Raw genomic sequence first — 143,643 nt, 5'->3', positions numbered from 1 at the left:
GCTCTTACTTGGTACAAATTTTGCAAAACAAATCATTTCTACGGAAACAGTCTTAAGCTGTGAATTTTTGCTGTCAAGAAAAGTCAGAAAATTCAAATCAACAAGTTTGGTCTGATTGCTGTGTAATAAATTACTTTCCAACTTCGCTTGCTCAAGTCATGCTGGGGAATATTGGCCCTTGCTTGTTTTAGTACAGACCTTACTGTGCTCAGTCTGAACTGCCATGATCATGGCAGTGCAGACTGAGCGGTGCTGCCCTCATGCTTAGTTGGGAAGAAGTTATTTTTTTTGTTTTGAACTTGTAGTTTTGGTATTCATGGCGATATCAGTTGAAAGCTTTCAGTGATGACTACAGGGTGGTTGCAGTAGATTTGAGGTAGATTGTAAAAATTGTTTATGAATTAAAGTAAAAATTATAATCAATAATGATGTTTTGATGTTCATGTGATTGCAAATTAATAAAATAATTTGATCAAAGGGAAGTGAACACCAGCAGTATCAAGCAGATGCCTGGTGATTTTGTTGTAACAGGTTTCTTTGTGAACAATATATACTTGTCTAAAGAACTTTTTTTTGCTGTGCAGGTCTATGTGGTATTGTGATATTGTTACAACAATGATGATGATAATTATGTTGCCAAATATATTGTTCAATAGTTAATGACCCACCAAAATTTTTTTCAGACTGGGTGGGTTGTTCAACTTGTTTAAACCTCAGTATTTTGTGACCTAAAATCTGTATGTAGTTTCCAGAAGAGGAAAAGCAGGCAAGCAATCAGTTTCTGACTATCACCTGATGTCTTAAAGGCTTGATGATGGAAAAAATGAGAGCAAAATGGCAAATTTGTTTCAAAGTTAAACAAAGGTTGCCAATGATTTTTTATGGAAATGTTTATTTCACTTAATAAGCTATTAATAATGAACAACTCTATCGCATTTTTATTTTGTAACTGCCATGTTGCCAAACTGATGACATGAGCTTCTAACTAGTCACCCAAATTTTATCTACTTGCTAAGGAGACAAAACAATTGCAGTTTGAAATGCTGTTGCTTCCAGCCCTTTTACTCCCAAGATCTTAATACTTTTTCAACTAACTGGCAGCTATACATTGGCTGTAGTTGTACTTTAAAAAATTTGCTGCTAAGTTAAATAACATTTACAGTTGATATTCTCTGTAACTTATTACTTGTCTGCTAAAGGGGAAATTAGTTTTTAGTCACTCTAATGGTGAGCCCCCCACAGCAAAAAATTCTTTTACTTGGATTTTTATTGTAATTGCTGTAGAAAATTTTTTTTGTACTCAGTTATGGTTGATTAAGGCCTAGTAGGGCTATACAATTACCAGATGTGCTGAGTGCACCTTTACAGTGGCACTCAATGCCTTCTCTCATTTAGGGGCTATGGAGAAAGTGATCATCCAATAGGAAAGGACCAGTACAAGGGTTCATACTTAGTGAATGATGTCAAAGAAGTGGTATGTTGAAATTTAGGATTTATGGTAATATTGAATGATGATGACAATGACTAACAGTGATATTAATAATTGTAATGATAATAATGTTGATGAAGATAGGAAAGTTCATCACCCAAATTGCCAACAAATGTCAATTTTAAATGGTTTGGAGCTTTGAAAAAGCTATTCATGTCCTTAGCTGGAAAGATACAATTAGATTGAATCTGCACAGGGAGTTTGTTTATGACAGCTTGCTTTCAAGTTAGTTTATGTACTTATGGCTCAGAAAGTTTTCTGTATTAAGGTATCACAAAAGGAAAATTAGGGTCTTCTTTCAAACTGATTAAAAAACAGCATGAGAATTATTTGTGCTGTATCCCTGTAAAAGTATAAATTTTCTTTAAGCTTAATAAACACTAGTTCCATAATTTAGACCATTTTTAAATGTTAAAACAGAATGGGAGGGTATTTTTTTCATGCTGAGACATTTTACAAGACAAGATTGTCGATGCATTTTCATGAAAACCTTTGTTTTAATCCGAATGTGATCTGCACATATTGAACAAAAAAGCATGTCTGGAATTTGTATTTCAAGGCTCTCTAGTTTTTTAGAATGATTTTTAACTTCATAGTAGCACTTTTTCATGAGGTTTTCAATGTAGACACTTTATCTCAAAATGTAAGGAAAAACCTAGACACCTTTTTTGGGTTCATTATATGTCTGACATTCTTTCCAAATCTTACTGAAATTGTCTGAATTTTTTGCAACCCAACGCCCTTGGCAATTCAAATAGAAAAAAGATTCTGGCCTCTGCATTTCTTGAGTGTAGTAGAAACCCCTAACGCTAGTAGTCAATAATATTTCTGCTATGATGTGAACTGCGAGACTTTCCTTTTTCCAGGATGGCAAGAGAGACTTTTAAAGAGGTTTTTGGTCATGTTAACAGTTTGATAAAAACACTTGAATAACAAGGAAAATTTCTTTAGCTTTTTGAGAGAACTTATTAAATGAGTGATTTCATTACCGTGCAAAACTCGGCAGTGTGTCATGGTAATTCAGTAATGGTTTTGTAATTGATAATTAGGTGACAAAAAGAAGTTTACAATTAAAAGTAAAAAAGATACCTAAATGAAATTTTCAAAAATTAATAGATCTCTATTTTCTTTACTTAAGATATAAAACTTTCAGGAAATTTATAGGATATGACCTTTTTTCCTTCCATGATACCTTAATGTAATGAAATACTTGTATCGGCTTTGACTTGTGACTTTGAAGAGTAATAAACATTTTCTGTCTTCACTGCATAGGTTTGGTGTTACATGTCAGTGTGGCATTTCCTTTAATTAGCCCTTTGTTTCATACACTTTATTACCAGTTCAAAGGAGTTTTTTGGTGGTGACAGAACTCTATATCTGTACCCTTAACTACACTTGGCCCCTTGCACTCATGATTTTTTTCACATCCTAGCTTTACAGTAAGAGGGTATTGTTATTTGCTGAATTGACTGAAAGTGTATAATTATGTCTATGTGATATTCATGTATGCATGGAAATTTGTATTTTCAGATTGAGGGTCTGGGCTACAGTTCATGTGTGTTGCTTGCTCATGATTGGGGAGGTGCCATTGCATGGTAAGGTTTTTTTTTTTTAATGGAACAATCTGTTGCTAAGCCTACAATAGCAGTGACACATTTGCCGGTAACCCATTGACTCCTGGAAGTGTGAAAGATTTACCTTCTCCTAATAGTTCAATACTGGCCCAAAGAAAAGGAGGAGAGAATTACTTTCAGTTCACAGGAGGTCTTGTAGAAAAACACCAAATTAACAAATTAACTACAATTTTCCATTGTCTATAACCTTATTGATCACAGAAATGAGATAAATGATGTTCAAAAATATAGTGTACCAAGTAGTTTCTATGTGATTACCAAGTGTTGCATTACACATTTTTCCATTTATATCTATAACCTTATTGACAATGGCTCTTTGCTCATTTAAAAGGAAATGTGTCAAAGCTAGAAAGGAGATTTTGAATCTTGGTAGTTTAGGGGCAATTTTTGCAACAGAGCTGGTCAAATCTAGCCTTTCCTGTGGCTCCATAGATTTTTGGGTTTTTAAGTGATGTCCATGATTTGTTTGTCTCCTTGACATTAATTTTCATGAAATTGTCCATTTTGTTGTTGTTAGTATGGGTGACTTATGGACATTTAATTGATGTTTTACTCCCCAACATCAGTATATTCTCCATGCTGATCTCTATACATATCCTAGTATGCAGTTGAGGAGAATTTTTAACAATCAAGACATTCTTTAGTTGGTGATTATTTCCTTTATTCTTGTTACTTTAATGTTTGATTCAGGGATGATATTGTAAGGAGAAATTAGATGTTAGTCATTCTTAAGGGTTGAAGGGTTAATCCTGACATTACTTACTCTCCCAGCAGTGTCCATAGAAATAGTATTCGACTTAAATCATCTCCAGAATGTATGCACAACTTAATAACAAAAAGTAAATTAATTGTGTTTATTTCTTTCAGGAATTTCACCCATATTCACCCTGAATTTGTCGACCGGCTGATTGTGTGCAACATTCCACACCCAATGTATGCATCATTAAAGTTCTAGCAAGAAATAGTCATCCAGTTATACAAAAAATATTGGCATTAACTATTTTTTTAACTGTATCTGTTATGAATAGAAACGCATCATTATATAGGAAATTTTTGCCAAAAAAATGACCTGCCAGAGTGGGTCATTAGGGCCAGCAACCAAACAGTCTGTCCCTTGAGATTTTGTACCGTTTTATTTATATCCAGATATGACTCTTGGTACATAAATATTCATTGGACAGGGACAGTCATGGCTTAAACACAATAATATCAACATTCATGTCTTAAACAAAATGATATCAACATTCACTTATTTTCATTATTATTTATTCAGATGCTTTTCAAAGTGTTTGAAGACATCTAAAAGACAATTCCGTGCTTCCTGGGTGAGATATTATTTATTTTCCTTTACAATCCAAGTATGACATGGTAGTTTTAATATTACCTACCATATCAGAACCACTCAGAGCACAAATAACTCTCAGTTATATGATATCCTTGCCCTGTACGTGCAAGGGAAATTACTAGCAATAAATGAGCTAAAGGTCTGCTTGTGTTATCGGTTAAACCATCCAATAATTGACTTATTTCTCACTAGTATTCCACTGTTGCGTATTTTGGCTTCTGGTCTTCAAAATACATCCTACGGCCTTACCTTAGTATTGTATCAACCTAAATAATGAAGCGGGCGTCAATGACAAAGACAAACCAACGTATGAATTATGTTTATGACAAGCAAAAAAATCTCACATGCTTAAAATTTCGTTGCTTTAAAAATTCCAGCACTAGCAAGGGAAAAATTAGAGTTTTAGTAGTTCATTGTGAACAAAATTTTCACTACTTTTATCTGGATTGTTGTCCTATTTTTGTAACGTAGTACAATGGTACAGTTTACGTGTTCCATTGCCCTTATGATTATGGTAAAATGGGGTAATAGGAGATGATAAATGCAGATATTGACAGAAATCAGCGTGGTACCCAGTGTAAAACTTGAAATTTAGGAAGTTAAAACGTTTTCCGATCTGTTTTTATTTCTTTTGCAGTACATGTTCTTCTTTCAATTGCCTTACCTTCCAGAGTACTTCCTTGAGATGGACGACTTTAAAGTTTACGATGAGGTTTTTAAGGTAATGATAAATACATTTAACTAGGATTGTTAAAACTTTAATAGTTGAGATAATCAATAGTGACCTTGCTTTTTTTCGTTTATCGTCCTTGCTGTGAGGGTTTTTTTCTGGCCTCTCGCGGTTTTCTTCTCTGCATAAAGACCAACGTGCGAAATTCCTCCTGGAAAACAGTGGATGAAGAGCCAATCAATAAAATATAGAAGTGGATGAGAGATAGAAAAGTATTTTGTACAACGTCATTTTGGATGCCAATCGAACTTACGATTGGTTCATTTGTACCACGTGGCACAAGATACTCTTCTTTGATTGGCTATCCTTTAGTACCCCCGTATAGTACTATCAAAAATTCTCAATTAAGGAATTTCCCATAATGGATATAAAACACGCGTCACCAAACCCAAAATCTAAGTTTATCAATCTAATTCTTATCACTGGGTGCTTCTTTATGTGAAGTTTCGCAAACCACAACCGTCATCTATTTTTTTAGTCCACGGTGCCCAAGGCAACGTAGACTACATGTTGTCGTGCCCTTATGTCCGTCCGTGAACATTCCCATCATTCGTAACGGCCTTACACATGCAAACGTTGTTACAGTAACGCGTACGGGGAAGTGGCTGAAACAAATTTTCGAGTTTTTGCTATGTTCCGAAATTCACTTCATCCATCACTCAATCACTCCTTTCCACTTCTTCTTTCCAATCCTGTTAGCCTTTTTTGGTAAGTCCGTTAGCTTATAGGGCTTTCGTATGTTCAGTTCGAATTCCTGCGTGGGGCTGAGCTGATCGCTAGAAATTGGTCAAAATTTGAACAGTCTGCCGAGAAATAGTGTGTATTTAACCTAAAGCTAAGATTTGAGACTAAAATATTCTACTGATGGATGAAAACTCGATTGAAATTAAGACTGCGTGCATAAGGTATCAACCAAGGCTTAAACAAATCGTGCGCATACGTCAGAGCACTGACGAAGGGATAACGCTCGAAGCGTCACCTTTGAAACTCTTTACGGTGGCCAATTTACGTTATCAACTCGTTGTTAATACTAAATTACCCTGTTTAAATTTAATTTGAGACTGACAATTTTTTTCGGTAAGTGGATCAAATTTATCAAGATACAAAGTAAATTCAGTGGCTTGGGTATTTCATCCCTTCGTAATTTATTTTCCGAGCTCAGTGGCCCACAGCCACTGACTTATACGTTTGTTCACATCGTTTGCATGTGGGTGCTTTTTTAGCAGAAGAACCAAATTTCATTAGAGGAGTGGTAGTTTTGATTTTAGTTGCAGAATCGTCAACTTTTATCACAATATTCAATGACTTATTTACTGAGCGCTGTGCCTAGCTCGGGTAGCTTTTTTCCGGCCGGTTTTAAGTAGCAGTTTTCGACGAATTGGTAACATGTCATGGCTGAACCACTGGTTTCATGAGTCACGACACCTTCGATTGCTTTCAGCTATATCACCTTAGCTCTGCAAAATGAATCCTTTATGGGTGTGCCTTGTACTTAAGGGACCTTTTTTAACTAGAAGCGTGAAAAAAGTCCACATATAGAGAAAAGAGCCTTGTAAGAGGATGTTTGAGCCTCGAAAGAGGATATTTGTGACCCAGTATCAAAGCAAAGAGAACCTTAGACTCGTGCACTTATTGGGTGTCCATTTTTTATATTGCTCATCAGAATGTCAAAAACTTCACTGAAGAAGATGTAGAAGCATACAAGTATGCTTTGTGTCAGTCTGGGTGTACTGGTCCCTTGAACTACTACAGGGCTGCGTTTTCTTACCAAGATTTACCTCCTGGGTACTGGCGCACCAAGATCAAGGCTCCAACCCTTGTGGTTTGGGTGAGTGATAAAAATCCAACCTGTCAGTTAAAAATTGCTTGCGATCACTTGCGAAGATTCAACTAATAGCTAGCCTTACATTTTTAACATATTTTTGGGCGCGTTTTCTGATCTTCAGTGGAAAAATGTCTTTTTGCTCACATCTTTTGCAATAATTTAGAATTGTCTTCCATTGTTTCCAAATGCAAAACAACAGGAAATATACCAATACAATGGATTATATGATTCACATGAGTTGCATGTTCGTAACTAGGAGACTTAAGCGGTGAATTTCCCATTGAAACATCCTGAAAAATAACTAAGCGGATAAACACATAAATTTATGAGTAAATGAAAAATTAAGGTTAAGAGGACCGAACCCGTAGCCTGGACTCATTCAAGGACGTTAATGACCTTAGGTCCTCAGCCAGTTTGTTTCACATATTTGCAGAAGTGTATCTAAAGGAACGAAGACCATAAGTGGTTCTGTTAACGTATGGAGTAACAAGTTTCCTTGATCCTCGTAGGTTGCGTTCAGTATTTCTCATTTGAAAAAGACCACGTATGTACTTCGGCATCGTTTCAAACGGGATTGCCTTAAAAACTGTTTTAATCATGTCTTGGCACCTGATACTATACAGATCACTAGAATTAAATTTGCTCAGTAGCTCCTGGTAGTGCAGAGACTTCTCGTCCAGAACAATCCTGAGCGCCCTTTTGTTGTTGTGTCTATTCGGAGCCCCGCAAAAGTGCCAACTGCTGAGCAATATCTAAAATATGAGACAATAAAGGCCTTACAAAGTTTACATTTCACATCTGTCAGTGCTATTTTTCTAAAGCGAATCACAGACTAGTTCTCAGATGTGATTCTTCACCACATAACTGACACTGTGATTTAACCGTAATAGTAAAATTTTTCGTTGTCCATCGTAGATAGCTGACAGTACCGTGGACTGATTAAACTTTTCCATATTGTTAATGTTGTGACATCAGCTGGACCTAAAAATGATCGCCATAATTCTCTTTGCATTACAGGGAAAAGAAGACATGGCTCTGTTGATGGAAACGTTGACAGGAACTGATAATTTTGTGGAAGACTTGACGATCAAGTAAGACTTTGGATGAGGGTCTGGATAGGGTTGTATCTCTGATGGTTGTTGGTTAAAAATTAGCCGTTTTAGTGGCAGAGACTTCATTTTTCGGCCATTTGACGGTTGACGCCGATTAAGTTTCCGCATGTTGCTTTATCATGAAAAATTAAGAAGGAAATAAGGTTGTCATTCATCGCAAAAGGATGCGATTCCGCGAGTACTAAAATAAATCATGTAAAAAAAGATTCATAAGGTGTAAGAAACGTTAGTGCTAACGCTATGGCCGTCCAAAACATGGCCTCAGTTCTGGCTGTTTTCTGTACGCATACGCCATTGAAGTTGTTGATGAGGAATATCTGAGAGATAGTATAATTGTTCCGGTGATTAGTGGGTATTGTTGAATTATCCCCTCGACTTCGTCTCGGGGATTATTCAGCAATGTTCACTTCGTCTTCGGCGAATAATTCTAAAACATAAACTGAACGTCATATTGCTGTGAAAAAAAAATTGTAGGAGAGAAAACTTAGGCTAGATGGAAAATTTTCATTAATAATGGGCTTCCATTCATCAGAATATGTTAAGTTATACCACTTACGTATGTATTAAGTGGGAGATAGTTTTGAAATTTGACATATAAACACCAGTGAAATAAAAAATGAGGTTTCGCGCGAAAACGATATCTTCACACGTAGAAAGATCGCAGTTGCTATGGTTACATATAATTCTTTAACATTATTTTATCTCTGCGCGGCCATGCTATATCCTGTAGGTATATTTGTACTTAACGAAATAAAAATGAAGAAAGATAAAAATGGTTCAGTAAGAAAAACGCAGCTCAAGCTTAAGAATTCCTCTCAATTTTAACAGATACGTTGATGGAGCAACTCACTGGGTCCAAGTCGATGGATGCGAGGACGTGAACAAACACATTCGTGAGTTTCTCAATGTCCATCCACAGGAATCTTTACAGAAACCAGATTAGAACGAGACAAGGACTGTTCAATGCGCCTTTTAGTTGATTTCTCTGCTACTGAAGAAAACGAGTGTCTGCCAAAATTTCCAAGGACATAAAAGTCTGCTCTTGGTTTTAGAGAGGAGAGTAGAACGAGAGGATTTGGTAATTCCCATTACCATCATCAAGATTCTCAAGATTGACATTAAATTAGATAACATTTTCCTTTAAGTTGTTCTCTAGTTTTTGTACGTTGTGTCTGAGGCTGATAGTTTTCAATAGTGTGAAATGGATTTGTCTCATATGTGTCATTTTCAATGCTCCATAAAATTAAAGTAAAGGAACATGTAATCAAAGATTGGTGAGGATTCTTATTTACTCGTCATTCAGAGACCTGAATTATGTCGTCTTGTGACAAATTTATCCGGAGAACCCTTATATATTTTACTAGTTCCTGTCGACGCAAACAGCATGTAAAGCTGGAAATGTGTGTATACATTTAAACCCTGATGTGTTTTTGGCCTGCTACGTGCACTGTTCTCATTGGAGGTTTGGTCAATCTATGAATTATTGACGCTGAATTACTTGCCACTGCAGTGGACAGATATCGCAGAGTTTAAGGAAAGAAATTCCGAACTATTTACAAAAATGACGCTATCGACATTGTTGATCCTAGCAGTATGCAGGACGTGTGTCAAATGAACTTCATAATAGACCTCGATCACCGTTGAGTCTCTGCGGCTCAGTGGTAGAGCATTGGAAAGCGGAATCCGAAGGTCTGAGGTTCGATTCCTCATGGGGACTTTTTCCTTTGTCTTACGCTCGCGACAAGACGAAAAAATATCTTTGTCTATTTCTTTACCGAGCTTAAAACTTACCATCTGTCTTATTCTATTTAATATCAATATACTTCTCAATTCTTGAAACAAGGCAGCTTAAGGTTGAGGGTTCATAATCTGTCTTTTCTTTTAACGGAGCAGATGAACTCAAGATACATTATTGAGGTCCTCTTTCTTTCCGTCACGAAAATTATTTGAACGGTTTTGAATCTCGCCGCTTTTTTTTTGCTTCTACACCAGTTCCTTTTGTACCAGCGGATTAATTACAGGAGATGATTTCAAGCTACTGAGAAATAAAATGCCCTGCGGCTTAAATTCTGCCGAAAAGCTTTAGTTAAAGGAGAATGAAACAAACAAAACGTTCGAGCACTGTAAAAGACAATTTCAACAGTTGCCTAAAAATATCACCATTAGAAACGAAAGATGAAAAATAAGATAGTTATGGTTTAAAAAATCGGAATGCTATCTAAAACTAAATCAAAAGATCCAAGGAAGGAAATATTCTGCTCCCTTGCTAGTAAGAAAGGGGTTACCTCTGAAGGAATTGTGGTACTGCGTTGTTGGGGATTATAACAAGATAATTTGATTTTCTCAACTGAGCCGATAATGTAATCGGCCACCATTAGAGCGAAAGACGGAGGGCTAACGTTCGAAACGTCAGCTCTTTACGGTGACCAATTTACATTATGAACTCAGATGATAGAACCAATTATCTAGTTCGAGAATTGTTCTTTGTTTGTCAACTCCACAAGTACACATACAAAAAAGACCTTTCCTGAGCCAAAAAATCCATTACGTTCAAAATATTGAAAGTTGTTTGAATTAGGGAATTTGAAATAAATAAGGTAAGTTTATTTTATCAACCGAGCTGATAATATGAATTGGCGACCGTGAAGTAGAATCTCTTTAAGGCGGCCAAATTATCTTGTAGTGCTCTCCAGTCAGTTCGTTTAGAAACTTGCACCTCCTAGAAATAAAAAAGTTATGTTACAGGCCGTGTTGCTCCTTCATATCAGTACAAGTTTAAGATTTATCGAGGGCTTTAATTCCGGCTTAACGTTTTGGCTGATTAAGTTCATGTATTAAACAGTTATTACAGGAGTTTAGAAGTTTTCACCGCGATAAGGACTATCTTCATTCCTACCAACGCCACTAGTTACTCCCATTTGCCTCCGTAAAACAGCCCGCTTTGGGCCCACAACGTAACTAGTCGTGCATGCTAAAAGTTGCATTCTGTTGGTACGCAGCGACTTATGTAAACCGTCACGACTAAATTTATCCTTGCCTAAAGGGTTACCAAATTTGCTAAGCTATGGAACTACGCTGCGCGTTCTTCCCTACTAGCCCTCAAAAGGTAAATTGAAGACTGTCTTGAAATTTTAGGCCCCGTCTCTATAAGACTAAAAAGAAGCTTTGATTAGTACGATAAGAATGTTTTACCGTAACTAACCTAAATTCCAGTGAAAAACTGCCAAAAACATCAAAACTGTGCACTATGTTCGGGAACTTTCCGTATGCAGAGGCTAACAATCTTGTTGACCCCGTCCAAACTAAACCACACTTCAACAATAAATGATTGTTTGGACAAACTCTGAATTCTGACTACACTATCACGAAACATTCAATGTGAAATAGTTTATTGAGGAATGGCCAGTCAGTCATCCGACAACAACAATGTGTCGTAACATATACTTATTACAACATAGAATATGCTAGCAAGTCTAACTTGAAAAGATTGAAAAATCAAGTGTACCATGCCAGATACGAAAAACCACTAAAAAAACCACTCTTTAGATGTGGCCAAAAAATATGTGGAAACGTATTCCCCACCTAATGCAGTGGCACGGAACCTCGGAGAAGAGGTACAAACAAACCCATAAATCCTTAGAAAAATTTTAACTAAATTGACAACAGCAAACAGAAAGACTGACTGAGCTAGAATGATTAATATTCCCCGCTAAAACATTAAATACTCAAAACTCTCCCCTGAGAATACTAAAACCTCTCAATCGTGCCATCAGAATAGTAATTTCTGACTAATTCGTTCCTAGTCACTCAACCGTCAGAAATTACATTTCCTGAAGTGATCTTTGTGCTTGCGGCTCGGATTCTTGTTTTCACCCCATTCTTTGAGGCAGACGTGTATGGTCTTTGTCTTACACGCCAGTTGTTCACTCTACCAGGTGCGTTGATAGGTCTTTTCTTCTTTATCGTTGCTTGTTTTAATTTTTTTATCGCGCCTGTTTAAATACCTAAATGTATTGAAAAAGAGAAAACTTTGAACTTCTAAAATGTGTCTTGTATTTCTAAGTATTCTTCGGGAGACGAAAAGGGAAAATCTTGAAGATAGTAGAAGATCACAATGTTTTACGTAAAATTATCATTAAATTCATCAACCTGAACTTGCAAAAACATGAGACGGACCGCCTTAGCTTGGAAAAAAGGATAACGTACCAAAACCTTAGCACAAAACCTTTCAATAACAGGACATTGTTTTTTGCAGTCATTTGTCCTGTCTTTGTTCCACGCTCGTGACAAGACGTAAACATCTTTCTCTATTTCTTTACCGAGCTCAAAACTTACCATCTCTCTTATTTTTATCTACAAAAATTACGCTTTCGACATTGCTGATCCTAGCAGTATGCAGGCTGCGTTTCATATCAACTTTGTAATAGACCTCGCTCACCGTGGTGTCTCTGTGGCTCAGTGGTTAGAGCATCGGAGCGCGGAATCCGCAGGTCTTAGGTTCGATTCCTCATGCATGGGGACTCGGAATTTTTTCTTTGTCCCACGCTCGTGATAAGACGAAACATCTTTCTCTATTCAATGATCGTTGTGTCTTCTTCATATTAAGCGCCTTTGAACCTTTGAAAATCATAGAACCGATGCCTATGTGAGCTCTTAATTACTGAAAGTTAAACCAGCATCAAATCCATGATATAGAGTCCGTGATCCGTATCAGCAGTCCACACAACCATTTGAAGATGCAGCACGTGACTTAATAATTTTTGCAATGTTGAAAAACCGTGGTGCTATGAAACATATTTTTTTAAATTCAAAACGGCTGGAAAATCAAGGAAATTCGAAGAGCGGTAAAGGAAACCTATTTTACTCTCGTTTCTTGACTCAAACATGGTACGCATACATGTATGTAAAACAAAAATAAATACGTTAAACACATCGTACTCCATAGATCGTTGGAAAGTGTTGTTCAATACTTCAACTCGAAATTTTAGACAACATGGAAGTAAATGTAACTGCCGCGACAATGGTTACCACGGTTACTTTGCTGGAGAATTATCGCATTAGGATCCCAAGCATCATTGAAAATGAGGAAAGAGATCTGGATAGTATTGTTTTGTTAAGCTGATAAAAATAAAGTACTTCACGGTCATTAGTAAAGTACTACTTGAGACGCCTAAAATAGACCTTTGTATCACCATGATAAAAGCTCCTTGAATGGTCTACACTGAACAATACATGTAGAATTCTTCTTCTTATATTTTCTGAATCACGACAGCTATATATTTATTGGAATAACATTTCGGTATTTTTCATCATCTGCTTTCATAGTATTTTGATATTTCCCTGGATTATAAACGATAATTCAGCAATCTATTAGAAATGTTTCTCAGTTTTCGTAGACTTTCTAAGAAAGTTTAGCGGCTTTGTTCATTAAGCCGGTCAACTCAAGTCGACTTCATTTCGGCAGAGTGGTCCTATTAGGTTTTAAGATGATTCGGTTTTTATCAACTGAGCTGATAAAGTGAATTGGCCACCGTAGAGAGTTTCTAAAGCTGACGTTGCGAGCGTTAGCCCTCTGTCAAAGTAAGGTCAACTAGCTTTTAGTAAATATCATTAGACGCCCTGTGTAATTTCAGCGTATTATGAATATATACTCAAAATTCAAAAAGTAGACATGAATTAGAAACTTTTCATCATGGCATGCCTCACCCTTCAAAAGTCACTACGAACAAAATATAACTGGTCAGTCTCTAGAAAAGAGGACTTATCGAGAACCATCATTTTAACTTTTCTTTCTAAAATTTTAAATAGACCTTGTTAAGAGGAAAGTAGTTTTGATGCAAATACAACCTCTGGCTAGACCTTGATTAACTCTAGAGATATCGACAATTGGAAAATTAACAAAAGCTCTGTCCTTTTGTTATTAGTAAATGAAAAAGGAGGCGCCAATAGAACCAGCCTCGTTCATTTATATATTCACACAAATATTTTTACGAGAGAAGTTGTTTCGATGCAAATGCGACCTCTGGCGAGAACTTGGTCAATTATGAGCGTTATTGTATAAAAAAAAGTGATCAATTGTTTCGTTAGATATTGACAATTGGCAAATTGACAAAAGCTTTGTCCTTCTTTGTTGAAAATGGAGTGGAGGCTCGAGTAGAACCAATCTTTGTTCAGTTGTATATTCCCAAAACATGAAAATGCTATCTTAGGCATTACTTGAAATCAATGAGATAAACATATTGCTCTGTTTTCTAAACATCTGCAAGGAAAATTATTTGAGAAAATGGTTTAAAAGTTTTAACCTCATTGAAATTCTCGACTGGTGCTCGTCCCAAGTACAACATTAGTATAGTCTAATTTCCCAGTTGTGGAAAAAACTTCGCTAGAATTTAAGGAAGATTCAGCAAACGCCTTATTTTTCTTAATCAGTATGATTATATGTAACTTTCATTATAGTACGTGACCATATGGAATAACACGAGTCAGATAAAAAATGCATACCCAAGGCCCTTAAGTAAACCACTAAAGTACATGATGACTAACTCTTATTGAGCCTAAAGAATATTATTGATGGATATAACCATGAACCTCAAATAACTCTATCCTAAATAAAGGTTTTTGTTGTTTTTTTCTTTGTACCCCCACAATATTCTCGTCCATTTAATAACTATTTTCAAATGCAAATGCAACCTTTGACTAGACCTTGGTCAATTATGAGCATTATTGCATAAAAAAGTGATCAATTAATTCTAGACATATAGAAAATTAGCATTGGAAAATTAACAAAGATTTGTCCTTATGTTATTAGTAAATGAAAAAGAGGTACGAGTAGAACCAACTTCGTTGAATTGTTTATTTACACGAAATGAGAATTCTATCTCAGATATTATTTGAAATCAATGAGATAAACATACGGCTCGTTTTTCTAAACGTCTGAAAAGAAAATTATTTAAAAATTAATGCAGAAACACAAAATGTCGTCACTGAGACAAAGGTTGGCCCAAATTAAAAAAAACAACCAAAAACAAAAACAAAAAACAAATGTAAATGAAAAGATTATTCTACATGTCAATTGAAATGACGTTCAATTTTGTAAATTTTTAAAGCTCAGAACTGTGCTTTGTGAAATAAGGACTATTATTTTTCGTTGTTTCGTCAGTTATTAGAATCTAACATTTTGGTTTTTAAAGACCTCTTGGTTACTAGGGTTGGGTATTAACTTACCTTTCAACGTTGAACTTTCTGCAGATAAAACGAAATAAAATGATTTAACGGGACAACTAGAAAAACAAGAACAGTGATGAAAAACAACGAAGCGCGAAATACAAAGGCAATGAAATTAACATTATATTTTTCGTTTTGTTCTGCTTTGGATGTTGTTCTGAGTAGGTAATTAAAAGGTATCACTTTACCACTTGAATGGATTAAAAGGCTCTTTCCAATTTATGAAGCATTGTTAGAATAACTGAAAGAATTCAAAGGATTTTCTGCTTAAAGGCTGTTTGATCTACACATTAGGCACATTAGCTTCTACCTTTGAGAGCGACTAGGTCAGCTATCTGAGAGGGGAAGGTGAGTTTAACAGTAATTTTCATGAGCTTTACCTTTTAACATGTACTCTTACGACTTTCAATTCATCCAGGCTCACTACGTTTAAAAAGATATAGGACAATATTTCAAAACATTCTTGTTAAATAAGAAACTACACCTAAATAGGAATCTTTTGTACATTCATTTTCAGGGTGGGGAAAGGAAAAGGGTTGCACTGCACTGCACTTCTTATCCCCTCAGCCAAAGAAACAGAGCTAACGTAGAGTTTTTTAACATCCCATTTAGGACAGGATAATCCTATTATTTATACGAAAAGATCGAGAAAAATTATAGATGTGAATAATGAAGAAAATAAGATTCACCAACGATTTTGTTCGTCTAGAATAGAATCAGACATTACGAACTCTCAGAAGTTTTATGGACGAAGTTTACAATGAGTTTTTAAGACCGCGTTATAAGCAGGAAAATAATTTGCAGTTTAAAATTTAAACCATAATTTCGCTGATATATTTTTTTTAATCTTACAAACAGACATTTTCTATGATGAACAGGTTACACCTAGGTATCAAACATTGACCATTTCCTAAAGGGGGTATTATTTTGAGTGCAAATTCTTTTGGAGAAGATATACAAAATTGCAGACCCGGGAGACATGACCCGAAAAAGATCGAAAAAGAGATGGCCAATTTCTGAAATATTAAAAACAGTTAATTTTCGTAGGTCCTAAGCGTCACTTAGTTGTATAGACGCTGGAAAATAACTTCTGTAAGGTTAAGATATGGAACACCTGTTAAATAAAAGCCAGTCTTTATACCATCTAGTTTTTTTATTTAAGTTAATTTGCTCCGTGTCCATTTAGGTGCTTTTGTTCAAGACTGCTGCATTTCTCGGTTATCGAATGTGTTATCGTCGGAATTCAAATCGAAAAACCTAAATGAAATGGGCCAAGATATAGAGGAGTTCGCCCTCATCAAGGGAAAAATTGGGACAGAGCTGTTCCATTGCTTTTTTCTTGCTTTCACTTAGTTTAATTATGCATAAAAACAGCTGATATAACCTCACTCCGATGTTTCTTTTTCTTGAAATACGCAACAGTTTTAAACTTTCAGCTCTCGAATTTTCAAATAAACCTTTGGAAAGCAGTAAAAGGCGGTACGCGAGAAGATTCATCATATTGAGGAGCAAAATTTATATCATCGTGCAAACGTGTACAGTGTTGTTAACGTATAAGACAAAATACGAAGGTCAAAGTATCTTATAAATTAGCGTAATAATAGTTAAAAAGCAGTGATAACAACGAAGTAAAAGATTTTCTCTGATGTTTCTACGGCCAAACGTTTAATTGCGATGTGCTCACGTGCTTCAGCCAGTTCATGATGTCATGTTAAAGTCTCCTCTTCTTGCTAATCCCGAAAAAAGTTGCGCTTGATTTTTCCTCGCTAACGTAAACGGGAAGGTGTTACTTAACTGCGTCAAAACTAGATATTTCCTGAGCTATTCAAAATCAGACATCTTTGTCCAATAGAATCAGTTCTCTGTGTTTTTTTTTTGGAATAATTAAACAGAGCAAAATTGCATGCATAGAAGAGTGCAAGACTTGGTGTCCATGGCTACGCACAGTTGTTATTCATTGAAAGGACAAACATTTTTGAAAGATATTTCTTACCTCATGATTCTGAATGTTTAATCAGACCCTACAATAAATACTTCAAGGAGTGTATTTTCTAGATAAAATTTTTCTTTTACTTTTTATCGAGAGAAATTTCCTTTTGCGCTTAAGATTTCTGGAAAACAGAAAAAAATGCCAAAAAACCAAAAATTACATTAGCGATTACCACATGAATAGAAATATACGCAGTCTTATCAGGCGATACGTGAATGAATGGCAGAATGAGAAGACGGATAACTGTCCTTTACTACGGGACGCTGAGCTGGTAAAGTACGTTGAACTTGGAGAATAATAGAATGATAAAAAATAATTAGCAAATTTTCATCTTTTGAGTCCAGCTGCACAGGCGGTGCCTGGAATGGATAAATGTAGTCCGCATGTTTGCCTTATTACCTTGTACCTGGGTACTTACCATAAAAACTCCAAATTGATCAGCATTATATTTTTTGAAACGTGTAATCTGAATTTTATCACTCATTTTGATTAGTATGTGCATACTTTCGCGAGTATATTTCTACTTCTTGTAATCAAATCTTGTGATCAAAGTCAGATTCCCGTCGAAAATAACACTGTCATGCTCTCTTGAAAGCTATTTTTTGCTTTTGGAGAAAATGTTTCCGGCTCTTTGTTGTTGCGTATTGGTAACAAGCTGCTGCGTATACATTTTGAATTTATCTACGAAATAAAGCGTTGCTTGCTACGCTTTGTGAGTACAAAACAAGCTTGCGTTGACGCTAAGATTTTAATAAAACGATTAGTAAAATTAAAAAAAAATTCCTTAATGCGACTAAATAAAAAGTCTTGACGGTGTGGCTGTTCTGTCGAGCAGAATTTATATGCCGCCAAGAGTTCTTGCAACCTTGAAAAAAATGGATCGCACGAAATTTTTCTCTTTTATAAAATATATATTTGTTTGTTGTCTATTTGCAGAGTTGAATTTCATTAAACATGCAACATTTGTGGGTTCTCGTACCTATCGCATTGGGTGTATGTTTAGGTAAGAATATCTGGCTATTTTCATCTCTCCATCCTAGCTTCTATCTCTTACAGCAGGTTATGATTTTTGATGATGACCATAAACTTAATCTATTTTTCTTTTTCAGGCGTGGTATCTGTAACAGGAGGTTCGTTAATATTTTTATTTGATAATTTAGTTACCGATGCTGATATTAATCTACATTGGCTAGTTTAAGGGTTGCTTATGGTTCAATGGAGATAATATTTAGAATATAGCATAATCCCTGATGATGGTATGGAGCGCTTTTGATTGATTTTCGTTAAAAAAAAAATCAAAGTAATCACAACGGCCAGGTAGTGATTCGTTTTAGTTTTGCATCTGATTGGTTGAGATTGGCCCGAGTTTTTTTTTATACCAATCGACAGAGCAAAGTGAAGCACTGAACAAAGCACACCGGGGTAGTTTCGATACTCAATTGAAAATTACTCCAATATCTGTGATTTTCGATTGTGGCCCAATTTTATTTTTCCCCGCAAGGTACAATGTAACAAGTGACAGTAAGTGTTTCTTCAACATTGTTTCCAGTTAAGATCCCAGAAGTACAATCATAGATCCATGGATGGGCATCCTAAAGTCAAACAGCCTAAGCCTTAAAAGCCTCAATATTTAGTCACTAATAAGTTAAACACTCATTTTTATTCCTAAAATAAGATGATAGGTGCCGCAAACAGAATATGGATGTAGCGATTTTCGGTGACATATCAAGGATTATGAGGAAGCAACACCGCAAACAGATGATCAGCTTTATTGAAGGGTTACTTGACAAAACTCTTGTTTCCGCCGACGGAAATCATGTTGCTCTTGGCACATTTGGAGATTCTGCTGATGTTGCTATCATGTTTAACGAAGAGGTATTCCAAGATACAAGCAATCTGAAGAAGGCTGCAAAAGCAATGTTCATGGTTAGGCCAAAGTTAGTTGGAACTCGTACAGATCTTGCTTTGGACCTGGCTATCAGGAAAGTGTTTACAGCAGCTGGAGGGGACAGACCCGAAGCCAAGAACATCTTACTTGTCGTAACTGATGGAAAACCTTACATCAGAAAGAAAGACAAGAAACCATTTATTCCTTTTGAAACGTCAACGAAAGCGTTGGAGGTAATAAAGAGACGGATTTATACCGGGAAAAAATACTCATTTTATAGAGTTCTCTTGGATGATATGGCCTTTCCGCTTAAATAAAAAAATAATAGTCTCGTAACTTCATATATTGTGAATTTATAAGAAGTCTTTTTCGGTCAAACGAGGTGTTTAAGTTTTTTTACCGTTCTGGTACGTTTGGTGGAGAAAAGAAAAAATGTGAATATTTTTAGGTTATCTTGTTTTTATTTCCACAATGAGATCTGACGTAAAGTATGTATCAAACTAACTGACTGTCTACTTAACTGTGAGACTGCATGTTTGTTTTGTATTAGGCTGAAGGTGTTCTCGTCGTCGTTGTTGGGGTTGGTCCAGCTGTGGAAAATGAAAAGGAGAAAATGGAAGAGGTTGCTGGTGAAAAAGGCATTGCTCTTTTGGTCCCGAGCTTTGACATACTAAGCGATCATTTAGACGAGGTCTTAGAACTTTATTGTGGTAAGTTCAGGTTGCAACACATTATATCACTAGTAACCGATAATTTCAATGTTGACGATAAGAGAGCATAATATGTAGATACCATATCGTAAGAACCGAACTTATGGCTTTATAAACATCAGTGGATTCTAATAAGTCCTAATTTCAAAGTGTTGGTCTTCAAGAATTCCTAGCTATTTGGCGTAAATGAATACTTATGGGGCTTCACCTCATAGGCGCTAAACCCTACATTATTGTGTTCACGGCCGCTTAAAGCTGTTAGATTTTAGCCCCCTCCAATAAAAAACAATTGACTTGACTTTGTTCAAAATAGAGTTATTAATGAAAGGAACGTTTAACTGCACCATCAATTAGATATACAACCCACGAATTCATCACTAATGGAGAACAAAACAACGAATTCAGGACTTCTTTCCTTTAAGAAGACCTAAGTCAGACTGAATTAGAATTTTTTGGAAAACAGCAGTTTTATGCTGTATCTCTGGCGCAGGATCTTTTTTCTTTCATTTGTTTTGTTTATTTTTTCCAATATCACGATCACATTAATATTCACGGCTAAACGATTTTTATCCAAGAGACAGTTTCACTTCTATCAAATTTTCTTTCAATAATAATAAGAACCTGTACCAATCCCCTGCCAAGGTGTGCAGATGAGTGAACATTTTTTTTCTTTTTGGTGGTTTAGCAATTGACGGCAAGTACACCGAGTGGAAGGAGTCTGACTGCAGTGTGACGTGTGGAGGAGGAGTAATGACACTTACAAGAACCTGTACCAATCCTCCGCCGTCTAATGGTGGAAAGGACTGCAGTGAACCGGGACCGGCTGAAAAGACACTTGCATGCAACGAACAAGAATGCCGTAAGCTGATATAGTAATTAATTAATGTCTTTAAGCGATGGGTATACTTTCTTCAATGTACTTTAAGATCCATCTTCAATTACTTCATAATTTGCATAAGTTGCGGATTTGTAAGCACTTAATTAAGAGGGTCCCCTATACTTTCTACACGAGGCGTGATTGGGCGATTGTTTTTCCCTTGTGAATCATGATTTAATTTTATTTTAATTTGTGAATAGTGATTAGAGATGATGAGATCTTTTCATGTCTGCTTGAACGAAACTTTTTAAGTTAAACGTCACCCGCGAATTATAAGCTGAATTAACCGTGATTCGGGAATCATTTTGCACGATAAATTTCCGGCCTTTATATTGTTATGAAAATTTGCGTATTGTTCTCGAACGGCTCTGGTGAGCTTTTGACTCGGGATGGACTTAATACTCATCAAAAAAAGTTCTAAAAAGGACCACTAATAGTTCTTGAACAAATAAGATAAGACATTACGTCATTTTTTTGTCGCGTAAGACTGGTCGGCAAGAATAGAAAAAGTAAAGTATTAATTCAACGTGAATATCTTGAATTTCGCGTGAACATGACAGAGTTTTGAACATTACTTGTAATGTGTGAAAAGGCGAAATAGTATTTCGTGACTGAGTTTCTCAAAGGGGTATAGGGGTGGAGGGTCCCATATTGGTTGGACGAAAAAGGTACACAAACTCCTCGGTTTGAGTTGCTGTTTTAGTCTCTATTTCTGACTCCGAACCTATTGTTGAATCGCATTCAAATTTAATATCTTTTACTTTCTGCCCTTGCTCAATTATTTTCTGTTTCAGTTATCTTCTTCTCTTGCTTTCTGACGCTCGAGCTCTTTATCGTTTGCGAGTTCCCTCATTGCTCTTAGAACCCTATCTCTGTAGTCTAGTTTGGCCGCTTATCTCAAACTGGACAAGCGTTTTTTCCTGAAGGACGTTTGTTGTGGCTAAGATGTAGGGATGATGTCCAGCCGGGATCCGTTCTTTTTAAAATTGAAAAACATTCTGTTTTAATGGTTTAGCAATTGATGGCAAATACACCGAATGGAAGGAGTGCAGTGCGACTTGATAACAACTACATTAAGTGGACTTGTGAGCACTTAATTAAGGACAAAGAGATTTGATTCTAAAACCAAGTTATCAATTCCATGTTTATGGCAGGTTGTGCATAAGGGTGAAAAGTATTTATTTTCTATGGTTTAGCAATTGATGGTGGATACACCGAATGGGAGGAGTCTGATTGTAGTGTGACATGTGGAGGAGGAGTAATAACTAAAACAAGAACTTGTACCAATCCTGCTCCACAACGCGGTGGAAAGGACTGCAGTGAACTGGGACCAGCTGAAATGACACTTTCATGTAACGAACAACCTTGCCGTAAGTATCTGTAGTGTGAAGTTATCTGGATGTTTTGCAGCGATAGTTGTCATCAGTACTGCACTCTGTTTTGAGGAACCTGAAGCAGTAAGAGCATTGAAGAAAATTATTAACAAACTGGGACACAGACTGCGCTATATGATTGTTTACACAAGTGGATCGCGAGACTGACGATAAATTTAAAATACATGGTTTTAACTTTTAAATTGAATGCTCGTTGCACCAGTCCTGCCTAGGCATGCATGTCCTAATTCTTGTTTTTTCTACCCTGGAAACTTCAAAGCTCATTTAAAAACATAACTTTTATGCTTTAATGAATGCTGTGAAAATTAAGTGAAATTGGAACCATGAAATGAATTTCTCAGTAATCTAGTTCCTTGTTGCCGAATATATATATTTTTAAACTTTTATTACAATATTAGCCATAACCCATTATTCTTAATTATTCAGGAGGTATTAAATGAACAACGTAATGTCCTTTCTTTCAAAATATAATGGGATATTTGTCTGAGAAATGCGAGTTATAGGGAAGGGATGATGTCGAAAGTCGAAAGCGATGTAAAAGGCTTTTTATTCTAAAAGTATCGCGAATTGTATGGAGAATACAGACAGACGAATCGGTACATTTTGCACTACCTTTAAACACTGTGTATAAAGATAAATCGTCTCTTCTCGACACGTAAGAAAATATAACCAGACAAAATTTTCTATTGAACGGAAATGGCCAGAGAATCTTCGCCGAAGCCATGAAATCCACAATCATATACTGGGCCGTTAGTACACGCGGTCATGCACCATGAACTCTTAAAAGGACTTATGACATTTACTCTGATGACCTATGTCCCTTTTGGTGGAAGTAAATAATGTTGGCTATTTGCAAGCGGCTTAGCTCGAAATTATAAAGGGACACTGCGGAGGTTTGAAAACGATAGCCTTTAGATTTCAAATTCACCAAGCTATCTAATGAGACGGATTCCACAACACTTCTCACCTTTAGTCAAACTTCAATGCGTGATAACATTTAGTTAAGATAAAGACGTAACACAGAAATATTGGAAAAGATCACTTGATAAGCCTCTCATTTCAATGAAGAAATAAAAATATATCGATATCGAATAATGGGTAACTATCATTGTCAGTACCTTATAAAACTAGAAATAATGACTTGTAGCAATGTTCTGATGTTGCTTCATGACTCAGATATCACTGCTGGCATTTTACATCTTTCTTCAAGTTGTTTCACTTTTTCATCTCCCCAGCTCCTCCGTGCACAGCTGGACTTGACGTTGTAATCGTTCTCGACAAATCCCAGAGTGTTAAATTAGGTAATCTGGCAAAGGTTATCACCTTCTTGGGTAAACTGGTTGGAAGCTTCGACCCTGCTCCTGACGCAGATCACTTCGGCCTTATTACCTTTAACAAAAACGCACAACTGTCTTTCACACTTGGCAACTCACAATATCACGATAAAGACGCCCTATTACAGAAAATAGCCGAAGAACCAATGGTCCTACAGTATCAAACTCGCACCGATATGGCTCTCCTTATGGCGAGGGACGAGATGTTTACTGAGGCAGGAGGAGACAGACCAGACAAACCAAATATCATGATTGTACTCACAGATGGAAAGCCAACAAATCCAAACAGCAACTTTGACTTCAAGGCATTTGCTAAAGAGATATCGAAAGATTTCAAGGCGAGTATAAAATCGTTATGTCGAGGCTTGATTGATGCGAACATAGGGTTAAGACAAATAACAATGTAAACCTAATGAGTGGAATTTTTCAATTCTTTTGAATTGAAAGCCAGGACATTGACTTCAAGGCATTTTCTGAAGAAATGAATAAAAGTTTCAAGGTAGATATGAAGTAGTTAAAAAAAAGTTTAAACAGCGACAGCTGCTGTTTCAACGAGTCATTTCACTAAGAACTAGAGCCCTAGTTGGGTTCCCTGTGTTGTGTTCGTGGTAATTTGTTGAGATGAATTGGCATTTTATCTTGCCCGCTTTAGGTTGCAACAACCTGGAGAAGTTCTAGCAGTAATGGACCCTTAAAACTAACTTAATCCTTCTCCAATCAAAAGTGACTCATGTGTCAGAGATTCTCTTCTTACAGGAAAAGAAAGTCAACATTGTAGCAGTGGGTATCGGTCCAGGAGTGGAGGAAGCCACTTTACACGATATCGCTGGCGCAGGTCCTGTGGTTCAGGTGGAGGCGTTCGATAAGCTTGATGAAATGATGAAAAAAATCAAGGCATCAGCATGTTCGGGTAAGTTATCGTGCATATACTTCAGTCACTCTCACTTTTGAATCCATCCGGCTTTCTCAGAGAGAAAAATGGATCCCCTTCAAGTACGTTATGGTCAAATTTATTATTATTTATATTACTATTACTGCTATTACCATCACTGCTATAATTATCACTATAACTGTTATTATTTTTGTCCTGATAACTCTGGTCATTAGCTCTACTATGCTTAAGAGAAACAAGAACAAAGAGACGTATTCTAAATACTCAAGAGAATAATTTCTATTTAGATTATGTGTCGGCTGGAATGGTATAGTTTTGTACATATTTTTTTCATCTCATGGTATAGAGCAATTACGAATTAGAAACTCGTTTCTTTTTTAAATAACATTTCATCTTTTATCATGTTATATTTAACAAAGAAGACACTTTTCTTTTCATAAAATTCCATAATGTCAAACAGTTCTCAATTTTTTTAAATAATGTAGTTCGTAAATAGGATTGTAGGACTTTAACGTATGTTTTTAAAATTAAAAAAAAATTATCAGTATTTATAATTATTTCCATACAGTGATGCTTACGGAGAAACTTTTCTCACATGCGATTGTCACAAAATCAAGCTTTTGTGTTCATTTTGATTTGTAGGATAAAGAGGCTGGTTTTTCAACACATGCCGTATATTTGGATTAAACAAATGGGGTTAGACTACGTATGAAGTAGCAAAAATTTACGGAAGTATTGTGTATGCATTACATACCGAAAATAAACTATTTTAAAGAAGGAACCGCTGTCTTTGCCCATTTGCAATAAAATGACCGCGGAGCATCCTTCTCTACTCGCTCTTTCCCACTTCTTTCTCTCTTACGCCCACTTTCCATTCTCCGTTTTCTTAAAGAAAGCCACTGGGCGAAAGAAATCGTCGTTTTATCATCTAAATTGATTTTGAGAATGAAATTCGTCAGCATAAATGGCAATGAAATATTCAGGGTGGAAAAAATTGAGACACATAAGGCTGGTGACCGAAGATTGTAAATGATGTAATGTTTTAATACAACTATTCTAAATAGAATTGAGCTATTTTAAATAGAATTGAAAGAGAACGGGAAAAAAATACGCTTATAATAAATGGAGATCTTCGTGTATGGAAATTGCATTGGCAAAAATTCTATGTCGATGAAAATCGTAGAAAAGATGTTCATCAGAATTGCTCTTGAGAATTAATGTGTTTCTAGTTGAGAACCAGAAGTCTACTTCCGATAAGTCTCAAACTCAAACTGTTGTTTACTCCAATTACGCGCCAATTGGAACTAAAATCGATTCCCCTGGATTTCCGCCCTCTCTTTCTGCAATTTGACTCCGGCTGCTAATTCGAAGCAGTTTTTTTTCCCAATCAGGACATTTTCTAGGTCACCTTAACCTTGAAAATTCTAAACGTGCCCGTCAGTATGTGACAAGTGAAAACAAAAAGTACGGTTGTCAAAACATTGAATTTGTTTTGATGAAGCCATATATTCTTTGTTTTATTTTTTGGGGAATTAGGGAAACCGCCATAGAGTCGACTGAGTCAAATCTGCCAGTCAAGTGTACCATCAACTAAACTGCATTGTATCTCAATAAAGCTTAGCTACTGAAATTCTTTTTTAAAATGTTCCATTGTAACTGAATTGTTGATGTTGATTACTATGTATGAATAAGAAATAGAGTGTGTGCATCTTTTATCCCTCTTTCTGACCATGTCTTCCCTGGAAGCCCTCCTCAGGTCTTTTATTCTGCTTTAACTCACTAATGCATGTATCTTAATATTTTCTTAGTTTCAATGCCAATCTTGAACTTTGTTTTCAATTTCATTTTTGAAAAAGCAACCGAGAATGATAATAAAGAATTATGCGTTTCACAGACGTGAATTACTATCATTGTTCATGATATGACAAAATTTCAATAACACGAACTTCCCTCGAGTCGCAGCTGTTTTAATTACATTGTATCATCACCCTTATGATAGAGTTAGAGTTAACGGGAATCGACACCATACCTGGTTCGCACAACTCCTGTGTAAGACAGTGTGAGTTCTGTACCTCTGCGAATACTTAACACCCTTGTAAAGACCATGACATGGATGCGTAACAGTAATTTCCCAAGTCTTAATCTCTCTAAGGCTTTTCAACGAAAGAAGTATAAAGATTTAGCAAAGCCTTAAAGCGGAACTAAAGTTAGTTTATTTTCCAACCCTTCAATTTATGAAACTCCTCAGCTCTGGCGGCTAAAGAGTTTATTCAATGAAGTTTACGATAGGTCATTAATCATGTAGAAGGGAACTGGAAACAAAATATTTTTAGCCGTAAAAAAGCGGGCTTTCCTTTCTTTTTTTTTAACAATTTATGAATTCAGCAGAAAATTAATTAAAATTAATTTTTCAAACGCAAAACGACTCCACTTTAAGAAAAGACGTGTAATATACAATGACTAAACTGTAACTGACAAGAAAATTACAACACACACTATTTTGAACGAAAACGAATATTAATAGATTCCTGATAGTTCTGGGTTACGTAACTCCTTTAAGATTTAAAACACGAAAATCGAGTTCTTTTAACAACAAAATGCCCTGGTAATGGCTGTTACCTTGGTAACGGCTGTTACTCTGGTAATGGCTGTTACCTTGATAGTGGCTGTTACCTTGGTGAAAGCTGTTATCTTGTGGATGGCTGTTATGTTGGTAATGGCTGTTACCTTAGTGATAGCTGTTATCTTGGTCATGGCTGTTATGTTTGTAATGGCTGTTATGTTGGTGATGGCTGTTATGTTGGTAATGGCTGTTCTCTTGGTAATGGCTGTTATGTTGGTAATGGCTATTATGTTGGTAATGGCTATTATGTTGGTGATGGCTGTTATGTTGGTGATGCCTGTTATGTTGGTGATGGCTGTTATGTTGGTAATGGTTGTTATGTTGGTAATGGCTGTTATGTTGGTAATGGCTGTTATGTTGGTAATGGCTGTTATGTTGGTGATAGCTGTTATATTGGTGATGGCTGTTATGTTGGTGATGGCTGTTATGTTGGTGATGGCTGTTATGTTGGTGATGGCTGTTATGTTGATGATGGCTGTTATGTTGGTGATGGCTGTTATGTTGGTGATGGCTGTTATGTTGGTAATGGCTGTTATGTTGATGATGGCTGTTATGTCGGTAATGGCTGTTTTGTTGGTGATGGTTGCTCTCTTCGTGATGGCTGTTATGTTGGTAATGGCTATTATGTTGGTAATGGCTGCTATGTTGGTGATGGCTGTTATGTTAGTAATGGCTGTTATGTTGGTGATGGCTGTTAAGTTGGTGATGGCTGTTATGTTGATGATGGCTGTTATGTTGGTAATTGCTGTTAAGTTGGTGATGGTTGCTCTCTTGGTGATGGCTTTTATGTTGGTAATGGCTGTTATGTTGGTGATGGCTGTTATGTTGATGATGGCTGTTATGTTGGTGATGGCTGTTATGTTGGTGATGGCTTCTCTCTTGGTAATGGCTGTTATGTTGGTAATGGCTGTTATGTTGGTAATGGCTGTTATGTTGGTAATGGCTGTTATGTTGGTGATGGCTGTTATATTGGTGATGGCTGTTATGTTGGTGATGGCTGTTATGTTGGTGATGGCTGTTATGTTGGTGATGGCTGTTATGTTGGTGATGGCTGTTATGTTGGTGATGGCTGTTATGTTGGTGATGGCTGTTATATTGGTGATGGCTGTTATGTTGGTGATGGCTGTTATGTTGGTGATGGCTGTTATGTTGGTGATGGCTGTTATGTTGGTGATGGCTGCTATATTGGTGATGGCTGTTATGTTGGTGATGGCTGTTATATTGGTGATGGCTGTTATGTTGGTGATGGCTGTTATGTTGGTGATGGCTGTTATGTTGGCGATGGCTGTTATGCTGGTGATGGCTGTTATGTTGGTGATGGCTGTTATGTTGGTGATGGCTGTTATGTTGGTGATGGGTGCTCTCTTGGTGATGGGTGCTCTCTTGGTGATGGCTATTATGTTGGTAATGGCTGTTATGTTGGTAATGGCTGTTATGTGGGTGATGGCTGTTATATTGGTGATGGCTGTTATGTTGGTGATGGCTGTTATGTTGGTGATGGCTGTTATGTTGGTGATGGCTGTTATGTTGGTGATGGCTGTTATGTTGGTGATGGCTGTTATGTTGGTGATGGCTGTTATATTGGTGATGGCTGTTATGTTGGTGATGGCTGTTATGTTGGTGATGGCTGTTATGTTGGTGATGGCTGTTATGTTGGTGATGGCTGTTATGTTGGTGATGGCTGTTATGTTGGTAATGGGTGCTCTCTTGGTGATGGCTATTATGTTGGTAATGGCTGTTATGTTGGTAATGGCTGTTATGTGGGTGATGGCTGCTCTCTTGGTGATGGCTGTTATGTTGGTGATGGCTGTTATGTTGGTGATGGCTGTTATGTTGGTGATGGCTGTTATGTTGGTGATGGCTGTTATGTTGGTGATGGCTGTTATGTTGGTGATGGCTGTTATGTTGGTGATGGCTGTTATGTTGGTGATGGCTGTTATGTTGGTGATGGCTGTTATGTTGGTGATGGCTGTTATGTTGGTGATGGCTGTTATGTTGGTGATGGCTGTTATGTTGGTGATGGCTGTTATGTTGGTGATGGCTGTTATGTTGGTGATGGCTGTTATGTTGGTGATGGCTGTTATGTTGGTGATGGCTGTTATGTTGGTGATGGCTGTTATGTTGGTGATGGCTGTTATGTTGGTGATGGCTGTTATGTTGGTAATGGGTGCTCTCTTGGTGATGGCTATTATGTTGGTAATGGCTGTTATGTTGGTAATGGCTGTTATGTGGGTGATGGCTGCTCTCTTGGTGATGGCTGTTATGTTGGTAATGGCTGTTATGCTGGTAATGGTTGTGCTTTTTAGTAATGGCTGTTCTCTTAGCAGTGGCTGTTCTCTTGGCAAATAGCTGTTACCTTGGTAATGGCTGTTATCACTGAGTGGATCCTAATTTCACAGCATCGGGCGGCTGAAAAGGAGGGAGAGAAAAGAGAAAGAATAGTCCGGGATAGTTATCAGCTTTAATAACCTCTTGACGTCACAACATGGCGACCATTTAAGAAATCGAAGATGTTCGCTGTTTACTCGTTACTAATTGTTGTATGTACCAATAATTCTATTGGAAATTAGTGAATAGATACTGATCTTCGCTTTTACTCAAGATGGTGGTCATCGAGGAGTGATAGAGGCGACGTTTCGGGCACAAAAGTATCAAGACAGTTGAAAACAGTTGAAATGACACGTTTGATTGAGGTATGTCTTCCAACTTTCCCTCAAAGTTTAGGTTAGTAAATGAATTTTTCCGAAGGTAAAAAATTATGGAGCTGTTGTGCCCGCGTACTTACCATTACTGAAAATCTCTATATCGTAAATAAAATAAGCATTTTTGAAGCCTTATGTTTTCTTCACGCTCTTCATGAAACAGAGTTTTGTCGTCTAAATTTGATTGCTCATTCTGATTAGTATGCACATTCCTCCACGACTATATTTCTGCTTCTTTTAATCAATTTTTATAACTCAAAAACTACATTGAGGGTTAATGATTCATGCCAAATATAAATTCATGCCAAGTCACGTTCATTGGTCAAAGTAAGATTCCCGTCGAAAATTAGGAGACAAAGAAACTGTGTTGTACTCTCATTAAAATTATACCTTTCTATTGGAGAAGCTGTTTTCGGCTCTTTGTTGTTGTTGGGTATTGGAAACAAGCTGCATAGTTCTGATGTGAAACAACTGACCCCGCTACGTATACCATTTTGAATTCATCTCCAAAATTAAACATTGCTGGGTATACTTTGCGGGTAAAAAACACGCTGGCGCTGACGCTGATAAAAGTAAATAATATCTTAACAATTGTTCAAGATATGCAACAAATAAAAAGTCCTGACGATGCAGCTGTTCTGTAGACTAACACGTACGAAACGCCAAGAGTACTTGCAACCTTTTTGACGAAACTGAACTGTAGAATTTTTTCCTCTCTATAAACTATATATCTTTTGGTTTTCTTTTTGCAGTTCTTAAGGGGGGATTCTACCTGAAATTAGCTCAAAATATTGTTTTTTTGTTTTCTTCAGAAATGCGAGGTTCAACTATTCGACTTTACACTGACGATCGTTTTTACCGAAAAATTTTAAAATATAAATGAGAAATTATGTTAGAAAAGAAGAGGTATCTAAATAGAAATCTCGTTTCCATGGCAACCAAAACAGCATTTTTTGTTTCTTACTTGTTTACCAGCCTGTTTGGAGCTCAAAATATGTCAAACAAGCCCGAAACGCCCCTTAGAATCCTTGTGCTATCTTACATGAAGGGGAAAATAAGAAATTGAAAGAGTAACACTGGAGACGAGTGAGAGATTTTTGTGTGAAAGTTGTCACAGTGTATTGCGAAATATTGAACTCCTTTTGTCTCTTTTGTGCTGGAATGACTGGAAAGAAGAAAAGAACCGTTTACAGGAAAACTAGGAAAAGAAAGGGGCATGGAGGAGATCGTAAAAAAGCGCAATTACTGAAGAAAAGCGGTTGCAACAGGAAGAGTGAACCAAACGAACCGACCCCAGGAACTTCGCACGATCAGTCTGATCTGTCAGATTTTGGCGAAGAAAGCGATCAGCTTCCTAGTTCTTCAAGGAAGAAGATGAGATTCCAGAGCTCAGAAGATGAGTCTTCTTCAAGTTCTGATGAAAACAAAAAAGTTTTCGAGGTAGCTGAGGTAGAAAAAGGATACAGGCTCGTTGATCTAAAGAGCTTCTCTTCTGTGCTCTCAACTTTACACAAATGCGAAGAAGGTGAGAAAAATATCACACATCATAAATATGCTTTTCAGCCCCTTGAACCTAAAGAAAAACGATAGTTAGAATTATTTGCAGAAAAGGAGTTTTATTATTGTTTAATCATTTTTTCTGATCTTTCTTCACTGCAACACTTGTACACATTTATGGAGGTGTGAACTAATGCTCCAACATTGTGGTTCTGTTTGGTTCAGTAACTATAGCTAATAGCATCCTTTTCCGTCATGTTTTTAATATAGGAGACCTTACTATTGAAGAAAATACCGCTAGCCGTTATGGACTGATGTCAGATCTCTCCATTCACTGCAATTCTTGTGATGAAAGTACTCCTTGGCAGACATCACCCAACCTTGCCAAGAAAGGCAAATCATTTGATGTCAACCGGAGAGCTGTCTACCACTCAATAGAAACTGGAAGTGGCTACGACGGACTCTCTTCTTTCTGTGCGATAATGAACATGCCTTGTTTGTCAAGAGCTGCTTACTACAAGCAAGTTGATGTAATTTTGGAAGCACTGGAAAGTGAAGCAAAAGAAGAACTAAAAGGTGCAGGCCAAAGGCTCCGAAAGCTAATCATGGAGGAAAATGGCATCTCAGACAGCACCACAATAATTGATGCTGCTGTTAGCTTTGATGGCACTTGGGCCAAAAGAGGTTTCACATCACTAACAGGTGTTGTTTTCGTCATCTCAATTGACACAGGAGAAGTTTTAGACTATCACGTGATGTCTAAATCTTGCCGTAAGTGCTCCCTAAAGAACTCACAATGTGAAGGGAATGTGGAAGAGTTTGAAGAATGGAGGAGGGAGCATGTTGCATCTGGAGATTGTGACATCAACTTCGAAGGAAGTTCACCTGCTATGGAAGCAGAAGGAGCTTCTGTTCTTTGGAATAGATCCATCGAACTTCATAACATGAGGTACAAATGGATGGTGTCAGACGGGGACAGTAAGGCCTTTAACACTGTTCAACATGCCTATGATGACTGTGAAGTTATTAAACTGGATTGTGTAGGCCATGTGCAGAAAAGGATGGGCAAACATTTAATGAATTTGAAGGCATGCAGTAAGGGTAAACTTGCTGATGGAAAACCTATAGGAGGGCGTGGCCGGCTTACAGAAGGAAAGATCAAGCAGCTTCAAAGGTACTATGGCCTAGCAATCCGGCAAAACACCTTGACCAAGGCAAATCCCTCTGAACGGGAGGTTGACATTGCAGTTTATGCTATGAAAAAAAATATTATTGCCATTCTCCATCACTGTGTAAATTCAACTGACAATGCTAAACAACACCGCTTCTGTCCACCAGGTGATTCATCATGGTGCAAATGGCAACAGGACCAGGCAACAGGAACCAGTACCTACAAAGGAGATGACTGTTTGCCCGAAGTCTTCGTGGAGACTCTAAAACCCACATTTGTGTCATTAAGTGACAGTAAACTTTTAGAAAGATGTGTACGAGGAAAAACCCAGAACCCAAATGAAAGCATCAACGCAATGGTTTGGGTCCGGTGTCCCAAACATAAACACCATGGAGTGAAAGTTGTCCGGTGTGCTGCTGCGTCTGCAGTCTGCCACTTCCACAGAGGTGCAGAAAGCAGAGAAAGATTGATGGAAAGGCTTTCAATTCCTGGAGGTGCATTTACTGAGGATGCATTTCGACTAAGAGATAATTCAAGGCTTCGGAAAGCTGATAAGCAGGCAACGGCCAAGGAGAAGAAGCGCCGGCAGGGATTGCAGCTTATCCGTACTCAAAGAGAAGCGGCTCTTCGTGAAAAAGAAGATGTTTCATATGAAGCTGGGGCATTCTAACTCTTGCTCTTGCCTATCCTAATTATATTTGAACTTATGGCTACTCATTGACTTCATAATTTGAATACAGGAGGTGTTTAATTTTAAAATCTTGTAACTTTAGGCCTTTTTTTCTCAAAACGTATTTTTTAATACTTGAGAAAAGATTACTCAAGAAGTATGAGAGCTATGGACCTGAAATTTTTAGGGATTGCTGATCTAATTGAGTTATTTGGGATGAGTGAAGGAAAATGCCATAGAGGTCTTTCTAAAGAAATGATTAAACAAATAGTGATCATGTGTTAGATGTGTAACTTGACACCAGTGCTGTGATGTCAAATTTAAAAAATTCTTGAAATCCTTCACTCATCCCAACAAGTATTCAATATTCTTTAGAATAACAGCAAAATATTGGTATTTCATTGAAACAGTTTCTAACAATCTTTACTCAAGTACATATAGGTGAGACACTACAAGTTGTTAATTGAAATGACCGGTGTCAGGTTACATTTGCTGCAGGTGTGACATAACACCTTTTTTTGAAAAATATAGTTCATAAGCTTTCCAGTGATATATAGTTTTAGATAGTTGTGACCAAAACTTAAATTCCTACAATTATTTGAAAAAATGCACTTTTTTTAGGTAGAATCCCCCCTTAATTTCATTAAAAATGCAACATCTACGGATTCTCGTACCTATCGCATTGGGTGTATGTTTAGGTAAGAATATCTGGCTTTTTTGATCCCTCCTTCTTATATTCGATCTCCTACAGCGGTTTATGATTTTAAGTTTAGAGAATGACCATTAACATAATCTGTTTTTCTTTTTCAGACGTGGCATCTGTAACAGCAGGTTCGTTAATTGTTTTATTTTATAATCTAGTTACCGATGAATAAGGTACAGTACTAATATTAATCTAAATTGGGAAAATATGGGAAAAAACGCACGGCTCACTCGACTTTGTTAGTTTGAGGGTCGCTAAAGGTGCGCTTGCGATAATCTTAAGAAAATAGAATAGTCCCTATTGATGATATGGGGACTACTACGCTTTTTGATGAATTCTCGTAAAAACTGACCAAAACTATAGTAATTAGAGCGGCCAATCAGAAGAAAGGAATATACCTTTAAGACACAATAAGAGCACAAAATTCACCAACTGAATTGCCTGAAGCGCGGGAAAACGTGAGCGACCAAGACGTAATTGGTTTCAGTTTTACATCTGATTGGTTGAGAGAGTGGTGCGGTTTTGTGGGAGGATTGTATGGGCGAGGTAAAGCAAAAACAAAGCAATCCCGGACTGTTTTCTCTAAGAACTGTGATATGATTATGGGCATCCTAAAGTCAAACAGCCTAAGCGGTGCAAAATTGCTAATCCCAAGCCTTAAAAGCCTCAATATTTACTCACTAATGAGTTTAAACACTGATTTCTATTCTTAAAATTAGATAACCAGTGCCACCAACAGAATATGGATGTAGCGATTTTTGGTGACATATCAAAGAGTATGAGGAAGCAACAACGAAAAAAGCTGGTGAACTTTATTGAAGAGTTACTTGACTCAACTCTCGTTTCTGCTGATGGAAATCATGTTGCTCTTAGCACGTTTGCAAAAACTGCTGATATTCAGAACAAGCTTAACAATAAAGAATACTACGATGCAGGCAAATTGAGGAAGGCTGTAAAAGAAATCTTCATAGTTAGGCCAAAGAAATTTGGAACTCGCACAGATCTTGCTTTGGACCTGGCTGCCAGAGAAGTGTTTACAGCAGCCGGAGGGGACAGACCCAAAGCCAAGAACGTCTTAATTATCGTAACTGATGGAAAACCTCATATCCCAAAGAGAGACAGGAAAACGTTCATTCCTTTTGAAACATCAACGAAAGCGCTGGAGGTTAGTAATGAGATTTTATAACGGAAAGCAAATACCAATTTGTAGATGACATGACTTTTTCACTAAAGTTAATCATGCAAATTCCGCGACTTTATTATTCTTGGTCAAACGAGGTCCTGAAGTTAGTTAGCCTTCTAGTACATTTAGTAGAGAGGTGAAGAATTAATTTTTTTAAAAAATTTTTTTAAGGTTATCTTGCACTCATTTTCACGATCAGACCTTAAGTAACGTACATATCAAACTAACTAACTGCCCAACTAACTCTGAGGTTGTCTGTTTTGTATTAGGCTAAAGATGTTTTCGTTGTCGTTGTTGGGGTTGGCAAAAATGTGGCAAAGCAAGAGAAGAAAATGGCAGAGATTGCTGATGAAAAAGGCAGAGTTCTTTTGTTCCCGAGCTATAAAAAAATAAAGGAAAATTTAGACGAAGTGTTATAAGTTTACTGTGGTAAGCTCAACTTTTAACATATTACAGTTAAGCTGAAAATAAGAGAGCATAACAAATACATACGGTAGCATTGGAAAGGACCTATGGCTTTATAAACATCGGTCGATTTCAATAGGTTCCAATTAAAAAATCCAGGTCTTTACAAATTCCTTTTTTTTAGGCTGCAACGATTATTTCGTAATCCTTGTATAACACCGTAGTTTATATGATAAAAATGATTTTGTTGACTTTGATTCTAAAACCAATTTACTGATTTCATGGTTACAACAAGTTGTGCAGACGAGTGAACATTTTTTCGTTTTGGTGGTTTAGCAATTGACGGCAAGTACACCGAATGGAAGGAGTCTGAGTGCAGTGCGACATGTGGAGGAGGAGTAATAACTAAAACAAGAACTTGTACCAATCCTGCTCCACAACACGGTGGAAAGGACTGCAGTGAACTGGGACCAGCTGAAATGACACTTTCATGCAACGAAGAATCATGCGGTGAGCACAAACAATCAATTTTCAACCACATTCTTAAGCCCTTGAGAAGGCGAATAAAAGTGCTGAAATAAGATTTGCTGCCCTGGTTCTAGGCAATGCTTGGTAACTGAAAATTCCTTTTCAAAACTTTTAAGGAGTCTTTTTTCACGATTTAGCAATTGATGGCAACTACATTGAGTGGTTGTCGATTATTTCATAATTTGCATAACTTGTGGACTTGTAAGCTCTTAATTAAGGGAAAAAAGACCTTTTTTTCTGTAACAGCAAGAAAAAGCTTTCCCATAATATACGATAAGATTATTTTTGCTGTAATTGATTCTAAAACCAAGTTCATAGCAGGTTGTGCATAAGGGTGAAAAGTATTTTTTTTTTATGGTTTAGCAATTGCTGGCAAATACACCGAATGGCAGGAGTCAGAATGCACTGAAACATGCGGAGGAGGAGTAAAAACATTTACAAGAACCTGTACCAATCCTCCGCCGTCTTATGGTGGAAAGGACTGCAGTGAACTGGGACCTTCTGAGAAAACAGAATCATGCAACACACAGGAGTGCCGTATGAGTATTTGTAAGAGCAACTGTCGGAGAAATTGTCTGTACGTTTACTTTTCTTTTAATTTAGTATCACCGAGTGTTGTGCTAATCCTGGCTGTAATCCACTCTATAGCGATCTTTAACCACTTTTTATGTTGCTTTAGATAGATTTCATGACTTATTTCTTAATTAGGGAATTAAATAATTTTTTTTTTGTGATTGCATCCATTACACTTATCTTATCTTATGCTCGTGATCTCAAACGTGTACCGATATCACTCAGGCAAAACGTTCAAGAGAGAAGTGTGCGCCTGAAATCAGTTAAATCTATCCAAAGTTCTAAAATGTTTGCATAGAATTTTAGCACTGTGGCATTGTGAGGATAACTAAAAGCAACCTCACCTTGAAAATATTGTCCTCAAATGTGCTTAAAACTTGAATACGGGCGCTGTCATCTTCAATCTCGCCCTGCAAAGTGGCCACTTTCCTGTTACGTATTTATAAGAAACGAAAATATTCATAGAACTTCCAAGACTTAATTCTTCGATGATATTGAGAGTTAAAGCTTTTTTCGATTTTCCTTTTTCCGAACGACAGTTAAAAGAAAAGCGCGCGAACAGCGAGATTCCGATCCCAAGTCACGTGATTTAATGAAAGGAAGGTACAAATCGCGTGCAAAATTCTATTTTTAACAGGAGCTCGGAGTACAAAAGATTTCCCCCTCCCTCCTCTCTCTCTCCGATCCCATAGCAATCCGATAAAAATTGATTATGAGCTACTCAAAAGGGATTCTTGAAGTAAGAAAAGATTTCATGGTTCTGCAGCGTAATTTTATTTTGGAAGTAGGTTTACCAAGCAAGGTTACAAGTCTTTCAGACGCAATGATTGCAATCTACTATTTTTGTAACATCATGCGCTTTTTAAATTTCCCATCTTGAAAATTATTTTTTTAATTTTCTATGGTTTAGCAATTGATGGAAAATACACCGAATGGAAGGAGTCAGAGTGCAGTGCCACATGTGGAGGAGGAGTAAGAACTAAAACAAGAACTTGTACCAATCCTGCTCCACAACACGGTGGAAAGGACTGCAGTGAACTGGGACCAGCTGAAATGACACTTTCATGTAACGAACAACCTTGCAGTAAGTATTTGCAGTATGAAGTTATTTAGATGTTTTGCAGCGTTAGTTGTCATCAGTACTCCATTTTGTTGTGAACCTGAAGCAGTTAGTACTCTGAAGAAAATGATAAAACAAAGTGGGATACAGACCGCGTTCCATAATCATTTTCACAGGTGGATCGCGGGACTGACGATCAGCACAAAATATGCGGTTGTAACTTTCAAATTGAATGCTCGTTGCACCAGGCATGCAAGTCCTAAATCTTGTCGCTTCTACCCTGAAAACTTCAAAGCTCATTCATAAAACATAACATTCATGCTTTAGGGAATCCTGTGAAAATTTAGTGCAATTGGAGCCGTGAAATTAACTGCTCAGTAATCTAGTTCCTTATCGCATTATTTCGAATATTTTTTGGTTGTCTTTCATCACTATAGAAACCATAGCCCATTATTCTTAGTTATTCAGGAAGCATTGAATGAACCACGTTGTCCATTTCTTTCGAAATATGATGGGATGTTTGTCCGAGAGTAAATTCTTTAATATTGGTTATTTGCAAGAGGCTCAACTCGGAATTACAAAGGGACACTGTGGAGGTTTGGAACCGATAGCCTTAAGATCTCAATTTAGCGAGCTAAACTCTCTGATCAAACGAATCCCTCATCACCTCTCACCTTTAGTCAAACTTCAATGAGTGATAATATTTAGTTACGATAGAGAAGTAACATAGAAATATTGGGAAAGATCACCTGATAAACATGTCAGTTCAATAAAGAAACAAAAATATATCGACATCAAATAATAGGGAAATATCATTGTCTGTACTTTATAAGACTAGAAATAATGACTTGTAACAATGTTTTGATGTTGTTTCATGACTCAAATATCACTTCTGGCACTATTTTACATCTTTCTTCAAGTTATTTCCCTTTTTCATCTCCACAGCTCCTCCGTGCACAGCTGGACTTGACGTTGCAATCGTTCTCGACAAATCCCAGAGTGTTAAATTAGGTAATCTGGAAAAGGTTATCACTTTCTTGGGTAAACTGGTTGGAAACTTCGACCCTGCTCCTGACGCAGATCACTTATTACCTTTAACAAAAATGCACAACTGTCTTTCAAACTTGGCGACTCACAATATCACGATAAATATGTCTTACTAAAAAAAATAGCCGAAGAACCAGTGGTATCAGTATCAAATACAGTATACAGTATACAGTATCAAACTCGCACTGATATGGCTCTCCTTATGGCGAGGGACGAGATGTTTACTGAGGCAGGAGGAGACAGACCAGACAAACCAAATGTCATGATTGTACTCACAGATGGAAAGCCAACTAATCCAGACGAAGACTTTGACTTAAAGGCATTTTCTAAAGAAATATCGAAAGATTTCAGGGGGAGTATAAAATAGTTATGTCGAAGCTTGATTGATGAGAACATAGGGGTAAGACAAATAAAAATGTGAACCTAATGAGTGGAATTTTTCAATTCTTTTGAACTGAAAGCTAGAACATTGACTTCAAAGCATTTTCTGAAGAAATAAATAAAAATTTCAAGGTGGGTGTGAAGTAGTTAAAAAAAAGTTTGATCAATGACAGCTGATGTTTCAACGAGTCATTCCACTGAGAACTAGAGCCCTAGTTGGGTCTCTTGTGTTGTGTTCGTTGTCATTTGTTGAGATGAATTAGCATTGCATCCTGCTCACCTTATGATGCAGAATAAGTTCTAGCAGTAATGGACCCTTAAAACTAACTTAATCCTTCTCCAATCAAAAGTGACTCATGTGTCAGAGATTCTCTTCTTACAGGAAAAGAAAGTCAACATTGTAGCAGTGGGTATCGAACCAGGAGTGGAAGAAGCCACTTTGCACGATATCGCTGGCGCAGGTCCTGTGGTTCAGGTGGAGGCGTTCGATAAGCTTGATGAGATGATGAAAACAATCAAGGGATCGGCTTGTTCGGGTAAGTTATAATTGCAAAAACCTCAGTCGCTCTTACTTTTGAATCCACCTGGCCTTCTCAGAGAGAAAAATGGATCCCGTTTAAGTACTTTATGGTTATATTTACCATCATTACTGTTAGTATTACTGCTATCAAAATTATTGTTGTTACTTTTGTTTTTATCATTAAAACTCTGGTTGTTAGCCTTTATAAGCTCTAATCTACTTACATTGGTGTTTACGGAAAAAATTTTCTCACATACGAGCGTCACAAAAAAACAACAATTCGTGTCATTTTCGAGGATAAAGGGGCTGGTTTTTCAAGTTCTATATACTTTTAGCAATGTAGTTTGTAGGCAGGGTTGTAGGACTTTAATGCAGTGTTTTTTAAAATTAAAAAAAATCAATATTTATAATTATTGTCATACAGTGATGCTTACGGAGAAACTTTTCTCGTATGCGAGTGTCACAAAATTAAGCTTTTGTGTTCATTTTGCAGAATAAAGGGGCTGGTTTTTCAAGACATGCCGTATCTTTGGATCAAAACAAATGGGGTAGACTATGAATGTAGCAGCAACAATTTACGGAATTATTGTGTTGGCATACCATACTGAAAATAAACTATCTTAAAGGGGGAACCTCTGTCTTTGCCCATTTCTTAAAGAAAGCCCCTGGTGGAGAGAAATCGTCCTTTCATCATCCAAACTGATTTGTAGAAATAAAAATTTTTCGGCATAAATGGAGATGAAGTATTTTGTGTGGAAAAAAAATTGAAACAGATATCAGTTATTTTAAATGTGGACTTTTTGAGCGTCGCCATGTTGAATCTCCTAACTCTCCAAGGTACGTTACTACAATCTCCGTATTATCCCCTGTGGACCACTGTGGACAAAATGCCATTGTTTAATGATAATAGCGGCAACCGAATGACGTCATTTAATCCAAAATGGCGCCTGCTGAGAAAGTCAGACATCGATATTGCTTTTATTTGTTTCCAGTTTCAAATATTTGGTTCCTGGATCCCATGTTTACGCCAAAATCATTGAAATGACATTTCCATCTATTTAATACTAACTTATTCTACCAGTAGAGGTTTCCTTTTTGATCCTGTCTCTTACAATTTAAACTCAATGCTTCATCTTCTTGCCCACCTGCTCATCCGCGCCCGCGCGCGTTATAAGGAATTCTTCTTGAGCTTGCAAACTGCACTGCACAAGTAGCCTAACCTTCATAGCTTTTCATCCGCTCTTATCGGTCGTTAGGCGTTTACTAGTTGGTAATGGACGCTCGATTATGAGGTCACAAACAAATTTTCTCCGCTTTATGGATTTCTACTAGAAATTTTCTTAGTAATAGTGCTAAGTAAAGTCTGTAAACTATTAAGATATTCACGATTCTAAATTAAATTTCATTTTGGATTTTGCGACAAAAATAATCACCGTTCATGAAAACAATCCATGATGATACCGTTTAAAATTAATAAGTTTAATCTAACCCTATTTTAATGCTAAAAAATCCAAAATCTCATTGACCTGAAGCTGGTTTGGAAAAACCTCAATGTCTTTTTCCTGCTACCATTATTCTAAATATTTAAAACCAGTGACAATAACAAATCTCTTATTCCAAATTTCATTTATTTTTAGCATCTTTATTTATCTTTATTTCATCTTTCTAGCATTTTAAACATTTTAAGTATCAAAGCAAAGCATTTCCAAAAGCAAGCTTTTATTAACCTGAAATCTGAGAAGAATAATTTCTACACTAGTAATCTGACACATTGTAGGCAAACCCTATAACTGATTAACCTTATCTGATGAGAGAATGAAAGGCTACGAACGAAATAAGTTAGCACAATTCAATTTTGTCTTCTAGCATTCTGTGATCTTTTTCCTAACAAATGGTAAAGTTTATGATAACGGTAAAGTTTATATTTAGCGACCACTTTTTATATTTCAAGCTCATTTTCACACAAACCCTGTTAAAATGATTCTTCCGGTTGACATAGTTTTAACCATGACTATTTTTGCTTTGCAAGTTAACTAGAAATTGTATTGTTTTCGAATAAAAACTAACTGGTATGATCTCCCGCCCAAGGCGTGGGCTGGTTATTCTCTGCTTGCTGGCTTCACATTTATTAGCCTAAGTGAAGACCGAGTAATGCCGAAGCATGCGCCCGTGGTACGCTGTACCAAGCCCTGGCATTCGAGTATGCGTAATGGCTAGATTTGTGCCGCCCACAATACAGTTTTTTGTGCATGCTTTAATAGAGCAACTTGTACGCACGGACGGAGAGACGTGCGATAGCGCAGCGCTGCGTGATCTTTTCCTCGAAACGCACCAGTTACAACTTTTAAATCCTAGCCATTCACAGCTAAGCACGATGCTTCATAAGGTGACAACTATCCAGTTGATCTTCAAGGCATCGCTTGATAAAGACTAGCTGAATGCTACATCAAGTTTGTCAATCGTCGTGATACGCTCTCAGTTTCAATAGCGCTCTTTTTTTTTGTACAGTGACACGACGAGATAGCATAATTTAGGTGATTAGAACTTTAGAGGATTTCCTTGAAACTTTGCAGATGAGTTAACCTTGATCAGGTCTCTTCTAGATACTTTATTTTGATAATTTTGTTTTACCAACTGAGTTGATAATACGAATTGACCGCTGTAAAGAGTTACTAAAGCTGGCGTTTTGAGCAGAGCTGATGGAAGAATTGTGCATGGGTTTTGTTTGGTTTATATACAAAAAAATGGAGTTACGCTATTGGTGGGAACATGGCAACGTGAAAAAAGAGAGCCGATTTGAAGGACGCTTAAAGGCCGCAGACTATCATATGTTGCTAAGAATGATTTGGGAGATTAAAAGTGTATAGCGATTGGTTTGAATTCCTTTCTACGCCACGAATGTGTTCTCAGAATCGGTCGCCTCGTCGTCTTCCTTTTTCGCCGATGTATAAATTTTTGTAACACGTTGTACAAGTTATGCAATGGATGACGTTGGCTGTATTACGCCATTCTGAAACAATTGACTTTTGTTATCGCAACAGTTAAAGAATCATGTTACGAATTTTAGTAAATAAAAAGTGCTTAGTTTTCCGTTACATATACCCAATTTAGTGTGTTTTTCAGTGGATCTGGTAGTCTAAAGTTGCTGACGAATTCATTACCTATATTTGTCGGAGCTAGGTTATGAGCTGGGAGCATGGTTACAAGCTTAAAACATGGCTTCGTTCAGCTAGTTAGAAGGCATGAAATTAAAAAACCGTACTCCAGTTTTTACCAAAAGGAATAATAAATAAAGTTCTCTTAAGTAAAATGATAAACATCATGAACAAGGTACTTTTACTGAGGTGACTTTTATTTATCCATCTGTGAGTGTCATCAATATCATCTGCAGATAAAGAATGTCTTGAAAGTAAAACTACAATAGCCCTGCACCATTATACCCCTCTTGATGGGCGTCATGTTCTGCTTGTCAAACGTCTTTAGCCTGAAAAGTAAGTAAAAACAGCTCTGTTTAATTCACTCAAGGAAAGCTAGAACCGAAAAAATCCACAGAAGCAATTGTGTTTTATGCAGTGATTCCGGCTGATAACAATGATATATGAATTCTATTCCAGACCTAATCGTTTGCCCTTGCTCAACGTGCACAGTCAGGCATAAGAATGTGCTATATTCTATGTATTACATTACGTCAAAATACTCATGACATACAAATGTTATGAAAAATAGCCTGTGCGTTAAGTAATTAAAACGGAGCGAAATGATAAATGGTATGATAAAAGCGGCAGAGTCAAAAAAGGGAGGAAAGTCTGGGTCGGTTCAGGTAACCCGGAACGGTTCGGGTAACTCAGAAATGAAAGAAAAAATTGACACTATCCAGTACTAAGCCCGCGGAATAAGCCGCGGAGTTAAAAAAGGAGGAATGTCTGGGTCGGTTCGAGTAACCCGGAAATGAAAGAAAAGATTTAGTTCATCCAGTTCTAAGCCCGCGAAAGAAGCGGCTTAATTAAAAAAGGGAGGGAGGTTTGGGTCGGTTCGGGACGGCTCGGGTAACCCGGACAAGTAAGAAGAAATTTGCTTTATCCAGTACTAAGCTCGCGAAAGAAGCAGCAGAGTTAAAAAGGGAGGGATTTCTGGATCGGTTTGGGTAACCCCTGAAATGAAAGAAAAAAATTTAGTTTATCCAGTACTAAGCCCGCGATAGAAGCAGCGAATTGAAAAATGGAAGAATGCTTGAGTCGGGTTACACGAACCCTCAAAAAACTCCTCAACGTGATTAGAATGGGCATCAGTTTGTCGTGGGATTTTGCCGACAAATGATTCAATTTAGGCGTATAAATACTCACCGGAACAAGCCGATCCTTTGATTGTGTCCAACATTTCGTCCAGCATACTGAAGTCTTCTACTTGCACCACTGGGTTACCTTCACCCGCAATTTCCCGTAAGGTTCCCTCCTTCACACCTGAACCAATCCCGACAGCAACAACACTGACGTCTTTCGCCTAAAACGAAGACCAAAATATGAAGTTTATCATCAGCTATTGTTACAACTCCAGTTGATTGAAAACCGCGCTTTGTGATTCCGAGAAATCGGTGTTTTATTCTTTGGTGAAATGCATGTGGCTTATTTGAGCTGTTTCCGCGTCCGAAGTCAAATTTCTCAGCATATTTGAAGTTAATTTTCGAAAGAAAAACCGCAGTGGTGTAGGGATTCAAGTCGTTAATCAAAGCCTGACATAACTCGTTTGTCAAAACTAAAGCAATCAATGTTACCTTCGGTACTTGATTTCTCTACGTCCTAATTAGTTAAGTGAAAGAGCGAAGCAAAGGGGAGCACTTCAATTGTGTGTACTCAACAAAGTATTGCAAGTTTGTATATGAAGTATATTCATTCGTCTCACAATAAAACCTCTTCTGTTGTAGATCGCGACGTTACGATTTCATGCTAGTTTTCTTTAAGCGATAATGTCGACTGGGCACGCCTCGCCATATGAACTGTTCTGCTAAGCTTTGATTGACTGGCATTATTCAACTGTGTTGGGCTTCTTGAAGAACTGGTCTCGCAGCGGCCTGATGTCGCAAAGCTTTCCTGTAGTTGTGTTCTTTAATCGTCGCCAGCCATGCTTGTGGGATTTGGACTACGCTGTCCCTATTGGTGTTGTTAGGGTGAACTCTTTTATGAAAAGTCTCTTTTAACCATGGTTGTGTAATAATGACGATAACGATCAATATGCTTTACTTCGTCCAAGAGCAGGCAGAGTCCGATGTGGGCGTTCTCTGTCACGGGGGAGGTTTATGTCCAAGGGAGTCCAATACCCCTGTTATGCTTCTTGATCCTCTCTCATTGAGGTCCGAGTGCCGATTTAAACTTTGCCAGACTTAGAGAGAATCCTAAAAACCACGCTATCTTGTTTAGATGAGTCAACCACATCCAACAGCCGTTTTATGCATGATCGTAACGTAGTCTCCGAATTGAAAACGGCGCGTATTCCTTATAGCTGTAGGCAGAGGGGAAGTTGTTCAGAAAGACCTGTGACATCTGACAAATCTGCCGTAGATTTGGACTCGACGGAGGCTAAACAAGAAGGCGTTGTTTACAGGATTCTTCAGTATCACTTGAAGAGAACTCACAGTTCACAGTCAGTTACAGTTGAAACGAAACGCTGCAATCCCTACTGGAAATGACTACGTCGTGAGATGAATGACTATACTTTACATACAGGTGAATTCACCACTATGAATAACCGCATCCTAAGTTTAAAAATCTCTCTTCACTGACTCTGACGAAATCTTCTGAAAACAGTGTTCACACCCTAACGCTCCATTTCAGTTAAAGTTCTCGATGGAATTCAAATCAGTGTAGCCGGTGATGGTAGATATTACGCAGATTGACATATTGTACGTTTTATATGAAACAACCTGTTAACGTATCACAAAAAAAGAGAAAAATACTTCCTTATTTATTACAGGTTTTTCGCGAAATAAACTCAATGTTGCTCTTTTTCAGTTGTGATTTCAATACTTTGTCATACCTCTCGTAATCCTCTTATTATCAATGTCTTAACTTTCAGTTCAAATTGGATTGAAAAATTAAACTCAATAAGTTCAAGTTGCCATTGTTTTACCCTTCCCGGCGTTCTTATCAATCAAGCCTCAACCAGCTTATTTGCACTCGTCTTGAAATCCTTCGATATCTCTTTAGCAAATGCCTTGAAATCAAAGCTTTTTTTTGGATGAGTTGGTTTTCCATCTGTGAGTACAATCATGACATTTGGTTTGTCTGGCCTGTCTCCTCCTGCTTTGGTAAACAACTCGTCGTCCGCCATTTTCAGAGCCAGATCTGTTCGAGTCTTTAGTTCCAGTTTAATTGGTTCCTCTGCTATTTTCTTCAAGAGCGCATCCTTCTCGTGAAATTGTGAGTCAGAAAACTTAAACACCATTCGGGCCTTTTTGTTAAACGTGATAAAACCGAAGTGATCTGCGTCAGGTGCAGGGTTGAAGTTTTTAACGAGGTTACCTAAGAACTCGATTACTTTTTTAAGATTGGGTATCTTTACACTCTTGGATTTGTCAAGAACAATTCCAACGTCAAGTCCTGCTGTGCATGGGGGAGCTGTGGGAGATATTGAGGAATTTGTGATCAAAGCATCATAAAGCATTTTCAACATTCTAGAATTATACCGATAAGATCAGTTTCAATTGCTTTATTTCAATTTATACGACGGGTCCTCTGACGGATAACTTTTACCCGGATGGGCCCACGAATTACTTATCTTTTTAGCTGATTTTGTGCTAGTCTCTCATCTGCTCGAAGAATCACTCTTTCATGGACTCGTGGATTGCTTATGTAAACTTTGCGTACGATACATACCTAATAGAAACTTTAACTGTATTGCCAGAATGCGAATTAATCAATCGACCAAATTCGCTTTATATGACACCGCGAAAACTGTTATGTTTTCTGCAGGTTACTTAGCGTTTACAGCAAACGTTTATCTCGAGTGATTGTAGTTCAGTGAAAAGAATAAAAAAATGACGGAGTGGCGGTCTGGTCTGCAATAAAGTTAATTCCATAGAGAAGTACACTATGCGTTCTAAAAGAAACTTTCCAAAACTTGAATTATTTTCTAGAGTAGTTTTCTTCTCGACATAAAAAATGTTTCAAGTGAATTCAAAGCTATTCTTAAATAGGTAAATCATAGTCTTTGCATCGACTAATGCTCTCAAAAAGATTAGGATCAACAAATATTATTTCCATAATACTTACGGCATTTTTGTTCGTTACATGGAGCTGTCTTTTTAGCTGGTCCCAGTTCACTACAGTCCTTTCCACCGCTAGATGGCGGAGGATTGGTGCAGGTTCGTGTAAATGTCTTCACTCCTCCTTCACAAGTCTTACTGCACTCAGACTCAGACCATTCAGTGTATCCTCCGTTGATAGCTTCGAAAGAAAAAATATCCCGTCGTAGAATTTGTTTCTCGGTGGTCCATGTAAGTTTGTGCTTTTTTTCCAAAGGAAAAGCTAAGAATATCCTCAGCAGTCTCAAAGAATTGTTTTAATATCCACATACAATGGATGTTTCCCTATGTTCTTCCTAAGCTAGTCTTAAAATCACACTTCCAGGCGTTGCAGTGACTAATTTTTCTCTAGAAAATAGTTTTAAAAATACTTACGGCACTTTTGTTCGTTACATGAAACTGTCTTCTCAGCTGGTCCTAGTTCGCTGCAGTCCTTTCCACCGTTAGATGGCAGGGGATTGGTGCAGGTTCTTGTAAGTGTCTTCACTCCTCCTCTACACGTCACACTGCACTTTGACTCAGACCAATCTGTGTACCCCCCGTCAACAGCTGTATAGTGGGAAAAGAAAGATCAACCTTTAGTAAATGAGAATGGTCAGTTTTCAGAACACTGTAACACATGAATCCTAGCTTCAGCCTGCATGATGAGTACATCTAAAAAAATAAAGAAGAACATAAAATTGTTACTTAAAAACTTGCAGCATTTTTGTTCGTTACACGGAACAGTCTTTTCTGGTGGCCCAAGCAAACTGCAGTCCTTTCCACCGTTAGATGGCAGGGAATTGGTGCAGGTTCTTGTAAGTGTTTTCACTCCTCCGCCACACGTCACACTGCACTTCGACTCAGACCAATCTGTGTACCCCCCGTCCACAGCTTTGATGAAAAATCAAAGTGCTCTGTGAGCAAACTCGTGAATTGACACATGATTTTTTAGATTATGTTTAATGTTATCTGGTTTAGGGAATTTTGTGGTTGATTGTCATATCTAGAGTACGAGCAGTAGTTCAGTGTTCGCTAATGTAGCAAAGAAACAAAGTAACGTTGGGATAAGAAGGCATTACAATTGAAATGATCATGCTATTACATTTGACAAGGTGGATGATGTCATGTGTTTTAAACGTCTATCATTTTTGTTTCTGGTTCAAAAGAAAAAGTTGGTAGTAAATGTGGGTGAAAAGTGAAATTTACTGTATTTCGTTGTAAATATAAGAAAATCAAGGCAATACTGTCTTAATGAAAACATTAACGATTCCCTCTTTATCAAATGAGACAAACAGGAACGAGTTTTGAGTGATATAACTAAGCCAAGCCTGCCACCGTCATTTTGGATCTCTGCCTGGGTAGATTTAAGTCACGTGCTAGGCAACGTATAATCAATAACAAGATAGAATTTCATTTCAGGCCTATTCATCAATTCTGTGGTGTGTAACTTTCGCATTTTAGTACGTTGTATGTATGTTGAATCTTCAAATTGTCTTGAAACTTAAAAGGAAATTGTTCTTTAAAAATTCACTGAAAATCGGTAGCTAAAATTGTTTGTTTAGGTGTTATTTGATTTTCGTGTTAACTTGTAATTTCGTCAGTCGCCGGCATCTTTTGTTGCTTCACACAGGAAAAACACACACGACGAAACGTAATGATCAATTTTGTCCTCAATCTCACGCCATAACAGAAAAAGCTTTTGAACATCTGTAAACTCCGAGCGCTTCGCAGTAAGTGATATTTTCAATGAATCTTCGGGTTGTTTTCAAGTTCAAGGATTGTAAATTACAATTTTATGAAAAACGAAGGTTGTTCTGTTATTTCAGTGTGAATCCTTGCATGCCTGCTAGTCGCTGGCGCCGCTTGTTGAAACTAAAACGAAAAAAAAAACTCTTTTAAGATTATCATTGGCTTCTTTTTCACCCCACCACTATTCTTAGCAACAAAGGTCGCCATTTCGTCTGTTTATTGCGCGCCAAAAACTATCAAATGCACTCAAAAGCCTAAAATTTAAAAAAAGTTTACAGGAATCGACCAATCGAGCGAGCGAGCGAATGCCATTCCCCACATCGTATCTATAACTCGCTCTTGCGCATGCGCGCAATTTACGAGTTAAAAATGATCCGAATCGAATGAATAAATAAAATGAACATTATCGGAATTAATGCCTTCGTGAGGATTTTTTATCAAATATCGATCAAAATTCTAGACACTTCATAGATGGGATGGAGACCAATGGAACTTACTGCATGTAGCTTTCTAAGTGGCTTTCCACACTATTGCTTGAGGGAAAAAAAAGTGGCGTAGGAACTTCGCAGACGAATCTACAATTTAGGTAATTCCATAAAGGAGTACACTATACGTCTTAAGAGAAGGCTAGGTAAAGCGTTAGCTGTTTCTGAGGGTATTCTTAATCTCTAGGTTAACTGGTGACGACCAACAAAAAGCAGTTACAAAGATACTTACGGCACTTTTTTTCGTTACACGGAGCTGTCTTTTCAGCTGGTCCAAGTTCACTGCAGTCCCTTCCACCGTTAGATGGCAGGGGATTGGTGCAGGTTCTTGTAAGTGTTTTCACTCCTCCTCCACACGTCACGCTGCATTTCGACTCAGACCAATCAGCGTATCCTCCGTCGACAGCTTAGAGGGAGAAAAATGATCCTTATTTGAAATTGTTTCGGGGTCCATATAAGCATTCCTCTCGATAAAAAGCGTAGAAAATCTCCACGCTCTAAATAACTTTTTTTTAATCTCAACGTACAATGGATATTTCTAAAACGTCAACCTATGCTAGTCTTAGAATCCCAATTACTAATTCTCTCCGAAGATGAAGAAAAGCAGGCAATGCTAATCTTAAAATCACACTTCCAGGCGTTGCAATAACTAATTTTTCTCAAGAAAATGGTTTTAAAAGTACTTACGGCATTTTTGTTCATTACATGGTGCTGTCGTTTCAGCTGGTCCAAGTTCACTGCAGTCCTTTCCACTACTAGATGGCGGGGGATTGGTACAGGTTCTTGTAAGTGTCTTCACTCCTCCTCCACACGTCACACTGCACTCAGACTCAGACCAATCAGTGTATTCTCCGTTAACAGCTTTGAGGGAGATATATTAGCCGTATCAGATAAATAAACAAATCCAATAGTCTCGGAACAAATTTGCAATACTTACGTGTGGATTTTACTAAGCATCTGTCAAAATACTTTTGAACTAGCACATAAGGAGGAAGCAAAAGGAGCTTACCGCATGTAGCTTTTAGGAGATCGTCGACACTATTGATTAGTGCGTCGAAATTTCCGTAAACCAGAACTGTTCCCTTCTTGCCGGCTATCTTTTTCATATCTTCCTTGCTTTTGTACAGCTCCTTGCCAACTCCGATTACAACTATTTTCACGTTTTTTTTCTGAATAGGAAGAGGTTAAAAATCCATTTTAATTGAATTCAATACATCATAAAATACATTTTAAAGCAATTGAATCCAATAGTTTTTAATCTCAGTGTGCTTGAATTAGTTTTCATTTGAAACGCAAGGGTTTTTTGTACTTTCACCACTGCGCAGGCATCCCCAGGTAAACGAAAATTTGAAGAGCTCCTTCCTCATCAGGGTTGGACTTGGCACATTTTAACAGCCCCTCTGCTCTCAAAGTACTGTTACCACGTAACTTTCCTTCTTTGAATTTCACATGGTCAGACTGTAACAATCGTATTCAATAGTCATAGAGGTTCTGCTTTTCGTGGTATTTTCAGTGCCAACAAACAGAAACAAAAATGATTGAAACCCATTTTTATTTTTTTGGCTGCCAAGAGAAGGTTGCCATTCGACAGTATGATCCATCGCACGAGAGTTATTTTCCCTACTGGTAAATTGGACATTTATTAATAATTGTTTGTGGAGAAAGTTGTGACTATCCATGGGGAATCGCGCTTAGTCACTTACCTCAAAATGGGCAATATCGTTAAGGAATTTTTTAAACGTGCTCTGAAACTATTTTATAAACGTTGGAGTCGTTGATAACCACCCGTTAAAACGCTTAGCTTATCCGTGAACAAAGCTCGATAAAAGTTGACTCAGCCGTTCAATGAAATAAGTATCCGTAAGACGGGTAACGAGCCGTTAAGAAAATTTGAGCATGCTTTAGCGGGCTGCGTAATGCATTTGTTATTCATTGTAAGGGAGAGAGTATTCCCTATCATGCACATTAAGTGAATCAGTACACACTGTGACAATGTTGTTATTAAACAGATAAACGTCTGGGTGAACTGTTGCTCATTTCATTTATTTGTTCCGTCTTGAAGTATAACGGCCTGAAAAAGAAACGCCCCACGGCCACATAGAAGTTACGTTTTGGCAATTTTAAAATCACCTCGAAAAGAGTGAATGTAAGAAGGCAGAGGGAAACATGCAGGGCTATCATTTATTATCAAAGCTCCAATCATTAGGTTATGCAATTCAAGAGTTTTCATTGGCTTAGCCATCATGGGTCATGAGCCATTTTGCCATGCACGCATATAAAGACGAGTTTAATCTGAAATGTTTTTGCACCTTGTCACATTTCGTTAGTCCTTAAAAAATAAAGTTGGGATGATTTATTTATGTTTTGGGGCGTTTTAAATAAGACAATTATTCCACTCGCGGTTATTGAATGTGAGATAATTTCAGCCAACTCGGACCTACGGGCCTCATCTCATATTCAACACGCGTCCGTGGAAAGTTTATCTAAATGATATTTCATGCTGAAATTGGCAAGGCAGTGGGTAACAATCCTCGGCCATCCGGGGATACCATTTATTACCAGAGGATTAACACTTATCTAAATGAAACATCTCACTGAAATTGTTCGTTTGAGGGCTTCACCTGTGTACTGCCTTTGCATGATTCAATCCAAGGGAGACAAAGGGTAATTTATCCAGGTGAAAATTTAACTAAATAATCGTAGCTGTCTTTGTCTCCAAATCCAAAGTCGGTGTCTTACAGATTTACCGTATCAAAGTTGAAAAAAGGTTTAGCTATGTTACCTCCAAAGCTTTCGTGGTTTCCCAAAAAGGAACCATCTTTCTGTCATCCCATTTGCCAATCCATGGCTTTCCGTCAGTGAAGATGAGCATGAGGTTCTGAGCATCAGGCCTATCCCCTCCGTCTGGGGTGAACAGTTTGTTAAGGGCTACTCTCAGGACAAGATCAGTGCGCGTACCTGCTTTACCGGGAACAACTTTGAATTCCTGGTTAACTTTTTCCTTTAAGTTTTTGGCATTGTAGTATCTGCTTTCTTTAAAGTATGTCTTAATTGAGGCGTACGATCCAAAAGTGGCAATTGCAAAATGATTTCCTTCGGCAGAGACGCCCTTCTTGTCCACCAACGACTTAACCAGGTCGACCAACCTATTACGGTGGCTTTTCTCCATGCTCTTCGATATGTCACCAACAACGGCGATGTCCATTATCTGGTCAAGACATTCATCTATTTATGGATAAAAATGAGAGAAATTTGTGTTTTGACTCCTGCAACGAATGCAAGATTGTGATGTATAAATAAATTTTGACAATTCCTCACTCTTAGGCAAACCAGGCAAACCTGTCGCAGCTGCAACTGGCCTGAAAACAACTAAGTACGTTAAATAAGCTGTCTATGACCTTTCTCTGCCAACCCATACTTTACTTTCACGTGTTTTGTATCGGCTTGTTGATTCAAGGTTTTTTTTTAATGGTTTTGAGCGTTTATTGAAAGTTATATTCCAGTTCATGGCCAATTTCATCTTGTGTAGTAATCTCTTGGAATACTCATTGAATGCTTTTATTCTGGATTGCATCGATTGGCGCCACCCTACCAGTGTGTAACGAGATAGGAAAATGAATGTCTTTGAAGAATTTGATGAGAAATTCTCTACTCGCTTTTACATATGGACAGTTCGGTTCAGCTCATCGCCCAGTTTGCGATCAAAACGATATTATTTTGTTTTTAATTCTCCTGGTAACAGTGAAACTTTCTCTTAAGACTTGATAGATGGATAGTAGAAAAGGTTTAATACAATGAGTAACATTAATATTGCCAAGTGAAATACTTAAATCTGTACTAAAAGTTAAAACAGAAGAAAATTGAAAATCGAAAATCCTTCGTAACAATTCAATTAGACATGAGTTTAAGCCACAGATCATCAAGCTGAGATTCTAAAATCCCCCTTTTTCTAATGTTATAGATAATAACTGTAAAAAAAAGTCTCTGGAAGTTTCTATAATGCCTAGTCGTGCTGACATGCATGCCATGAAACTTTCTAGAAGACTTTTTTGAGTCACGTAGTTATGATATAACACCGCCAAAATAGTTGTGTTGTAAGCTTCCGCGATGTTCTGAAATTCTTCGTTAATGTATATAAGGACTCAGTCTTGAAGTAGTAGTACTTGTTGTTGTCGGGAGTGACCGACTGTTTGGAAAGTTGTACCGAGAGAGCTACGGCGGAAGATTGTTCATTTCGAGGAAAATTGGAGACAAAAAAAGTTTGTTAAGGATAATTACTGAACTGCCCTCAGGAGTCGCTCCTTATTAAGAATATTACACGTTGTTTAATGAAGCAGTTGAGTTTGCAGGACTGTAGTGTTTTTCTGTCGGTTAAATTATACCGAAACACTAAACATTAAACTCAGTCTATGCTATAATTAGATCAACTCCAGACTAGAAATAACGAGTCCTTTGTCACGAGCATTGTCCAGACAGGAGTACTTTGTTGTTTCAATTCCTTTGTCCAGCAAAACGGTCAAGTGAAACACAGGCTACGTGTAATATTTCTTTGTGACGCGAGACTCAATCTTAAAAACTTAAGATTAGCGTCACCTCAACTCTGTCAATTTATAGCAGTCCGTGAAGACTGGTCCTTCAGGTTCTCCCGGTGGAGACTTCTTTAAGCCTAAAAACGTGTGTTTATATGTTATAAAGAAAAGATGTACAAACCTTTCGCCAGAGACGATTCTGTGAAGAGAAATAACATATGAGACATGTTAGGTATTGAATCTAAAACAACCGATCATCACGATTTTATTCATTCTCTATTTTTATCATGATTCCTGGTATGTTCGTGGTATGTTCGTGGTATGTTCGTGGTATGTTCGTGGTATGTTCGTGGTATGTTCGTGGTATGTTCCTACCCAAAGATAGGCTCAGTGTGGCGATGATGAAGACCCACAAAGTTTCCATACTGTGTTCCCTCACAATCTGCAAATGATAATAATAGTAATAACAATAGTGATAAAAAAAAAACAAAAGAGGATGACTATATTTTCCTGTAGGTAACACAGGCTCGTACTGTTCAGGAGGTTTTTTCGAAAAACTCAGGGGCTCGTGAAGGTAGACGCCACGAGTGTAGTTGGGAATGTAATGGCTAATAATAAGATCGCTTTGGCCTTCGACTTATTTGAGAACCAGCACCTTAACTCCAGATGAAATTGTCTCTTGCGCCTCTAGCATAAGAACCTATTTTTTTCTTTTAGCTCAAATAGTGGTTTGACATACTACTGTCTTACTATCAACTTTTTTTACTGTCCCATACCTGCTAGCATCCTTTTTTTAAAAAAAAATTCAGACTATTAAGATCTGTTTCAATTTATTGAAAAAAGTACATGACTTTTCCTTTAACTATCTGTTTGGTGCTAATTCTGTTCTTATTGGCTTTATGGCTACATGTGCATGTACTTCTAACATCAGTAGATTTATCACGAGTGCGGATTTTGATTTGAGGTAAAACTGATGATGCCACGTGTAAAGGTCTTCGAGAGTCTTTGCGAAAGAACCCAAAGGAAAATTAGGCACTTCTGACTAATAATTGTATATATTTTTTCAATGGAAAGATTATGAAAGGAAAAGAAAGTTTACATTACGAACAACAAGAGCGAACCGCACTAAATATTAACGTACCTTCTTAAAAACGCCAACTCTGTTTTCTCTTTATCTTCGAAACAAGAGCCTTGGATTCGATCTTGTAATGATTGTCTCAACGTAGCTAAGCGCTTTTAAAACGCTTATGGATAATTGGAAGGCTCAAGCAAATAATCAAGAATGACCTTAATTTGTTCTTGGTATTCAACTTGGTGAATACGCTGGTAATGAGGTATTATCGTCTGTCTGAAGTGTTATCGCCTGTCTAGTCCTTTTTTTCAAAAGAAAACGAATAGTATGCAGTCAAACCGTCGTGAACCGTGTCGCATGTAACTAAACTGTGATGCAAGCGACCGCAGCTTGCATGTAATTTATATATATGGGAAAGAGGAAACTTTTTTCTTTTTCATTAGCCGCTCGTTATATATCTGCGCTTATGGCTGCTTATGTGCACAACGTATTTAGAGCTAATTCAGTAAATTTGTAAAGAGAAGAAAAAGTTTTTGATGTTCTCTGACTATTGCTCGTATTCTTGCAGACGAACCGATGAAGATAATCGTGATTTTCAGCCATTTGAGAATTATTTATATATACCCTGTAACAGCTGTGGGCATTTCCAGGAGTTAACTTATATAAGTTCTATTTGTCTATAAGATGAAATGCATGTGCAGCACCGCAAGTAAAATTTGATTAGCCTTGAACAGTGCACTTATTGTTTCTTGTTGTCCTTCGGTAGCACCACGTATCCATACCAAGTAACTTTAAAAATGAAAAACGTTCGCTGATCCTCGGGATCATTAGGAATGCCTGATGGTGCTGTTAATCGGCGAAAGATTGGAAACTCGTTTTCGCACAATATTTACGACCCCACCTCAAACCGATACATAGTGATGTGCACACTGAACAAATAAATATTTACTGGCCTGGTAAAATTAAATTCATCAAAGGCTTTTTAAAGTGAGCTCGGGGATAACAACGTGAAGAAAGCACTCTTAAAAATACTTTACAATAGTCTACGTTTTATTCCTTTAGGAAGGCTCAAAAATTTGCCTTATGTTCTAAAAGGCTAATATTATTTGATGGTTAATTATTACCATTATTTTCGGTTTTATTGCATCATTTCGGCGATGGTATCATAAAAATTCGCTATCATTTTCAAAAATGCATAAGGTTACCGTAGCAACATTTCTGGCCTCTTAAAAAATTCCCATATTCAGCTATATGTGCCTTCGACTCTAAACTGATTTCAACTTTTATCGCAAGTCTATTCAGCTGCCAAGATTAATTTCTCTGAAAGATTGAAAATATTAATCTTCCAGGTTTAGAGCCACCCCGGTCACCGGCGAAATGCACTACACATTTTCTTGTTTATTTGAAGGAAGATTAATTTCTATTTTCTATGAATTTTGAATTCAATGCTAAAAAACTAGGGTCATTAAAAAAAAAAAAAAAAAAAAAACAGTAAAGCTTTATATGGGCCACTTTACGCAAGAAATTTTAACAACATGTCCTAATTTTTCAGATCGGAAAGGAAAACTGATTGTCTTTAGATCATAACAATACAAGTGCTGTTAATCAAGAGAATTTTCAAAATTCAAAGTAAAATTTTAATTATTTTTTGTTACTGCTCCTATTCATACATCCTTGGTCAGATAAGGTACTGTTAATTCTGTGTTCTACTTTCTACTTTCGAACGACACTTTTCCCCTAAGTGAAAGCTTAGTAATAAGTCATTAAATCAAGAAACGTTATTTGATAATCTATATGAATAGCCAGGCTTAAAGTGGGAGCTTACTGCGCATTCTCTAGTGGGACTCTGATAACTTTGTTGAAGAGTTTTCTCTCTCCCTCCGCATAGCTCATCTAAAATATAGTGGATCAATGAATTTCCACTTGAAAGAAAAAAAGGGCTTTTCAAAGGACGAAGCGTTATTGCGATGAATAAGTTTGCCGATTGATTGTTTTTATCGATGCGAATGTTTGTTAGCAGGCATTGCAAATGTGTACATGTATCCACTTGGATTTGCAAACACATGCGCAGTATGTTACGATATTGACAGTCAAATTCATTCTCTGCCAAAGCTCAGACGCTGTTTGTAACTTACAATGTCACACCTCGGCCATAGGGCTAACATTCCATGGCTGGAGGATCGTTAAGTTTAGGGAAGGAAACTGACATTGCAAGAACCTGATGGCTAGGTTTTCGCTTTAAGGCGGGAATCACTCGTCGTCAAGCCTAAGCAGACCAGCCATTGGCACATGCAAGGATGGGTAAGCAGTCAAGGAGGATTTGCTTTTTGCATAAAGTGGACAGCTTTGCAGCATGTTGTTGCTTTGGAATGTGTCTAATGATTCACTGTCGAACTCATGCCCTTCGGCATGCAGCTCTGCTATTGGGCTATATCACCATGGTGAGGGTGGGGCGGGGAGAATTTTCAGTTTTGAGAAGTGTTTGCTTGGAAATTGACTTTGAGTTTGCTGTTTTGTTGGGTGTGTTTTGGTGAATTCACGCTGTATTATATGTATATCATTAGCAATAAGGGCATTTCCCATCTTGAGTATCTAAACTCGGAAAGAATTGGGGGAATTCGAGGAATTGTACAAAACCGGGACGCAGTCAAGGATTTGCACTACTTTCGGGAATCCTCCCTACGCTGCGAGTGTTTGCTTGAGACAAAGAAATAAATATTTTTTTACTTACTCTCATCAAAACAAACCTATTGACCAATGAAAGCTTGCGTACGATCGTAAATATTTCATAATTACAACGCTCATCATCAACATCATCTGCAGATAAAGAATGCTGTTTAAGAACTACCACAGCAACCCTGCACCGTTGCACCCTTCTTGACGGAGTTCATTTCCTGCATATCAAGCGTCTTTATTCTAAAAAAAATTAAGCAAAGACAGCTCTGTTTAATTTGCTAAATTTGCTAAAGGGAAGCTTAAACTGAGGAAGCTGAAGAACTAAAAAACATCAATGTTTCATGCCGTGATTTCGGCTTATAACAATAATATATTCTATCCCAACTGAATGGACTCAGTCAGGCCTAAGCATCACTCTTCATTGCAAATAAAAATGCCTTCTATGTTATTAATCGAATCACGTTCAAATGCTTAACGCGTTGAATTTTTTGAAAATGTCATGCATTAACCAGCAGCTATCACACAACTCCCTTCGGCCTAAAATGGCTAAGGGAACTATTCAATCAACAAATACGTTGACAACATTAAATTACTCAATACCTTCTCGGACCACTTAGTGTATCTTCTGTCAACAACTTTAAAATGATCCGTACTAAATAAATAAACATTCACAACATTCTTTGAATAAACTTTAAAAACTTACTTATGGATTTTTGCTGAGAATCGATCACAATACCAAACAACTAATAGATAAACTGGAATAAAAGGAACTTACCACATGTAGCTTTTAGGATATCGTCCAGACTATTGATTAGTGCGTCGAAACTGCCGAACACCAGAACTTTTCCCTTTTTGCCAGCTATCTTTTTCATGTCTGTTTCACTGTTGGACAGGCCCTTGCCAACTCCGATTACAATTATGTTCACATTTTTCGCCTGAATGGTAAAAGAAGGAGAGGATGAGGTTAAATAGAGTTATTTGTATTCATTAATGTTAATCTCAGTGTGCTCAAACTAGTCTCAGTTCAGAAAAAAATCCTTGTTTTCACTCTTACCACATGGCAGGTATCACTAAAGAAACATTATTCCTAGAGCCATGAAAATTTTCCTTTTTGGAATTAAATCAGTTATGCTGGGGCTTAAGTATTTCACTGGTTAAAATATTATAATTTCATGTTGTGCTTTTTCTTTTTCGTGGAAACAGAAAGGAAAAAAACTGGTTGAAACCCAATTCTTTTTTCTTCGACCAAAAGGGAGAGCAATTTGAAGGGAAATTCATCAGACGGGGCTGTCATCTTTACATGATATTTCTTCGCATTTATTCTTCAAGGAGAGAGTTGTGATCATCCGTGGGAAGATGTGCTGAAACACTTATCTTTTAAGACCATGTAAGCGGGCAATAGCGCTATGCATCTGCTAATGCTCTACTTTAAATTCGAGATGCGTCGACATCCGCCCATTAGAAAGGTTAGCTTATCTGTAAACACAAATTGAGTAAACTGCAGCTTATTTCAACAATCTGCCCAGTGATTACCATACCACTTTCATTCCGTGCAAATGTGCAAAGAAGTTCATTTTGAGGCCATAAAACACACAACTTCCACTTCGAAATCGATTTAATCACTTCACCATAAGGGTGATTTTGACGAGGCGATGGTGAATTATCTTCGCCATGCGTGCCCTCATTTATTATCTGCGCATTTAATCTGTCTACATGATATATCATTCTTGCCTCTTTCCTTTTAGGTCTCTCCCTTGTACTGCCACTGAGCGATTCAAGCCCAGGGAAATCAAGGGTTAGTTCCAGGCGTAGATATAATCAAAACTTAAATTCATTATATCCCAACCGTCTTTGTCTCCAACCCAAAAGTCAATACTTAGCCGATAAACCGTATGAAAGTTAAATAAGGTTTTAGCGATAGTACCTCCAACGCTTCTGTGGAATCCTCAAAGGGAATCATCTTTCTGTCATCCCATTTGCCGATCCATGGCTTTCCATCAGTGAAGATGAGCATGAGGTTCTGAGCATCGGGCCTATCCCCTGCCGTTGGGATGAACAAGTCTTTTAGGGCGAGATTCAGGACAAGATCAGTGCGCGTGCCTGCTTTACCTGGATTTTGTCTGAATTCCTTGTTGACTTTGTCTTTTACGCTTTTTGCACTGTAGTATTTGTTGTCCTTAAAGTCGGTCTTAATTGAGGCTTGCGATCCAAAAGTGACAATTGCGATGTGATTTCCTTCAGCAGAGACGCCCTTCTTGTCCACCAACGATTTAACCAGGTTAATAATGGTAATTGAACTGAGTGGAGTGCAATTTGGGCTGAAATCATACGCGTGATTCCAAAATGGAACGAGTGCGCAGCGCGAGTTCGATTTGAAATCACAAGTATGATTTCAGACCAAAATTGCACAACACGAGGTTCAATTACCACTTTATTACATCCGTTTTGAAATCGCCCAAATACAGGACTTGGTCAGTTCAAATATTTTATTAATACAATACTGAGCTGGTTTGAAATTAAATTCATCCATTTTTTAGGAGGAAAAAATAAGAGTTTTGGAAACAAAAGTTGCAAAATTTGCCATATGATACTCCATGTCTTTCATCTTCCTGCAATATGATCGGTTACTTTAAACAAGCCTTGAAGTCTGATTGGTTGTTTTGTTTTTAGTGTAGCCTCCTCACTGACCGGGGAAAAGATGCGATTTAAAGCAAAAAATGGTGCAATTTGTGAATAAATCGCACCAATTAGAGCCAATCAGATTACAGGGACCATAAGTGATTTCAAAATGGGTGTAATAAATCAATTTATCACGATGGCCCTTCTCCATGCTCTTCGATATATCACCAATAATGGCGATATCCATTTTCTGTGCAAGACAATCGCCTACTTTTGAGAAAAATGAGAGAAATTGGCATTTTTACTCAAATTTATGATCGCTGTTGACACGTCCTTTGTCTTAGGCAAGCAAAAACAGTCACAGTTGCAAACTGGGTGGACTGAAAACAGCTAAATACGTCAAACACCCAGGACTCAGTCGTGTAGTACAAGTAGTTGCTGTCACCGGGAATGACCTACTGTTTGGACAGCTATACCGAGAGAGAAAGCTAATGTAGGAGGAGATTTGGAAAAAAACTGTGAGTTTCTGTCAGTGGTGAGCTAAATTTACGTCTATCGCAATGAAATAACCTTTTTTTATGATTAGCTGCTCATTAAACATCTCTTGCTTATCGCCTCTAATTTTCAGTTTTATTTCTCCAGTTCAGCGATGGTATCCTAAAAGTTTCTTCTCTTAAGTAGATAATGCAAGTCTTTTCAAAAACGCGTTACATTACGCCAGACGTTCCTTCGGCTCAAAACCAAGTTTTAATTGTATCGGCTTTGTCATACATACAATTTCAATCAGCTCATTGATATTACTTACTACTTTCTACGAAGTTTGAAAATGTGAATCTTCTTGGTATAAAGCCACCTTGGTGATCGGAAAATGTAGAACGGATTTTCATTGACATTTACAGAAGAATGTATTATAAAAATTGTAATGTAAAAAAAAACAACAACACAAAACAAACCAATTGACCGAGACGAAACGCCGCGTCATACAGCTACGAAGTATTTTTTGACACGTATTTGACAATTTTTTAATTGTAACTCGTGAACGTGCAGTAGGAAATCCTTCTGTGATAGAGAGTCAGACTGTTAAGATCTTTAATAAGGAATGGAACTTTGAGCGCGTTGCTCAACGAGTTTGCTTGACTGTTCCGAAAAGTATCTGACGAGTCTCTTCGCCGAGACGGTACGCCGCGTTACACCTGCCACGAAGAATTTTTCACAAGTACTTGACAAATGTTTTGTTGTAAAAAAAAGTTCCCAAAAACAAAGTGAAAAGTGATTCTCTTGATATCGTGGCAATATTATAGCTGTTAATCAAAAACCTTTTTTCAAAATCCAAAAATAAATTTAAAATTTTTCTTTGTTATTGCTCCTATTCATACAAACGAGCGTTGGTCATATTAGGTATTGTTAATTTTTAGTTATTTTTATCATTTGGTTTTGAAGAGACGTCTTTATATCAGTAATCTATAAAATTAGCTAGGCTTAACGTTGGAGCTTTAGATAATTAATGTTTGTTGCTGTTCTCTCCAATAGGACTCTGCGAAGGATGCTGTAGAGTTTCTCTCTCCCCTAGATAGCTTATGTCAATAAAAATTAAGGCCACCGAAATTTCTCTAACGGAGTTGCAATTTAATAGAGCTGAGTCTTAATGCTGTGCTTCCAAAAGATATAACGTTGCTATGATGACCCAGTTGGAAGGAAACATGATATGAGAATTTTAGGCCATAATTGAGCCACTGTAACCAAGGAATGATAAGAACATCCCTGTATTGTTTAGATCGCAAACAAAGAATGATTATATATTTGCATTTTATTTCATCAAGGCAATACAACTATCAAATGCCAGCTAATCCAGCAAATTTTCAAAATGCGAGGACGAATTCCAATGTATTGATTATATTTTTCTATCGTTACGAATGATCCATGTCTCAATAGGTATTGTTGATATCAGGTTCACTCGTGGACAAATCCAGCCTTTTCTAAACACATCTAAATCTTCAAAATCATCTAAACTCGAAGAAAATATGCAAACCCGAGAAGCGGTAAAAGGCTTACAAAACTTTCAACCCTGCAAGAGTTAAGAAAACACAGAGTAAAAACGGAAAAAAATTTCCTATTGCTTTTATACAATATTTCTCATGATGCACAGAACGCACGTTTACATTAATAATCCTTTTTATCATAAAGGAATGAGAGGGTTGTGTTCTCATCTGGACTGAGCGACAGTGATGGTTAATGATTGAAGTGCTTCCTAATATGACAGTGGAGGTCACGGCTCCAACAATTTATAGTGGACCCTCAACTACTACATAACATCACTTTGTTGAACAGTCTTTCTATCCTTCTTTTTTTAATATCAACTTTTTGATCATATTCTTCCTCCTGATTACTTGTTTTCATCGCAATTCATGAAAAATATATAACGATGATTGTAACCTACTTTTTTTACAGGTTTTCTACGACCTTCTTATACCATATTACTATACGACTATAGTCTTTCAAGTCATTCTTTTTGATGATCTATTTTCCGTTACCCTTTGCCATATTTCTCGATTTCTATTCAGTGATGATACCGATGGTTGCATAAGTGTTGCTTCGCTATGTTCCGATCTTTTTGCAAGTTATTTGATTATTTTTTGTCTCTGTTAAACCCCGGCTTCTAGAAGTCAATTGTAATGAATTTTTTTTCTGTATTTTAATCCACTTTTCTTAGGCTTGCTATTTGCAAGGACATTTATTACGAGAATTTTTGGCTCTGTACAAACAGGAGCAACATTGACGTGGCACTGTGGATGAGCCGCGGTGCAGCCGGACGCGCATGCTTAAATTACTATTTTTGTATGTGGGGTCGGTGGGTGGGTAAAGAGGCTCGTGTACGTAGAGCTGTACGCGTAAGATACACAACAGCACTGAAACGTGGTTTTACGTTGGTTTTACGCGGTATACAATTTTCAAAATTTCTTGTTGAAAAAAAATTGGTTGTAATATAGTACTTGTTTGAAGAACTTATTTAGTTTTCTACTTCATTTATGCCCTTTGCATCAATGATTTTTGAAAAATATATTTTTTTATTCTTTCAGTTACTACTGTTTTCAACAAAGGTGATAAAAGACTAGGACATGTCAATAAGCTATGTTCTGACACAAAGTTGTTAAGGGTAAATTTGAGCCGAGGAAAGTAGAATTAATTCGAGGTAAGGGGAGCTCGAGCTAACCGACTTCGAGTCAGGTGATAGGGGGTGAGTTCGGTTTAGCAAGGTTCTACTCAACCTATTTTAGAAAATCGTCGGAAATATTAGAAAAAAATTGTATTTTGCATATTTTGCGCTTGTGTTTTGAAACTTTTATCTTCAAAAATTTGACATCTTGAAGTTCGGATAAAGAAATTGAAAAAATTGTTGTCCCTTTCTAACCTGAGATGTTAAATGTATTGCTTAAGTTTCATTTTATTTGATTTCCGGCTGCTTCTATAAATTTTAATTTTAATTAGGTCCCTTTTAAGCTTTGTGTGAGCTTCGTAATTATTTCATGGTCATTTTATTATAAATGAACAGGACAAAAGTTTCCTTTTTGACAAAGTTTATTTTCAGTATCATTTGCATCCATACGAATTCTGTTGGCTTGTACGGTTCATGTACGCATGTCCGTCTCGAAATACCAACCTCGCTATCCTAGAAAAGAATCAAAGGAGGTTGCTACGTTGGAATGAGAGAGAACTTAACAGACAGAAACTCAATTAAATTGCTTTGTTTTGGTGTGTGCAAACATTTGAACGTTACGTAAGCAATTGACCATAATTTTTTTTTCTTGTTGGTGGAGAGGGGAAGAAGTCTTAGAATTTTCACCCTTTTTTTCTCTCTGTAGACAGTTTTTCTCTCCTTAATTTGTTTTGTTTTTAAGCAATTGTGTTGTTAATGTCGTTATTCCCCACACCGTCAATTCAATAATGGCCGGTTCCTTAGTATCCACCTCGAAAATGTACCTGAACAAGCAGATCCCTTGATTTTTTGGATCGTTTCATCAAGCTGATCGAAGTTTTCCACGTGAACCACAGGACCTGCGCCAGCGATATCGTGTAAAGTGGCTTCTTCCACTCCTGGACCGATACCCACTGCTACAATGTTGACTTTCTTTTTCTGTAAAATGAAAAAATGTACGGCATCAACTGTTTTTCATTATCTGTTGCCATGAAATATCTTTGTAATTCGGCTTCAATTGCATGAGACAGCTATTAACCATTACAGGTTAGGTTGAGATTGTGCCTAAGCCCTATAGATTTTCGTCGGGTTTTCCTGATAGTTTCCAATGGGATAGTTTTAATTTTCTGTCCGCAAGAAGTCGTGCAGTGTAAGATTTGAGTTTTCTTTTTCTTTCAACACAGATGCCCCTGCCAAAGTTTAAACCCGACTTTAACCGGAATGCAGGGCAATGTGTATTCCCTGCTTTTGATTGGAATCCTTCAGAAATTGCTCTATAGACAATAATCGATTCCGCAGCTGATCTACTGATTAATAAATCGCAGGTGAAATGGGAAGTATTCAACGAAAGAAACTAGAGCATTGCATCTAGTACCTTAACACGAAAGAATATTGAAAATGAACGTTACACCTCAACTAGAAATTGGCGCATGATATTTCTCAATATACAACAAACCACATTAAAGGTATAATAACGCTTAATTAATAACCCGATAACGTGATTTTACACTCACCGTGAAATCCTCGGATATTATGTTGGCAAATGTTTTAAAATCAAAGTCATTTTTCGGATGAGTTGGTTTTCCATCTGTAAGTACAATCATGACATTTGGTTTGTCTGGTCTGTCTCCTCCTGCCTCAGTAAACATCTCGTCCCTCGCCATAATAAGAGCCAGATCGGTGCGAGTTTGATACTGTAAGACCATTGGTTCGTTGGCTATTTTCTGTAGCAAGGCGTCTTTATCATGATATCGTGAATCGCCGAGTTTGAAAGACATTTGTGCTTTTTTGTTAAAGGTAATAAGGCCGAAGTGATCTGCCTCAGGTGAAGGGTCGAAGTTTTTAACCAGATTGCCCAAAAAGGTGATGACCGTTTTCAGATTACCTAATTTAACGCTCTGGGATTTGTCGAGAACGATTGCAATATCAAGTCCAGCTGTGCATGGAGGAGCTGTGGAGATTAAAAGTAAAATAACTTGAAGAAAGATGTCAAATGCTAGCAGTGATATCTGAGTCGTAAAGCAACATCAAAACATTATTACAAGCCTTTCGTTGTACAGCCAGTGATATTTCTAAGATATCTTTAATTTTTTATTCTTTTGTAACTTAATTTCATAGCACATTGCAGTGTGACCTAAGGTAAAAAGTGATGTTTGAGCGGCTTAATCAGATAATTTTAAGTCTAAGGACTCTTTGTTTCAATTCTCTACAGTGTCCCAAAACAAATTTTTTCCTTTGCATTCCCAAGTCTAAGCCGCTTGCAAATAACCAAGTGGACTGAGTATACAAAAGGTTTTCCATTCGATTTCAGGTTTCCTGGCTTTGGTACACATGTTTAGGTCATTGCTGGTAAATAAAAACTTTTTGTAATCTCATATTCCGACGTGTGCTCTTGAAGAACGTAAAGAGGTGAATAAGCATCTTAAACAATACTTAAAGGTAGTGCCGTGTCGTCTGAAAAGTATAGGTAATTGATGAATTTTCTTGGATGTCTTGTGCTCTTTTTCTGGGTTATAGAAGAAACTTATCAAGAAATGGTCTAATCTTGCAGCTCGGCTTTAAGCATCAAGCAGTAATCGTATTGTTTTTGGCATTGCTGAGGGACTTAGGCCGAAGCTACGTGGTAGAGCTCGTGTCTGATCAGGAGATTATTAATGTGAAAATTTTGCTGCGAGGGAGAGGTGGTTGGCGTGAATTTGCCCAAAATCAATATCTACTATTGTACCTTTGCGAAGAACTGACCATCGATAAGCACATCATGGATCAGACTAAGGGTTCAAAATTTTGAGAACTTTTTCTAACGCGCACCTGTTTGGAATGTAGTGTTCACTTTTTAGGGCCAATACGTCTTAGATTAGCAGAAGTCTAAGAATTGTATTGACGAATAAACTGATGAATACAATTTTTTTCGTTTTGCAGAAGGGATGTGTCTTGACCGTGTTGGCATATACTGATACGTAGATCTCGTGGTCAGTCACTTTGATAAAAAGAGAAGGGGAAACAGAAAACTGTTGTAAAATTACTCACGGCATTCTTGTGTGTTGCACGGAACTGTCGTTTTCGCTGGTCCCAGTTCACTGCAGTCTTTTCCAAGGTTAGATGGAGGGGGATTGGTGCAGGTTCTTGTATACGTCTTTACTCCTCCTCCACACGTCTTACTACACTTTGACTCAGACCAATCAGTGTATCCTCCATTAATAGTTTTTAAAGAGAAACATGATACTAAATTGAATTTGTTTCTTGTGGTGCATGCCCTATTTGTTATACGTAAAAGCTCAGCAAAGCTTCAGCACTCTAAACTTTTTAACTTTTTAATCTCGATGAAAAATGGATATTTCTATAGGTTCCGCATTAGCTTGTCGTAAACACTTGAATCAAAGTTTCACGCCTTGTGATGCTTTAACCCCTCAAAAACAGGATCAATCGAAAATTGCTGCAAAAAAAAACTTACGGCATTTTTGTTCGTTACGTAGAACTGTCTTTTTAGCTGGCCTTAGTTTAATGCAAACGAAAGGTGAGCAAAGCTTCAGCTCCCTTAAATAATTGTTTTTATCTGCGCCTACAAGAAATATTACTATAAGTGCACGTAAACTTCGTCTCAACCATCTAAAACATATCTAGTTGCAAGCTTGTGATGATCAATTCCATTAAAAAGATAAGTTAAGGCAGAAAGTTGTGAAATGAATACTTACGACATTTCTGTTCGTTACATGGGACTGTCTTTTCAGCTGGTCCAAGTTCACTGCAGTCCTTTCCACCGTTAGATGGCGGGGGATTTGTGCAGGTTCTTGTAAGTGTCCTCACTCCTCCTCCACACGTCACACTGCACTTTGACTCAGACCAGTCTGTGTACCCCCCGTCAACAGCTGTATAGTGGAAAAGAAAGATCAACCTTTACTAAACGAGAATGGTCACTTTTCAGAACTCTGTAACACATGAATACTAGCTTCCGCCAGCATGATGGGACTAAATCTTATAAAAAGGGAAGAACAGAAAATTGCTACCAAAAAAACCTTACAGCATTTTTGTTCGTTACATGGAACAGTCTTTTTAGCTGGTCCAAGCTGACTGCAGTCCTTCCCACCGTTAGATGCCGGGGGGTTGGTGCAGCTTCTTGTAAGTGTCTTCACTCCTCCTCCACACGTCACACTGCACTTCGACTCAGACCAATCTGTGTATCCCCCATCAACAGCTTTGATAGAGAACAATAATCCAAAATTTAAATTTGTTTTTCTGTGGTCCATGTAGGAGAGCACTATTTGTCGAATTGTTGGCGAAAGCTTAGAAAAGCTTTAGCTGTTTTAAAGTATTCTTTTTCTCTTTACCTACAAGGAATATTACTATAAGTGCACCTAAACTTCGTCTTGACCATCGAAATCATATCTAGTTGCAAGCTTATGGTCATCAAGAAAGAAAGATCAATCTTTACTGAATGAGAATGATCGTTTTTTCGACGTAAGGGTCAGGAAAGAAATCAGCATAGAGACGCATTTAAAGGAAACCACTGATAAACTTACAGCATGTAGCTTGCAGGATCTGGTTCAGACTTTTGATGAGTGCGTCGAAGCTGCCATACAGAAGAACTTTTCCCTTTTTGCCAGCTATCCATTTCATTTGTTCTTTTCTTTTGTATAAGTCCTTACCAACTCCAATAACAACTATGCTCACACCTCTGGCCTAGTCAGGTGAAAGTTCAAAACATCAATCAGAATAATGTAGGGGTTTTTCTTCGGCATTTCTCTTCCCTCCGCAGTGCATGAATTAGTTTTGTTTTCACAGTCGCCTCCATGATATTTTGCTTTAGTGTTCTTGGGTGTGGGGAAAGGTATTGAATTCTGTAAAACTACAGACTGATACAATTAAAAAAGTAATTTTAAACATACTTGCAGTATGTAAGTAATAACAGTCTAACTATATTACCTCCAGAGCATTTGTTGATGGTCCAAAAGGAGTCCGTTTTCTCTTATCCCATTCGCCAATGAATGGTGCTCCATCAGTAAAGACGAGCAAGACATTTTTAGCGTCAGGCCTGTCTCCTTTTGCTTTGGTAAATATATTTAACGCGTTTTTCATGGCGAGATCAGTGCGTGTTCCCACTAACTTTGGAACAAAATTAAAACGGGCTTTAACCATGTCCTTTAAGTTTTTTGAGTTGTAGTATCTTCCTGAATTCAAGTAGAAGTGAATTGGAGCATATGATCCAAAAGTGCCAAGAGCATAGTGATTTCCTGCAGCAGAAACCCCTAGTTTGTTCACCAATGAATAAACCAGTTGTGTTAACTTATTTCGGTGGTCCTTGTTCATGCTCTTGGACACGTCACCGAGAATGGCGATATCCATTTTCTGATCAAGACATCCACCTATAAACGATCGTAGAATATTAAGTTTATGTCTTGACAAGAAATACCTTTATTTTAAATTCTTTTTAGACAGCTATCTTTAAATGATAAGCTTATTCAATCCATCAGTAGAGAGATGGGGAGAATTTATTGCTCTTTAGAGTGAGAAATATTTTTATTTTAAAGAATCAGAATTACGCAGTCATTTGAAAAAATTTAAAAAAATTTTTTTTCCCCAGATTTGAACTCGATTTTTCAGCGGTATTTTCCCAACAAATGTTAAACTGCTGTATAATCCCAAAAGCATTTTTGTTCAATCTTTTAAAGGATCCCTATCGTTAACAGTACTCAAATACTGACGAAGTCATCTTGGTAAAGTAAAATGATCATCATTATCATTACAATAAATTATTCGAACTTAATTGCGTTCGATTCTTCAATGTCTATGCAAACCACAAAGGCGACGGCAACGAAAATGAGGCAAAACAAAAGATGCTTCTGGCAGAATAATGGCTCAGAAAGTGCGTTTTAAAACTTTATGCATTTCTAAACCGTCCTCTGCAAAACAACAGCACGAAATTACCAAATGTGCGTGGACTGAAAAAGGTAACCCTAACGGAAATTGTTTAAGCTTCCATTTGGAACTCAACGCCGCCCACGGTAAAATTTCCTCACAGCCCCATGCTATTGTAAAACAAGTCTGTTTTCCCAATGGCAACGTATTGTTTTTGTCATTGGTTTCTCTATTCAAGAACTGAATGCACAATGTATTGTGGGGCTGTGCGGAAATTTTACCCCGCTCACTTACATTGCGCTGAAGTTGAGTTTAACGTAAGAGACGGTAAACTCATACAGCCATTCGCCAAATTCTAACTAAATCATAGATGAATTTGTCATCTACATCTTCCATGGTGTTGCCATTCTAACTCCTTAAGGTCTCTAATGAATGGTAGTGAAAGACGACGAAGTCGAAATAATGAAGGTTAATCCATTCTGCTAACTTTTGTTCATCTGAATGATTTATGCATGCATGATGTCTACGAGCAATACGCATCAGAACTGATTCACTTTTTGCTCAATTTAACTTTGAAGGAAAAATGGATGAGACTTTTTACAGACGAAATATATTCGTTTTAATAAGTTAGAGATAAATTCGTAATCACCATTCGCTTAGAACAAAAAAAAAATTACGCATACAGACCTTCTACGGAAGATTTCTCTGTGGAGAGGATTTAGACGAAGAAACATGTTAGACAAGAGACCCATACAGGCACAATGTTATCAATTTAAACGATTCAAAATAATTAAGTCTAATAACTTTGTGCATGTGCTAACGTTCTGATTTTTTTTTTTTACCTAAAGATACGCTGAATGCCACGACGATGACAAGCCACAGGAACTTCATATTAGAACCACTCAAACTCTGCAAAAAAAAAAGCAAAGAAGTGTGACTATAGCAAAGAGACCTACAAGAGGACATTAAAAGCTCAAGGGCCCGCCAAACTTAAAATAAATGACGTGTATGAAACTGCCTGAGATAAAATAAATTTCATTAATGGAATTAGAAGAGGACGATTATGTTTTAAGAGCAGAGTGTTCGTAAAGGAATTAGTTTCTGCATGTACAACATTAAATTGGCTCAAGTCAAAAGGGGTTCCTTTAAAATGGCGATCTTTTACTTTCCTTGTACACGATAATTTTCTCCTCCTCTTAACCTATCTTTTCATTGTTTTCCGGTTCTTTTGTCTTTTTGTTCTCTCTTGTTTTACGTAAGCTGTCAAGCAAGAGCTTTCTACTCTCGCAAACATCCATGCTTACTAACTTTTAAACGATTAAAAAAAAAAAACTAAATAATTTGAAAAAGAAATTCTTAGAAGAAGTCCTCGGAGAGGAAAGATCTAAAGTATCCCAACTGTTTATCCATGATAGCAGTTTTACGAAAATTTAACTTGACTTGACTTTCAACCCACGTTAAAATTTATTACGTACTCAAGAAAGGTGTCAATTTATTCCTTTCTTCCGTATGGTAGTTCTTAAACAGAAAGAACTACTGTAGTGAAATGTATTTGAACATGAACGGTTCCTCCCAAGCCGCAACATTACTTTGTAGGTATAAGTAGTAGGAGCATGGCAGTTACGTTAACAGCTAACTTTGAAATTATCTCCAATCATGTTCTCCTTTCTTTGAATGGAAATTTTGTAAGTATTTTAGCGTATTGACTTGACTTAGCGCCCCCATCCCAGTAAAAACATTTCCTCTCTCTCCTATAAGTGTTCCCCTAGAATTTGTTTTTGTTAATAAGCACCTATATTCCAATATGAGACCCTTTTCTATTTCAGTAATATCACCATTGGAGCACATGTACATTGAGATCAACCCTGGTTCATCTTCACTTAAGTGTTCACTTAGAGCCTCATTACAAATTAAAAACAACGGGCAACGTGTCAGTATCTCAACTATTATGCCCACGTCAGCGCGCAGTCCCTTCGAACGAATGATCCGTCTTTAAATTTTGCGGCAATTGCTTGGCTGTTTGTTTTAACCAGGAAGAATAACAATTACGTTTTTCATTATATTTTAGCCTTTTCAATGAAACATGAACACTTCTTTTCGCACACTCTGCTATATCTTGAAAACGTAAAATATGCGCCCTGCTCCTAATGAACGCTTACCATTGAGTTACCATAGGTAAATAAGCGCCCCGGGCATTACATTGAATCAATACGGTAAGCCCAAAGAAGGCAAGCACCAGAAGGCACACGACTTCTGCCTTTTGCCATCATGTTCTAGCATAAGTTTCTTCTTTGTTTTGGTATTATTGACAAAGACTGCATTCAAAATGCAAGGCCAAAAGCTGATACCACACTCATGTATTACCAGAGAACTTATAGCATGGTGTGAGAAAGAAAAGAAACAAAGGGCGAAAATGGACATAAAAACCAAAAGAAAACTGAAATTTGGGAAAAGTATTGGAAACCCAACAACTGTGCTAAAAAACGTTGCAGCAATGCCTGTCGCACTTATATTACTGATATAACCTTCACCTACAGGAAAGTCAGAGCCAAAGTGCTTAGTGCTAGAGGTCAACCACTTGGCTATGATACTCTCATTAGTTTCCTCTTTGCATTAATAGTACTACAAGTGGCTTTTGGAGTGAGAATTTTAAGTGTAAAATAATGTAAATAATGGTAACAAAGGACGAAAAGAGTTTCCCCGAACAACAAACTCACCTTTGGCCTTCTATCAGGGGTTTCCTCCTGGAACGGCAGACTATCGATTGCGAAGGCTCGCCTTCGCAGTCAGCAGCTTTTATAGGCAAGAATTATAATTATCCTGAAAATTCTTATCAAATCCTCATCAATAGACTCACGTTTCATTCAGTTAAGCAATTGTGATTTTGTAAAATGCAAGTGTTCAACATGACAATAAAAATTTGTTCATTGTTCTACTCATGATAATAGCTACTAATCAAGCAATTTTTTTCAAATTCAAAAGACAATATTAGAATTTCCTTATTATTAGTTTTATTCCTACAAACAAGCCAATTGTTTGACACGTGGCGCAGCTCTACTTTCTGCTGATAAAACACGCTCATCCTACAATTCCTTTATTTGCTCTGACGAAGGGCTTCCCCCGAAACGTTAACTTTAGAAACTCTTTACATTGACCAATTCACGTTATCAGCTCAGTTGATTAAACCATATTATCTTGTTATACTTCACCACCGATGCTGCACAAAAGTTTCTTTAGAAACTTACCCCTTTTCTCATTTTTTGGATATCTATTTACAGTGATTATTTTTGTTTGATTAAAGATAGTACCTTTTTTAGGGTTGCCATGTCTTTCCCAGAGAGAAGCTAACGAGAAATTGATCCACGTTGATAACTAGCTCAAGAGTCATCGGAGGAAAATATTGCCATCAGCTGCTGAATCGTTGTTTATTAGAATTCAAAGCCAGGAATTGATTGCTTACGTTTGTGTTGAAAATTTTGGAAATTTTGAAATTGTACGACTTTAAAATTATTGAACAATACTTTCCAGGACATATTGACACTTGAAATTAATATCAATTGTTCGAAAAATGAAGCAAAAATCTCTCAAATTTCTTGCATTAACGAGTCCCGCGTGGTAGATTTCCTTTCCTTGAATTGTTGTTTACTAGAATCTGTAACCAAAAAAACGTGCGTAGGTTAATGTTAAAAATTCTGAAAATTGTACGATTTCAAAAAAAATCTACTATTGTAAAACACAGTTTTGGAACATATCAACACAACATTTACCGATTTAAGGAAGAGTCCCCATCGTCGAAACGAGTATTATTTAGCATATTCTCTTTTCATTTTGAGCTCCAAAAAGTTTATCTCAATCGGGATGAAGCGTGAGAGAAATCTTAAAAGTTTTGAAACCTCGCGACTAAACTCGACAGAAACTTTCAGCTGAAGTGATACATCATGATTTTTACTCTGGTAGCCCCTTAGGAATTAGGTAGGACTTGCGCGCACGCTGTGTTATAATATTATATATTTTTTCATTCCATTGTACCGTATTCTATGCCATAATATACATTGCTCTGTACTGTACTATACTATACCGTACTATTATAACTATTATTTGCTATATCATACTGAGACTTGCACTAAAAAAGCGCCACATAAATTTTCTTTCACAAGGTGGTCGAAGAAGCCGAGAGCCAATCAAATAGCGGATATCACATAATTCACCAATGTGGAGAGCGTTACGTCCAATCAGTGCAGGAGCCCCATTTGTTTAATTTGAAAACAACGTGTTAAGTGTTAAACACCACAATGCTTATCGTTTTTAACAAGAAATTAATGCTGAAAGAGAAGGAGAACTTATCACAATTGCTTTATTTTATTTTCCTAGTTTGCCCTCAGGAGGGTAAAGTTACACATGTCCATCGAGGTCATAAAAAATTTCTTCATAAAAATATATGATGCAAACAAAATTCTGTCTCAGCGTGTTTGTAAAGAACTTACATATCCACAACATTATTCCCTACCGTTGCATTTTAACCAGTAAACAACAAAACCAAGATAAGAAGGAAAATTATATTTTCACGGCTCGACCTTGAACCGCCTTGTGGGAATTTCTCAAATCAAAGCTATAACAATAAGTCTGTGGATAATTCAAAGTTAAAAAAGTGTTCAATCACTTATGTTGCGTTGATGCATCTTGTCTTTTCTATGCTTCCATTTGCTAGCCAATAAATAAGGTTGACCGTTTTTACAAACATCACAATATCACTCTTTGTCGAGCATATATTTTGTCTTCGATAGTCGGATAGCGTCTTTTCTTTCCTCATCAGTATTATATTTTATCTGCACACCTTTTTTTCTCTTTTCATGTTTTCCCATATACTATGCATATATGATTGTGCGATATTTTTTATGTATTTTGTGGTGCGTTTAAACGTTGACAAAGTTCTATGTATATGTTTTTGTAAATTTTGTAAGTCCTTCATTGGTATCCAGCTATTGAAATTATCACTGTATCCCTTCCACTTTACAAAAGCTTGTTTCCTTCTGTAATCTCTCCGAATGACTTTCACCATTCAAGTCTCTTATTTTGAAAGTGATTGGAGCGGTGTTTTGGATTTTATCAACTATAAATATCTCTTTTTTCCAGATTGGAGTGTATCCTTTTATCGAATGCCTTCTTCTATACTTCGATAATCGAACCTTATCGCCTGCTTTGAATTTTGGTTTGGATAATAGCTGCTCCATATCACCATATAGATTGAAGTAAACAGATTCTTCCTTCTTCTTTGTGCTTACTTCCACTAGTGTCATTTTAATGCTTGAGTGCTTTATGTCATTATAATGTTTCAATATTTCAGGTAGTATGTCTAAATACTGTGTATTACCTTAAATTGTAAACTGTTTCCACATTCTCTGTTTTATTTTCTATTCCATCTTTTAACAACATTGGATTTTGTTCATATTGTGATGTTTATTATAGAACTCCTTACTCCTTTACCCTATTAGTAACTTACGCTTTATCTCAAAATTGACTGAGCGCGCCGTCTTTGATCAGCTACAAACTCACATGTTGGACCACGCTTTATATCCCTTACTACAATCTGCCTACAGAAAATCGCACAGCACTGAGACAGCATTAATAAAAGTTCAGAATGACATCTTGATGAAAATGGACCGTCAGCAAATAACTCTATTTGTATTACTCGATCTCAGTGCCGCGTTCGACACCATAGACCATCAAGTACTATTAAATCGCCTTAGGTTGAGTTTTGGGATACGTGGATATGCATTAGAGTGGATCGCGTCGTATCTTTCTGACAGGACACAACGTGTTTCTTTTGAAAATAACTTCTCTAAGAGTCGTTATCTGTCCTGTGGTGTACCCCAAGAATCATGCCTCGGTCCGCTGTTATTCATAATGTATGCGAGCAAGTTCTTTGACATCATCAAAGGTCATCTTCCTCGGACACACGCCTATGCAGATGACACTCAATTGTATTTATCTTTTAAGCCTGACACTACATCTTCTCAAAGCAACGCAGTGGACGCTATGGAACGCTATATCAGCGCCATCAGATGTTGGATGGTTAAAGACAAGCTTAAAGTAAATGATAGTAAGACAGAATTTATACTAATCGGAACGAGACAACAGCTCGCTAAAGTTGACATCAAGGGGTTGGTCGTTGGTGACGCTACTATCTGTCCTGTGACTGCCGTCAAAAACCTTGGATCGTGGTTTGATGAAAACATGAACATGGGCTGTCATATAAACAAGATGTGTAAGACCTTGTCATTTCACCTGTATAACATCAGACGCATCAGAAAGTATTTATCTAAAGACTCCACACAAACGCTCGTTCATGCATTCATCACCGCACGTATTGATTACTGCAATGGTTTGCTGCATGGTCTACCAGCCGCACATCTCAACAAGTTGCAACGTATTCAGAACAGTGCCGCCCAACTTTTTTGTTCCTTTTCTCGTTTTTTTCATATAACTTCTACTTTGTTTTCCTTGCATTGGTTACCTGTCTGTTTCAGAATTGAATTTAAATTGCTTATTTTAGCGTTCAAGGCTATCCACGGGCTGGCACCTCAGTACATTACGGATCTAATTAACGTTAAGCAACAATTCGGACGTATGATGTTACGATCTCAGTCTGAACTACAATTATTGCCACCCAGGATCGTAACTAAGAAAACTTTAGGTGATAGATCATTTATGGCATCTGCTCCTAAACTTTGGAACAGATTGCCATCAAATATAAGAGCAGTAAATGATCTTAATTGTTTTAAAACACTTCTTAAAACACATCTCTTTAGACAGGCATTTTCTTGTTTGCTTTTATAATTCGTTTTTAATTAGTCAAATTGTATATTCTTAGCCTTTTACAGTTCATTTTCATATTTTATTTTGCTTAGTCTTATTGTTTAGCGCATTAGATCATATCCACATGTATTTTGAGCTATATAAGTAATAAATTATTATTATTATTATTCAACCCAAAGATATTGTGGTTGTCTGCCTTCTTTAAAGATGTTCTTAAATGCTTCAATTACAGTTTCACCTTACTTATCCTTTAAAGGTTTTATCCATCCATATATACTGAACACATCAATAACCATAAGCAGATATTTATACCCTTTACTGAATTGTTACAAATCAAAAAGGTCTGCACTCCATATTTCATCTATGTGATGCAAAATAACATGCCTTCGAGTAAAATCCCTCTTTAAAGGCTTGTGTAATTCTTCTGCTAATTGTTTTTGCCAACTTATTTCTTTACTCGACGGCCTTTTCCGTGATTTGAAACACCTATACCAAGTTCAGGTGAATGAACAAGATTGGTTGACTTCTCCTAAATAAACTTTCACATTGAATATCTCGCCTGAGTGTAGTCAGAATATGTGATTTCTGACGTTTGAGAGACATGGGAACGAATTAGTCAGAAATTAATATTCTGACGGCACGTTGGAGAGGTTCGCATGGCATCATGGTAGTTTCGGATTATTTAAGCGTTTCGCGGGGAAATTAGGTCATTCTACGTCGGTCAGTCTTAGGTTGGGCCACTTTCATTTATTTATTTATTTTTTATTTAATGTAATTTTGCTTTACAACTCTATGTAAAATATCACTCCTTTCATTGAATTTTCTGTGTGATTTAGTAGTGTAACTAGGTTTATTTTAGTTACCCTTTCCTCGGAGTATAGTGCTGCTGCATTAGATGAGGAATACGTTTCCACATAGTTTTTGGCCACTTCTAAAGAGTGGTTTTTTAGTGGTTTTTCGTATCTGGCGTAGCACAGCCTATTTTTGTATAACCCTTTATTTTCAGTGAATACTTGCAGAACATTGCAGATTGTAGAAGGATGTGTAGACTACAAGACTGGCTGACTCGGAAAGAGCGGTTCGGTAAAATGGAATAAACTTTTAGCATGAGAAATGTTAGTTTTTCTGTGTTTTTAACGTGTACTTTACTGCGCCTCATGAGAAATGCGATACTACTAGCAGATGAAAGATATCAGATTACCTATGGTAAACGTGTTACTCGTACTTTGAAAATGGTTGATATTCGAGAGAAAATGGAGTTCTGTGCACTGCAGCACGATCATGATTACTGTTCCTTCACGACGAGAGTGAGTGGGAAAATTTTGAATCAAGTATGCTTGAGGTGATGAAGTGCACCAAAAATATTTGATTTTAACAGTTCTTTAACGGCAAGCTGTGTTGCAAGATTCATGATTTGTTGAGTGTGCCGATTATATTTTTCTGGATTGGTTTGCTCGGTGCTATCTCTAGATGAATGTCTCATCAAAATTAACTATGAACGATTTTGTGTATGTTTTCGATGCCTGGAGAAACTGATCTTGTGGAGTCGTTTGTGTTTGGCCGAGGACAAATTCAGATATCATCGTTCGCATGTTTATATGATTTTGTTATCTGGAGTGAATGATTTACGGAGGTAAGTTAACATAATGTGATCTACTAACGTCGAAAATATATCTAGTCGAAGGAAGAGTTTTGGTCTCTGTCCGCATTTTTGTCAACAAAATAAACACACACTGCTTAAAAAGATAATAATAAGGACCACGTGAAAAGCTGTCAATTGTTTCTCGAATGTTGCGCGTGTTAAATATTCAACAGTGACACCTCGTTTACATCTACATCTACAGAAAATCTGTACAGACATCACACCAACAACTCGCGCGCAAAGTGAGAAGACTATATGTAGGCTTGAAATTATATTACGATCGATTTTTATCAATAAATGGGCCAGGAATATTCCAAAATAGTGCAAATAATCGTGAAAGCTGATCGCAGAAAAGCGATTGCGTGACGCTCGGTAAGATGTAAGATGTCATGTTATCACATACCAGACGAAAAAACTCTTTAGATTCTCAGTCTACATTTTGTACCTAGTCAACATTTTGTATCCGGTCTGCAGTCTGCATTTTGTACCAACAGGTATCCGTGGCACCAATACAGTTTATTTTTGGTAACAGTTATTCGCACAACACACACAATCTACCACAAAATACCTGTTTGTGAGTTAATTCGACATTTTCATTCTTTTCCGCGTTAATACTCTTCTTTCCTCTTGTAAGAATGTAGACATCAATTACAATGTTTCAAGTCATCAACCCACCCCCCCCCCCCGGAAAAATAAATAACAAATGAATAAAGGGGGTAAGTTTCTAGAGAAACTGTGGTGCTGCGTCGGTGGGAGAGTATAGCAGGTAATTTAGTGTTAACAACTGAGTTGCAAACGTAACTTGGCCACTGTAAAGAGTAAAAAAGCTGACGTTTCGAGCGTTGGCTCTTCGTTTATCGCTCTGACGAAGGGCTAACGCTCAAAACGTCAGCTTTTTTACTATTTACGGTGGCCAATTTACCACGGTTTTCAACTCAGTTGTTAACACTAAATTACACAAAAAAATAACTCTTGCATGCATAGCATGCCTATGTTTGTCTCTTTTCAACCTTGGCGACTAAAATCAATTTTAATTCATTTTGCTGTTTGTAAACAGGAGCAACGTTAACGTGGGACTATGGATGTACCGCCATGCAGCCGGACGTGCGTGCTTAAACTTATATTTTGTATGTGGGGTCGGACTGTGGAAGGGTGGCTCGTGTACATAGAGCTGTACACGTAACATACACATAAACATTAAAACGGGGTTTTACGTTCGTTTTACATTGTATACAATTTAAACAAAACTTGCTATGGTATAGTACTTGTTTAAAGAATATATTTAGTTTTCTACTTCTTATATGCCCTTTCCATCCATGCTTTCGAAAAAAAATAGTTCGCTGCCTCATGTCAATAAGCTATGTTCTGACACTTTGACGGTTATCGACCTGAATTTTGTACATAAAGTTGTTAAGGGTAAGTTTGAGCCGAGGAAAGTAGAATTAATTCAAGTTAGGGGAGCTCGAATTAACCAACTTCGACTTAGGTGATAGGGGGTCAGTTCGGTTTAGCAAGGTTCTACTCAATAAATTTACCTATTTTAGAAAATCGTCGGAAATATTCATGATATTAGAAAAAAATTGTATTTTGTATATTTTGTGCTTGTGTTTTGAAACCTTTATCTTCAAAAATTCGACATCTTGAAGTTCGGATAAAGAAATTTAAAAAATTGTTGTCCCTTTCTAACCTGAGACGTTAAATGTATTGCTTATTTAATTTTATTTGATTTCTGGCTGCTTCTATAAATTTAATTTTAATTAGGTCCCTTTTAAGCTTTGTGTGAGCTTCGTATTTCATGGTCATTTTATTACAAATGAACAGGACAAAAGTTTCCTTTTTGACAAAGGTTATTTCCAGTATCATTTGCATTCATAAGAATTCTGTTGGCTTGTACGGTTCATGTACGCATGTACGTCTCGAAATACCAACCTCGCTATCCTGGAAAAGAATCAAAGAGGGTTGCTACGTTGGAATGAGAGAGAACATAAAAGACGGAAAATCAATCAAATTACTTTGTTTCTGTGTATGCAAACATTTTTACATTGACCTTGGCATTTTGTAACAAAGAAACTCCTTCTGTAGACCTAATAAAAATAAAAAGCAGGGAAAGGAAGATACTTGAATAGTGAAGACGTATTTTATAATGTTGGATTACTGAGACACTAATAAGTATTGCGTAGGAAGATAATCAACAGTTAAGAATCGTAAAAAAGTCAAAAGCTTTTGTTTCTTTTTTTTTTAATTAAAGTGATTTTTTTTGTTTCATATGTTCCCAACCACATTTTGATCCACAGTTCTCGAAGCTATTTCTGCAAAATACGAAAATACAATGGTCATAATCAAAAGACTGTCATAGATAAAAAACTCCAGGCTAAATCTCTTCATCTTTCCTAAAGGCGATCTGATGAATGAAAATTTGAACGTTACGTAAAAAACCGACCATTATTTTTTTCTTGGTGTTGGAGGGGGGAAGAAGTTCAAGAATTTTCACCCTTTTTTTCTCTCTGTAGACAGCTTTCTATCCTTACTTTGTTGCGTTTTTAAGAAATTTGTGTTTTTAATATCGTTATTCCCCACATCGTCAACTCAATAATGACCGGTTCCTTAATATCCGCCTCGAAACTTTACTCGAACAAGCAGATCCCTTGATTTTTTGGATCATTTCATCAAGCTTATCGAAGTTTTCCACCTGAATCACAGCACCTATGCCAGCGATATCGTGCAAAGTGTCTTCCTCCACTCCAGGACCAATACACACTGCTAAAATGTCGAGTTTCCTTTTCAGTTAAAATGAAAAATTTACGGTATGAGCTGTTTTTTACTATCTGTTGCTATGAAATGTCTTTGTAATTCGGCTTCAATTACATGAGACAGCTACTAACCCTTACAAGTAAGGTTAAGATTGTAGCCAAGCCTTGTACATTTTCGTCGGGTTTCCTGATAATTTCCAATTTCCAAGTTTTAATTTTCTGTCCGCAGGAAGTCGTGCAGTGTAAGATTTAAGTTTCCTTCTCAAGAACCCAACATAGATGCCCTTACCAAAGTTTAAACCCGACTTAAACCAGAATGCAGGGCAATGTGTATTCCCTGCTTTCGATTAGAATCCTTCAGATCCGCTGATCAGTAAACCGCTGGTGAAATGGGAAGTATTCAATGAAAGAAACTAGAGCATTGCATGTAACATTTCAGCACGAAAGACCATTGAAAATAAACGTCACACCTCAACTCGAAATTGGCGCATGAAATTTCTCAGTATACAACAAACCACATTAAGGGTAGAATAACACTTAATTGATAACCCGATAACGTGATTTTACACTCGTCATGAAATCTTCGGATATTATGTTGGCAAAATCAAAGACTTTTTTCGAATGAATTGGTTTCCATCTGTAAGTACAATCATGACATTTGGTTTGTCTGGTCTGTCTCCTCCCTCAGTAAACATCTCGTCCCTCGCCATAATGAGAGCCAGATCGGTGCGAGTTTGATACTGTAAGACCATTGGTTCGTTGGCCATTTTCTGTAGCAAGGCGTCTTTATCACGATATCGTGAATCGCCGAGTTTGAAAGACATTTGTGCATTTTTGTTAAAGGTAATAAGGCCGAAGTGATCTGCTTCAGTTGAAGGTTGAAGTTTTTAACCAGATTACCCAAGAAGGTAATGCCCGTTTTCAAATTACCTAATTCAAAGCTCTGGGATTTGTCGAGAACGATTGCAATATTAAGTCCAGCTATGATATCTGAGTCGTAAAGCAACATCAAAACATTCTTACAAGCCCATCGCTGTACAGCTAGTGATATTTCTACGGCATCTTTAATTTTATTCTTTGGTAACTTAATTTCATAGCACATTACAGTCTGACCAAAGGTAAAGAGTGATATGTGAGCGGCTTAATCACATAATTTTTAAGTCTAAGGACTCTTTGTTCCAATTCTCTACAGTGCCCCAAAACAAATTTTTTCCTTTGCATTTCCAAGTTTAGGCCGCTTGCTAATAACCAGGTGGACTGAGTATACAAAAGGTTCTCTATACGATTTTAGGTTTCCTGGCTTTGGTACACATGCGTCAATGCTGGTTAATAAAAAACTTTTTTTTAAATCTCACATTGCGATGTGTGCTCTTGAAGAACTTATAGAGGTGAATGAGCATCTTAAACAATGCTTAAAGGTAGTGCCGTGTCGTCTGAAAAGTATAGGTAATTGATGAATTTTCTTGGATGTCTTGTGCCTTTTCCGGGTCATAGAAGAAACGTATCAAGAAATGGTCTATTCTTGCAGCTCGGCTTTAAGCATCAAGCAGTAGTCGTCTCGTTTTTTCCGAATGATTACCTGTTATTTTAGTCTATACAGCCTATACAGACCAATGCTGGGTTAATGGAGATACGTTATATAAAGGCAGCTTAGCACAAATGAACGAAATTTAGTTGTGGATTGTTAGTCTAAAACATTTGGCTCCGGTTGTTCGTAGGGTTGATAACGCTTTCCATCATTTAAACAACTAGGGGCCTGATGCACCACCTCCGTAGATTTTGAAGGTCATCAAGAATGCCATACGCAGTGGGCTGCAAGTAACTGTAACAAAAACCCCTTAGGGAGATAGCTATCAGTTATTTTCGTTTGCCCTTCAATATTATTTACTCCACCTTGAGGGCTCTCACATTTGTGATTGAAGGCATACTTCCATATTAAAACAGATGGAAGCATTGGAAGTGATTAGCAATTTGGAGGATTTCCACGAAACTTTGCAGGTGAGTGAACCTTGATCAGGTTCTCTTTTAGATACTTTACATTGATACTTTTGTTTTATTAACTGAGTTGATAATGTAAATTGACCACTGTAAAGAGTTTCTGAAGCTGACATTTCGAGCAGAGCTGATGGAGGAATTGTGCATGGTTTGTGTGTGGTTTAGATACAAAAAAATGGAGTTACGTTATTGGTGGGAACATGGCGACGTGAAAAACTTAAGAATAAATGAGTTGAATAAAAAGGGGATAAAGGGAGCCGATTTGAAAGACACTTGAAATTTTGTTCAAGAGTTTTGCAGCCTACCTTATATTCTAACAGTGGGCAAAGGCCGCAGATTGCTATATGTTGCTGATAATGATTTGGGAGATTAAAGTGCCTACCGATTGGTTCGAATTCCTTTCTACGCCACGAATGTGTTCTCGGAATCGGTCGCCTCGTCATCTTCCTGTTTCGCCGCTGTATAACTATTTGCAACAACTTACACAGGGTATGCAGTAGATGGCGTTGGCTGTATTACGCCATTCTGAAACAATTGACTTTTGTTATCGCTACCGTAAAAGAATCATGTTACAAATTTAGTAAATAAAAGTTGTTTAATTTTCTGTTACATATACTCAATTCAGTATCTTTTTCAGTGGATCTGGTAGTCTAAAGTTTTCTATACTTTCTTTACTTGTAGGCTCTGAGGCAAACTCTTTTTATTCTGCTTTTGGTTTACCGTTTGCTCACAGAGGTTTTATTTTCAATTTGCTGACGGATTCATTACCCATATTTGTCGGAGCTAGGGTATGAAGTGGGAGCATAGTTACAAGCTTAAAAAACATGGCTTCGTTCAGCTAGTTGGAAGACATGAAATGACAAAAAACTACGCTCCAGTTTTTACAAAAAGGAATTATAAATAAAGTTCTCTTAAGTAAAATGATGAACATCACAAACAAAGTACTTTTACTGGAATGGCTTTTATTTATCCATCTCTGAGTATCATCAATATCATCTGCAGATAAAGAATGTCTTGAAAGTAAAACTACAATAGCCCTGCACCATTATACCCCTCTTGATGGGCGTCATGTTCTGCTTGTCAAACGTCTTTAACCTGAAAAGTAAGCAAAAACAGCTCTGTTTAATTCACTTAAGTTAGAACCGAAAGAAGCCACACAAGCAATTGTGTTTCATGCAGTGATTCCGGCTGATAACAATGATATATTAATTATATTTTAGCCCTCTTCGTTTGCTTCTACTCAGGCATAAGATTTCTGTATATTCTACTTATTGCATCACGTCAAAATACTCACGAGATACAAATGTTATGAAAAATAGCTTGTGTTAGGCGTTAAGTAATTAAAACGTAGCGAAATGATAAGCGGTACGATAGAAGCAGCGGAGTCAAAAACAGTTTGGGTAACCCGGAAAATGAGAGAAAAAAGTTTAGTTTATCCAGTACTAAGCCCGCGATAGAAGCGGCAGAGTTAAAAAGGGAGGGATTTCTGGGTCGGTTCGGGTAATCCCTGAAATGAAAGAAAAAATCTAGTTTATCCAGTGCTAAGCCCGCGATAGAAGCAGCGAATTAAAAAAGGGAAAAGGGTTTGGATCGGGTCACGCGAACCGACACAAACCTCTCCCAGAAATGGAAAAATGATATATATTTTATCCAGTATTGAACCCGTCGTTTGTAAACCTATTTAACGTATTTAGGCCACATCGTTTAGGATTAACTCTTTTAATTGTGATTTTTGAAGAAAAAAGAAAAAAAAAACAAATCTCTACTACATCATGCCAAACAGTTTGAAAGAAAAATTTTGATCAGTATAACCTCTCAAAGATTTATTTGCTGCAGAATATCGAAACCACCACACTAGCGTAGAAAGGTAGTTTTTACTGAATTTTAAAAGAAAAAGTGAGGTTCTCAGTGAATAAGACGACTATAACCTACTTTAACTACGATTGCGTTAATTCATAATAAGAAAGCTAAGTTGCAAAAGTCAAGTTAGCGGCCAATGCTAACTTTTGTGGCCTTCAGCCCAAAAAGTTTTAGAGGAGTAATTACAGTGAAACAAAATTATGTCGCCTCAACGTGATTAAAATGGGCATCAGTTTGTCGTGGGATTTTGTCGACAGATGATTCAATTTAGGCGTCTAAATACTCACCGGAACAGGCCGATCCTTTGATTTTGTTCAACATTTCGACCAGCATACTGAAGTCGTCTTCTTGCACCACTGGGTTACCTTCACCTGCAATTTCCTGCAAGGTTCCCTCCCTTATATCTGAACCAATCCCGACAGCAACAACGCTGACGTCTTTCGCCTAAAACGAAGACCAAAATACGAAGTTTATCATTAGTTATTGTTACAACTCTAGTTGATTGTAAACCGCGCTTTGTGCCTCCGAGAAATTGGTGTTTTATTCTTTGGTGTGATGTATGTGTGGGTTGTTTGAGCTGTCCCCGCGTTTGCAGTCAAATTTTTTTCAGCGTATTTGAAGTTAATTTACTGAAGCAAAACCACCGTGTTGTAGGGACTAATATCATTAATCATAGCCTGACATGACTCGCTTGTCAAAACTAAAGCAACCAATGTTACCTTCGGTATTTGATTTCTCTATGTCTTAATTAGTAATGCAAAAGAGCGAAGGAAAAGGGGAGCACTTCAATTGTGTGTACTCAGCAAAGTATTGCAAGTTTGTATATGAAGTATAATCATTTGTCTCACAATGAAATCTCTTCTGTTGTAGATCGCGACGTTTCGATTTCATGCTAGTTTTCTTCAAGCGATAATGTCGACTGGGCACGCCTCGCCATATGAACCGTTCTGCTCAGCTTTGATTGACTAGCATTATTCAACCGTGTTGGGCGTCTTGAAGAACTGGTCTCGCAGTGATCTGATATCGCAAAGCTTTCCTGTAGTTGTGTTCTTTAATCGTCGCCAGCCATGCTTGTGGGATTTGGACTACACTGTCCCTATTGGTGTTGTTAGGGTGAACTCTTTTATGAAAAGTCTCTTTTAACCACGGTTGTGTAATAATGAAGATAACGATCAATATGCTTTACTTTGTCCCAGAGCGGGCAGAGTCCGATGTGGGCGTTCTCTGTAACGGGGGAGGTTTGTGTCCAGGGGAGTCCGATACCCCTGTTATACTTGTTGATCCTCTCCCATAAAATTCTTGTCGATTTAAGCTTTGCCAGACTCACAGAGAATCCTATAAACCACGTTATCTTGTTTAGATGAGTCAACCACACCCAACAGCCGTTTTATGCATGATCGTAACGTAGTCTCCGACTTGAAAAGGGCCCGTATTCCTGGTGGCTATAGGCAGAGGGGAAGTTGTTCGGAAAGACCTTTGACATCTGGCAAATCTGTCGTAGATTTGAACTCGGTGGGGGCTAAACAAGAAGGCGTTATTTACAGGATTCTTCAGTACCACTTGAAGAGAACTCACAGTCAGTTACAGTCGAAACGCTGCAATCCCTACTGGAAGTGACTACGTCGTGAGATGAACGACTATACTTTACACAGAAGTGAATTCACCACTATGAATAACCGCATCCTAAGCTTAAAAATTTATCTTCATTGACTCTGGTGAAACCTTCTGAAAATAGTGTTCACATTCTAACGCTCCAATTCAGTTAAAGTTCTCGATGGAATTCAAATCAATATAGCTGGTGGTGGTAGATATTGCGCAGATTGACATATTGTACCGTTCTTATATGAAACTACCTGTTAACGTATGACAAAATAAGAGAACAATGCTTCCTTATTTATTACAGGTTTTTCGCGAAATAAATCAACGTTGCTCTTTTTCAGTTGTGATTTCAATGCTTTGTCATACTTCTCGAACCTCTTTTATCATCGATGTCTTAACTTTCAGTTCAAATGGATTGAAAAATTAAACTCAATAAGTTTAAATTCCCATTGTTTTACCCTTCCGTTCTTATTAATCAAGCCTCGACATAGCTACTTAACACTCGCCTTGAAATCTTCCGATATATCTTTAGCAAATGCCTTGAAATCAAAGTCTTTTTTTGGATGATTTGGCTTTCCATCTGTGAGTACAATCATGACATTTGGTTTGTCTGGCCTGTCTCCTCCTGCTTCGGTAAACAACTCGTCGTCCGCCATTTTCAAAGCCAGATCTGTTCGAGTCTTAAATTTCAGTTGAATTGGTTCCTCTGCTATTTTCTTCAAGAGCGCATCCTTCTCGTGAAATTGTGGGTCAGCAAATTTAAACACCATTCGGGCCTTTCCGTTAAACGTGATAAAACCGAAGTGATCAGCGTCAGGTGTAGGGTTGAAGTTTTTAACGAGGTTACCTAAGAACTCGATGACTTTTTTGAGATTGGGTATCCTTATACTCTTGGATTTGTCGAGAACAATTCCAACGTCGAGTCCTGCTGTACATGGAGGAGCTGTGGGAGATATTGGGGAATTTGCGATTAAAGCATCATAAAGCATTTTCAACATTCTAGAATCATACCGATCAGATCCGTTTGAATAGCTTTATTTCAATTTACATGACGGGTCTATTGATGGATAACTTTTACCCAGATGGGCTCACGAATTACCTATCTTTTTAGTTGATTTTGTTTTAGTCCCTCATCCGCTCGAAGAATCACTCCATCATGGACTCGTGGATTGCTTATGTAGACTTTGCGTACGATAAATATCTAATAGAAACTTTAACTGTATTGCCAGAATGCGAGTTAATTAATCGACCAAATTCGCTTGATATGCCACCGCTAAAACTGTAATGTTTTCTGCAGGTTACTCAGTGTTTACTGCAAACGTTTATCTTGAAAGCATATGAGTGATTGCAGTTCAGTGAAAAGAATGAAAAATGACGGAGTCGCGGTCTGGTCTGCAATTTAGTTAATTCCATAGAAAAGTTCACTATGCGTCCTAAAAAAAAAACTTTCCAATGCTTGAATTATTTTCTAAAGCAGTTTTATCTCTACGTAAAAAAAAAAAAGAATTTCAAATGCATTCAAAGTCATTCTTAAACACGTAAATCATAGTCTTTGCATCGACTAATTCTCTCAAAAAGATTAGGACCAATAAAAACTATTTCCATAATACTTACGGCATTTCTGTTCGTTACATGGAGCTGTCGTTTTAGCTGGTCCCAGTTCACTACAGTCCTTTCCAAAGAATTGTTTTATATCCTCATACAGTGGATGTTTCCCTATGTTCTACCAAAGCTGGTCTTAAAATCACACCTCCAGGCGTTGCAATGACTAATTTTTTTCAAGAAAATAGTTTAAAAACACTTACGGCACTTTTGTTCCTGACATGGAACTGTTTTTTCACCTGGTCCAAGTTCACTGCAGTCCTTTCCAGAGAATTGTTTTAATATCCACATACAATAGATATTTCCCTATGTTCTAGCTAAGCTGGTCTTAAAATCACACCTCCAGGCGTTGCAATGATTAATTTGTCTCAAGAAAATGGTTTTAAAAAAAACTTACGGCACTTTGTTTCGTTACATGGAACTGTCTTTTTTGCTGGCCCAAGCAAACTGCAGTCCTTTCCACCGTTAGATGGCGGGGGATTTGTGCAGGTTCTTGTAAGCGTCTTCACTCCTCCGCCACACGTCACACTGCACTTCGACTCAGACCAATCTGTGTATCCCCCGTCAACAGCTTTAATAGAGAACAATGATCCAAAATTTAAATCTGTTTTTCTGTGATCCACTTTAGAGAAAACCATTTGTCGTAATGTAAACGATAGCTTAGAAAAGCCTTAGCTGTTTTAAAGTATTCCTTTTCTTTTTTTACCTACAAGGAATATTACTATATTTGCACCTAAACTTCGTCTTGACCATCGAAATCATATCTAGTTGCAAGCTTATGATCATCAATTCCACCAAAAAGATAAGTTAAGGCAGAAAGTTACTAAATGAATACTTACGACATTTCTGTTCGTTACATGGAACTGTCTTTTTCGCTGGCCCAAGCAACCTGCAGTCCTTTCCACCGTTAGATGGCGGGGGATTTGTGCAGGTTCTCGTAAGTATCTTCACTCCTCCTCCGCACGTCACACTGCACTTCGACTCAGACCAATCTGTGTATCCCCCGTCAACCGCTGTTTAGTGGAAAAGAAAGATCAATTTTTATTAAATGAGATTGGTCACTTTTCGACATAAGGGTCAGGAAAGAAATCAGCAAAGAGACGCATTTAAAGGAAACCACTGATAAACTTACGGCACGTAGCTTGCAGGATCTGGTTCAGACTTTTGATGAGTGCGTCGAAGCTGCCATACAGAAGAACTTTTCCCTTTTTGCCAGCTATCAATTTCATTTGTTCTTTTCTTTTGTATAAGTCCTTACCAACTCCAATAACAACTATGCTCACACCTCTGGCCTGGTCAAGTGAAAGTTCAAAACATTAATCAGAATAATGTAGGGGTTTTGCTTCGGCATTTCTCTTCGCTCACCAGTGCATGAATTAGTTTTGTTTTCACAGTCGCCTCCATGATATTTTACTTTAGTGTTCTTGGGTGTGGGGGAAGGTATTAAATTCTATAAAACTACAGACTGATACAATTAAAAAGGTAATTTTAAACTTTTTTGCTGCATGTAAGTAATAACAGTCTAACTATATTACCTCCAGAGCATTTGTTGACGGTCCAAAAGGAGTCCGTGTTCTCTTATCCCATTCGCCAATGAATGGTTCTCCATCAGTAAAGACGAACAAGACATTCTTAGCGTCAGGCCTGTCTCCTTTTTCTTTGGTAAATATATTTAACGCGTTTTTCATGGCGAGATCAGTGCGTGTTCCCACTAACTTTGGAACAAAATTAAAACGGGCTTTAACTATGTCCTTTAAGTTTTTTGGGTTGTAGTATCTTCCTGAATTCAAGTAGAAGTGAATTGGAGCATATGCTCCAAAAGTGCCAAGAGCATAGTGATTTCCTGCAGCAGAAACCCTTAGTTTGTTCACCAATGAATAAACCAGTAGTGTTAACTTATTTCGGTGGTACTTGTTCATGCTCCTAGACACGTCACCGAGAATGGCGATGTCCATTTTCTGATCAAGACATCCACCTATAAACGATCGTAGAATATTAAGTTTACGTCTTAACAACAGAGGTTCTAGCTGTGATATAAACCCTCCGATGGCCCTTTTCGTTATATAATCCGTCGCTGTAATCACAGATTAAGAAGGTGGAGCATATTTCTTCTTCAGTGAGCCAACTCACGAGGTGGAGGTAACGCATCAGTCATTTGAAAAAATTTTAAGGTTTTTTTTTAATTAGATTTGAACTTGATTTTTCAGCGGTATTTTCCCAATCAATGCTAAACTGCTGTACAATCCCAAATGCATTTTTGTTCAATCTTTTTCTTAGGATCCCTTGTGTTAACAGTACTCAAATACTGACGACGTCATCTTGGTAAAGTAAAATGATCATCATTATCATTACAATAAATCATTCGAACGTAATTGCGTTCGATTCTTTAATGTCTATGCAAACCACGAAGGCGACGGCAACGAAAATGAGGCAAAACAAAAGATGCTTCTGGCAGAATAATGGCTCAGAAAGTGCGTTTTAAAACTTTATGCATTCCTAAACAGTCCTCTGCAAAACAACAGCGTGAAATTACCAGGTAAAATTTCCACACAGCCCCATACTATTGTAAAACAAGTCTGTTTTCCCAATGGCAATGTATTGTTTATGTCATTGTTTTCTCTATCCAAGAACTGAATGCATAATGTAGGATGGGGCTGTGCGGAAATTTTACCTCGCTCACTTACGTTGCGCTGAAGTTGAGTTTAACGTAAGAGACGGTAAACTCATACAGCCATTCGCCAAATTCTAAATAAATCATAAATTAATTTGTCATCTACATCTTTCATGGCGTTGCCATTCTGACTTTTTAAGGTCCCCAATGGGTGGTAATGAAAGACAACAAAGTCGAAAGAATGAAGGTTAATCCATTCTGCTAACTTTTGTTTATCAGAGTGATTTATGCATCAATTAATAAAGCTGACTGCGCATTAATTCGAAACGTCTACAAGCAATACGTATCGGAACTGATTCACTTTTTGCTCAACTTAACTTTGAAGGAAGAATGGATAAGACTTTTCACGAACGGAATATATTCTTTCTAATAAGTTAGAGGTAAATTCGTCAATACCATTCGCTTAGAACGGAAATTAAAAAAAATAAAATAAACGTATACAGACCTTCTACAGATGATTTCTCTGTGGAGAGGAATTAGACATAAAAACATGTTAGACAAGAGACCCAGACGATTCAAAATAATTAAGTCTTATAACTTTGTGCATGTGCAAATATTCTTTTTTTGTTTGTTACCTAAAGATACGCTTAATGCCACGACGATGACAAGCCACAGGGTCTTCATATTAAAATCACCCAAAATCTGCAAACAAAAAGTAAAGAGGAGAGATAGTAGCAAAGAGACCTTCGAAAACACATTAAAAACTCAAGGGCTCGCGAAACTTGAAATTAATGACATGTATGAAACTGCCCGAAGGTGAAATAAACGTTATTAGAAGTGGATAATTATATTTTAAGAGCAGAGTGTTCGAAAAGGAATTAGTTTCTGCATACAACATTAAATTGGCTCAAGTCAAAAGGGGTTCCTTTAAGATGGCGACCTTGTACTTCCTTGTATCTTAGTGTAATGACTCGATTTAGCGCCCCCATCCCAGTAAAAACACACTCTCTTCTCTCTCTCTCTCTCTCTCTCTCTCTCTCTCTCTCTCTCTCTCTCTCTCTCTCTCTCTCTCTCTCTCTCTCTCTCTCTCTCTCCTATAAGTGTACCCTAGGAATTAGTAAGCACCTCTTTTTCAATATGAGCTCTATCTTATTTCAGTAATATCACCATTGGAACACATGTACATTGAGATCAACCCTGGTTCATCTTCATTTAATTGCTCACTTAGAACCTCATTACAAATTAAAAACAGCGGTCAATGTGTCAGTCTCTCAACTATTATGTCCACATCAGCGCGCAGTTCCTTCGAACGAACGATCCGTCTTCAAATTTTGCGGCAATTGCTTGGCTGTTCGTTTTAGCCAGGAGGAATAGCAATTCCGTTTTCCATTATATTTTACCCTTTTTAATGAAACATGAACACTTTTTTTTCGCACACTTTGCATTATCTTGAAAACAGAAAATAAGCACCCTTCTCCTAATAAGCGTCTACCATTATGTTGCAATAGGTAAATAAGTGCCTCGGGCTTTAAATTGAGTCACCACAGTACCCCGAAGAAGGCAAGTACCAAGAGGCACATGACACTAAATTGACTTCTGCCTTTTTGCCATCATGTTCGAGCATAAGTTTCCTCTTTTTTTTGGTATTATTGACAAAGACTGCATTCAAAATGCAAGACCAAAAGCTGATACCACACTCAATATATTCCCAGAGAACTTATTGCATGATGTGAGAAGAAAAGAAAGAAAGGGTGATAAGGTACATAAACATGAAAGAAAACTGCAATCTGGAAAAAGGATAAGAAGCCAAACAACTTCGCTTAAGTGCCTCTTTCGCTAAGAGCGGTCCTCTCGACTTCCCGTCGGAAAAAAGTTTTCTTTTACTTTTTGCCCATGAAAAGGGTTTAGGGCACATGTTTCAAAAATAGTTTAGTTGTTCTCCAATTCTCTTTTTTTGCGTCGCCACAAGTCAAAAATGATTTTTGGCCAGATTTTTGGCTGTAGACAGCGATCGAAGGTGTAAATTTCAAAGATTTTGTCCAGCGCGCAGCGACTGCAACAATGTAGCTCACGGAATTCTATCTTGATACAAGTTGTAAGATGTATTCAGTTAGTTCACAGACAAAATATGGAAACTTCAGCTGAAATATTTTTCATACCAGCGTGATCAGAGGAGACCCTTCTCTTCGACCTTAATTTGCATATCAAAATTTCACTACTTTGTACGAAAGAATTCTCGAAATGCAGGCGTTATTTGGGCTGAAAAAGCATATCAGTGCATAGTTTATACACCAATGAGGTCACGGATTGCCTCAAACCCGCGGGTATATCTCTAGCTTCCATCCACCAACTTCTTAAAAACAACGCAAATCTATGTTTTTACTCAATTGCGTTGGTGTCAAAGATCATTTGCATGATTCCGAAAATCGACCAAGATCTCCTTTTGACAGTTCAAACTTCGTTCGTTTATCTTCTACGGGGAGGATTTTAGGTTTTCATAGCAACTGAATGGAGAATAGAAGCCGAGTTGTCCTAAAACATTGCGTAAACGTGATCGGTCGTAACGCTTGCACGCTTGCGTGACTTGCAAAGTAGACAAAGGTGATCGGAAGGCGCCTTCTCGATAATTTACGTTGAAATATCAGGTCATTAACTACGCACAGTGTGGAGAAGATTAAAATTAAAGAATAAAATTTGGCACTCTGGTCATAACAGACATATCGCGTTGCTTAAAAGGACACAAAAACAAGTTAAAAACCCGATGAACTAACCCTCCTTTCCGCAGATTTGTTTCCATCATTAATGATGTTACGTTCTTATGGACCACAACGGTTTTGATCGACAAACTCGACATTTTCTTACGACCATCAAAATCAATTGGACAAACCTAGCTTGATATATTGCGTGACGTGATTGTGCAAATTTTTCCCCTTGCCATATGGCCTGTTTCGCGGGTTCTACAAATTGATGTAACGAATTAGATTCGAAAGTTATTAAAGTGGACTGAAGAATTTTACATTTTAATGAGAATTTTAACTTTTAAAAAGGTTTGCTTGATTCATGGAAAGCAAAGATTGGAGTGGCATTGGGTATTTCAGCCCTGATTTCTCTCCTGTAATGCCGTGTCACAGAGGATTTGAACCCCCCGCGGACTCGGACCCCCGTCCAAATTCGCTAGCGGATATGGACCCCCCTTCCAAACGTTCCTTTTAAGCATCGTTTGTATCATATTTGGTTACTAATTCTATTTACAAGATTTTTGCTGATGTCCTTTTCCATCACAACACAACATTCCTCAATAAAGGTAAAGAAAAACAGCCATTTCGTTCCAATTCTGCCGCATTTATTAGAGCTAGTCGTACAGTATACGCAATAATTAAATGCGAAAAACTCTTAAAATTGTTCTAGTTAATCTTTGCTTCTTCTGATGCGAATCAACATTAATACGAAGGGTACATCTCTGGAAAATCAGAGCCAAAGTGCTCAGTGCAAGAGGTTAACCACTTGACTATGATACTCTCGTCAGTTTCCTCATTAATCCTCATTAATCCTCATTAATCCTCATTTACATTAATAGTACTACAAGAGGCTTTTGAAGTGAGAATTTTAAGTGCTGAATAATGTAAATGATAGTAACAAAGGACAAAAGGAGTTTCCCGAACAACAAGGTTGCCTTTGGCCTTCTATCAGCTGATCCAGATTTATGGAGGTTCCTTCTGGAACGGCAGACTATCGATTGCCAAGGCTCGCCTTGAAATTTGTTTATCATTGGTTTTATTCCTACAAACAAGCCAATTGTTTGACTCGTGACGCAGCTCTATTTTCTGCTTATAAAACACGCTCATCCTACATTTGCTCTGACAAAGGGCTATCGCTCGAAACGTCAGCTTTAGAAACTCATTACGTTGACCAATTCACCTTATCAACTCAGTTGATTATTAAACCATATTATCTTGTTATACTTCACCATCAATGCTCTACAACAGTTTCTTTAGAAACTTACCCCTCTATTTAATTCTTTGAATAGCTATAGACAGAGATCATTATTGTTTGTTTGAAGATGGTGCCTCCTTTAGGGGGCAATTAATCAATATCGATAAATTTCAAGAGTCATCAGAGGAAAACATAGCCATCAGCCCAAAGGAGTTCCAAAAAATTGTCAACTGATATTCCCCACTTTTTGTGCTGGACAACGCCCTTTGTTTGGAATGTAAGAATTTTTACAATTCAGAATTAAGGTTAGGCTTATTGATCGTGACCTACATGGTTACACGCAAGGTTAAAAAAGCGATCCACATAACTCATCACCCTTTTGAATACCAGGCAAATAAAGCCGAACACAAGCAATAGGCTTTTAACATAATTTGGTTCTATCCACTGAGTTGATAATGTAAATTGGTCACCGTAAAGAGCTTTAAAAGCTGAAGTTCGAGCGTTAGCCCATTTCAAAGCGAATGAAAAAAACACTTCCCCACTAACACAATTTCTTTAGCAACTTACCTCCTTTATTCATTAGCTCCTAAAGTGAAGCGTATCCTGTCATCCTTAGTGTATGAACTCGACTCACGTGGGGTGGAGTCTAAGTTTCAAAGTAACCCTCCTCTCGCTCGTGAGGGTTGGCTAAGCACCCAATCGCGACTTAGCCATGTCGTTCCCATAAGTACTAAACACGACTAGATTTTGTAAACTTTGTCCTGTTTACTAGGGATAGAATTTTAACGAACGAGACTTAATCAAACTGTTTTATTCCGCTCTCGTATTCGCTTATTTACATCGGGTGTGTAAAAAGCTACTCTGCAAAATTTGTAAGAAATCACTCTTATACGATATTCTCTACATTGTGATTGGTTGTTGCCAAGTACTGATTTAAAAGGTCATTCAAGGTTGCGTTGATTATGTAAACCGATCAATGTCCATAATGTTCACACTCATCATCTGACATGTGTCACGCACGAATCAAAGTCTCCGACATAGACAACGCAAGACTAGACAACACAAAAATCTTGTAAATAGAATTAGTAACCAAATATGATACAAACGATGCTTAAAAGGAACGTTTGGAAGGGGGGTCCATATCCGCTTGAAAATTTTGAAACCTCGCAGATTAGTTCGACGGAAACTTTCAGCTGAAGTGGTACATAAGGATTTAGGGTAGCGCCTTAGGAATTTGGTAGGACTTGCGCACGCGCTATGTTATAATGTGATATTTTCAATCCCATTCTACCGTATTCTATGCCATAATATATTATTTTATTCTGTACTGTACCATACTAAACCGAACTAAACTAGCTTTTATTTGTTATATAATACTGAGATTTGCACTTAATAAGCGCCAAAAAAATTTACTTTGTCAAGGTGGTCGAAGAAGTCGAGAGACAATCAAATGACGGCTTTTAACATAGTTCAAGAATGAGGAGAGCGATACGTCCAATCAGGGCAGGAGCCGTGTATGATGCTTATTTACGAGTGAACTCTATCAAGGCAATACTTATTCAACCTTCACTGGCAGCGCTTCGCTTTTCAAACTGTTGGAAAAATTTACAAAATTCGCTCTAAGGGCTGCTTATCAAAGCAAATTACTTTCAAAGGACGACTAGGGAAACAGTTGTGTCTTATCAAACTTATGTGCAAAACAAAAACGCGGAAGAGTCAACAAAGCGAGATCTGAAACTGCTCAAAAAATTATTGCGAAAATAAAAAAGGACTTGGAAATTAGACTAGTATCTCGGAGTTCACCCACTCTATTTAACAAAAAGACTGAGAAGATTGTGAACCCTCAGACTGATATGCCTTGTGTAGTGTATTGAGAACATAGTACTTGTAGTAATGCTAGTAATATCACTGTGGGATTACTGAATGATGTGAAATTACTTAACTCAAGTAACATGATTGTACCAGCTTATTAGAAAATTGACTCCTTTAATTAAATACACAACACCTTGTTTCAACAGAGTATTGAGGGTATTTTGATATTTTTCACTTTCTGTCGGTAGGTGCATGATTACTTTCGCCGAGGCAATTCATGTGGATTACCAATTTAATTATATATTTTGAAAATTTGACGTAAATATGTTTGAAAAATTATCGTTAAATTCTGCATTCAAAATAACAAGGGAGAGCTAAATAAAACGGAATTCGTTCAGCTTGCTAAACAAGCTGTTTAGTTTACAACTACGCAATGCATGTTTTGTAGTTGCCGCGGGGTAACTCTGGAAACAGAATTGAATTGTGAATCTTATATATAGCTTACGCCGCCAGGCAAAACAAGGAAAATACTCGCTTCCTCTCTTCTTTTGGTTTTGCCGTGTGGACATGGAAAATAAATGGAAAAAAAAGAAAATAGTTGCATAACATTGTTTTCTTTGGCTGTTTACTATTACTAATAATGTAGGTCAGGCTTTCTTTTCAAGCGTGTTGGGTCAGAATTTTATTTGAAGCAATCTGGATTTATTAGCCTTCTCATCAAGCATCCATTACTTGTCTTAGGCTAAAAGCATCATTTGAGATCTGGGTGCGAACATAGCACGGGCTTAAAAGTGGCAACATGCGAAACAAACATGACAGCTCGATACCATCGCACGATTGTTTTCTGGAAAGATGTGTTCAAAATAGTTTACAGCAATACAGTTTTTATGTGATGGAATCCAGGGTTTCCAGCAACTGCACCCGTAATATTCATAAACCTTCTACCCCTGAAAAAGACATCAACCCGAAAAAAAAAACACCGTGAGAAAGATTGCCAAAAGGCGGCAGATTCGAAAGTCTACGCATGCTCAGATACCGATCTTAGCTAAGATCTATTCAATTCCGTAATGCTTGGCAACAAAGGAAATAGGGATCTTTCGAGTAAGATCTATCATAAACATATTTGTGCCCTTCCTAGTGCTTGTTAAGAGAAAAAAATTCATAAGACCAAATTTGAGATGGAGGTAGAAGTCACAAAATTGCAAATAACGAGGAAACTGCCTTGGAAACTCCTAAGTTTTTCGGGTTGATCTCTATTTCGGGCGTAGAAGGTTTATGAATATTACAGGTGCCGTTGCTGGAAACCCTAGACTCCATCATCTAAAAACTGCAATGTTTTTAACTATTTTTAACACACCTTTTCAGAAAACAATCGTGCGATCGCATCGAGCTGCCATGTTTGTTTGGCAAGTTGCCAATTTTTAGGCTCGTGCTATGTTCGTACCCAGATCTTGTGCGGTCAAAAAACCCTATGGAACCTACTTAATAACTGATCAAAATTAGGTAACTTCGCATGGATTCGAATTCATATATGCTATATCGTGCCTAAGGATAACATGCTTCAGACATGTGATCAGGAAAATGCACAAGCTAAGATAGCTAATAAGGATTTGGGTTTAATTTTTTGGATTAAAAAGAGAGAGCGCTTCTACCAACTTCATGTTGCGTAGAAATATATTGGCTTCAGAGAAACTCCTGCACAAAGTTTTGAATTTACTTTGTAAACCTGTCGTCTGACATGCCATAAACGTTATTGATGTCAGACTATCGTCTGACATGAATAACGTCTACGCATGTTCAGATACCGATCTTAGCATAGTTCTATTCCATTACGTAATGCTTGACGACAAAGGAAATAGGGATCTTACCAGTAAGATCTATCATAAACATATTTGTGCCCTTCCTACTGCTTGTTAAGAGAAAAATTCATTAGACCAAATTTGAGATGGAGGTAGAAATCACAAAATTGCAAATAACGAGGAAACTGCTTTTGAAACCCCTCAAGGACGATTTTCACAAATAGTGAAAATTTTGAGAGACTTCACCGCAGCAAATTGAAGAAAGTCAAAGGCAAAGCCAAATTATCGCTAGCTAGCGCCTCCCTTCGTAGAGTCTTAATAACGAAAATAATTTTGATACTTACCACAGCAAATGAAAGTGACAATGCCTCCTTGCCTTTCTTTATCCTTTGATACTGAGCAACAAGTGATAATGAAAAGTAAGCTAGTTAAAAATTGCTTTTTATTTAAGTTAGCGCCTACGCAAAACACGTATGGCGGTTGTTAACAAAACTGATTTACATTTTCATTGAAAATGATATAACCCATGTCGGTTTGGTTATAATTAATTCTAAAAATATAATTTGATGATACTTTTAGCCAAAAAAAAGTAATGAATGCTTAATGAGAATCATAATAAGATTCAGGTTGCTTTACTTTCAACTTCTACTAGGAGGGTAATGCTACCCATGATCATCGAAGTCATCAAAAAATTGAGGACAAAAAGTCCAAAAAAAATTCTGACCCAACACACTTGTAAAGAAAGCCTGGTCTACACTGTTAATAATGGTAAACAGCCAAAGAAAACAATGTTGTGCAACTATTTTTTTTTCATTTATTTTCCATGTCTACAAGGCAAAACCAAAAGAAGAAGGGAAGGGAGTACTTTCCTTGTTTTGCCTCACGGCATGAGCTATATATACGATTCACGATTCAGTTTCTGTTTCTAGAGTTACAACGCAGTAACTAAAAAACATGTATTACATAGTTGTAAACTAAACAGCTTGTTTAGCAAGCTGAACGACTTCTGTTTTTTAGCTCTCCCTTGTTATTTTGAACGCGGAATTGGCATCATACCAAATAAGTTCATAAATGGCGAAATTACGTTTTTTTAAACGCAAAAACCCTTGAAAGTGATAAGAACAGCAAACAATAAAACAGAAAAGGGTCATCTTCCGTTGCCAGAATCACAATATCTCTTCTACAAAACATGCACAAATTACAATTTGAAAACCCTGGAGCCAGGGAGGGAATTTTCTTGCCTTTGGTTGTTCTGCGTGACATAACTACAAACTACAAATAAAAACTTGACTAACTGGATGTCTCTGGTTTTCCTTAGGTATCGTTTGCACGAGTACGATTGTGCTCTTAATCACCAAAACATTCATTTAGCAAACATTGCAACAATGGTAGCTTTGTATACATTAGCTTTTGTCATCGTCGAAACTTATTCACTTAGCGATTATTTAGAGTTGGCCCACTTCTCCTATAATCTTGAATCAGGTACTCTCTGAATATTGAGGAAGCGACGACCACCAATTGGGGAATATCATTGTGGGGCTGCTGTGATATTTTTGTGATAGTTTTGCGGCTTTCTGACCTACCTAGACATAGGGAAAGGTCGCAAACTGCCATATACTAGTTATAATGACTATGAAGATTAAAGTGACTAGCGACTGGCTTCGATGCGTCCCTGTTATTTTCTTTCTACATCGCGAAGGTGTTTAGACTTGGCCCACTTCTCCTATAATCTTGAATCAGGTACTCTCTGAATACTGAGGATGCGACATCTACCAATTGGGGAATATCATTGTGGGGTTGATGTGATATTTTTGTGGCCTTCCGAACTGCCAAGATATAGGGAAAGGCCACAAACTGCCATATGCTGTTTATAATGACTATGGAGATTAAAGTGACGAGCGACTGGCTTCGATGCGTCCCTGTTATTTCTTTCTACATCGCGAAGATGTTCTCGGAATCCGTCACCCAGTCGTCTTCCTTTTTCACCAATGTTTAACTTTTTTCAATAAGTGCAAGTTATGCAATAGATGGCATTAGCGGAGGTGGACATGAACTGATCAGTTATGAAATAAATGAAGGTTGCGAAAAGATAGTACCAGTCTCTGAATCGTTTTTAAGTAATTTAAGGTTTTTAAGAATGATATATTTAACTATTGAATTTAAATTTTGTTAACAGCCGCCATGCATGTTTTGTGCCGGTGTTAACTTAAATAAAAAGCAATTTCAAGTTAGCTTACTTTTCATCATCACTTGTTGCTTAGTATCCAAGGATAAATAAAGGCAAGGACTTATTGTCACTTTCATTTGCTGTAACAAGTATTATCAAAATGATTTTCGTTATTAAGCTAAGGCTCCACGAGAGGGAGGCGCTCGTCAGTGATAATTTGGCTTTGCTTTTGATTTTCTTCAATTTGCTTTACTGGAATCTCTCAAAATGTTCACAATTTGTGAAAATTGTCCTTCCGATCATTTAACAGACGCAAAAATTAGGAGTTTCTTGTGAATTTGTTTCTCTTAACAAGCAGTAGGAAGGGCACAAATATGTTTATGATAGATCTTACTCGAAAGATCCCTATTTCCTTTATCGCCAAGCACTACGTTATGCAATAGAACTATGCCAAGATCGGTATCTGAACATGCGTAGACATTAGTCATGTCAGACGATAGTCTGACATCCATAATGTTTATGACATGTCAGAAGACAGGTTTACAAAGTAAATTCAAAAACTTTGTGCAGGAGTTTCTCTGAAGCCGATATATTTCTACGCAACATGAAGTTGCTAGAAGCGCTCTCTCTTTTTAATCCAAAAAATAAACCCACATCCTTATTAGCTCTCTGAGCTTGAGCATTTTCCTGATCACATGTCTGGAGCATGTTATCCTTAGGCACGATATAGCATATATGAATCCGAATGCGAGCGAAGTTACCTAATTTTGATCAATTATTAAGGAGGCTCTATAGTTGCACGAGATCTAAGTGCAACATAGCACGAGCCTAAAAGTGGTAACATGCAAAACAAACATGGCAGCTCTATGTGTTAAAAACAGTTTGAAACATTGCTGTTTTTAAATGATGGAGTCTAGGGTTTCCAGCAACTGTCCCCATAATATTCATAAACCTTCTACGCCCGAAATAGAGGTCAACCCGAAAGAAAACACCGTGGGAAAGATTGCCAAAAGGCGACAGATTCGAAGGTCTACGCATGTTCAGATACCAATATTGGCGAAGATCTATTCCGTTGCGTAATGCTTTCCGATATGTTATAAATTCAAGGTTTATACTTTGCTTCACCTACAATTTGATTCGAACGAGTTTCATTCTCAAAATTCCACTCTTCTCAAAACATGTTATCTCATAAGGTAATTTAGTATTATAAACTGAGTTGATAACGTAAATTGGCCACCGTAAAGAGTTTTAGCAGTCTCACATTTCACCCTCACAACTACGCAATCAAATCTCTCACTCTTAAAAACCTTAAATTACTCCAAAACGATTCAGAGACTGGTACTATCTTTCCCTGCCTCCACCTATTTCATAACTGATCATTTCACGTGCACTTCCGCCAAGGCCATCTATTACATAACTTGCACTTATTGCATGATGTTAGGATGTTGGTAAGAAAGGAAGACGACTAGGTGACCAATTCCGAGAACACCTTCGCGGTGTAAAAAGAAGTAACAGGGACGCATCGAAGTCACTTTAATCTCTCTAATCATTTTAAGCAGCATATCACCTTTCTCTATAACTAGGCAGTTCGGAAAGCCGCAAAACTATCACAAAAATATCACAGCAGCCCCACAATGGTATTCCCCAATTGGTGGACGTCGCATCCTCAATATTCACTCAATATTCAATATTCAGATTACAAATAATCGCTGAGTAAACGAGTTTCGGCGAGGACGAAAGCTAATGTATTCAGAGCTACTATTGTTGCAATGTTTGCTAAATGAATGTTTTGGTGATTAAGAGCACAATCATACTCATGCAAACGATGCCTAAGGAAAACCAAAGACATCTAGTTAGTCAAGTTTTTATTTGTAGTTTGCAGTTATGTCACGCAGAACAACCAAAGGCAAGAAAATTTCCTCCCTGGCTCCAGGGTTTTCAAATTGTAATTTGTGCATGTTTTTAGAAGAGATTGTAACTCTGGCAACAGAAGTTGACCCTTTTCTGTTTTACTATTTGCTGTTCTTTTTTACTTTCAAGGGATTTTCTGTGTTAGAAAAATGTAATTTCGCCATTTATGAACTTATTTGGCAGGATGCCAATTCTGCTTCCAAAATAACAAGGGAGAGCTAAAAAAACCGAAGTCGTTCAGCTTGCTGAACAAGCTGTTTAGTTTACAACTACACAATGCATGTTTTGTAGTAGTCGTGTTGTAACTATAGAAACAGAAATTGAGTCTTGTTAGCTTATAAACGGCTTTCTTGTGGGAACTAACAATGTCTGTCCGTCTGTCATACGTATTGCTAATGCCGCGGGGCAAAACAAGGAAAATACACGCTTCCCTTCTTCTTGTGGTTTTGCTGTAAAGATACGGAAAAAAAGTGGGAAAAAAAAACGCAACAGTTGCACAGCTCTGTTTTCTTTGGCTGCTTACCACTATTAATAATGTAGATCAGGCTTTCTTTACAAGCGTGCTGGGTCAGAATTTTGTTTGGATATTTCGTCCTTAAGTTCTGATGACTTCGATGATCGTGGCTGTATTCGCTGTCATCCGCAGCGTCTAAATTCGGCCCTTGTTTAGTAAAGACAGACATAAAAAAATGAACTCAGTGAAACGGTATTAATTTTGTAATTTAATCAAAAGAAGGTAAGTTCGCGCGGATTCGGATTTCCATGTGCTGTATCGTTATAAAGGATAACATACTCCAGACTGAGGTAGCTAAAAAGGATTTGGGTTTATTTTTTGTATTGAAAGGAGAGAGCGCTTTTATCAACTTCGCGTTATGTAGAAATATATTGGCTTCTTGCGTTAGTAGTTGATGTACATTTAAAAGTAGCGTACAGTCTCACTTGATAGTTCGTCGGGGGTTTGAATTTGTCAGCAAAGTAATAGCGGAGCTCGCAGCGCCCGAAGCGCGCGCAGCATAATTGTACGAAATAGTAGTAACACATCAAGCCGAAAAAATTTGGACTTGAGACCGCACGACCGACCGTACAAGGTGCTACTTTTAGCATGCGCGGCCAACTGCATTCCGGGCACGTCAACGCCATAGCCTTATTCTTGTCCAGTGGACGTTTCAGTACAACGCGTGCGCAACACTTGTAAATAGCTGAAGAGACCCTGAGTTCGAAATGAATTTGGTCGGTAGTACTTTGAGCATGCGCAGGCGAGAGCCTTACGGGCTCATCCTCGCAATCGTATTTGAATACACGTGCGCAAGTTAACGTCACATGAACGGTCACGTCAATGTATGTGTTACAAGAAATGCGCATACTCGAGTGCGGTACAGTGTTTGTGTTCTGCAAGCGCGAGATCTCGTAAAAAAAACGTGGGCTCCACGTGAGCGAGTGAGTGTGAAGTAAGCGCGGTTGATTTGCATGCAACCCGCGTCATTGGCGGGAAATCACTCAGTTTACTGTGTAGTTGAGTACATTTTAATGAGTACTTTGCAATTTCGATTGAACTAGCGGGGCTATGTTACTCAGCTTATAGCTATGTCAACAGAAAATAATGACTCGAATTCAACTTCAAAACAACAACAAAGAAGACAGGGCTCACAAAATGAGGAAAGACGGGAAAGAGAGAGAGAGAGAGAGAGAGAGAGAGAGAGAGAGAGAGAGAGAGAGCAAGAATTAATAGGCAGAGAGCGAGTCAGGAGTAACGAAAAAGAGAGCGTGAAAGAGTTCGCCAAAATCGGTAGAAATATGACGAAAAGCAACTTGAAAGAGAGCAGGAAAGAAATAGAGTGAAAAGGCACACTTCGAGCGAAGAACAGCTTGAAAGGGAGAGACAGAGGGCTCGAGAAGACAGACGGAAAAGAAGTCAAGAACAGAACATGAAAGAGCAAGAAAGGTCCCGAGTAGAGCGGCGAAGATCTGGCGAAGAACAGCGTGAGAGACACAGGCAAAGAGCTCGGGAACACTGGTGAAAACAAAGTCAAAAACAAAAGGAAAATGAACTACAAAGAAGAAGAGACAGTGGCCTAAAAGAAATATTTAAGAAAATTGTTATTTGAATTTTGCTTGAGTTAACGAACTGCAGAATTGTAAATATTATTTAGCCTTCGTTGTCAAGAAGTTTAGGTCTCAGTTTATTTCAGTTTAAAAGGTGTATTAGGTGAAATGGTAACCGAAAAGTTTTGCTGCCGTCAGCAGGCCGCATAATTACTTTTGCATTTTATTCGGTCCTCGTTTTACTGTCAAATATTAATAAATTAGAATTAAATAACGAATGTAGACCTTTTTTGAAAAGATCGCGCGAAGAGAAATTTTGTTCGCTCCAAATTATTTTTGCCAGCACCGCAAACAAACGAAAATTTTAATGTAACTGGTGTTCAATCCACTCATCGTTTCGTGCGGTAAGACTTTTATTTAAATCATTCCTTTGAATGTTCATTTGAGACAAGATGGGGGCACGTATCGCGAGAGATAAACAGAAGATAAACAAACTGTATGTACAGATTTGTCATGTGACTAAATGCTTTCCTATTTTATTACACCCATTTTGAAATCCCTGGTGGTCCCTGTAATCTGATTGGCTCTAATTGGTGCGATTTATTCACGAATCGCACCATTTTTTGCTTTAAATGAAATCTTTTTCCCCGCTAATGAGCTGGCCACACTAAAAACATAACAACCAATCAGATTTCAAGGCTTGTTTAAAGTAACCAATCAAATTGCAGGAAAATGATAGACAAAGAGTATCCTATGGCAAATTTTGCTACTTTTGTTTCCGAAACTCTTACTTTTTCCCCCCCAAAAATGGATGAATTTAACTTCAAACCTGCTTAGTACTGCATCAATAAAATATTTGAAGTGACCAAGTCCTGTATCAAATGGATGTAATAAGTGGTAATTGAACTTCGTTTCGTGCAATTTTGGTCGGAAATCTTACTTGTAATTTCAGATCGAACTCGTGCTGGGCGCTCGATCGATTTTGAAATCACGCGTATGATTTCAGCCCAAATTGCACTCCACTCAGTTCAATTACCATTATATAAAAATTCCCATTCTCAAAGATTAGCATAAATTCACCTTGTGTTTAATTAAAATTGCCTTGAAATGTTTCGTGGGCTGTGGTGATCTAATAAAACAAGCGACCGCTGTCGCGTCGCGATTCTTCGTGATACATCGCATACTGAAGCAGATTTCTTACATTCTTCTAATAATCGTGCAGGTAACCACTTTGTTGGAGAGCAGATAGTTTTCGCTCACAGTTTTCACTTGGAGAACAGTTTGATTGTATTGAGTCATTGCAGAATACACGAAGCACTTTCAGAAGTCTACTTGAATTTATACCGTTCAATTCAGTTTATTACACCTTCAGATTTTCAATAAATTAATTTGTATTTGTATTTTACGCCATCGGAATTTCACAAATGTTTATAATAGCAGTACCACAGATAAAGCACTCGGCAAAATTTTCTCACGGCTTTACAAAACTATGCACTAAAGTCGACACTAAGATATTGCCTCTATATAATGCTGTGCTTATTATTTTGTATCCGCCGAAGCCACTTATGCTCTTGAATATGCTGAGCTTAGAATTTTAGATACAGAAAACTCTCTCGAGGAGGGAGGAACAGAATGTTCTCTAGGTAAAATTGTACACTGCATCCATCCATATTACATCAACATGCAAATAACAAGTGGCTATGTCATAATATAGCAGTCTTATATTGTGTGTATTGTGTTTGTAATTTGTGCTGTGATTTTGATTTTCTTTCTATCTATGTTACGATACATTCACTTATAAGGTTGGTTACATTGTCTATGCAGGCCCTCATTAAGATCAACTACCAGCCAATGAGTGAAGAATATTCTTTATTATTTAGTGTTTACACTAGACTGTGGCTCCCTAAATTTCTTGGAAATAATGTAATTTTATGTTTACATTTATCGCACAAAGATGAAAGTGATATGCCTGAATATGAGTGTGGCAGTGAGTTCTCTCTCCAGAGTGAGCTATGGGAACATGATTCAGGCCGGAGTAGACTTAAATTGACAAGGTTATGTCAATGTGAATTTTATGAATCTGTTGATTCATCAGTGTGATTTTTACATATCTGAATATGTCTCAGTCTGCGAATGACAGCTTGCAATCACAATTTAAGCCTTTACACCCAAACATCACAATACATATACTCCCTACTGTTCTCTAAACATTTTCTGAGGTGCTGACAAGGAGAATTTTTTAAACAATCAAGAGCTTCATTAGTTGGTGAATTCATCTCCTTTATTCTTCTTACAATAAAGTTTGATCCAGGGATGATGTTGCAAGGAAAAATTAGATGCTATATATAGTCACTCATAGGGGTGAAAGGCGTTAATGAAGATGTACTTTTCCATGCCAGATTTGACAAAAATAATTTTATGCCATCTTTATTTTTTGGTATTGTGTGCAAATTCATAAATGGCATTGGGACACACAATGTTCAAACCAATAACAACACCAGAATTATTGATTTAATTTTACTAAAATGAGTATCAAATTTTACTGTGCACAGGAAATTTGACCAAAATAACAGTCAAATATGAGTAACTGTCCTTCTAGTGCAGATGGCTATATGTATTTGTCAATCTATTTATAATGGTGTGATTTAAACACACTTAGTATGCCATCAAAAAAACAAGGGTTTAGAAATTTGATCATACAATGAAACATTTAAATAGAAACCTCGTTGCTACTAACTAACATGTCTTCGATTTTTATATTTTTATGCAGAATAATTTATGGAAAGCTGAGGCTCAGAAGGTGCTGATGCTGCCACAGATAGCAAACTGACATCTGTAAAACATGTGATAATCTCTACTTTCTACAATACAGGTAAATTGTAGATAATTTGAAGTTGCTTTGACAACATAACCTTAACAGTTAGTTTGTGTCTTCATAGTCATCCCATGCTTATTGTTATCAGTATGGAGTTTGAACTCTATCTGCAGCTTGTATAAAGCTACATGTATGTATTAAGCTACATTGATTTTTAACTGTAGACCTGTAACAAATTAGGTAAAGATGTTTATCTTGAATTTTTGTATTTTATTTTATGCAGAAAACTATAATGAAAGCAGAACTTGAGAGGAGGGGAATGCTACTGAAGACGAGCAAGAATTTATAGCAAATATACCTGTTTTTTTATGGTGCAGTACTTCCAGGTAAATCCTGGTTTGTTTTATTCTTCGTTAATATTCACCACTTGGTAAAAGCAATCAAGCTTAATTGTTCTTTACAAAGTTTAGTCAGGGTTGTAATAGTAGAAGTATTTATGAGTCAGTTTTATATTGAATTTCATTAAACAAAGTGTATTTTAAAAATGTTTCCTCATTGTGTGAGCTGATGATTTCATGCTAATGGTGTCTCAAATTCATTTTCAAGAAATGTTTTTACCCCAGATTTTCATTTTAAAACTGATGCATCGTTTCTAGTAATCCCATGGTTTTCCTAACCAGTACCCACATGGAACTCTTGCAGCTTAATTGTAAGCGGCTCTTTTTTTCGCTACATGGAACTGTCTTTTCAGCTGGTCCAAGTTCACTGCAGTCCTTTCCACCGTTAGATGGGGGAGGATTGCTGCAAGTTCTCGTAAGTGTCTTCACTCCTCCTCCACACGTCACACTGCACTTTGACTCAAACCAATCTGTGTACCCCCCGTCAACAGCTGTATAGTCGGAAAAGAAAGATCAACCTTTAGTAAATGAGAATGGTCAGTTTTCAGAACACTGTAACACATGAATCCTACCTTCAGCCTGCATGATGAGTACATCTTATAAAATAAGGAAGAACAGAAAATTGTTACTAAAAAAAACTTACATAATTTTTGTTCGTTACACGGAACTATCTTTCTGCTGGCCCAAGCGAAGTGCAGTCCTTTCCACCGTTAGATGCCGGGGAATTGGTGCAGGTTCTTGTAAGTGTCTTCACTCCTCCTCCACACTTCACACTGCACTTCGACTCAGACCAATCAGTGTATCCCCCGTCCACAGCTTTGATGAAGAAAAATGATCCGAATCGAATGAATAAACTAATATAACATTATCGGAATTATTGCCTTCGTGTGGATTTTTTTATTAAACATCGATCAAAACTTTAGACACCTCGTAGATGATGGAGACCAATGGAGCTTACTGCATGTAGCTTTTAAAAGGCTTTCCACACTATTGATTGAGGAAAAAAAAAGTGGCGTAGGAGCTTCGCAGACGAATCTAAAATTTAGGTAATTCCATAGAGGAGTGCAATATACGTCGTAAGGGAAGGCTAGACAAAACATTAGCTGTTTCCCATGGTATTCTTAATCTCTAGAATAACTGGTGACGACCGACAAAAAGCAGTTACAAAGATACTTACGGCATTTTTTTTTCAGCTGGTCCAAGTTCACTGCAGTCCTTCCATCGCTAGAGGGAGGGGATTGGTGCAGGTTCTTGTTCCTATCTGATTATCGAGATATGGAAGTTACACCACTTGTTGCGAACTTTGAGAGTACGCTGACCAGTCTCTTAGACACACACGCACCGACTAAGAAGCGCACAATTATTCTTAGACCCCATGCACCTTGGTATAAAGACTCTATTCACGTAGAGAAGAAGAAACGAAGGAAGCTAGAGCGGCGATGGGGTAAGTCAGGGCTCTTTATTGACTGGGAGCTATATATCACGCAGTGCGGTGTGACCAATGACATGATAAAAAACGCAAAGTTTAATCACTATTCCTCTATCATTACGGAAAACAAAGGAAATCAGAAAGTTCTTTCCAAAACTACTGATCAGCTACTACACAGGAATCAGAACCCTGTTATCCTACATCATCATCTAATGAACAACTTGAACTTCATGAGAAGATATCTAAGATACGCTTTACCTTGTCAACTGAATCTTATTCTGTGATTAATCCACTGCCTGATTCTCCCTGCTGTAAATCGGAATTTCCAGATTTCCGTACTGTGAGCACTGCTGAAGTTAGTGACTTATTAATTTCTTTTGGCCTTAAGACATGTGACTTAGATCCTCTACCTTCAATTTTATTAAGGAGATGCTTGAATGTACTGCCGTCGGTCATCACAAGAATTGTAAACCTGTCACTAACTACGGGAAATGTACCACACCATTTTAAAGAAGCAATGATAAGACCAAAGCTAAATAAGGACTCTGGACTATGAATGTTTCCCTCACTTTAGGCCCATCTCTAACCTAAAGTTATTGTCCAAGGTGACTGAGAAAGCCGCTGCTTCTCAGCTTATCGACTACATTAATATTAATTGACTCCAGGAAGTGCTCCAATCTGCCTATAAAATTGCTCACAGTACGGAAACAGCTCTCGTAAAAGTCAATTCAGATATCTTGAATGCAATCGATAAACAAAAAATGTACTTCTTTTGTTGTTAGACTTATCAGCCACTTTTGATACGGTCGACCACATCAACTTGTTAAACCGACTGCGTACTGATATGGGATTAAGGGAAACGCCCTTCAATGGTTTGCGTCCTATCTCACCGATCGCCGACAGTTTATCCAAATATAGAATACCAGATCGTCCTCTACGGAGCTACAATGGGGAGTGCCTCAACGATCTGTGCTTGGGCCAATTTTTGCAAAATTGGAGGATTGTGCTGGTGAGATCTACGCTTGGATGGTATGTAATAAACTATAACTCAATCGTGAAAAGTTTTCAGTAATACATGTTAAACATTGCCCGTGCCCACCAATAGACGAGATCACAATCGCTGGTGTTAAATTAGGAAAGTCAGTAAAAGCTAGAAACATTGGGGTAATCTTTGATAGTTTTATGGACCTTAAACAGCATGTTAATCATATTTGTAAGGTGGCTTTTTGCCTTATACGTAAGGATCAGGTCAGATCAGATCAAGGATCAGGAACTGTCTTTCTCTAAAAGATACGGAAACATTGTTCCATGTATTTATAACGACCAAGCTAGATAACTGTAATTCATTATTGGCTGGGCTGCCACAATACTTAATAGATAAGCTCCAGCGTGTTCATAACGCTGCCGGGCGTGTAGTCTTCCGTACTCGCAAGTATGATAGAATTACGCCAGTCTTACTGGATCTCCATTGGCTACCTGTTAAACGACGTATATCTTTCAAGATATTACTACTTACATATAAGGCCTTGAATGCCTTGGCGCCTCAATATATATAGGACGTGCTAATGCAGTACACACCAGCTAGAACTCTACGCTCTTCTAACAAACAGTTCTTGCAAGTGCCTTAGTTTAACTTAAGACTTACGGAAGCAGGTCATTTAACTATGTCGCTACCCTACCTGTGGAACAAGCTCCCAGATACCATACGACAGGCACCATCACTTGCGACATTTAAGTCAAAGCTTAAGACCTATCTTTTTAGTCGAGCTTTCGATTTCTAGGACTATTAATATTAATTAATTTGCTTGTATTATTTCCTGGCTAATTTAGTTAATTATTTATAATCATTTTAATTGTACATATTGTAAAACGCTCCGAACTCTAGAGTGAGCGCTATAGAAATCCTACATTATATATTATTATATATTATATAGTTTATAGAGAGGAAAAATTTCTACAATTCAGTTTCGTCAAAAAGGTTGCAAGTACTCTTGGCGCTTCGTACGTGTTACTCTACAGAACAGCTGCATCGTCAAGACCTTTTATTTGTTGCATATATTGAACAATTATTAAAATGTTATTTACTTTTATCAGCGTCAGCGCCAGCGTGTTTTTTACCCGCAAAGTATACCCAGTAATGCTTAATTTTGAAGATGAATTCAAAATGGTATACGCAGCGGGGTCAGATGTTTCACATCAGAACTATGCAGCTTGTTTCCAATACACGACAACAAAGAGCTGAAAACATCTTCTCCAATAGAAAAGTATAATTTTAATGAGAGTACAACACAGTTACTTTGTCGACGGGAATCTTACTTTGATCAATGAACGTGACTTGGCATGAATTTACATTTGGCATGAATCATTAACCCCAAAGGTAGTTTTTGAGCTAAAAAAATTGATTAAAAGAAGCAGAAAGATAGTCGTGGAGGAATGTGCATACTAATCAGAATGAGCAATCAAATTTAGACTACAAAACTCTGTTTCATGAAGAGCGTGAAGAAAAAAAGGTTATTTAATTTACGATATAGAGATTTTCAGTAATGGTAAGTACGCGGGTACAAGGTAATCGGGCAAAAATGTGGGTTTTATAAATCCATTCCAGACTCCGCCTTCGCAACTGTTCAAATCAAAGTGCTCTGTGAGCAAACTCGTGAATTGACACATGATTTTTTAGATTATGTTTAATGTTATCTGGTTTAGGGAATTTTGTGGTTGATTGTCATATCTAGAGTACTAGCAGTAGTTCAGTGTTCGCTAATGTAGCAAAGAAACAAAGTAACGTTGGGATAAGAAGGCATTACAATTGAAATGATCATGCTATTACATTTGACAAGGTGGATGATGTCATGTGTTTTAAACGTCTATCATTTTTGTTTCTGGTTCAAAAGAAAAGGTTGGAAGTAAATGTGGGTGAAAAGTGAAATTTACTGTCTTTCGTTGTAAATATTAGAAAATCAAGGCAATACTGTCTTAATGAAAACATTAACGATTCCCTCTTTATCAAATGAGACAAACGGGAACGAGTTTTGAGTGATATAACTAAGCCAAGCCCGCCACCGTCAATTTGGATCTCCGCCTGGGTAGATTTAGGTCACGTGCTAGGCAACGTATGATCAATAACAAGATAGAATTTCATTTCAGGCCTATTTATCAATTTTGTGGTGTGTAACTTTCGCATTTTAGTACGTTGTTTGTATGTTGAATCTTCAAATTGTCTTGAAACTTAAAAGAAAATTGTTCTTTAAAAATTCACTGAAAATCGGTAGCTAAAATTGTTTGTTTAGGTGTTATCTGATTTTCGTGTTAACTTGTTATTTCGTCAGTCGCCGGCATCTTTTGTTGCTTCTCACAGGAAAAACACACGCGACGAAACATAATGATCAATTTTGTCCTCAATCTCACGCTATAACAGAAAAAGCTTTTGAACATCTGTAAACTCCGAGCGCTTCGCAGTAAGTGATATTTTCAATGAATCTTCGGATTGTTTTCAAGTTCAAGGACTGTAAATTACAATTTTATGAAAAACGAAGGTTGTTCTGTTATTTCAGTGTGAATCCTTGCATGCCTGCCAGTCGCTGGCGCCGCTTGTTGAAACTAAAACGAAAAAAAACACTCTTTTAAGATTATCATTGGCTTCTTTTTCACCCCACCACTATTCTTAGCAACAAAGGTCGCCATTTCGTCTGTTTATTGCTCGCCAAAAACTATAAAATGCACTCAAAAGCCTAAAATCTAAAAAAAGTTTACAGGAATCGACCAATCGAGCGAGCGAGCGAGCGAGCGAGCGAGCGAATGCCATTCCCCACATCGTATCTATAACTCGCTCTTGCGCATGCGCGCAATTCACGAGTTAAAAAGGTGAAAATTTGCCAGTTATTCCTCGTCTATATTTCTCCTAGTTCCACATACTTCACCAGCTCAGCTGCCTGTAGTCAAGGACAACTATTCGCCTTCTCATTGAGCCATTCAAAAAGACCACGTATAATCTATTAATGTGGTCGCCAGAGTAATTATAATAATAAATGTTTGGTATTTTGGCATTTTTTCTATTTTTCACGAATTATAAGCGCAAAAAGAAAAGGTAAAAAATACCTTTCAAAACATTTTTTATCAATTCTATGAATAACAACTGTGTGTAGCTCTCTTTTATGCAAGTAATTTTGCTCTGTTTAATTATTCAGAAAACCAACTAGGAACTGATTCTATCGGGCAAAGATGTCTGAATAGCCTAGGAAATAAATAGTTCAAGTATTACTTTCCTCTCGTTTGTATGAACAAGGAAAAATCAAGCCTGAAAGAGTTTAACTGTGAACACATTGTCTACACAGTGTTTCACAGTGTTTGTGCTTTATTTTTTCACTCTAAGAACATCAAGTTTAGTCAGGATAATTTTCTTTTTGTGATTAGCAAGGAAAAAGACACTCTAACATGGCATCCTCAACTGGCTGAAGCACGTGGGCACATCGGAATCAAACGTTTAGCCGTAATAACATGAGAGAGAATCTTTCACTTCACTATAATCATTGCTTTTTAAAACTCAGTTCACTGAGGGAACATTCAAATTGTGTCTGGTACATTAAAAAAAAGGTACACGTTTGGACGATGACAAGAATTTTGTTGTTATCAAATTAAATGGAACTTCCCGCACACTACCCTTCAAAATTCGAGAGCTGAAAGGTTAAAAACTGTTACGCACTTTAAGACGATAAAATTGGTTCTCTCTTTTCGATTTTTTCGGGTTATGCTGCCCAGGTCTGCAATTTTGTTTATCTTCTTCAAAAGAATTTGCACTCAAAATAATACTCCTCTTAGAAAATGGTCAATGTCTGATACCCAAGTATAACCTGTTCATCCCAGAAAATGCTTGTTTGAAGGATTCAAGTAAAAATATCAGCGACATCATGGCTTAGATTTTCAAATTAAAATTATCCTCTGGCATGAAACTTCCGAGAGTCGTAATATCTGACTCCATTCTAGGCTAATAAAAAATGTTAGTGAACTTTTGGTTTCAAGAATTTTAACTGAATCTTATTTTCTACATTAATAACATTTACGATTTTCAGTCTTTTCGTATAAATAATAGGATTATCCTGTCCTAAATGGAATGTTAAAAAACTCTACGTTAGCTCTGTTTCCTTCGCTGATGGGATAATAAGTTCAATACAACCCTTTTCCTTTCCCCCCCTGAAAAGGGCTGTTCAAAAGATTTCTTATTTAGGGGTAGTTTCCCATTTCACAAGAATGATTTAAAAAATTTGTGTCCTTTATCTTTTTAAATGTAATGAACCCGGATAAGGTGAAAGTCGTAAGGGTGCATGTTAAAAGGCGAAAGTTACTGTGAAACTCACCTTTCCCTCTCAGATAGCTGACCTAATCTTTTTCAGTAGTGCTCTCGCTCTGAAAAGTAGAACGTCGTGTACCTAGTGTGTAGATTAAACAGCCTAGGAATTATTTCAACTATTCAAACAAAGCCTCGTAAATAGGTAAGTGCCTTTTAATCCAATCATAGCTGCAATGCAACGTCCAAAACAGGTGATCAAAATGAAAAAAAAAATGTTAATATCATTACTCTCGTAATTTGCGTCTCTTCGTTTATAATCACTGTTCTCGTTTTTCTATTTCTCCCATTAAATAGTTTTATTTCGTTTTATTTGCAGAAAGTTCGACGTTGAAAAGTCAAGGTAATACCCAACCCAAGTAACCAAGAGGTCTTTTCAAAAACCAAAAAATTAATAACCGACGAAAAAACGTAAAAATTGTCCTATTTCACAAAGCATAGTTCTGATCTCTAACGAACCTTTAAAATGGAACTTTATTTCAATTGAAATGTAGATCAATTTTTGTACAAAAAATACTTACCGTATGAAAAGAACTGATTAATTAATATTTAGCTTTTTTCTTTTAAATATGGGTCATCCCTTTGTATTATTCAAGACATGATTTTGCATTAACCTTTACTATTTTTTCAAAATTTTTCGAATAATTTTCCTCCCGGATGTTTAGAAAAAAGAGCAGTAGGCACATGTCGTGTGATGAAGAAAGAAAATACATAAGCGTTTGTACAGATGGAATTTCCTCACGAGTGTTCAAATCGATAGCTCACTTGTGAGTGCTTTGAAATAGCGAGTTATCGTCTTGAGCACGATAACTGACACGAAACTGTGGTGTTTTACAAGAATTTCCAGTCCTGAACAACGCACGTGAAAAAATAAAACCTTTTCACTTGTGTCTGATATCACCAACAGCTGCTGACACGTCACTCGCCTTTCGCGCCAGTCAGTCAGGTTAATGAATCTATGGCAAACCCCTCACCAATCTCAATCCACAGACGTTTGTCGAAATTCCCTCGCATTATGGTTGCTAAAACACTGAAAAATTCGTATCGCTTACAGACTGTGACGTTTGAAATTTCCTAGAAGGGCTAGATCTATCATAAACATATTTGTGCCCTTCCTAGTGCTTGTTAAGAGAAAAAATTCATAAGACCAAATTTGAGATGGAGGTAGAAGTCACAAAATGGCAAATAACGAGGAAACTGCCTTTGAAACTCCTAAGTTTTTCGGGTTGACCTCTATTTCGGGCGTAGAAGGTTTATGAATGTTGCGGGTGTAGTTGCTGGAAACCCTAGACTCTATCATCTAAAAACCGCAATGTTTTCAACTATTTTTAACGCACCTTTTCAGAAACAATCGCGCTATCGTATTGAGCTGCCATGTTTGTTTTGCATGTTGCCTCTTTTAGGCTCGTGCTATGTTCGCACTCTTGTGCGGTCAAAAAACCCTATGGAGCCTCCTTAAATGGCGATCTCTGTAAGAGCGGTCCAAGGTATTTCGCATCGGAAAAAGTTTTCCCTCAAACTTTGCCCAATAAACTATCTTTGGTTGCAAGTAAATAAAACCACATTAGTTTCTGGAAATACGTTAAAATAAAACTTTTAGAGCTCTCAAAAGTCAAAGCTGCTAAAGACCATTTTTTGACCTCTTGCGACATCGAAAATTTCAAAAGTTGAATACCCTGGTCCTCGTATCACACCGCATGCAGCAAAAAATCTTATGTATTTTTAAAATGTGGGATATATTAGGTGAATAAAAAGTATGTCAATTTTGATATTTGTTTATTCAGGGGTTCTCATAATTTATTTAAAAACACTCGTTAGACAGCTTTCTGAAATTGGTCAAAAGTACTCTTTCCTTCTCTCACAAATTGTGAAAATTTTGAGAAACTTCACCGCAGCGAATTGAAGAAAATCAAAGGCAAAGCCAAATTATCGCTAGCGAGCGCCTCCCTTCGTAGAGTCCTAATAACGAAAATAATTTTGATAATACTTACCACAGAAAATGAAAATGACAATGCCTCCTTGCCTTTCTTTATCCTTTGATACTGAGCAGCAAGCGACAATGAAAAGAAAGCTAACTTAAAATTGCTTTTTATTTGAGTTAACGCCTACGCAAAACACGCATGGCGGTTGTTAACAAAACTGATTCACATTTTCATTGAAAATGATATAACCCATGTCGGTTTGGTCATAAATTAATTTAAAAATATAATTTGATGATACTTTTAGCCTAAAACAAGTAATGAATGCTTAATGAGAAGCATAATAAGATTCAGGTTGCTTTACTTTCAACTTCTACTAGGAGGGTAATGCTACCCATGATCATCGAAGTCATCAAAAATTAAGGACAAAAAGTCCAAACAAAATTCTGACCCAACACGCTTGTAAAGAAAGCCTGATCTACACTGTTAATAATGGTAAACAGCCAAAGAAAACAATTTTGTGCAACTATTGCATGTTTTTCCATTTATTTTCCATGTCTACAAGGCAAAACCAAAAGAAGAAGGGAAGGGAGTACTTTCCTTGTTTTGCCTCACGGCATTAGCTGATTCACAATTCAATTTCTGTTTCTAGAGCAACAACAAAAAACATGCATTGCGTAGTTGTAAACTAAACAGCTTGTTCAGCAAGCTGAACGACTTCTGTTTTTAGCTCTCCCTTGTTATTTTGAGCGTAGAATTGGCATCATACCAAATAAGTTCATAAATGGCGAAATTATATTTTTTTAAACACAAAATCCTTTGAAAGTGATAAGAACAGCAAACAGTAAAACAAAAAAGGGCCACCTTCTGTTGCCAGAATTACATTATCTCTTTTACAAAACATGCACAAATTAAAATTTGAAAACCCTGGAGCTAGGGAGGGAATTTTCTTGCCTTTGGTTGTTTTGCGTGACATAACTACAAACTACAAATAAAAATTTGACTAACTAGATGTCTTTGGTTTTCCTTAGGCATCGTTTGCATGAGTATGATTGTGCTCTTAATCACCAAAACATTCATTTAGCAAACATTGCAACAATAGTAGCTATGAATACATTAGCTTTCGTCCTCGTCTAAACTCGTTTACTCAGCGATTATTTGTACTTGGTCCACTTCTCCTATAATCTTGAATCAGGTACTCTCTGAATACTGAGGATGCGACATCCACCAATTGAGGAATACCATTGTGGGGCTGATGTGATATTTTTGTGGCCTTCCGAACTGCCAAGATATAGGCAAAGGCCACAAACTGCCATATGCTGTTTATAATGACTATGGAGATTAAAGTGACTAGCGACTGGCTTCGATGCGTCCCTGTTATTTCTTTGTGCATCGCGAAGGTGTTCTCGGAATCCGTCACCTAGTCGTCTTCCCTTTTCACCAATGTTCAACTTTTTTCAATAAGTGCAAGTTATGCAATAGATGGCATTAGTGGACATGAACTGATCAGTTATGAAATAAATGGAGGCTGCAAAAAGATAGTACCAGTCTCTGAATCGTTTTTAAGTAATTCAAGGTTTTTAAGAATGATATATTTAACTATTAAATTTAAATTTTGTTAACAACCGCCATGCGTGTTTTGTGTCGGTGTTAACTTAAATAAAAAGCGATTTCAAGTTAGCTTATTTTTCATCATCACTTGTTGCTTAGTATCCAAGGATAAATAAAGGCAAGAATTCATTGTCACTATCATCATCACCAAGTATTATCAAAATGATTTTCGTTATTAAGCTAAGGCTCCACGAGAGGGAGGCGCTCGCCAGTGATAATTTGGCTTTGTCTTTGATTTTTTTCAATTTGCTTTAATGAAATCTCTCAAAATTTTCACAATTTGTGAAAATTGTCCTTCCGATCATTTAACAGACGAAAAAATTAGGAGTTTCTTGTGAATTTGTTTTTCTTAACAAGCACTAGGAAGGGCACAAATATGTTTATGATAGATCTTAATTAAGATAAGTCTCTCAAAGATAAGTCTCTCAAAATTTCCACAATTTGTGAAAATCGTCCTTCCGATCATTTAACAGCCTGAAAAATTAGGGGTTTCAAAAGCAGTTTCCTCGTCATTTGCAATTTTGTGATTTCTAACTCCATCTCAAATTTGGTCTAATAAATTTTTTCTCTTAACAAGCACTAGGAAGGGCACAAATATGTTTATGAGAGATCTTACTAGAAAGATCCCTATTTCCTTTGTCGCCAAGCATTACCTTATGGAATAGAACTATGCTAAGATCAGTATCTGAATATGCGTAGACGTTATTCATGTCAGAAGATAGTCTGACATCAATAACGTTTATGACATGTCAGACGACAGGTTTACAAAGTAAAATTCAAAAACTTTGTGCAGGAGTTTCTCTGAAGCCAATATATTTCTACGCAACATGAAGTTGGTAGAAGCGCTCTCTCTTTTTAATCCAAAAAATAAACCCAAATCCTTATTAGCTATCTCAGCTTGTGCATTTCCTGGTCACATGTCTGAAGCATCTATAGTTATAGTCATCTAGTTAGTCAAGTTTTTATTTGTAGTTTGTAGTTATGTCACGCAGGACAACCAAAGGCAAGAAAATTCCCTCCCTGGCTCCAGGGTTTTCAAATTGTAATTTGTGCCTAATTTGTAGAAGAGATTGTAACTCTGGCAACAGAAGTTGACCCTTTTTTGTTTTACTATTCGCTGTTCTTTTTACTTTCAAGAGATTTTCTGTGTTAAAAAAATGTCATTTCGCCATTTATGAACTTATTTGGTACGATGCCAATTCTGCTTTCAAAATAACAAGGGAGAACTAAAAAAACCGAAGTCGTTCAACTTGCTGAACAAGCTGTTTAGTTTACAACTACGCAATGCATGTTTTGTACTAGTCGTGTTGTAACTCCAGAAACAGAAATTGAATCTTGTTAGCCTTATAAACGGCTTTCTTGTGGGAACTAGCAATGTCTGTTCGTCTGTCATACGTATTGCTAATGCCGCGGGGCAAAACAAGGAAAATACACGCTTCCCTTCTTCTTGTGGTTTTGCTGTGAAGATACGGAAAATAAATGAAAAAAGAAAAAAAAAGCAATAGTTGCACAGCTCTGTTTTCTTTGGCTGCCTACCATTATAAATAATGTAGATCAGGCTTTCTTTACAAGCGTGCTGGGTCAGAATTTTGTTTGGATATTTCGTCCTTAATTTTTGATGACTTCGATGATCGTGGGTAGCATTACTCTCCTAATAGAAGCTGAAAGTAAGGCAATCTGGATTTATTATCCTTCTCAACAAGCATTCATTACATGTTTTAGGCTTAAAGAATCATTAACTGATATTTTTGAAATTGGTTATTACCACACTGACATGGGTTGTATCATTTTCGATTAGAATGCTATTTATTTTGTTGACAACCGCTATGCGTGTTATTTCGGTATTAACTTAAATAAAAAGCAATTTTAAGTTAGCACTTTTCATCATCACTTGTTACTTAGTATCAAAGGAAAGAGAAGGTAAGGAGGCATTGTCTCTTACTTTGAATAGTCTTATGAAAGATTATGGTAAATGTTTGCCTTTTTCTTTTTTCATCTTAACATTTTCTCATCTCCGTTTTTTTCCTCTTTTTTTTGCTCACAAAATTTGACAGGTTGTTCCCATCTCTTTTAGCATTTTTTAAGTCTTTTACTGATAAAAGGACGGCATTCTTTCTTCTGAGCCAACAAATGGAAATTGTTTTTGTTAATAAAATTCCCTAAAATAATGCGATAAAGGCAGTGGCCTGCATTTACTTTAAAGCAAAAGAAAATAATACAGGCTGTATTCGCTGTCATCTGCAACGTCTAAATTCGGCCCTTGTTTAGTAAAGAGAGACATAAAAAAATTAACTCAGTGAAACGGTCTTAATTTTATAATTCAATCAAAAGAAGGTAAGTTCGCGCGGATTCGGATTTGTATGTGCCGTATCGTTATAAAGGATAACATACTTCAGACTGAGGTAGCTAAAAAGGATTTGGATTTATTTTTTGGATTGAAGAGATAGAGCGCTCATATCAACTTCACGTTATGTAGAAATATATTGGCTTCTTGCACCAGTAGTTGATGTACATTTACGAGTAGCGTACAATCTTACTTGGTAGTTCGTCGAGGGTTTGAATACGTCATCAAAGTAATATTGTGAAATGTGTCATTCGTTTTGACACTTCATCCAGATGAAAAGGGATATTTCTGCGTTTTGCCGCCTTCTCAGAGAAGCTCCTGTACAAAAGTTTTGAATTTACTCCGTAAACCTGTCGCCTGCGTGAAATGTCGTAAACGTTAATCCTCTCAAAATAGTCATCCCCGGCGAAGGGTTCTCGCATAATTCATTTCCGTGATTTTTTAGCTTGTCACTGTTTTCAAATGATTATCCTAAAAGACATTCAAGGCACGTTTTATACTCTGCTTCACCTACAATTTGATTCGAACGAGTTTCATTCTCACAATTTCACCCTTCTCAAAATATGTCATCTCATAGGGAAATTTGGTATTAAAGACTGAATTGATAACGTAACTTGGCCACCGTAAAGAGTTTTAACAGTCTCACATTTCATCCTCGCAACGAGGTAGTTAAATCTCTCATTCCAAAAAATCTTAAATTACTTCAAAATGATTCAGAGACTGGTATTAGCTTTTCACAGCCTCCACTAATTTCATTACTGATCATTTGACGTGCGCCTCCGCCAATGTCATCTATTGCATAGCTTGCACTTATTGAAAAAAGTTATACATTGGTGAAACAGGAAGACGACTAGGTGAATGATTCCGATATCACCTTCGGGACGGAGAAAGAAATGACAGGGACGCATCCAAGCCAGTCGTTTGATACTTTAATCTCCCTAAGTAGCACACGGCAATTTGCGGCCTTTCCCTATATCTAGGGAGTTCGGAAAGCCACAAAACTCCAGAACAAAAATTTATCTTTCAAATCGGCACTCTTAATCCCCAACTAATTTATTCTTGTTTTTCTCGTCGCCATTTTACGAACAATTAATACCCTTGGATAAAAAAAGCTAAGGGATCATTATCTCTCTTAATACTAAACTCCAAGGGAGTATACGGTCTTTGCATGGCTTTTACTCCACATCTTCCAAAGTTCATATCCACAATTTTCTTCTGTTTTTTAAACTTATTCTACGAGTTGTTCTATTCCCTTACATTGTCACCACCTTAAAAAATTTAGTCAAAGCATCTTTTCGAGTGAGCTATGCAATTGAAATTGGCATTTTCCCAGTGTACAACAACGTATTCACCGGAGTTAGCGGCTAAAAGCACGCGTTTTCCTGGAAGGTTAATGTTTGTGAATGCAGGAAAACGTAATGATTTCCTGTGTTTACCGTTCGTACAACGCGTAGAAAATGTTATGTTTTCTTCTGTTCAGAACCATTTTTCGCATGGTTAACGAAATGTTTACAAGAGTTTTCCAGTCGAAAGCATGCATTTTTCAGCATTTTCCGGTGTTTTACCATTTATTACGGTTCGGTTAACCCATGGAAAATAACAGTTATTCTGCCATTTTGTACATTCCAACTTCATATTCACTGGAATTAACCAGTTGAAAACATGCGTCTTAGGTAATTTCTCTACAACGGTGAATTCGAATTAATTCGTGCAAGGCATGCATTTTCTCGCGTTTATTGCCGCTCGGTTAATCACTGTTCTTTAAATTCGATCCAATGGATTTCACCTCCTAGACTCAACCATACTGAAGGTTTTAAAAGAATTTTGTCCCATTTCCCTCTCCCAGACAGGATAAACACTCTTTTATTCGTTTTCAACAAGTTTATTAATGCATAGTGATGTTAACGGTACAATTTATTCAGAATCCATAATGGCACCTGACAACAATCATGTTTTTCAGCCTTTGAGTCTTGCACTATTATTCTACTTTACACATTTTTTCTCTCTAAAGCTAGAAAGAAGCAAAACATAAACCCTTAGAACCAGTACTTTGAATTAGTAGATTGATTGTCTGAAAAAATTATATACACAAACTAAACCAGAAAACTGTTTTCTAGATACATATATTAATGTCTAAGCTTCTATATCAAGCATTTTGCAGAAATGAGTGTAAAGGTTTGAAGAACAAATAATTATCATCGACTTTAACAGTTTGAGCCAAATTAAAAATATTCACAATTGCGCTTGGTTTTATTCCCCTTTTCTTTTACCAAAACTGGTTAAACAGAAAAATCATAAATGGCCATTCTTTGAACTTTAATGCAAAAGATAATTAACATTTGTAAATAATAAAATAAAATTTAACCACTTCAAACTAATAAACATTCCGATTGTAATCTATGAGAATAAATTCTGAGGGTAGTTCAGATTAAGTTGTACCATACTTGTTTGTTTTAGTTTGACTCCTTAAACAATTAAGTCTGATACTGTTTATTTTAAGCGGCACTTATTCAGTCAACCCAATGAATGGGCCAACAGCCACAAATGACCCAATTGGTTCTAGTAACCCAGTTGCCTTAAATGACCCAATCAGCTCAAATGACTGAATTACTTCAAATGGCCCAATTGGTTCCAGTGACCTAACTGCCTCAAATGACTCATCCAGCTCAGATGACTGAATTGCCTCAAATGACCCAATCGGTTCTAATGGCCGAACTGCCTCATATGAACTTATCAGTTCCGGTGACCCAATTGCCTCATATGACCCAACCAGCTCAAATGACTTAATTGCCTCAAATGACCCAATCTATTTTGGTGACCCAACTGCCTCAAATCACTTAACTAGGTCAGATGACTGAATCGCCTCAAATGACCCAATCTGTTCTTGTGACCCAACTCAGTCAAATGACCTAATCAGGTCAAATGACACAAACTGACTGAAACACTACAACCTGGCATGTGGCCATCAGCTAAAATGACCCAATTCGTGCAAATGACCCGAGTGCCTCAAATGACCCAATCCACATAAATGACCCAATAAGCTTAATTGCCTTAAATGAGCCAAACAGCTCAAATGACCCAATCGTGGTTAATATTCTGAATATTAGACAAGCTATCCACTAGCGATCGAGAGCAGGAAATAATGATCACGATCGATGAACATTTGTTATCATGGCGTTCCGGAAAACAAACTATCCATTAGCGTTTCCATGGAGTAAGAAAATAATCGACAAACATCACGTTTTTTTTGCGTTCACCATTAATAATTCTGTGTGAAAACGCCTAAAAAATACAGCGCTCGTGTGCTCACGAAAACTACAGAAAACATTCAGGTAAACAATGAAAGCTGTTCACTTCCGTTTCCCAAGAGCAGGAAAACAATAGACGAACAACACGTTTTCATGGCTTTCACTGTTAGTAGTTGTGTGTGAACACGCTTGGAAAATGCAGCGTTCGTACGCACGGGAAAACTATAGAAAACGTTCAGGAAAACAAGGTATACACTAGCGTTTTCGTGGAGCAGAAAAACAATCGACAAACATCATGTTTTTATGGCATTCGCCGTCAGTGAATCTGTGGGAAAACGCTTAAAAAATGCAGGGTTCGCAAGCTCGGGAAAACTATAGAAAAACGTTCAGGAAAACAAAGTATACACTAGCGTTTTCGTGAAGCAGGAAAACAATCGACAAACATCATTTTTTCATGGCATTCACCATTGGTAATTCTGTGGGAAAATGCTTGGAAAATGCAGCGTTCGCGCGCTCGGCATAACTATAGAAAAACTTTCAAGAAAACAGGCTATTCATTGGCATTTTCCTGGTGCAGGGTAACATGCGATGAACTTCGTGTTTTCTTGAGTTTTATTGAGAGTGAACAGTGAATTTTTCACCCTTTTTCAGATATCAGAAAACGTTAGTGTAATGTTGAATTTTTCAGTCTTTCGCCATTTCGGAAAATTAACGGTGAACGAGTGTTTTTGTGCCGTGATCTAATATGATGGAGGTTATAATCCCCATTTTCCTAAGATGGGAAAAAAATGGGAGAAGCTTCGGACTTTTCTAAACCGTATTGTCCAAGCTCACCCTCCCAGCCTAGAGATCATTGCACAACGTTAAATTTCCATGAGTTTCCTAGTTTAAAAACTTCAAATAGTTCATCAAGGCCGAAACTACTCGAATGGAACTAAGAGTAATCTATCATGTGAAATTAATTCTACGTTTATCTCCCGAATCCAATGTTTGTACTTAAAGTTCAAATGTCGTCAATGTGCACATTGTATGAGGAATTAGTAAGTTTAACAGCTGGATCTTAACATTGTGTAAAACAAATTGACTCAAAGAAGTAAACTAAGGAAACTAAAACAACCAATGCTGATATAAAATTATCTTTCTTCTTTTGATTTTTTGGACAAATATTACGCACAAACAACCAGCAAGTCCTACGCTAGTAAATGGCCTGTAAGACCAACTATAAGAAAATGTAATTTCTGACGTTTGAGAGACATGGGAACGAATTAGTCAGAAATTAATATTCTGACGGCACGTTTGAGAGGTTCGCATGGCATCATGGTAGTTTCGGGTTATTTAAGCGTTTCGCGGGGAAATTAGGTCATTCTACGTCGGTCAGTCTTAGGTTGGGCCACTTTCTTTTATTTATTTATTTTTTATTTAATGTAATTTTGCTTTACAACTCTATGTAAAACATCACTCATTTCATTGAATTTTCTGTGTAATTTAGTGGTGAACTAGGTTTATTTTAGTTACCCTTTCCTCGGGGTATAGTGCTGCTGCATTAGATGAGGAATGCGTTTCCACATAGTTTTTGGCCACTTCTAAAGAGTGGTTTTTTAGAGGTTTTTCGTATCTGGCGTAGCACAGCCTATTTTTGTATAATAGGTAGGATAGTAGTATAAGTATATAGTAGTATAGTATATAGTAGGATATGTAGACTACAAGACTGGCTGACTTCTCCTAAATAAACTTTCACGTTGAATATCTCGTCTGAGTGTAGTCAGAATATAGTATGCTGCGTACCGTTATCCCGCTTAATTTTTCTGTTATTTGATGTACTTTTTTAAAGAAGAGTCAATGTATTTTTAAAGATTTACTTTAACAAAATATTATTCTGTGAAACCTGTAGTCAATACCTCGCGGGTAGATGAAGCGAGAGTAATGATAAACTCGAACAGTGGAAACCATTTTTGGTCCAAAACCTTGAAATTTCTTTTATTCGAAATCCTCCAGTTAGCTCCCTCTGCATATCTTACTATAGAGTCTGATTTACCTTTACTTTCATAAGTCTCTGTGTTATTTCTAAAAATGAATTGTCATTTCTTTTCAGATTTGGCGTTAAAGCAACATGGAAACTTTGCGAGTCTTAACAATCGTAGTTTTCGGCATATCAATAGGTAAAACAGTAGCAATTGTCAAACGTTTTTGAGCTGATAAGTTTCTGTTCTCAACTAACTAAAAATTTCTCACGCGTTATTCTTCTATACAGGTGTACCCCCGACGAAAGGATCATGTATGATTTCCATAGTCTTAATTGTATTTAGCTGAGCATGCCAAAATATTTGAATTTAATATCTTTCAAAAAGATGTTACTTCATGTTTATTCGACACTTTACAAATGATTCTATTCGATTAAATTTGTTCCTAACGATTGTACGCTCTTCAAAATGTTTTATCCCATGGTCATAAAACATCCCGTTATTTTTCAATGCCAGCATAGACAATAACCTGAGTTCGGTTTAAGTAATAAATTCAACGTTCACGATTAGTTCATAAAAATTGACACTTCCAAACGACAATAACTGCAACGTCAAAAACGTAAGATCGGAGAGTGTTTTATGTGCCTCAAATACTAAAACTAGCGCAAAAGCAAGGTACTTCTCTTTCTCAGGACAATCTTTCCCTAAAGTTATTTAACCTTCAACTTTATCGATGTTTTCAAAATGACTATCCAAAAAGTATCTAGAAAGAATTCAAAGCACGATTGCTACACTACTTCACCTACAATTTGATTTGAACAAGTTTCATTTTCACAATTCCACTCTTCTCAAAATATGTCATATAATAGGGTAATTTGGTATTAATCTAAGTTGATGACGTAAATTGGTCGCCGTAAAGAGTTTTAAGTCTCACATTTTACACTCACAACTACGCAGTTAAATCTATCATTCTTAAAAATCTTAAATCACTTCAAAACGATTCAGAGACTGGTATTATCTTTTCGCACCTCCACTAATTTCATAACTGACCATTTCACCTGCACCTCCGTCAATGCCATCTATTGCATAACTCACACCGACTTATTGCACGAAGTTAAAAAGGTTGGTGAGAAAGGAAGACGACTTGATGACCGATTCCGAGAAAATCTTCGCGACGTGGAAAGAAATAATGTGGACGCATTCAAGCCAATCGCTAGTCAATTTAATCTCCCCAATCATTTTAAGCAGCATATGGCAATTTGCGGCCTTTCCCCATGCCTAGGCAGGTCAGAAAGCCGCGAAACTATCAAAACAATATCACAGCAGTGCCACAATGATATTCCCCAATTGGTGGACATCGTATCCTCAATATTCAGAGAGTACCTGATTCAGGAGAAGTGGGCCAAGTCCAAATAATCGCTAAGGAAACGAGTTTCGACGAGGACGAAAGCTAATGTATTCATAGCTACCATTGTTGCAATGTTTGCTAAATGAATGTTTTGGTGATTATGAGCACAATCATACTCATGCAAATGATTCCTAAGGAAAACCAAAGACATCTAGTTAGTCAAATTTTGTTTGTAGTTTGTAGTTATGTCATGCAGGACAACCAAAGGCAAGAAAATTCCCTCCCTGGCTCCAGGGCTTTCAAATTGTAATTTGTGCATGTTTTGTAGAAGACATATTGTAACTCTGGCAACAGAAGTTGAGCCTTTTCTGTTTTACTTTTCGCTGTACTTGTCACTTTCAAGGGGTTTTGTGTGTAACAAAATGTAATTTTGTCATTTAAGAACTTATTTGGTATGATGTCAAATAACGAGGGAGAGCTAAAGAAACAGAAGTCGTTCAGCTTGTTAAACAAGCTGTATAGTTTACAACTACGCAATGCATGTTTTGTAGTTGCTGCATTGTAACTCTAGAAACAGAAATTGAATCTTGTCGGCCTTATCAACGGCTTTCTTGTGAGAATTAGCAGTGTCTGTCCGTCTGTCATATGTATCGCTTATGTCGTTAGGCAAGAGAAGGAAAATACCTGCTTCCCTTGTTCTTTTGGTTTTGCCGTATAGATATGGAAAATAAATGAAAAAATATGCAACAGTTGCACAACATTGTTTTCTTAAGCTGTTTAACATTACTCATAATGCAGATCAGGCTTTCCTTACAAGCGTGCTGGGTATCAATTTTGTTTGGACTTTTCGTCCTAAATTTGTGATGACTGCGATGATTAAGGATGGCATTACACTCCTAATAGAAGCTAAAAGTAGAGCAATCTGGATTTATCATCCTTCTTATCAAGCACTCACAACATGTTTAAAGCTCAAAGCATCATTAAATGATTGCTTTAAAATTGGTTATTACCAAACTGACATGGGTTATATCATTTTCAATTAAAATGTTACTAATTTTGTCAAACAACCCCCCTGCGTGTTTTACGTAGGTGTTAACTTAAATAAAAAGCAATTTTAGGTTAGCCTATTTTTTAATATCACTTGTTACTTAGTATCAAAGGATAGAGAAAGGTAAGGAAGCATTGTCTCTTATTTTGAACAGTCTTATGAAATTTTCTCATCTGCGGTTTTCATCCCCTTCTTTTTGTTCACAAAATTTGATAAGTTGTTCCCATCTCTTTCAGTATTGATCACATCCTTTATAGATAAAAGGACATCATTCTTTCCTCTGAGTTAGGAAATGGAAATAATTTTTGCTAATAAAATTCCCAAAATTAGTGTGATAAAGGCAGTGGCCTGCATTTTCTCTAAGGAAAAAGAAAATAACACAAGATGTATTTGTTGTCACCCGTAACGTCTAAATTTTGCCCCTATTTAGTAAAGGTACACAAAAGATCAATTGAAACGGTCTTAACTTTATAACTAAATCAAAATAAGGTAACTTCGCGCGGATTCGGATTTTCATTAGCTATATCGTAATAAAGGATAACACGCTCCAGACACACGATCAAGAAAATACACAAGCTGAGATAGCTAATAAGGATTTGGGTTTATTTTTTTGGATTAAAAAGAGAGAGCGCCTATAGCAACTTCACGTTTTGTAGGAATATATTGGCTTCTTGCGTCAGTAGTTGAACTACATTTAAAAAAAACGCCTACAATCTTACTTGGTAGTTTGTCAAGAGTTTTAAGTCATCATCAAAGTAATGTTGCAGAATGTGTCATTCGTTTTGACTTTTTATCCAGATGAAGAGAGGTATTTCTCAGCGTTTTGCCGCCTTGTCAGAGAAACTCCTGCACAGAGATTTTGAATTTACTTCGTAAACCTGTCGCCTGAAATGTCATAAGCTTTAATCCTCTCAAAATAAACATCCCCGGCGAAGGGTTTTCGCATAATCCATTTTCGCTAGAGTTTTAGCTTGTCGCTGTTTTCAAATGACCATCCAAAAAGAATCTAAAAAGAATTCAAGGTACGATTTATACTCTGCTTCATTTACAATTTTATTCGAACGAATATCATTCTCGCAATTTTACTCTTCTCAAAATATATCAACTTAGAGGGTAATTTGGTCTTACTCTTGATCCCCAACTAATTTATTCTTGTTTCTAGTCACTATCTTCCCACCAATAGCGTAACTCCATTTTTTGCTTATAAACACACACACAACCCACAATTCCTCCGTTCGCTCTGACAAAGGGCTAACGCTCAAAACGTCAGGAAACATCTCTGGCTCAAAGTCCAAATAGGGGCTCAGTAAAGAAGACTCCAGCACTCCAGCTCATAATTGATCCTGTCGATGATTACTTAATCCAGTACACTACATAACTAAGATTGCATAATCTGTTTCAAAACGATCAATTTAAAAAGGAAAGTGAGTTTCCAGAGACAATTTTGATAAAAGGTTGTGAGCTTCACACCTAGTTTACGAAAGATTGTATTTACATTTTTACTCTCATCTTGCTTTACGATGAAAAAAAAATTGTCAACGCTATATGTTTTGCCCTGAATGCTTGGTGAGGACTTTGGTAAATAAAGGACAGCAAAATACAAACTGGAAAATGCATATTTTTTTTTGTAGCAGCTTTGTTACTCTAAAAACCTAATGAAGAAATTTTTGATGACCTCGATGGCCACGTGTAACTTTACCCTCCTGAATGAGGAAGTAAAATAAAGCAATCGTGATAAATTCTCCGTCTCCTTCCGCGTTAATTTCAAAGCATCGTGAAATGAAGTTTAACACTTAACACGTTGTTTTAAAATTAAACAAATGAGGGTTGCATTATTTTCAATTAGACCCTGACTGATTTTTGTTAAACAATCCCACATGAAGGCAGATGGGCAATATTTTAAATTATTGCTTGTTACCTAACATCCTTGGATAAAAAAGGGTAGGCGATCATTATCTCTTCTTAATACTGGATTCCAGGAGAGTATACGGTCTTTGCATGGCATCTTCCAAAGTTCAAAACTGCAATTTTCTTCTGTTTTTTGAACTTATTCTACGAGTTGTTTTGTTCCCTTACATTGTCACCTTAAGAAATTTAAGTCAAAGGATTTTTTCGAGTGAGCTATGCAATTGAAATCCTTTTGCTGGTAGAACTCATCCAATATGATGGAGGCAATAATCCCTATTTTCCTAAGATGGGAAAAAATGGGAGAAACTTCGGCACTTTTCAAAACCGTATCGTCCAAGCTCACCCTCCCAACTAAGGGATCATTGCACAGCGTTGAATTTCCATGAGTTTCCTAGTTTAAAGGTTTCAAATAGTTAAACAAGGAGGAGTCAACGAACGAAGAGTCAATGTATTTTTGAAGATGTATTTTAGCAAAATATTATTCTGAAAAACTCGGACAGTGCAAACCTTTTTTTGGTCCAAAACCTTGAAATTTCTTTTATTCTTAATCCTACAACTAGTTTCCTCTGCAGATTCACTGATTAAATGGTTTTTTATTTATTTATCATATCTTACTATAGCTTCTGATTTACCTTTACTTTCATAAGTCTCTGTGTTATTTCTACAAATGTCTTTACTTTTCAGATTTGGCGTTAAAGCAAGATGGAAACTCTGTGGGTCTTGGCCATCGTAGTATTCGGCATATCAATAGGTAAAACAGTAGCAATTGTCAAACGTTTTTGTGTTGATCAGTTTCTGTTCTCAACTAACTAAATATTTCTCACGCGTTATTCTTCTATACAGGTGTAGCCCCAGCGAAAGGTTCGTAGATGGTTTCCATAGTCTTAATTTTATTTAGCTGAGCATGCCAAATTTCTTCAAAAAAGAAGTTACTTCATGTTTATGCGACGCTTTACAAATGATTCTATTCGAATAAATTTGTTCTTAACGATTCTACGTTCTTGAAAATTTTTTATCCCATGGTTTGCTTCATGTTTCATTGATGCATAAAATATCCTGTTATTTTTCAATGCCAGCATAGACAATAACCTGAGTTCTATTCAAGTAATTATTCAACGTTCAAGATTAGTTCACATAAATTGGCTCTTCCAAACGACAATACCTTCAACGTCAAAAACGTAAGATCAGAGAGTGTTTTATGTGCCTCAAATACTAAGACTAGCGCAAAAGCAAGGTACTTCTCTTTCTCAGGATAATCTTTCTCTAAAGTTATTTATCGTTCAATTTATCCCGCTCTTCCAAGACGAGTGGTGCATGTGTCGCGCATATTTATTTCTGAAGTCTTGAACTGCGTCTCCGAAGTGAGCCAAATTAGCGTCTCAAAACAGATCATTTCTAAAATTTTTTGGAATCACTGACTACGGAAATGATTTTGAAAAAAAAAAAGCCGGGGATAATTGCCCAAGGAATAACATGAACAGGTACGATCTCACTAGTCTCCTTCCTCAATCTGTTTTTTTTTTTTTAATTTTTTTTTTATACCATCTATGCTGCCATTATTTGTTTACTGAAAGGCACAAAATCCTACAGAATTTTTGAAGACTTAGTATCATTCTATCATGTGATCGTGTGGTCTGATCGTCCGGTTGAGAACAGTCCCGAGAGGGACTGTTGTTGGTAGGAGTGGCTGACATTTCTACAATCTGAGCGAAATGAAAAAAAAACCTGAAATGAAACGAAAAACCCGGTTGTCACTTGACTGTAATGATGACTTCTGCTCAGTTTGTCGAAAAGTCAGTCTTTACCACCAAGGGATGTTCCCAGGCCTACTCTCACCCGTACGATCAGACTATATAATCAAATACTACCATTGGTTTCACAGTATTTACTGTATTGTATCGTGCGTAGGTGGCTGTCTTGACCAGAACATGGATGTGGCCATTGTTGGCGACATATCGAAAAGCATGAAGAGTGATCACCGAAGTAAGTTGATAGGACTGGTTAAATCGTTGGTGGACAAGATGGGTGTTTCTCGTGAAGGAAATCACTTCGCAATTGCCTCCTTTGGACCGTACGCCGCAATCCATACCAATTTTAACAACCAGAATAACTACAAAGCGGAAAATTTAAAAAGAGTCGTTAATCAGAGATTTCGTGTTGTTCCAACAAAAGTTGGAACGCGCACTGATCTGATTCTGCAAAAGGTCAATACCGCATTGTTCACCCCAGCGGGAGGAGACAGACCTGATGCCAAGAACATAATGTTCATCTTCACTGATGGGGAGCCCTGGATTGGCAAGTGGGATAAAAGAAAAATGATTCCCTTTGAGGATTCCACAAAGGCTTTGGAGGTATTATCGCTAAACTCTTAATTAACTTTGATTTGATTAATCTGTCAGTGTTCGATATTGACTGTTGGGTAAGAGACAAAGACAGCTTTGAATATGATATGACATTTCCACCTAGCTAGAGAGCCTTTTGATTGGCAGTGCGTAACTAGTGCCCTCAACGAGGACGATTTCATAACGAAACATTATTTATTAAGAGCTCCGAACGGTCGATTATTGTTGCTCACTACCCTGTTTTCCGTTTTCCCATGGATGATCATAACTCTCTCTACAAATAACAAATGAAAATAATTGTCATATGTTACCGATAGGAAAAGTAAGTCCCGTGCAAAGGAAAATGCTATCAAAATCGCATGTTCTTTTGGTCGCACCCAGGGAAATAATCATTTTCCACCCACACTTTCTTGAAGTCTTGAAGTCTTTGATAAACCATAAGATAAAAGAAACATATCCTATGTTACATAAACGAGAAACTGTGTAATGATAATTACAGTAATATACTATGGCCAAAATTAAATTATGTAATTATAACAGGTTGTGTTCAAAAATTAGTCTATTCACAAATGTGTTCATGAAACGTTCTGTGTTAATCTTTGGGCGAAGGCAAACCTTGCGACGTAAATTATATTGCTGGGGTTTAGGCTTCGGCAGAACTTCATTTAACGGATGATTTCATTGACATTCAATGGAACTGGAATATAAATATGACTGTATTGAATTAACGATAAAAAATTTATTATTGCATAGAAAAATTAGGTGTGGCTCAGAATAATACATTGCTATGCCTATCTCTAGACCTAAACGAGAAAGGCTCTTCAAATTTTAATTTACCTGGTGACGTCTGCCAGATGATGAATATAGGATATTAACTAAAAAGGGGATGTAGCTGTAGTACGTAGGCCTGGAGTCTTCAGTGGAACATCAGGACGGTGCCCTTTGGGTTGTAAAAACTACTTCGAAGCCGTTTGAACAACATAAATTTGCGAAATTTTGTGACATTTCTTCCACTGATACATGAACAGCCTCGTTCTCTGGCTCACTGAATTTCTAGTTTTACCGAGCACTCAAATGACGACACAATTAACAATGCAACGATGTTCCACGACTGAAAGCTTGTACAAATAAACATTAAAGTGGCCTTGTGGCCAGTGCACTGACCGCCATCTGAAAATCTACTGTTTCTGCATGGCTATCAAAAGATGCCGGCAAACAAGAACTTCAAAGGGGTCTTTAGTTCCTGTCATTTTCGCCGAAACTATGGGGAAAAACAGTGAGAAATGCACTCTCACTACTTTCCGATTTATGACATTTTTAGTGAACTTTTATGAGGATTTATGACACTTTTATGACCGCTATAATTACGCTTCGTTAATGATACAGTTACTGCCATGCACAGGGACAAAATTGTAGTATTCCACAGCCACCCCAGGAAATAGGTTGCAACATACGTTTTACCAGAGCATATGAAGAGGGTAAAACTCTTTTTTTTTCCTGATAAGCTGTGCCGAGAACACGTTACGGACAAAAGTTTACTGATACTGACATATTCCTGGACGAGTCATCTTAATGTCGCGCCACCCAACATCATTCTCCTTGAATCTTAGTATTATTCTTCATCTGCTCAGTTTTCGAAACATCCGTCCTATAGTTAACCAGTGAAAACAGTCCTTTCAGAACCAGTGTAATTTAGAACATCAGAGTACATGATCATTAGTGACTCATGGCTTCAAACCGTCAATTTTTTTCTTTTTCCAGGCAAAAGATGTAAGCATCGTTGTAGTAGGGGTCGGCAAGAACTTTCCGGAAAAAGAATCAAACTTGAAAGACATAGCTGGCAGTAAAGGAAAAACCCTTCGCTACGGCAATTTCGACGCACTCTCCGGAAACGTGGACGAAATCCTTAATGAAATGTGTGGTAAAGCTTTCGCTTTTCTTTTTTGGTGCTTTTTTTCTTAGGACCATAGCTTTAATACCTCTTCAGTTTGTATTCTGCCAATCGACGCTTTCGAACATTTTTCTTTAACAAAGATGGAAGTCCTAATTCTTCTATTAAGTTTTATATGAGACCATGACCAATCCACGCATTTTGATTGGTTCCTACTTCTGATCTATGGGAAGAAAGACACATAGATGATGTTAACAGTAACAACAGTTCGCTTTTTATCATAAAAAGTAAAGAGATTCTATTTTGCCGTGAATCTGTACAAATACCGAAATACGTCAGATCACAAAAGACTTTGAAATGTGTTGAGCGCCACTTTTTAAACAGACACACGGCAACATGGAATCTATTTGTCCAGTCGACGAAGAATACACTTAGTTGTGTGAATCTAAGTTAGGTATTCGTCCTTTTCTGGCGCCATTTCCTTTAAAATGTTGATTGCCGGCTTTTCAATTTCCCGCTTCATCGGTTGATGTTATGCTAATGCGATGCTAATGAGGTATGAATATTAAACATGTCCGGTTATTCTGCGCCATGCAGTGTCGCGTGTGGAGGCGAAGCAAAGACAATCACACTTGTGAAAACGACTGCAGTAACTGGGGGCAACTGAAAAGACAGTTTCATGCAATGAAAGTGAACAACGGGCGTGTACAAGTTATCAAAATACTAGTTTGAATCACTAATCGCTTTGTGGTAAAGTATTGGAAGTACAGAATTGTACGGTATAAGTTTCAAATTGAAAAAAAATGTACGTATGGAGAGACAAGTCTCCCATTTATATTTTTGTTTTAACTGGAATTTAATGTAATTAAATTGCTTTTGTTACAGAGGTTCAAAAAGATGCAACAAGGTTTTTGTATACACGTTAAACATAACATAAAGCAAGGAAAGGGAGCACAACTGAAGTTATCGTTTTTATTTTCTTTCTGTAACTCATTCCGTGCATATTCAGGGTTACGACTTCTCAAAAAGCCACGTTCAAACATATTTTGTTTTCGGCCCTTTCCATTCGCTCTGAGTTTTATCCCGACTGCGATGGTTCAATTAACGTGTATTCATGTCGGTGTTGCCTCCATGAAGCTAAATTTTGTATTGCTTACGTCATCCATGCTTCTGTCCGCCAACACTATTATACTGTCATTCAAAGATGCGAACACCAATTAGACGTGATGCTTTATTGTACAAATAATTGACTTAGCGTTATTTTATCTCTCCAGCAATTGACGGAGGCTACTCTGACTGGTCTGAGTCGAAGTGCAGTAAGACATGTGGAGGAGGAGTAAAGACTTTAACAAGAACCTGCACCAATCCCTCGCCAGCTAACGGTGGAAAGGACTGTAGTGAACTGGGACCAACTAAAAAGACAATTTTATGCAACGAACAAGAATGCCGTGAGTGCCTCTACAAGATCTTCCAGCAGTTTTTTTTTAATTCTTATTCGAAATCGATAGTCATGAGAGAACCAGGCAGTGTCATTATTTAAATATAATTCAATTATATCATCGAAAGTACGCACAGAATCGAAAATAGATCTACCCTGACTGAAGGCGTTTTGGTTATGTTCAATTAGTTGCAGAAGGATTTTTTCCAAACGCTGGCTTAGAGCTTTAGAACCAATTTTTGCCTCTACGTTGATCAAAGAGATTGGCCTTTAGTAATTGATAAACTTTTGTATTTATTGTTATCTGTAACATGAAAATTGTAAAGATGGATCAGATATGTTCACGACTGAAAATAAGAAAAGATGCGAGTGAAAGTGAAATGTGATCATCGCAGTAAATTTTCCAATTTAAGCAATTGGAAAGAAGAAGCCTGAAAAAAAATCAGGGCTTCAACGGGATTCGAACCCGTGACCTCCGCGATACCGGTGCGATGCTCTACCAACTGAGCTATGAAGCCACACATTGGGAGCGAGGTCAATTTATTGAGTTCATATCTTCCCGTGCAGTGAAATGATGTGAAGTTTTATATGAAATAATTCATATTTGCACTGCGGTTGTAGATGAAAGTGAAATGTGATCATCGCAGTAAATTTTCCAATTTAAGCAATTGGAAAGAAGAAGCCTGAAAAAAAATCAGGGCTTCAACGGGATTCGAACCCGTGACCTCCGCGATACCGGTGCGATGCTCTACCAACTGAGCTATGAAGCCACACATTGGGAGCGAGGTCAATTTATTGAGTTCATATCTTCCCGTGCAGTGAAATGATGTGAAGTTTTATATGAAATAATTCATATTTGTACTGCGGTTGTAGATGAAAGTGAAATGTGATCATCGCAGTAAATTTTCCAATTTAAGCAATTGGAAAGAAGAAGCCTGAAAAAAATCAGGGCTTCAACGGGATTCGAACCCGTGACCTCCGCGATACCGGTGCGATGCTCTACCAACTGAGCTATGAAGCCACACATTGGGAGCGAGGTCAATTTATTGAGTTCATATCTTCCCGTGCAGTGAAATGATGTGAAGTTTTATATGAAATAATTCATATTTGCACTGCGGTTGTAGATGAAAGTGAAATGTGATCATCGCAGTAAATTTTCCAATTTAAGCAATTGGAAAGAAGAAGCCTGAAAAAAATCAGGGCTTCAACGGGATTCGAACCCGTGACCTCCGCGATACCGGTGCGATGCTCTACCAACTGAGCTATGAAGCCACACATTGGGAGCGAGGTCAATTTATTGAGTTCATATCTTCCCGTGCAGTGAAATGATGTGAAGTTTTATATGAAATAATTCATATTTGTACTGCGGTTGTAGATGTAAGTGAAATGTGATCATCGCAGTAAATTTCGGGTTCGAATCCCGTTGAAGCCCTGATTTTTTTCAGGCTTCTTCTTTCCAATTGCTTAAATTGGAAAATTTACTGCGATGATCACATTTCACTTTCATCTACAACCGCAGTACAAATATGAATTATTTCATATAAAACTTCAAGAAAAGATGCATTTAGTAGGAAATGAGAACCATGGAGAATACATTAATTGCCTAGATTTTTCAGACGAATCGTCACTTCTTTTAAACACTAGGTAAAAAGGTCACTCACCTCTTTATGCTCTTGAAGAAGCTGGAGGACTCGTAGGAAAATGAATCGAAAAAAATTGTATTCACTAGCAACGACCCGAGCATCTTTGCCAAAGCCAAGACACTCCGGCTATAATTATGTGATGAACCTGGTCATATATCATAAACTTTGGTTTGGACTTCAATATGCGTAATGCTCTTGCATGAGGTGACTGCAACAAACTTCATTAGATCCACTGTTTTAATGTCCAAAGTCTTCTGAAAATCGAGCAATACAGAGTTATTTTTCAGCTTGCATTGTCTTGCACCTAAGCTCAAAAACACGTGAAAAATATCATGTTTATTCACGTGTGTTGTTACGGCTTTTCTCAGGGCTGGAAATCCTTGTAACTTATATGAGAAAAACTTCTATCATATTTAGAGACTTAAGCAGAGTTACTTATGGGGTACACAGGTGGACTGATGTTGCTTAACTATTTTAACCTTACTGCTGTCATTTGTTGTAACTAAAAAACCACTGATACATTTCTTCAGATGTTACTTCATGTTTATACGACGCTTTACTCATGATTCTATTCGAATGTACTTGTTCCTGACAATTCTACGCTCTTCAAAATTTTTATATCCCATGGTTTGCTTCATGTTTCATTAATGTGTAAAACATCCTTTTATTTGCAATGTTGGCACAGACAATAACCTGAGTTCGATTCAAGTAATTAATTCTACGTTCAAGATTAGTTCACATAAATTGGCTCTTCCAAACGACAATAACTGCAACGTCAAAAACGTAAGATCGGAGAGTGTTTTATGTGCCTCAAATACTAAGACTAGCGCAAAAGCAAGGTACTTCTCTTTCTCAGGGTAATCTTTCTCTAAAGATAAGCTTCCCAGAACAGACCATTTCTATAACCTGCTGGAATCACTGATTACGGAAATTATTTTGAAAAAAAAAACCAGGGATAATTACCCAAAAGATGACGTGAAAAGGAACGATCTCACTAGTCTCCTTCCTCTATCTTTTTCTTTATACTATCTATGGCGCCTTTATTTGTCGAATAAAAGGCATAAAATCCTACAGAATTTTTGAAGACTTAGTATCATTCTGTCATGTGATCGTGTCGTCTGGTCGTCTTGTTGAGAATAGTCCTGAGAAGGACTGTTGTTGGTAGCAGTGGGTGACATTTCTACAACCTGAGCGAAATAAAAAAATAAAAATACCTGACATGAAATGAAAAACCCGATTGTCTCTTGAATGTGATGATGAGTTCTGCTCAGGTAGTCGAAAAGTCAGTCTTCACTATAGAGGGATGTTCCCAGGCCTACTCTCACCCGTACGATCAGACTATATAATCACATACTACCATTGGTTTCACAGTATTTACTGTATTGTATCGTGCGTAGGTGGCTGTCTTGACCAGAACATGGATGTGGCCATTGTTGGTGACATATCGAAAAGCATGAAGAGTGATCACCGAAGTAAGTTGATAGGACTGGTTAAATCGTTGGTGGACAAGATGGGTGTTTCTCGTGAAGGAAATCACTTCGCAATTGCCTCCTTTGGACCGTACGCCGCAATCCATACCAATTTTAACAACCAGAATAACTACAAAGCGGAAAATTTAAAAAGAGTCGTTAATCAGAGATTTCGTGTTGTTCCAACAAAAGTTGGAACGCGCACTGATCTGATTCTGCAAAAGGTCAATACCGCATTGTTCACCCCAGCGGGAGGAGACAGACCTGATGCCAAGAACATAATGTTCATCTTCACTGATGGGGAGCCCTGGATTGGCAAGTGGGATAAAAGAAAAATGATTCCCTTTGAGGATTCCACAAAGGCTTTGGAGGTATTATCGCTAAACCCTTATTTAACTTTGATTTGGTGAATCTGTCAGTGTTCGATATTGACTGTTGGGTAAGAGACAAAGACAGCTTTGAATATGATATGACATATCCTGTTGGCTCAAGTACCTTTATTTCCCTAAAAATTTTTTATTTTTTCTAGTCTTATAGTATCATACTTCATCTGCTCATGTTTTCGAAAATCCGTCCTACGATTAACCAGTGAAAACAGTCCTTTCCGAACCAGTATAACTTAGAACATCAGAATACACGATCATTCGTGACTCTTGGCTTCAAACCGTCAATTTTTTTTTTCCTTTTCCAGGCAAAAGATGTAAGCATCGTTGTAGTAGGGGTCGGCAAGAATTTTCCGGAAAAAGAATCAAACTTGAAAGACATAGCTGGCAGTAAAGGAAAAACCCTTCGCTACGGCAATTTCGACGCACTCTCCGGAAAAGTGGACGAAATCTTCAATGAAATGTGTGGTAAAGCTTTCGCTTTTCTGTTTTTTTTTTGGTGCTTTTTTTCTTAGAACCATAGATTTAATACCTCTTCAGCTTGACTTTCCTAAACAAAGATGGAATTCTTAATTGGTTCTCATTTATAAACTATTGGAAGAAACACACATAGATGACGTCACTAGCAACAACATTTGGCTTATCGTGCAAAATAGATAGATTCTATTTTGCTGTGAGTCTGTACAAATACTGAAATACGTCAGATCACAGAAGACTTTGAAATGTGGTAAGAAAATCCTAACTCGTGGAACTCCCGCTTTACTCATGGGCCATGGGACTCCCATGGCGATCGATGTCACTCCAGGAGCTCCCCGCGGCACGCTAACATCGATTTTTTTCACTGATTTTTTTGAACCGCGGGACGGACTTGAACTCCTTTACAATGAGTTAGTGTGCTTGGTAAGAGATCACATGGTAGTCATTTCTCTGAGATATTACGCGCACACTAAATTTTGCTGTCCGTTATCTTCAGGACTGCCCTTTAAAATTTAGTAATACCGAACAATCCTTAAAAAACATCTGTAGCACAAACTGTATCAAGTTCACAGTAATCAAGGGCCGGCTGAACTTGATTTGTTTGGATTATGTTTGGAGTCTTTAACTAAGCGATTTGAGCACGATAGGTTTGGCTTCCATTTGATGTTGCCTCAAAATTTAGGTCTCTCTGTTGTCATTTATCAGACATTACGCCTTTTTATTTACACAGCTCTTCCATGCACAGCAGGACTGGACATTGCAATTGTTCTCGACAAATCCAAGAGTGTAAAGTTACCAAATCTCGAAAAGGCTATCACCTTCATAGGTGACCTTGTTAAAACCTTCCACCCTGCGCCTGATGGAGATCACTTCGGCTTTATCACGTTTCATGAGAAGGCCCAAATGGTGTTTAAATTTGCCGACTCACAATATCATGAAAAGAACGCCCTCTTGCAGAAAATAGCTAAAGAACCTCGTAAGCTGGAACTATACACCCGTACCGATCTGGCCCTGATAATGGCGAGGGATCAGCTGTTTACTGAGGAAGGAGGAGACAGACCAGACAAACCAAATGTGATGATTGTACTCACAGATGGAAGACCAACAAAGCCTAAAGGCGACAAAAGTTTTAACTTCAAGGAGTTTGCCGATAAAATAGCGGAAGATTTCAAAGTAAGTTTGTTGCTGTCGTTGTTTTTTTTTTTGTATTTTTTTCTCGCAGGATGTACAATTGGCACTCAATCTTATTTATGTCAGGAAAGATTTTTCACTTATCTGGGTGAAAAAACTTGTAATTAAACGCGAAGATACCTTGCTAGCTATGCAAATAAGTATCACAGTCAGTAATTTTGATAGCCATCACGGAAATTAATTCTTAAAGCAACGCAGCACAGCAAATACTGTGCTTTTGTCTACACAGCTGATCCAAACTGTTGTGAAGTAGAAATGCTTATAGCACAGAGCCCCTGCATTTCAAGTCTATCCTTTCAATCATCATCATTCAATATTTTTCTTAGTATTTAGATGTCACGTTGCAGAAAATATGAAATTGTGCTGTCGTGCCGTTTTGTTGTTACTTTCTTCCGCTTTTGTGTTAAAGGTGTTGCAATTAATTCTCTAAAAGACGTGACTCTGATCTTGGCATGAAATCAATAACTATTAATCTGTGCAGGAGACCATCCGCCACTTAGCCAAGTGTCGTTTCTTCAGAGAAAATGTTTCATTAAACTTGAAAACATTAGGGCATTTGTTAGACTAAGAATCAGTCGATACCTTCAGTGATAAAAACACTTTTACATATGAAAATGAGCAGACTATCACCTATCTAGAAAAGAAATTGCATTAAATTGGAAGATCATGCACATACGAAATTGCAGTAAAATTATTTTTTCGAGACTTAATGTTTCAACTGCGATCTTCATTTCAGAGAAGTTTCTTTGGTGTCACCTCTTATTGCAGTTATGTTTCCTGAAGTAGTACTGCATGGCTTTATCTATGCTAAATTCATGATTTAACGTGTCATTCATTGCATGCATTTATAAAAGGATGTTCGAGTAATTGCTGTAGGGATTGGTTCTGGTATAGATCAGCCTACCCTTCTCTCAATTGCTCGTGAAAAAGACCAAGTCGTTACGGTCGGAGGCTTCAGTGAGCTGGCAGACGAAATGAACACAATAAAATCAAAGGCTTGTTCCGGTAAGTTTGCATCAGTCGCGACCAACTAATTTCCTTCAAGTAAATGCAGCACAGTAATTGTGAAGCATAGGGCTTGTTGACAAACCGAATTATGTTGTAACTTTTTTTGTTGTGTATCAATACATACTTGTTCGCCGAGTTACATGTAACTGACTTCCACTAAACGTTAACCACGCTTGCTTACTATCAATTAAGGCAGTGTTCACACTTGGTGCCCGGGCACTAGTACCCGGGCACCGGCACAAAATGGTGCTGTGTTCAGACACACGGTACCCAGTCTGAAGATATGTTCACATTCAATAAACAGAGCACACGCTCACTATTGAAATCTCGAGTGGGACAAGGAATTGTGGGTACGAAAACAAGTGGTTTGTGGGTAAAGTGCCAGGGCACCAACGAAAAATGTGTTCACACAAGGAATCAGTGCCCAGTTTAGTGCCCGAGTACAAGGTCGAGACCTTGTACTCGGGCACCGGCACCGTGCCCGAATTCTGGCGTGGGTACCTGGAAAAAAGGTGTGTTCACATTGGTGCCCGGCGTAGAATAGAACGCAGGCACGGTGCCCGGGCACCAAGTGTGAACACTGCCTAAATCAATCGAGGTGAATTATTAAGGATAGCTCCAAAAAGTTTTGAAAGAGGGACCCGATGAAGTTGTAGAATAGAGAATAGCTGTCAGACTATCACTATGGATGAAACTTCATGTGCTTGAAAACGGACAATTATGAAAATAAAATACAAAAACCGAAAGGAAATTTTCTTATAGAGGCTGTGAAATCTATTTGAGATTGTCTTTAGCCTTTAAACATCTTTTAATGATTTCCATCGTTATGCGTTATAACGTCATAATCAAGTGAGGATACAAATTGGTGACAAGAGAAAACGAGCTCGAGTTCCTATGATCAATAAAGTTGTATACCTTAGACGAAAGAAGGCGTTAAATCATTCATAGCTGCTAAAATAAGTGGTACCCACTGATTGACCAAATACACGATCGAATTAGCATGATTTTCTCTCCAGCACTTAACGGTGGCTATTCAGAGTGGTCTGAGACTGAGTGCAGTGTGACGTGTGGAGTAGGAGTAAAAACATCAACAAGAACCTGCACTAATCCCCCGCCTTCTGCTGATGGAAAGGACTGCAGTGGGCTTGGACCAGCAAAAAAGACAGTTTCATGCAACGAAGCAATATGCCGTAAGCATTTTAAGTAAGACTTTTCGTATCACGTAGAGTAAAATTTCCGAACCATATCACCGTTTTTGTTAAAAAAAAAAATAACCACCTTCGTTCTTACAACAGTTGCTGATCAACTCTGCGTCGTCATTTGAAACCTAGGTAACAAAATCAATTTTATTCCGATGGACTGATTTTAATATGCTACCATGGGAGTTTCCAAGAGATACAGTTGTGCAAAGTACTAATATCGGCTGACCGTAAGTTTTTCGGTGAAAATAGAAACCAAATTAAAAGATAGTACGAAAAAAGGACGAGTGAAACAAAAACATACGAGCAGCATTATAGAGCCTGAAAAAATGAAAACAATTATAATTTCAGTCGAAATATATTGTTGATCTTCGTCCGCTTTTCTTTAAGTAATTGAAAAAGTTGGTCGAGATTTTTTAAAATGAAAACTAACCTTTTATGCTTATACTTAACCTTTCATCACTTGAATAGATTGGCGGTATTTTGTGTTCGGCCTTTCTATTCGCTTTGAGTTCTATCCCAGCTGCGATTATTTCTTGTAGCAATTATTATATAATGTCACAAGTGAAAAGCTAAGCATATGACACAATTAAACGTGTGTTGTGTGCTAGGGTAATCTGGAAAGTACCATCACACCACACTACTGTTACCTACAAGCTGTATACATTTATGAAAAACAGAAAACTAATAGGCCAGGGGTGTGGCAAACAGAATCCGTGGTAAAGAGCGCAGCAAATGGTGTCGGTGTTATTGTTCAGTCTCTAAGTACGTCTGTCATTTGTCATCAAAGATGAATAATTTGAACGGACCAGCCAAGCAAGTGAAAATAAGGGGCGGTTTTGGAATCTAATAGGTAACGGTGAATGAGTGATTGCAAATCGTAAAATGGCGTCGAGCTAAAAATTGAAGACATTATTGACCATAAAAAAGTTAAACATAAAAACATACGGTATCTTAAATGACCTTGCAGCTTTCTAATAATATGAAAGTAATTCATTTCATTTTTCTCTATTGAAAGCAATTGACGGTGGATACACCGAGTTTTCTGAGTCTGAGTGCAGTATGACATGTGGAGGAGGGACAAAAAATCTGACAAGAACTTGTACCAATCCGCCGCCATCTAACGGTGGAAAGGACTGCAGTGAACTAGGACCAGCTGAAAAGACAGTTTCATGCAACGAAGCAGAATGTCGTAAGTATCTTTAGTGAGTCACCTAGGGTTAAAGCGGTTCATTTAGACGTAAAATAGTTTGTTTACCTGTTCTATACGCTATAGCTGAGGTAAATAAGCACAACTGAAGTTGCAGCTTTTGGTTGTTTGTATAGCAATTGATGGTGGTTACACTGAGTTTTCTGAGTCTGAGTGCAGTGTGACATGTGGAGGAGGGACAAAAAATCTGACAAGAACTTGTACCAATCCGCCGCCATCTAACGGTGGGAAGGACTGCAGTGAACTGGGACCAGCTGAAAAGACAGTTTCATGCAACGAAGCAGAATGTCGTAAGTATCTTTAGTGTCACTTTGAGTCACCTATGGTTAGAGCAGTTTATTTAGATGTAAAAAAGTTTGTTTACCAGTTCCATATGCTATAACCGAAGTAAATAAGCACAATTTAAGCAGCAACTTTTGGTTGTTCGTGTAGCAATTGATGGTGGTTACACTGAGTTTTCTGAGTCTGAGTGCAGTGTGACATGTGGAGGAGGGACAAAAAATCTGACAAGAACTTGTAC

General features: G+C 37.3%; 8 protein-coding genes and 1 pseudogene across 10 annotated transcripts in view; 6 read left to right on the top strand and 3 right to left on the bottom strand.

Annotated features, from left to right (window-relative positions):
- Positions 1-9,404, top strand: part of LOC113677139 (epoxide hydrolase 4) — an 11,295-nt gene extending 1,891 nt beyond the window's left edge. The window contains exons 3-11 of the mRNA XM_027193899.2: positions 306-376; positions 1,396-1,474; positions 3,020-3,084; positions 3,991-4,056; positions 4,397-4,448; positions 5,106-5,189; positions 6,862-7,026; positions 8,041-8,114; positions 8,964-9,404. Coding sequence (XP_027049700.1) covers positions 306-376; positions 1,396-1,474; positions 3,020-3,084; positions 3,991-4,056; positions 4,397-4,448; positions 5,106-5,189; positions 6,862-7,026; positions 8,041-8,114; positions 8,964-9,078 — 771 coding nt within the window. The 3' untranslated portion in view covers positions 9,079-9,404. The remainder of the gene's footprint in view (positions 1-305; positions 377-1,395; positions 1,475-3,019; positions 3,085-3,990; positions 4,057-4,396; positions 4,449-5,105; positions 5,190-6,861; positions 7,027-8,040; positions 8,115-8,963) is intronic.
- Positions 9,405-18,281: 8,877 nt separating this feature from the next.
- Positions 18,282-25,091, top strand: LOC149037565 (matrilin-1-like). Its single transcript, XM_089186351.1, has 9 exons — positions 18,282-18,352; positions 18,459-18,479; positions 19,025-19,470; positions 19,788-19,947; positions 20,633-20,806; positions 22,021-22,194; positions 23,454-23,890; positions 24,309-24,462; positions 25,087-25,091. Exons 1-9 carry the CDS (start codon positions 18,304-18,306, stop codon positions 25,089-25,091), a joined length of 1,620 nt encoding a protein of 539 aa, XP_089042477.1. The 5' UTR covers positions 18,282-18,303.
- Positions 25,092-30,793: 5,702 nt separating this feature from the next.
- LOC149037564 (uncharacterized) lies at positions 30,794-33,657 on the top strand. Its single transcript, XM_089187766.1, has 2 exons — positions 30,794-31,294; positions 31,537-33,657. Exons 1-2 carry the CDS (start codon positions 30,931-30,933, stop codon positions 33,105-33,107), a joined length of 1,935 nt encoding a protein of 644 aa, XP_089043892.1. The 5' UTR covers positions 30,794-30,930; the 3' UTR covers positions 33,108-33,657.
- Positions 33,658-33,756: 99 nt separating this feature from the next.
- On the top strand, positions 33,757-37,612 carry LOC113680095 (uncharacterized; annotated as a pseudogene). The gene is made up of 7 exons (XR_016180762.1): positions 33,757-33,805; positions 33,918-33,938; positions 34,530-34,975; positions 35,263-35,422; positions 35,735-35,908; positions 36,290-36,499; positions 37,410-37,612. The product of XR_016180762.1 is annotated as an uncharacterized LOC113680095 (transcript).
- A 455-nt stretch (positions 37,613-38,067) lies between these two features.
- On the top strand, positions 38,068-40,005 carry LOC149037563 (matrilin-1-like). The gene is made up of 5 exons (XM_089186350.1): positions 38,068-38,155; positions 38,505-38,672; positions 38,732-38,962; positions 39,338-39,523; positions 40,001-40,005. The coding sequence occupies exons 1-5, from the start codon at positions 38,068-38,070 to the stop codon at positions 40,003-40,005; spliced, it is 678 nt and encodes a 225-aa protein (XP_089042476.1).
- A 2,839-nt stretch (positions 40,006-42,844) lies between these two features.
- LOC149037562 (uncharacterized) lies at positions 42,845-60,809 on the bottom strand. The gene is made up of 16 exons (XM_089186349.1): positions 60,722-60,809; positions 60,105-60,186; positions 59,222-59,585; positions 58,073-58,232; positions 57,898-57,949; positions 54,691-54,718; positions 53,925-53,991; positions 53,731-53,748; positions 51,803-52,245; positions 50,030-50,189; positions 49,708-49,881; positions 49,253-49,426; positions 47,180-47,353; positions 45,664-46,118; positions 43,851-44,007; positions 42,845-42,991 (listed from the first exon to the last, which is right to left on the bottom strand). Exons 1-16 carry the CDS (start codon positions 60,807-60,809, stop codon positions 42,987-42,989), a joined length of 2,601 nt encoding a protein of 866 aa, XP_089042475.1. The 3' UTR covers positions 42,845-42,986.
- Positions 60,810-63,474: 2,665 nt separating this feature from the next.
- LOC113680112 (coadhesin) lies at positions 63,475-71,747 on the bottom strand. The gene is made up of 11 exons (XM_089187775.1): positions 71,680-71,747; positions 69,805-69,871; positions 69,650-69,667; positions 68,030-68,469; positions 67,627-67,786; positions 67,128-67,301; positions 66,802-66,975; positions 66,137-66,310; positions 64,624-65,060; positions 63,895-64,048; positions 63,475-63,583 (listed from the first exon to the last, which is right to left on the bottom strand). The coding sequence occupies exons 2-11, from the start codon at positions 69,851-69,853 to the stop codon at positions 63,579-63,581; spliced, it is 1,785 nt and encodes a 594-aa protein (XP_089043901.1). The 5' UTR covers positions 69,854-69,871; positions 71,680-71,747; the 3' UTR covers positions 63,475-63,578.
- An 11,360-nt stretch (positions 71,748-83,107) lies between these two features.
- LOC113680093 (matrilin-1) lies at positions 83,108-97,891 on the bottom strand. 2 transcript variants are annotated; one of them, XM_089187781.1, is made up of 10 exons: positions 97,726-97,891; positions 90,473-90,539; positions 90,343-90,360; positions 88,762-89,201; positions 88,359-88,518; positions 88,066-88,239; positions 87,624-87,797; positions 86,131-86,567; positions 84,313-84,469; positions 83,108-83,260 (listed from the first exon to the last, which is right to left on the bottom strand). In XM_089187781.1, exons 2-10 carry the CDS (start codon positions 90,519-90,521, stop codon positions 83,256-83,258), a joined length of 1,614 nt encoding a protein of 537 aa, XP_089043907.1. In that variant the 5' UTR covers positions 90,522-90,539; positions 97,726-97,891; the 3' UTR covers positions 83,108-83,255. The 2 variants fall into 2 exon arrangements, with proteins under 2 accessions (XP_089043907.1, XP_089043908.1); XM_089187782.1 differs by lacking the exon at positions 88,066-88,239 and having other exon boundaries at positions 97,726-97,888.
- Positions 97,892-127,049: 29,158 nt separating this feature from the next.
- The window catches only part of LOC149037561 (uncharacterized), an 18,404-nt gene continuing 1,810 nt past the window's right edge, over positions 127,050-143,643 (top strand). Inside the window, exons 1-14 of the mRNA XM_089187754.1 lie at positions 127,050-127,087; positions 129,557-129,623; positions 129,716-129,733; positions 130,781-131,223; positions 132,976-133,135; positions 134,380-134,553; positions 137,584-138,026; positions 138,347-138,506; positions 139,246-139,688; positions 140,561-140,711; positions 141,731-141,904; positions 142,932-143,105; positions 143,240-143,413; positions 143,556-143,643. The exon at positions 143,556-143,643 is cut by the window's right edge and continues 86 nt beyond it. Coding sequence (XP_089043880.1) covers positions 129,575-129,623; positions 129,716-129,733; positions 130,781-131,223; positions 132,976-133,135; positions 134,380-134,553; positions 137,584-138,026; positions 138,347-138,506; positions 139,246-139,688; positions 140,561-140,711; positions 141,731-141,904; positions 142,932-143,105; positions 143,240-143,413; positions 143,556-143,643 — 2,651 coding nt within the window. The 5' untranslated portion in view covers positions 127,050-127,087; positions 129,557-129,574. The remainder of the gene's footprint in view (positions 127,088-129,556; positions 129,624-129,715; positions 129,734-130,780; positions 131,224-132,975; positions 133,136-134,379; positions 134,554-137,583; positions 138,027-138,346; positions 138,507-139,245; positions 139,689-140,560; positions 140,712-141,730; positions 141,905-142,931; positions 143,106-143,239; positions 143,414-143,555) is intronic.

This window comes from Pocillopora damicornis, chromosome 11, assembly GCF_964200805.1.
Source record: "Pocillopora damicornis chromosome 11, jaPocDami1.2, whole genome shotgun sequence".
Classification (NCBI taxonomy): domain Eukaryota; kingdom Metazoa; phylum Cnidaria; class Anthozoa; order Scleractinia; family Pocilloporidae; genus Pocillopora; species Pocillopora damicornis.
This window is presented reverse-complemented; position numbering and strand designations above follow the sequence as displayed.

Bases quoted from the DNA above. Each gene is read 5' to 3' on its own strand.
- LOC149037562 (XM_089186349.1), bottom strand. From the start codon at position 60,809: ATGTCAATGAAAATCCGTTCTACATTTTCCGATCACCAAGGTGGCTTT. The intron at 46,119-47,179 runs GTAAGTATTTTT...TATCTCCCACAG, and splicing joins ATGTAACGAACAAAAGTGCC to CTCCCCCATGCACAGCAGGA. The intron at 44,008-45,663 runs GTTGAGGCTTGA...TCTTCGTTTTAG, and splicing joins AGACGAGTGCAAATAAGCTG to GCGAAAGACGTCAGTGTTGT.
- LOC149037564 (XM_089187766.1), top strand. From the start codon at position 30,931: ATGACTGGAAAGAAGAAAAGAACCGTTTACAGGAAAACTAGGAAAAGA. The intron at 31,295-31,536 runs GTGAGAAAAATA...TTTTTAATATAG, and splicing joins TTTACACAAATGCGAAGAAG to GAGACCTTACTATTGAAGAA.
- LOC149037565 (XM_089186351.1), top strand. From the start codon at position 18,304: ATGCAACATTTGTGGGTTCTCGTACCTATCGCATTGGGTGTATGTTTA. The intron at 18,353-18,458 runs GTAAGAATATCT...TTTCTTTTTCAG, and splicing joins CGCATTGGGTGTATGTTTAG to GCGTGGTATCTGTAACAGGA. The intron at 19,471-19,787 runs GTAATAAAGAGA...GTTTTGTATTAG, and splicing joins CGTCAACGAAAGCGTTGGAG to GCTGAAGGTGTTCTCGTCGT.
- LOC113680093 (XM_089187781.1), bottom strand. From the start codon at position 90,521: ATGAAGACCCTGTGGCTTGTCATCGTCGTGGCATTAAGCGTATCTTTA. The intron at 88,240-88,358 runs GTAAGTTTATCA...TCCACTAAACAG, and splicing joins GATCCTGCAAGCTACGTGCC to CGGTTGACGGGGGATACACA. The intron at 87,798-88,065 runs GTAAGTATTCAT...TCTCTATTAAAG, and splicing joins ATGTAACGAACAGAAATGTC to CTGTTGACGGGGGATACACA.
- LOC149037563 (XM_089186350.1), top strand. From the start codon at position 38,068: ATGATGGGATGTTTGTCCGAGAGTAAATTCTTTAATATTGGTTATTTG. The intron at 38,156-38,504 runs GTTTGGAACCGA...TCATCTCCACAG, and splicing joins TACAAAGGGACACTGTGGAG to CTCCTCCGTGCACAGCTGGA. The intron at 38,673-38,731 runs GTCTTTCAAACT...TAAAAAAAATAG, and splicing joins TTTAACAAAAATGCACAACT to CCGAAGAACCAGTGGTATCA.
- LOC113680112 (XM_089187775.1), bottom strand. From the start codon at position 69,853: ATGAAGTTCCTGTGGCTTGTCATCGTCGTGGCATTCAGCGTATCTTTA. The intron at 66,976-67,127 runs GTAAGGTTTTTT...TCCACTATACAG, and splicing joins ATGTAACGAACAAAAATGCT to CTGTTGACGGGGGGTACACA. The intron at 65,061-66,136 runs GTGAGTAATTTT...TAATCTCCACAG, and splicing joins GTGCAACACACAAGAATGCC to CTCCTCCATGCACAGCTGGA.